General features: G+C 44.1%; 1 protein-coding gene across 1 annotated transcript; it reads right to left on the minus strand.

The window, feature by feature from the left end:
- Positions 1 to 10,498: 10,498 nt before the first annotated feature.
- LOC117345795 lies at positions 10,499 to 78,210 on the minus strand. Its single transcript, XM_033914957.1, has 9 exons — positions 76,775 to 78,210; positions 76,126 to 76,303; positions 69,306 to 69,414; positions 32,824 to 33,025; positions 22,905 to 22,993; positions 22,663 to 22,740; positions 15,481 to 15,648; positions 13,084 to 13,228; positions 10,499 to 12,822 (listed from the first exon to the last, which is right to left on the minus strand). Exons 1-9 carry the CDS (start codon positions 77,769 to 77,771, stop codon positions 12,152 to 12,154), a joined length of 2,637 nt encoding a protein of 878 aa, XP_033770848.1. The 5' UTR covers positions 77,772 to 78,210; the 3' UTR covers positions 10,499 to 12,151.
- Between the last annotated feature and the right edge of the window lie 47,752 nt (positions 78,211 to 125,962).

Below are 125,962 nucleotides of genomic sequence, written 5' to 3' on the forward strand. Positions count from 1 at the left end.
ACATAATACAGACCCACACACACTACTCCAGTGATCACTGACCCCCCCCAACCCCATAAAAATCATAATCACACCTTTAAAATTCAGCCTCCAGACCATCATCACCTGGCAGCCTGGCATAGGAAAGCCTAGTCATCCAGCCCAGAGGTGGCTTAAGCCATCTTGAGGGTGGGTTAGAGACTCATAGAGAGGAGGACCCATGCCCATAAGCCCCTGTAATCACTGCATTGATACTGAAACATGTGCACTCCCCTATACACCCCCAAAACCCTTTTGTACTGGCATATAAGTGGCTCCTGCAGCCATAAGGGCTATTAGGGTGGTAGATAAGTGGGACTAGGGGATTCTGGAGGTGGTTTGGGGGACTCACCATGACCTATAAGGGAGCTGTAGTGAGGAGAAGACATGACACCCTTTTTGTGAAGTTCACAGCAGTGCCCTATAAGGTACCCCACTAGTTAGGTGCCATGTCTGGGTGTTCAGTCCAACAGGGCTTGTTCTAAGCGTTTTTGACTTGGACAAAAAGTTGGATGAAAATGTGGTATATAGATGATTTAGTGGCTTGGACGATCAGATCAGCAGGACGTATAGTTAGACGATTTTCGAAACAAAAAAATTTTGGACGTATTTTTCAAAAATGTGTCCTAGGCTGTTTTTTACTTTGGACAACTTGCGACTTAGATGAAAACGGACTTAGACGTTCCTTTCGATTATGCCCCTCTGTATGTTTAGAGCTGTGATCCCAGGATGTTGATCTGGAATAACATTATGTTAACACACTGTTAAATCTGTCTCCATACTAGAATTACAAAACTTTGTGTAAGAGTGTAAATTCCCTTGAGTGAGTGGTGATTCTCTGCCAGGCCACACCGAGTCACCAGTATGGAACCTCCTGAAACTTGCTTTTTTCCCCAATGCAATTGGCATGAGAAATGGAACCAGGGACAGAAATATCTGTTTCTGAGACTGCTTCAAGTAGGAGGATTTGATTAGTCATTTTTATTTTGGAAATGGATAAAAATACAATGATGTACATCATTGTCTGTGGCATTTCCAGGAATTTTTATGGGTTATCATCTCAGAGTATTTCTTGGCATTTCCCATATGAGCAAGAATTTTCTGATCCTAAAGTAAGAAGTGGGATGGGGGGAACTAATTTCAGGGATAGGAATCCTCTTGTGTATTATGTAGCTTTACAATAATGGCATAAATCCAAGAAGCAGGTCCAAATAATAGAAATAAGTCTGATTTATTAAACCAATCAGACTTCTTTCCATTATTTGGATCTGCATTTTGGATTATTGCGTGACTTGTGGCAGATCTTTTCCTCTTGTTCATGTATATCTTGCTTTACAATAATGGGCCATGGTTGACTCCCTGCATCTGAACTCATAGTGCCAGCTCTGTGGGTGTAGTGGGTGCTAAGCACCTCTAATAATTTATTTGTTATGTATTTATCATCTTTTTGAAGGAATTCACTCATAGCAGTTTACAGCAAGAATAAGTCAAACGTAGGCAATAGTTTCAAGTTTCAAGTTCATTTAGAATTTATTATACCGCCCACTCGAACCTTCTAGGCAGTGCACAAAAATGCCCTAACAATATACCAATTAAAATATAGTTTAATCTAAAACAAACCAAGGGAAAAAATGATTTAAGGACATAAACGAACGGGAACAGAAGGGAAGAAGGGATTGGAACTACAATTGATAGAAAGAAAACATATAAGGGGAAGAACAAGAGGCTGGGGAGCTGAGAGTAGAAATATTTCTTAAAACTAAGTCGTCCTTAAAAGGACAGTTTAGGTTACAAAGGCATCGCGGAAAAGGAATGTCTTTAGCATCATCTTCATTTTGATAAGTGTTGTATTTTCCCACAAGTAGTTGGGATACTGTTCCAGAGAAAAGAAGCATTAACAGAAAAAATTGTGGTCCTCATTATATTGATATGTTTCAATGAGGGAACAGTAAGGAGATTATGTGCAGTAGATCGTAGGGTCCTAGTTCGATTATAGGGGATAAGCAAATTATTAATGAATTTTGGCTGGCTATTTACTTTTGTTTTGAAGGTTAGTAGTAGAATTTTATAAGTGATCCTATGCTCTATAGGTAGCCAATGAGCTTTGTGTAAAAGAGGCGTGTCATGATCATATTTCTTTACATTAAATAAAATTTTTATTACAGTGTTTTGAACCATATAATAGAAAATTATAGCAGTAAAAATATTCAAATAACAATACAAGATATGGCATAGTATGCTACATTTCAATATCCACTATGTACACAATACAACCACTTTAATTGTAACTACAGAAAGGCAGTATATCAAGTCCCATCCCCTTTCCCTTAAAACATTTTAATAGACAGCATAGGGTGTAAGTAAAGATGGAACATATAGAGAGAGACTCGTAAGACAGGGTAACAGGAGCTAGAAAATAAGGGGACTAATTTAAAAAAGGTTGCAAGTGAAGTTAGAAAGGTGCTCAAATATTATTTCAGCTAATCTTCAGTGTGCACTAAATCGGTTAGTGCACCTTAATGGACCCCAATGTTATTCAAGATCTACATCCTGGGATCACAGCTCTAATCATATATACCTCCCGCTCTCCCTAATTAAAAAAAAATTCCCCTCAATCTATTGACATCTGTTCTCACTGTTATATGTTCCCTACTTCCTTCAACTGATCATGTGATTATGTGGATAAACATGTACTATTACAGTATGTGCAGCCGGTGTCTCTTCTTGTGTGTGTGTGAATAGCAAGTAGCTTCATTTTGTTCAGGGAGGGGTAATTTGTGTTGTATTTGGCATTGAAAGCCCCACACAGCTACTTAAAGGACCCGTTTATTATGCTTAGCACGTTTTAACACAGGACTTTTCCCTGCACGCTAAGCCCATTTTTACCAAGGCTTTCTTTTTTTCAGTTCCACGCTAATTTTTCCATTAGTGCGCGGGTCCTTCAAAAATAATGCAAGAGCAGTTACCACCTCCTATTTAGGAGGTGTTAAATGTGTCCATGTTAACTAGTTAGCAGGTGGTAATGGGAGTACACTAGCTGGATAATGCTTCCATGCCCATGCCATGCTACCTCCCAAAAACACGATTACCACATGCGAACATGGATATTACACTGCAGGAAGCCTTTGTTGGTAAGCTAAGCTTATGTTAAGGTTTATTGCACCTTAGTAAAAACTCTACTGTACCAAGGGCAGGGTGGTCCACCTCTGGTGCAGGCAGTATGTGTGTGTTTGAGTGTGTGGGTAGGGTTACCATATGTCCAGCCATGTCCTTTTTAGAGGACTGTTCTGGCGTCCAGAGGGATTTCCAAAACCTGGCAGTTTGTCCAGGTTTAGGAAATCCTGGGCTTGGAGGCCATGTCTGGAAGCCTTTGCATATGCATGGGCATCACCATGATGATGTCATATGCACACATGTGACATCATTGTGTCGATGTCTGCCCGCTTCAGGAAAAAAATTTTGATTCGATTCAGCCTATTGAATTGATTTTTCAATTTTCCTGCCCAATTGGGTGTTTTTTGGTTTTGTTTTTTTTCAAACATCCTGGTAGGTTTATTTTATAACCTCTTTACTCCTTTTATAGCCTCTTCGCCTCTTTTGCCCTCTCCTATCCACACTGTGCTAACCATGCATCTTACATCTCTGTCCTCCCCTTCCATTTCCCTTCCCTACCCCGGAGGTCTGGCATCTTTCCTTTTTTTGTCTCCATCCCCACAGCTGCAGCGATGGACCCCACTATCCAAAGATCCACCATCTCTCCTTTTTTTAACTACCCTTTAATCCTGCATCTCTCCCTCCTTCCCCACCACCCCAGGGTTCACCATCTCTCCCATTCTCTTCCCAACTACCCTCCTATCCAGTATCTCTATCCCCCCTCCACACCATCCCTTGTGTCCAACTTCTCTCCCTTTCTGTTCTTCCCTCCCTAAATCCCATTGTCCACCATCTCTCTCCCTCTTCTCTGTTTTTAGACCCAGTCCGGCATATGCACGTCTCTTTGAACCCCCCCCTTCCCTCCCTCCATGTACTTCTATACCAGGGCCACCCTCCCCTGAAGGCCTGCACCCCACTGAAGGGCCGGGCTGTCCCCCCCCCCGAAGGCCTGCACCTCCCTGAAGGCCTGTCCCTTCCGAAGGCCTGCACCACCCTCTGAAGGCCTGCATGTTACCCCACCTTCCCCCCCTGGCCTCCCGCTCTAGCGGAGCAGCCTGCAGAGAGGATCACTGGTGCTTTAGTGATCCTTGCAGGCTGTAATTGGCCTCCGCAGCTGTCCTTCCCTCTACCGCGGCCCCGCCCCTCCTCTGACATCAGGGGCAGGCTGCCAGTAATTTAGGTAAGAGCAGGAGGCCAGGGGGGAAGACGCTGCAGCACTTCCCGACTGACCCTCCTCCCTTGCCCCCTAAAGCAGTAGCGGCAGCGGCCGCATGAGGCAGCACTGTTGCTCCTGCTTTAGGGGGTGAGGAAGGAGGGTCAGTCGGGAGGCTGATTTTTTTTAAATTGGTGAATCGATTCAAATCGGGCCAAAGTCATAGCAAGTTCAAACTCATTGATTGGAAGCTACAATTCCAGTACACAGGATATGAATTGTGAAACTTTGTTGACCACAGTTCTCTAGATTTCTATCAAAGACTGATGAGATCTCTTCAGAGAGGCTTCCCATTATTGTTCATAATAGGTGACATTTGAAGGCACTGGTACAGTTAACTTGGCTTCTTTACTCAAAGGTGACTCCTTAGCCTGCTCATATCCATCAGTCAGGTTATACCCACCTCTGATTTTTCATGTCTTAGTAGCAGGGATGGAATCCCTGTCATCAGCAGCAGCTGAATCCAGATTAATGGGTTAAGTTCATCCACCAGCAGGTGGCGATAGAGAGCACTTAATTGTGACCAGATATATCAGATATTGTTCTGTAGCCAAAATTCTGATATTGTCATTAATCCATATCACACTCAATCTAAAACAGTATCATAATAATTTTCTTATAACATTGCTCGGAAGAAGCTATCAGATTGGGATGGTGCAGAATATTACACAAGGGGGAGACTCTTCTAAATACAGCCTTTCAGCGAAACATATCGGAGAATCAACAGGTCCCTTCCTGATGTTAATGATAACACAAAGCAACACAAAGATAAGTTTGAACGATAAAGTTTTATTATTTATATAAAGGTTTGAGAATCTGTACATAGCACTTTATGCACATAAAAAATAATGCGGGTCTCATGATGAGGCCAGTGCCGAACAAGTACTTAGCCATTGAAAACACTTGGCTAATACTGGCACTTCTGAAGTTCCTGGAAAAAATGAAAAAATAAGTAAAGAGTGAATTAAAAGTAAATGTTATGCGAAAATTATTATGATACAGTTTTAGAGTGAGTGTGATACAGATATATCAGATGGCATGCTCCTTGGTTTCTCAGTATTCTTTGTCTTCAGCAGGTAGATAGATGGCTTCTCCCAGGCTCCTGGTTGAGGGAAAAAGGGGAAAGGGAATGGGATTTGAATACCACCTTTTTATGGTTACACATTCAAAGTGGTGGGCAATGGAGGATTAAAGCCTAAATTCTATAACCAGTGCCTAAAGTTAGGCATCTATTTTGGAGGCGCCCAACTAGATAGGCGCCTATCTAAATTGAATAACAAGCTCAATTAAGCTTTTTAATTAGCACTGATTGAAACATAGGTGCCTATCAAGAAAGTGTAATTCTGTAACAAGGCGCTTCTAAAAATTTAGGTGGCCTTCAAAAAAATAGGTGCTAAGCATGTTAGGCATAGCTACAGGTTAGGCGCCTTGTTGCAGAATCACTGCTCTTAAGCGTGCTTATGCGCTCAGTTAGGCGCCTAGCTTTTAGTTATGCCTAGAGCTGGCCTATTTCTTGGGCGCCTCCAAAATAGGTTCCACTCAGCGTGATTCATTAAACAGCACCCAATTTTACTTGAATCGCGCTGAACAGTGCCTAATTAGGCACCTAACTTTTGGGCGCTTCTTATAGAATTTGCCCTTAAGCGACTAGGCCACTCCTCACCTCCACTCTTGACTCTGCTTGAACCTGAGGGGGGGGGGGTAGGCTTTTGGGTACTTATTATGGGTAATACCTGGGGGTCCCAGGTCCCTGCCCCCCATATTCCTAACTGGCTGTGGATACTCTCCACTCCCTTTGCACTCCTTCCTCACAAACCCAGCCAAAAAAAAAAAACAAAAGGTGAAATTAAAGGGAGCAGAGGTTTCTACTTCAGAATAGTATACAAAAAAACCCCAACCCCTCTACCAGAGGTCAGCTGGCCCCATTGCATGGGGCTGCTTTGGGAGGCTGAGAGACAACAGGGGAGTGGTTCTGATCCAGTTGCTGCAATGAGTATTGTTTTTTGAGCAGTGATGAGGATTACATGCCATTGGGCTGCTTGCAGGTTGCTACATTCTGCAGTTGCCATGTTCCTACTTACAGAAGAATCGTCCACCGTGATTTTTGTTGGGCTACCTTGCAGCCTTTCCCACACTTCTGCTGAGTCAAGATGGTGGCAGAATCGGTGAAGCACTGCTCCCTCTGTGGTCAGTGGAGAGTAGCATTGGGTCACTGAATTTATGTGTTTTGGAATCCCCAGCCGCAGAGAGGAGGGTGAGGGTCAACAGGGCCTTTTTCTTCACACATATCTGCCATTGGTTAAAGGGGCTGGGGCAGCAGTGGCCATATTCGGAGTTCAGAACCACATGGGGGTTTCAGGGAGGGCCAGGACCCAAGGATCTTTACAGAATGATAGGCTGCATTTGGATCGGGGTTTGTCTGTGATAGTCCTGGGTGACCTGGGGGGGGGGGGGTGGGGGTGCAGGATGCAAGCAGCTTTTTTCCCTACTGCTTAAACAGGCACAATCCTCTCTGGGGGAAAGTGCTTTGAGCTCTGTCTCTCTTGGGGAAGTCTTATCTTCTCCCCACCCCCGGGGATACTGTCTGTCACTGGGTTGCCTCTGGGGGGGCCAATCAAAAAAGCTGCTGAGCGCTGAGCAGGCAGCGCCCAAGTGCGCTCCTGCTGGTTGCCGCTCAGCAGCAGAAGAAATCAGTTGCCACCGACCGGGAGGAGGTAGGATGGGGCAGTGTGCACTCAGAGCCTGGGAGGGAGGGGGCTGGGTGCAGAGTCTGACAGAGGTTGGGAGGGAAGGGAGCTGGGTGCAGATTCTGACAGGGGAGGGAGGGAAGGAAGGAAGGGGGCTGGGTGCAGTGCCTGACAAGGGAGGGAGGGGGGCTGGGTGCAGAGCCTGGCAGGGAGAGGCTGGGTGCAGGGGGTAAGGAGTTGAGAAGGCAGGTAGGACAGATGCTCAGGGGATTGGGAAAGACAGATATTGCACGTACTGGGAGAGGGTTGGGAAGGAAAAATGCACAGGCTGGGGGGGGGGTAGGAAAGGAGGAAAAGAGAGATGCTGCACAGGTAGAGTAGTGGGAAGGGAAAGAAATAAATACTGCTGGTGGGGGAGAGAAAAGGAATGGAGAATTGTTGGACATAGGTGTGTGGCTTGAGAGGGAAAGAGAGATGATGCATATGGGGAAAGGAAGAAAGAGGGAATAGTGGTGGAAAGGAAAGAGGAAGAAATGTTACACTGGAGAGATGAACCAAAAAAAGGGAGAGTGTCAGACCACTGGAATGGGAAAGAGAGAGAAAGAAAAAGAGAGAGAGAGAGAGAGAGAGATGCCAGACCACAGAATGGAAGGGAAAGAGGGGAGAGAGAGATGTCAGACCGCAGAAAGGAGAGGAGAGAGATGTTAGACCTCAGGAAGAGGGAGGGAAGGAGAGATGCCAGACCATGGGAGAGGAGAGATTCCAGGCTATGGGAAAGAAAGGAGAAAGATGCCAGACCATATGAGGGGGGAAGGGGGAAGACAGAGATGTCTGACCATGGGAGAGGGATGAGATGGTGCATAGGGATGGAGGGGAAAGGGAGACAGAGGGAGGAGATGGTACATAGCAATGGGTGCTGCAGAGAAGAGATAAGAAGAAATGCTTCTTATGGATAGGAATAAAGGAGAAGAAAGAGGGCGGAGATGGTACACATGGATAGATAGGAAGGGAAGGCATGGAAAAGTAGATTTTGAGAAGAAAGCAGAAAAATGGAAGATAGTTGAATGTTAAAAGTTAATGCTAAAGACAGAAGTATGGCAGAAAATGAAGGAGAGAAAAACAGCAAATGGATAAGGTGGCCCTGGATATACAATTAAGAGCACAGACAGGACGTGCAGCCAAAGACTGGGAAAGATGGTTTGAAAACCAAAATCACCAGGCAACAAAGGTAGGGGAAATTATTTTATTTTCAATTAAGTGATTGAATTGTGTCAGTTTTGAGAAATTACATCTGCTGTCTATATTTTGCACTGTTCAGGAAGAAATGCATTTGTTTCCATTTCTTTGGGGGTTGTTCTGCATGCAGCATCTTGCATCTTAGGGTTTTGTATGTATATATTAGTACTTTTAGTTTGTGGTCCTGTATTTGCTTAGGGGTTCTGCACTGATGAGTTAAACCAATCATGGGTGGGAGATGCTGCCTGCTGTGGTGAAGGACAGAAAGATGTATAGAGAGTCCAAGCAATATCAGGTGGATTTGAGACTGATTCTGAACGCAAAGGGACTGGAGAAGGATGGTGCTCAATACAGTCAGGGCATTGTTGAAGAAGTGGAAGTGGAAGAAGAGGAAGGGGATTGGTGCAGGAGTGCAGCATTGTCTTGCATGAAGTTTTGTAATAATGAGAAAAAATTGACAACTTTGTACATGGAATTTTGTGCCTGAAGAGAAGTTTCTGGCACCAACTAAGGCATAGAGGATTGTTTAAGAGGAATGTGGTCCTCAGAAACATGGGCTGGAGAAGCTGGCCTCGTAGTTTTTTGTTGTCTAGAAGATTTAAAAAATATATCTGAAGGAAGAGATGAGATAGGAGAGGACTGCAAGGCAAAAGCAGTGCCCATGGGAGGCCTCCCTGTCTTGTCCTTTGGTTGAGTTGTAGGTGCGCTTTCTTTCTGTGAGCCCTGCACTGCTTTCGTGGAAGCCGGCAGAGGAGTTTTACAAGGCTCCACAACTAGCTGTCTTTTTTTCATGCCTGCCACAGGTGCCATTTTGTTTTTCTCAGACAGTGTCGGCATCGATAAAGTTCCGTCCCCTGGCGGTACTGAACCTGGGCCCTGAGGTGGAGGAGCAAGCGGTGCTGGTTGCGGCCTTGGAGATTTCCCTGAGCCAGTGGCGCAAAGTGCCGCTGTGAGGGAGCCGCCCTTCATGTAGAAAAAATAATTGAAAAGACTCTTCATGGTTCTAGCGACCGTTGTGTGAAAATATCCGGTGTTTGCCGCTACAAAGATAAAAGAATATGTAGACGGCTTCTTATTTTTTTTTTAGCCAAGACATGTGAAGGCAAAAAGTTATTGGATGAAGGATTTTGGTTTTCTTTTTTAAGAAACCCCCCTCCCCCCTGTATTGCTATTATTTAATTATTATTATTATTATTTTTTGTTGTCAAGAAGGCAAGTAGAGGGGAGAGCTGCAACCTATCAGGAGCCTGAAAAAAAAACTGACTAAGCAAGGGGAGTAGCTCAGAAGGCAAGGAGTTTGCACATGCTCAGTAAGTTTAACCCCCCCCCCCCTCCCAAACCTTACTATACCTAGGGGAGAGCGCTGGCACTCAGGCTCAGTCAGAGGACTTCACCAGCAAGTGTTCCTACATTTCCCCTGCTTGCCTCAGGAGAAAATGGATACTGTGGATGGGCAGACTGGATGGGACATTTGGCCTTTATCTGCCATCATGTTTCCGTTTCTCTATTTATCTTTTTATCTTGTAACCCACCTAGAATTGTAGGATTGAGCAGGCTATAAATATTTTAAATAAAAATAAATAATATACAAACATTTAAACCTCTCACAAACAGGCCCTGCATGGTTCTGACTGGAGAGGAAATCAGATAAGCACTACTTGTTGACTCCTCCTAACAATGCATAGAGCAGTGGTTCCCAACCCTGTCCTGGAGGAACACCAAGCCAATTGGGTTTTCAGGCTAGCCCTAATGAATATGCATGAAGCAAATTTGCATGCCTATCACTTCCATCATATGCAAATCTCTCTCATGCATATTCATTAGGGCTAGCCTGAAAACCCGATTGGCCTGGTGTTCCTCCAGTACAGGGTTGGGAATCACTGGCATAGAGCATGAGGAGAATACACAGACCTCCATGGGCAGCAGTGACTCTACCCATCCAACCCCTCATCTCTTCTTCTTACCAGCAACTGACTTACCTGCTTGCTTATGACTTAATCCCACCCTGTCCACACACCTCATCATCTCAGACAAATCCTTTCAATTACCCCAGCATGATCCTTCCACAGGTACCATTTCTACTCATTCAGTCAGTCACATCTGTCCACCCCAGTCCAGTACACTGCCCATTTAGCTGAATGAGATCTCTTTTCTGGTACTAATCATATTTCTTCCATGAAAAAAACAGAGGTAAGTACAAAAATATTTTATTAATGGCTTAAAAAACATTTTAAAATAACTTATATATTGAGAATAGAAAATAAAAATATTACAGAACACTCCAAATCCAACCCCTCCACATGAAATTTGTGTGGTTTGTGGCTGTACATTTTTGCAAAATTTTCACATAATCATGGCTGTACTGTATACATACAAATCTATGAATTTATATGGTGTACATACACAATTGTACATATATTTATACAGATTTATATCTGTATGTATATATGTATTTATTTATAGTACACGAATGTGTGTATGTACATGTGTATTACTAAAGTGCCTGTTTCCTTAACTTGTCTTGGTCTTGAAATCTACAGGTTTTCTCTTTGAATTTTCAGTTCCAGAGTCTGATAGACCCATGCCCTAAGTATTCTATAGTTTGGATTATAATTTAGATTTGTACCCAGTCTCATCATTCTCAATGTAGGCCTTGGAAGAGAACACCTGACCCCAACATAGTCCATGAAACCATGGGCCATAACAGGAGTGGGAGTTGCTATGGAAAAGGATGAGGGATAAGAGATTTTAGCGTAACCTGCATCTCAGAGCACTTTCTATAACTTTACACCTACTGCTGGGTATGTAAATACAGCAAACATTACCACATACAAGCAAGCATACATACACATACATGCAAGCACCCTAAGCACTATTCTATAAGGGCACAGATAAGTGGCATAGCATGTAACTGTAAAGGGGAGGAGGTATACAAATGAGACATGAGCAGGGCATGAGCATCACCTACTTATAGGCACAATTTATACAATACTGTATATTGTGTGCATTGTTTGGCACACTTAGCCATGCCGATTTACACCTGCCATAGACCTGGCCTACATTTAGGAGAACCAATGTGGGTTTACGCAAGTATTCTATAACAAAATATGGGCACCAGGATGCCATTATAGAATAAGGACGCTTATATTTTGGCTGCATCGAGCACCTACATCTAAGTGTCCCTTTATGAACTGTGCTCTTCTGCAGAATCTATGGGAAGACACATTGCAAGCCTGAAGTATGGATAAGAGTGCAGAAGTTTGTTCAGTTAAAAAGTGAGGAATTGACAGTGGCAAGGCCCCTTTATTCAGATTTAAAGATTTTAATGCAATCAGTCTTAGGCAGGTGGTGGGGGAGGTACTGTGATCTGGAGTGGGCTTGTTAGGAGGCATTTACAGTATGTTTTGGAGCAGGAGAATATGTGTCTTTTTGGGGGTAGGGGCTGTGCTACATTCAAGCACTGCCAGGAGCATGACACCACAACGTACAGTGAGCTTTATCATGAAGTGTAAACAGAAAATTTCACAGGCTCCTAGACACCTATAAACCACTATTTCAAGATGATAAAAATATAGTAGAAGGCTTAAGGTAGCCATGAACAGAAGCCAAGAAGTTATCCAGGGATTTGTAATGCAAACCCACAGATTCTAGTGACTTAGAGTCCCAGGTATTTTTCTGAAAACCAGAAGCACAAATGCCAGAATGCTAGGGTTCAGAGATCAGCAGAGATGTTGACAACTATGCATGGTGATTGTAACTATGATGGCTTTGTTCTTTAGCTATCCTTGCCCACTGCCTCTTTTGCATACGGCCTTTACATTTAACAAAGAATCGCTTACTGTGATCACCGTTCATCTTTAATTCTGTTAATTGCCGAGGCCTGCGATTGTTCACTGTCTTTGCTACAAGGCTCTCCATGAGTGTTGATCCTCTGGTCTGAGCTCCAGGTAGTGAAGGTGCCAGATGCAGAGATCCTATGGGCTGTGGAGTCTGTGGAGAGTGGAAAGCTTGGCTGTGGTAATGTCAACGAAGCTAATGCGATATGACTGGGAGGACATTCCAGCTGAGATTGGAGGAGAGTGCCCCCCAAGGCAGTAAATGGATACAGACTACTAGGAGAAGGGGCTCTGGGATCCATTGTAACATCTCTGAATGGCAGGAAGACTCTGGAAGTCCTTGAGAGGTTTTGGGGCTGCCCTAGCACAGAACAGGTGATTTGACTGGCACTGGTAGGCGTGACAGACCTGTACAGGTTTCCTTCTGATTTCACTGGAGAAGGGTAAGTCACCGAGGTCTTTACGGCACATGCATTTTCAGCAGGCTCCCATTGCTCCATTTTCCCTGAATTTGTAGTTGGAGATGATCTGTGATCCTGAGAAGACCTGCTGTTACATGAATGATTGGAAGCTGAGTGTGGAGGCAGGGATGAACTGGAGACTGAAGGCAGAGCAAGGAAGGGACCCACTGGGGAGTGCTGGGGGTTGGAGCTTGGAGTCTGGCCAATCAGATCTGTGGCTAATTCCAGAAAGAACACAAAAGTTTAAAATCAGGGACAGACATTAAAGGCAGGTGACAAAATAGATAGATAGAAATGGGGAGGTGGAGAGTGAGAGAGAGACATGGGTAGAAGAAAATAAACACAAGTGAGAGACATCCACAGATGAGGAAAGCCATACAAGATAAGTGGAGAGAGACATAGTCAGGCAAGACAGAGTTATACAAGTAAGAGAATAACCTGTCATACAGGTTGTGCTGGGGAGTGGATGTGAGTCTCACCATTGGGGGTCAGTCTTGTGCCTGGGGAATTGGAGGAGTTGCCCTGAGAAAACAACGTCTCCCCTCCATTCTCCACACTAAACTTTGATGCAGAATTCTGATGAGATAGTGGTTGGGATGTCTTTCCTCGCAGGGCATCAATAACCTGTTATAAAAAAGGGTGGATGTTAGAACATGTAAAGGACAATTATATAACTAGGGACATGAGGTTAGGTGCCCCTTTGTGCATGCATATCCCCCCCAAAATAGCACTTATCAACATAAGTGCTATTATATAAGGATGTGCATAAGTGCTATAGTGGACAAATGTAAGGAAGTTCTTCTTCACCCAGAGAGTGGTGGAAAACTGGAATGCTCTTCCGGAGGTTGTTATAGGGGAAAACACCCTCCAGGGATTCAAGACAAAGTTAGACAAGTTCCTGCTGAACCAGAACGTAAGCAGGTAGGCTGGTCTCAGTTAGGGCACTGGTCTTTGACCTAGGGGCCGTTGCGAGAGTGGACTGCTGGGCACGATGGACCACTGGTCTGACCCAGCAGCGGCAATTTTTATGTAGGCCCCTCCCCTCCTTTATAGTGTAAGGAGAGGTCTACATGTGAGTGAGACATAAGTGTGTCTCCCAGTCACACGCACAACTTATAAAATACTACAGGTTAAAAGGTTTCATGAAAATCTAATCTAATCTGGGATTTATGAGTCGCACTATGCCTAAATAGGTTCAAGGTCATTACAGTACAATTCAAAGAGATACAATTGGTACAGTGTTAGGATGCTACAGGAGATACATTGCAAAACAGTTTGAGAGATGGTACAATAAGAGGAGATAAACTAGTACTGTTTAATGAGTGAGTCTGCGAGGTTGAAATAGGAGATAATTTATAGTCCAAGGTCAAGCAGATGACAGTGTGCGCAGTGTCATAGAGGTTGCAAGGAGTTTGTAGGCTCAAAGGTCAGTTTTCTGTGGTGGATATGGTGTCAAAGAGATAAGTCTTTAGTTTATTTCAGAATATGATAAAAGTTTGAGTTATGCATTTTTATATGCTACATTGCAACATACAGTTTTCTTCTTGTTAGCACAATTCCAAATCAAGTATATATGTTAATGCTGGTGGAACTGATTTGGTATTGCAAAATACTGTAGTATTTTGTTTCAACTATGTTGAATTTGACAGTAAAAGAGCTTTAGGTGCACCAGGTCTACGGTTGCTGTAACAACGGGCATATAATGCTGATGCTAGTATTTTATAACAGAACCTGAGTGCCCAGTGATGGGAGGTGTGAGGAGCAGTTAGCAATCCTATAAGGCAAAAGGAATTCTTAATGATATGAGGTTGTTACATATACACTATCTGGCTGATATTCAGCACTATTGGCTTGCTAGGAATGGCTCCTGGCTGAACAAAGATTACATAGCTGGCTATCTTCCGCTGAATATCCCAATCCCTGGATTAGCCGGTCACTGTCAATATTCAGCAGCTGCCCAACTCAGACTAGTGGCTAAATAGATCCACCTGAAAAGCAGGTCTGTCTTTGGCCACTAGGACTTAGTGGGCCAAGCTAATGAATATTGGCTTGGCCGGCTAAGTCTGTGGTGGTGAACCTTGACCTGGATATTCAATGCTGGTGGCCAGATATGGCCCCAGCATTGACTTTCATGGGATTGTCATGGACTGCGGAAGATATTGGGCCCTATGCCTCCCAAGGCATGTAGTTTAGTGCTGAATTGGTTTAAGAATACGTCTTATGAGATACTTTATAACTTTATATTATCTATTGAGGTGGGAATATAATAGAAGTGTGGTTAAGGCCGAACTTGATATTTAAGAGGATGGCTTGGGTCATAGTTCAGACCATAGGCCATCTGCCTTTTCTACTGGAGTAAGTAGAATGGATGATGGGAGGGGATTGATGAAAATGGGGACCACTGAGGTGATGCTTTCTTTTTGTATCCTTTCTATATGGGATGACTGACTGCTGCATAAGAAGTTATGTTATATTGTTGTCTTTTCATTTGATCCTGAATAAAATTGTTTAAGCATAACAGAATCTGGGTGCCCAGATTTCTTTATGGAATAGGTTCTCACTGTGCGGTATCAAGGCATCTACAAGGAGATGCTCACTTACAGAATTGCCACCCTAGTTTCCAGATACAAATTCTTCCTTCAGCTTTAAAGCCATGTCTAAAGAAGGGACCCACGTAGCTTTTAAAGCTAATATATATTATTTTATGTTGGTTCAAAAGTATCAAAAGACACAAGGACTCCAGTTTTCTACAGATCCACCATGGTTCTAAGAACTCTTGTGCCAGATAAAGGTAGTGCTTCAGGTTGCCTATAATCTGCCACATTCATCCCTTACTCCACCCCTCATGCCCTATATCCCATTTCCCATGGCTCCACCTTCTTGTTCTTTGCCACCATAAGTGAGGTATCATTGTGGTAGTTCTTGATACTGCAGTCGGCTCCGTTCTTCATCAACACTCGAACAATATCCAGCAGTCCACGGCCACTGGCAGAATGCAAAGCCGTGTTTCCAGAGTATGTCTGTGAGTTTACATTTGCACCGTTCTGTACAACAGAGACAAGCAGAAACTTACTGCCTGACAAACAAATATTTAGCGACCAATACTGGGGCGTGACAGAAACTGTGACACGAGGAGGTAATTTTTGCCTGGACTTCCATTTTTTAAATTACCCCAGAGAATTTACATGTTTATAGTCATGCCTGCTCTTTAGTACACATGTATGCATTTATATGTACATGCTGGCATATAATAAACTTTAAAGTGCCTAATTTCTAAGCAATCTTTCTTTCTTCAGATAATACATTTCTAAGTACCTCTATGGTCTTCAGTTCCAGCCAACCACCAGCCAAATTATTTGAAGGCTTGTTTCTCTTTCTGGCTTTTATTCATCATCAGACCTTAGTTTTTTAAAGTGCTTGTGCTCTATACTCTATGTTTTGTGCAAATCAATAAACTTTTTTTTTTTTTTTATACAACTTTAAAACTTATGTACTTAGCTTTAGCTATTTCTTCATTCTTTTTTTTGAACCTTGGGAAGGACCTTAAGGTTCAACAAGTTTCACCCGAAGGCTTTTTCAAGGACGGGTCCCCCTTCTGTTTTGCTCCACAGCATCCCGATGTGTATGTAAAGATCTGTGGAGCAAAACAAAAAGGGGGGATCCGTTCTTGAAAAAGCCTTTGGGCGAAACTTGTTGAACCTTAAGGTCCTTCCCGAGGTTCAAAAAAAAAGGATGAAGAAATAGCTAAAGCTAAGTACACAAGTTTTAAAGTTGTATTTAAAAAAAAAAAAAATATATTGATTTGCACAAAACATAGAGTATGATGGACCATTCAGGTCTTTATCTGCTGTAATTTACTATGTTATGTTATAGAGCACAAGCACTTTAAAAAAACTAAGGTCTGATGATGAATAAAAGCCAGAAAGAGAAACAAGCCTTCAAATAATTTGGCTGGTGGTTGGCTGGAACTGAAGACCATAGAGGTACTTAGAAATGTATTATCTGAAAAAAAGATCACTTAGAAATTAGGCACTTTGAAGTTTATTATATGCTGTTGTGGATTAATGGTGTATATTACATAGACAACGTCATAAACAGCATTGCACTAGCTTAATACATCAGTTTATATGTACATGTGCATGTATGCATTTTTTTAAAGTATACTTATAAATGCAAACCCTCCTCAAACTCATTTTCAGGTCCAGTAAAGTTATGCGCATAACTTAATAAGCATATTTGGTGCATGATTTTACAAAAGCTTATTTTTGTACAGAAATACCCCTTTACATTTTAGATTGCTGTTGAAAATTACCCCCAGGAAACCAGACTCCACCAACTTGCACCATCTGACTTATATTATTGTGCCTCTAATACTTATGGATACAGTTTCTAATCTTACTACAACCACCAGGCTCACAGTATCTATAATACGATTGAGTCACTTAAGGAGTAAATTCTATAAAGCAGATGCTAATTTGCACCAGTTACATACATAATTACCAAAAACCTGCTCAAGTGCTACACTGTAAATATATGCATATTTTATATTACTTATACACTTCCCCCTTCATATTCGCGGTGGTTAGGGGCAGAGCCGGCCTGCGAATATTAAAAAAACCCACAAATAATATTCGGGACGGTTCTGCCCCTAACCCCCGCTTCCCCCAGCTATTTTAAGCCCTGAAAGCCCCCCCCCCCTTAAGCCTTACCTGGTGGTCTAGCGGGTTTTCAGGCAGGAGCGATCTTCCCATGCTCCTGCCCCATGCAGATTGCTCATAGGAAATGGCTGCCTTGAGCTCCCGTAGTCTCTCGAGCCATTTCCTGTGAATGATCTGCATGGGGCAGGAGCATCGGAAGATCGCTCCTGCCCCAAAAATCCGCTAGACCACCAGGTAAGGCTTAAGGGGGGCCTTAAAGGGCTTACAATAGCCCAAAAAAAGAAAAAGGAATTTTAGGTTTAAAATCGCGAATAAGTGAATCTGTAGAAACGGTAACCGCGAATACGGAGGGGGCAGTGTATTTGAAAATTAGGTGTATATATGGGTGGAGTATGGGCAGGACTTTCAGTTTACTATTGGATCAATATTCAGTCTGCGACAGTGAGTGCCTTATGAGCCACTTCTAGATGCAGGCTGACTTAACTTGAATATTCAATGTCTGGGCATGCATGGCTCCTGGCATTGAATATGCAGGTATGAATGTTGACCTAGACCCCACTGACAGATGTTTTGCTGTTCTAACTTGATGTGGTTACTTAGCTGGTTGGTGGACTGAAAATCGCTACTAACTGGCTAAGTTTTCATTCCGCCCTAATTTTACCCCTGGACTGCTCACCAAACTTGTTGGTTTCAGCATAGGACATAATAAGGATATTCGGTGGCACTATTCAGTTAAGTACCATAGAATATCCCTGGATAGCCCTGGTCAAATGATTTAAATAGCCAGAAGCCTCTTTGAATATCAACACATTAACTTATAGAATGCTATAAGTTACACAAGTATCTCTGGCAGTTAGGCATGAGCACTTACTCCAGCTCTATGACTGGGTAAATATCTGTCAAAAACCAAAACAAAAACTGCAGACCATGTGCAAGATGTAGGCACTGTTTATTACAATATTAATGCAGTATGGTGAATATACCACCTTATTACCAACCAGGGGACCCAACACAGTCCATGTTTCGGACAACACCTTCCTCAAGGGTCCATGGTGGATAAGGTATATACAAACCGCATTGACCAAATCAAACAAGTGCCGTTCCGGCTCCAAAGTACAGTGCAGCACTGCGTCGCTATAGCTATTGTTATAGAATCACCCTTTTAGAGACCCATATTCAAAACCTCACTGAGCACAGAGGATAAATGGTTTTGTCTACATGGATATGCAGCCATACTTATTTGGTCATCTGTACAGCTAAATTCTCTCAGAATTTAAATATGTGATTTTAAGTCTGTCATTTTTGCAGCCATAATTACCCAGAAAAATTTAGCTAGTCAGCCCTATTAGTATGCTAATTTATTTTATTTATGTATGTATTCATTGCTTTTTTTAAACAAAGTCACCCAAGGTGGTGCAAAAGCAAGAAAAAAAACAAACAGGCAGTAGACAGTTACAGCAGTAAACATATTCAAATAACATAGGGCTCCTTTTACAAAGCTATGGTAGTGAATTCTGATGCAGCAAATGTGTGAAAATGATCTCAGCTAGGGTAGGAGTTGATAAGCAAGTTCTGCTACAGTATAAAAACACAAACATTCCCATATTGGGGCAGACTGAAGGCCCATTGATCCCATTATCCTGTTTTCAATGGTGACCAATCTTGTTCATAAATACTTGGCAAGATCCCTCAAGAATAAAACAGATTTTATACTGCTTATCCTAGAAATAAGCAGTGGATTTTTCCAAGTCTATCTTAATAGCTTATGGACTTTTCTTTTAGAAAATTATTCAAACCTTTTTTAAACTCTGCTAAGCTAACTGCATTTAACACATTCTCTGGCAATGAATTCCAGAATTTAATTACACATTGAGTGAAAAAATATATTCTCGGATTTGTTTTTAATTTATTATTTAATAGCCTCATTGCTTGTCCCCTAGTCCTTGTATTTTGGGAAGAGTAAGCAAGTGATTCATATCTACCCATTCCACTTCACTTTTTATAGATTTATATCATATCTCCCCTGAGCTTTCTCTTCTTCAAGCTGAAGAGCCCTAGCCACTTTAGCCTTTCCTCATAGGTACGTTGTCTCATCTCCTTTATCATTTTTGCTGCCCTTCTCTGTACCTTTTCTAATTCTGCTGTACCTTTTTTGAGATGTAGTGAATAGTATTGCACACAGTATTTGAGGTGTGGTTGCACCAAGAAGCAATACAAAAGGCATTATAATATTCTCAGTTTTGGTTTTCACTCCTTTCCTGATAATTCCTAAAATTCTATTTGCTATCTTAGCTGCTGCACACTGGGATATAAAAAGAAATTTGATCACTACCATACTTTATTTGCAATTTCACTGGTTGCCAGTTTTCTATAGATTTCAATTTAAAGCTTTGATTCTTATACATAGAGCTTTTATGCTTCACCAACCAAATTATTTGCTTGCTTTGACAATTCCCTATACGCCTGCTAGAACTTTGAGATCATTTCAAGATAATAGATTAGTTCTTCCTTCAGTAAATAGGACAAGATGGGAATCAACTAGAAATATAGCATTTTATTTTATAGCTCCACAATTATGGAGTCATTTGCCACGGGAATTGAGGCTGGAGGTAAATATTAAAGCATTTAAAACTATGCTGAAAACTTTCTATTTTCATGACACATTTGGGGAAAACTGTTTTGTCAGAAATAATTCATATATTAATGGAAATGGGTCTTTCAGTTAGAATCCTGTAGATATTAAATTGAGAAACAAGGATGTTTTTTTTTTTCTTTTTTCATTGTTATAATAAGTTGAGCAATTATTGTTAGGTATGAATGTGTATGTATCTTTGTCTTGAACTTATATAAGTCTGTCCTATTTTTTAATGGAGTTCTTTTCTTTTTACATGCTTTATATTTGTAATCCGCTTGGACCTGTCATAAGAACAAGCAGTATAACAAGTTTTAATAAAACATAAAACGATGACACCTAGATCCCATTCTTGGGCGGTGACTCTTAATGTGAAATCTTTCATCATGTAGCTATACTTTGGGCTTCTCTTTTCCACATACATCACTTTACACTTGCTCACATTTTACACTACTCTGTTTTCTATCTTTTAACCGTTCTTAATTCACAATAGGATACTACCTCCTATCCCATAACTTTCAAATTTTCTCTGGAGTCATTCATTAGATACACAATAACTGACCAGCAACCCTTTATCCACAGGTTTATTCATCTCTACAAAGAAATGTAATAGATTGGTGAGGCACGAGGCAAGATGTCACTTGATTAAATCCATGTTGTCTTTGCCTCATTAATTTATGCCTAAGTATATGCTTAATGCCTACGGCCTGGTCACCCTGAGTAAGCTCACTCTTACTATCGGAAGCTAAGCAGGATCAGGCCTAGCTAGTACCTGGATGGGAGATAACCTGCAAATAAGCTGTAGGCTGAGGGGCCCTATATTGGGCACGGGAGAAGGTAATGGCAAACCTCTCCTGTATTCTGCCGTGAAACATCACAGGATGGATTCCTCACTGTGCCATGAGTTGGTGGTCAACTCAGTGGTAAAATCCATCCATCCACCCATATGCTTAATAATTTTTGGAAATAATGTGCTTCGGTGCTAGCACAGCTTTGTAAAATGTGTGTGTGGTGGTGGGGGGGGGGGGTTGTTCTTTGTAATAGTATCTACACTTTGCCAGCACAGATGTCAGGATCACCAGTTTATAATTTCCTGCATCATCTCTTGTATTATTTTAAAAAAGTCATGCTTGATTTTAAAGATAAATTACATATTACTAACGCTCTGAAAGTTCATTTTTCAGTTCTGTCATGTACTTTGGGATGTACACCATCTGGGCCACGTGATTTGTTACCTTTAATTTATCAAATTGCCCCTTTACATCTTCCAGGTTTACAGAGATTTGTTTCAGTTTCTCTTGACTCATGTGAATTGAATACTGTTTCTGGCACTGGTATCTCCCTCACATTTTCCTCAATGAAGACCAAAGCAAAGAATTCAGTTAGTCTCTCTGCTAAGGCCTTATATTCTCTGAGTGCCCCTTTTACCCTTTGGTCATCTAATGGTTTAACTGATTTCTTGTACTGGCTTCTTGCTTCTAATATACCTAAAAAAGTTTTATTACATGTTTTAGCCTCCAGTGCAATCTTCTTTTCAAAGTCTCTCTTTGCCATCCTTATCATCACTATGCATTTGACTTGAAGCTGGTGACTAGCTAGTAAGTTGCTTCTTCCATTAAAGGCTTGGGAGAATAGCTAAACTGATCACATTTGACAGCTCATCCCAGGGTGCCTCCACTCTTACCCCATTTTTTACCCAACTAAATTTGTGTAATTGTGATTTAAACCACATCAATTTAGGGGTCCTTTTTATTAAGGTGCGCTAATCGATTTAGTGCACACTAAATGCTAAGACATCCCATTATACTCCTATGGGCATCTTAGCATTTAGCGCACACTACATCTGTTAGTGCACCTTAATAAAAGTGAGATAAAGGGGCTAAAACAGAAATTTAGCAAAGTAATCTTCTGAATAGCAACCTCAAGCATCCTCCATTCCAGCCCCAGCATTATTTTAAATAATTACTAATTTCCAATAAACAAAATCTTCTCCTCTACTGGGGCACTAAAACAGGCCCTCATTCCTCCTTCAATGAAACAATCTATTCCTCCTTCTCTCAGCTAGGAGCCACTTTTTTTGTCCTACATCAGGATTGTGCAACCACTGACCTCAAAGGCCCAGTCACATTTTCAAAATTTTCACAATGAATATGCATGGCCTCTGTTTGCATTCAAACTTCATGGCCGCCTGAAGTCTTCTACTGTATTTTTATCACTTTGAAATAGAGATTTATGGGTGTCTAGGAACCTATGAAACTTTCTGCTTACACTCGTGGAACTGTCCTATATGATAGTTCACTACACACAAGAAGAAAAGGACATATGCTCAATGAATATAAAGTGATCAGTTGGAAACCTTCTGACACTTACAAAAAATAATTGGAGGGTTAACGACTTCATTTTTAACAGGCCGCCTAGAGTTAGGTGGCAGTTGCCCATGTACGTTATAGAGTACTAGCACTTATGTGCTTAACTGTCACAGTTAGGTGTGTAAATGCTAGGCATGTATTCAGTGATATTCTATGACTTTAGCATGCAACTGCCTTAGTGCATAAATGCAAGTGGATATTCACAAAGGGAGGCACATGGACATGACTCCCACTTACGCATGTAAGTTACAGAATATTGTTGAATTTAGTCACACACTTTTACACCTGCTACTGTAAATGTGAGAATGCCTATATATAGGCATACTGGTGCTAACTTGTAAACTGGGAACCTAAATGTGAAACCTAGTTATAGAATTACTTCCTAAATGCGAATCTCACCTGAAGCAGCAGCATCACCAAATTCATGGAATTATTTTCCACAGCGTGTATCAGAGGAGAGCGACCACTCTTTATGTCCTTTCAGGGAGAGAAAAAAAAAAGGGTTATTAATAAGGTTTTATTAAATGCAATATACGTATACCAGAACTGGCATACAAATTACTTGAAATGCATGCACACACAAATGCACACTCATCCCTGCCCACACAGACTTACACCTATATACACTTGTGGCTACGTACAACAGCATCAATGTCTGCTCCGTGCTCCAGCAAAAACAAGACAGCATCTGTATTTGAGGTGTTCACAGCAACATGGAGAGGAGTAAATCCTGAAGAAAACACAGAGGAACATAGAGATCAAATCAGATAAATTATCATTAACACATAGTGGAGTGATGGAGGGAGGGTAAGAGAGAGGAGAGACAGGTAGCCAAACAGATCAAAGTGATGGCTTGGTACATACAAAGAGGAATGGCCAGCAGAAAAAAGGAGATGATATGCCCTTGTATAAATCTCTGGTAAGACAATTCTGGAAACTGCACCTTCAAAAAGATATAAACAGGATGGAGTCAGTCCAGAGGGCAGCAATTAAAATGATCAGTGGTCTTTGTCATAAAGTATATAGGAACAGATCTAAAGATCCCAATATGCATATTTTTGGAAAAGAGGCAAGAGAAGCACAGTTACTTACTGTAACAGGTGTTATCCAGGGACAGCAGATAGATATTCTCACATGTGTGTGATGCCATCCACCGAGCCCCAGTACGGATAGTATTAAAAGTGTACTGTCACTTTAAGTTTTAAGAACCTTTGCGACTGCCCACACCGCGCATGTGCGAGTACCTTCCCACCCAACATAGACTCATGGTACCTCAGTTCCATAAGTAAGCTAAGAAGCCAACCAGGGGAGGTGGGTGGGTTGTGAGAATATCTACCTGCTGTCCATGGAAAACACCTGTTATGGTAAGTAACTGTGCTTTAACCCAGGACAAACAGGCAGCATCTTCTCACATGTGGGACTCCCTAGCTTACTACAATGGGATGGAGGGAGTGTTGGCCATTGAGAGAATAAATTTTGGAATACTGCTTGGCTGAAGTGACCATCCCGTCTGGAAAGGATTTCAGACAGTAGTGAGAAGTGAACGTGTGAACTGAGGATCAAGTAGCTGCTTTACAGATTTCATCTATGGGAGTGGAATGCAAGAAAGCAACTAAAGCTGCCATAGCTGGGACCTTATGCTGTTACACGACCCCTGAACTGTAGCCCAGCCTGAGCATAGTAGAAGGCAACAGAGGCTGCCAACCATGTGGAACAAGTTCTCTTGGTTACAGGCCAACCCAAACTCTGAGGATCAAAGAAGAGGAACAGTTGAGATGTTGCATGTGGCTTAGTCCATTGAAAGTAATAAGCCACGGCTTGTTTACAGTGTAAGGAATGAAGAGCTGTTTCTCCAGGGTCCAACACCAACGTCTGAAGCTCACTCACTCGATGTGTATGAGTGATAGGGATTAAGAAATATCACTGTGAAAGTGAGATAGACAAGATGAGTAGAAGACATTGGCTGAAAAGGAGGTTTCATCAGTCTGGTGAGATCAACAGTAAGACCCCCAAACCAGTGAAATGGTTTGAGAGGTGGTTAGATATTGAAAATCCCTTCATAACCCTGGGAACACCAGGATGAGCAGTCAGAGAATTTTTGCTGACTGGCATGTGGAACTGACTGGCACTGATGGTACTAAGGTGAAATGTGAGTGAAGTGGTTTTAAGACCTGAATTGGATAAGTGGAGAAGAAAATCCATCATTGAATATATGGAGAAGGATGAAGAGTATACCATGATGAAAACCATGCCCACTTCTGTGAGTAGCACTGCTATGTAGACGGCTTTCTGGATGTATCCAACATGATTCTGACAGGATCTGAAGATTAGCAATGCTGAGGTTATCCCAGGAGGTACCAAGCTGCCAAGTACAAAGACTGAAAATTGGGGAAAACCAGTAGAAAGGCATCTACCTCTAGATGATGAAGAGAGGATCATCTGGAACCAAAGTGAGGTAGTGTGCAGTTGTGGGGGGGAACAGAAATAAGTTTATCTGAGGAGTTCCCCAGAAGAGAGGACACCTAAAAGCAGGTTGTGAAAATAAAGCATCTACTGATATGGGTGAAGAAATCTGCTGAGCGTGTTGCCAGAGTATTGTGTGCTCCTTGGACATAGAGAGCTTTCTGAAATATGTTTGGAGCAACTGCTCAGTTCCAATCCTTTTGTTTTCTCGAAAAGGAGTCAGAGACCCTATACTTTCTCCTTGGTGTATATAAGGAGGACTTGAAGGGAAAATACTGTAGTGAAAAATCTGCAGAGTATTGAACATTGCTTTGAGTTCCAAGGGGTGTAAGTGGAACTTCTGCACCTAAGTAGAGCCATGACCTTGTATGCGAGGATTGGCAAGGTGAGCTTCACAAGTATATTTGGTGAGTTCATGGTCAGAACTTTCAGATGTGAAGGCATTTGCAACAGCCGCCCTGTGGAAAAGTACGAATAGCATAGCTTCCACTTAAAAATTGACGAGCTGGAGACTAGTGAGATGCCAGGAAACACTGAGGTGTTCTGCAAGGAAGACTTGTGAAGAGAAAAACATGGATTGTAGATGCCATGTTTAAAGTGGGACTTGAACCTGTGTCTCTTGATTTAATGCCCACTGCACTGCTAAGCCACTCTTAAGGCTCAATTGAGATAATAGTAACATCCTTCTACTGGCTTATATGGATGGAAGATAATAGACTTGATTGCAAAAAGGAAGCAAACTAACATGTTATTGCTGAGTTATGATCACCCCGAAGTGAATCATGTCGAGCAGGGCCCCTATGAAGTTTAGAGCTTGAGAGGTTTGAAGTTAGGATTTAGAAAACCGAATTCAAACTTTCAGTGTTGAATAAAATAGCATTGGACTCTGTAAACCTTGGGCTCATAAAGTTGGTGTCAAAACTATCAGGCACTTGGTAAACAGTCTAAGAGAAGATGTCAGGCCAAAGGGCAGAATTTTGAAGTAAATATGTTGAAGGGCTAATCAAAACCACAGAAACAGTCCAGGCACAGAAATAACTGATATTTGGGTATGTTGAGAAATGGGTTTAGCATCAATTTGAGGATGATATGCTGAAATTGCTGAGAGATAAAATCTGACAGAGTTGGATTTAAGCCCTGAGTCTGATAAATGTAAAAGGTATGTTAATAGTGAAAGGACAGAACATTGAAGAGGATACTGGCATTGAGAATGTGCCCAAATTGAGAAGCGTTTCCATTTGGACTGATAAGACTTTCTACGGATTGGGAGTCTGGAATACTGTCTAAAATTGAGGTCTCAGTTTCCACGCTGTGAGGTTGAGGCTATGAAGGTTGGGATTTAGCAGATACTCATTGTGTTATGAAAGCAGAGAAGGATGGTGACCCAACGGAAGTGGAGGAGTATCGAGAAGGTCTTGTGAAATGAGGCTTAAGTGAGCCCTGTATTTGTGGGCTTTGCGAACGACCCTGGAGGAAATGGAGGGAAGGCATAAAGGAGATGCTGGTTCCATTGAATGGAAAACGCATCTCTTGCTATGGCTTGTGGAGCCATAATGAACAAAATCTTTGGCATTGTGCGTTGTCTTGAGTAGCAAACAAGTCTTTTAATGGGGTTCCCCAAAGTTGGAAAACATGGTGAAGCGTGACTGGATTTAAGGCCCACCCATGCAGGTCGAATTTCCTGCTGAGTGAGTGCGCAACGGACGGATTCCTGAAGGATAAAGGGATCATGGGATACTGAGGGAGGAGCTGGGATGTAACACAAGTATAGAAAGCTAACCAGGTAATGAGTATAGAAACCAAACCAGGTCGTGCATGTGCAAGACCGGAGGGTTAGGACTTCGATAGGAAGACAGGACTTAAATGAGAAACCAAGGTGGCAAGGGAGCCCCTTCTGGTGATACAGACAGGTCGTGACCTGTTTGGGCCACCGCGGGAGCGGACTGCTGGGCGGGATGGACCTGTGGTCTGACCCGGCGGAGGCACTGCTTATGTTCTTATGTTCTTATGATATTGTTTTCTTCTTGAAAGCAGATTGCATGCAAGCCTATGTGAAGAGATAGTACAAAGGTCTAGAGACGATAAGCTTCTCTGCAAAGAGGGAGGGATCCAGATCCCCATTGTTTGTTCCTGGTTGCAACCTGCTTGTCTGTTTGTATTAGAATCAGACAATTGTGAATCCAAGAACAGAAAGAGCTTAGTAGATTGCTCGAAGTTCCAAGTGGTTGATGTAAAAATGTTTTTCTGACAATGTCCATTGACCTTGAGTTTGAATCTGGTCCAAATGTGCTCCCCAGCCTTTGGTAGAAGCATTTGTAGTGATAGTGAGCCGAGGAGGTGGAGGTTCAAATTGGCAGCCCTCTTTTAGGGAAGGGGACTGTACCCACCATTGAACTGAAAATTTGATGTGAACTGGAAGAGGAATCTTTTGTGAAAGCGGTTGTGCACGCTAATTCCATTGTAACTTGAGGTGCCATTGGAGAGGACACTTGTGAAGTCTTGCATGGGGCACCAGCGATAGAGATGCAGCCATATGACCCAGGAGGCATAAGATGTTTCTTGCTGTAGTGTGAGATGACTGCCTGAGATGGGAGATTAACCTGATGATGGTCTGATGGTGATCATCTGGCAGGTAGGCCCTCACTGTAATGGTGTTGATGTATGTACCAATGTACATGAGGAAGCGAACTGGGATGAGTTGTAACTTTTTGAAGTTGATGAAAAAACCAAGATCTTGCAAGGTTTGTACCATGAATTACATTGTGTGTAGCAACCGTTCCTCAGAATGCACTACGAGAAACCAGTCGTCTAGGTAAGGAAACACTGCATAACTTTGCCTCCATAGATAGGCTGCTACTACAGCTAGGCACTTTGTGAAGACTCGAGGTGCTAAGGAAAGGCAGGACTTTGTATTGCTAGTGATTGTTGAGCAATTGGAAATGAAAGAATTGCCAGTGAGTGGGATGAATAGGGATGTGGGTGTAGGCATCCTTGAGATCTATGGCAGCTAATCAATCATTTTTTCCTGAGAAGCGAAAGAATGGCTGGAAGAGAAATCATTCTGAACTTTTCTCTTTTGAGGCAGGCATTTAGTGGTCAAAGTTCGAGAATAGGACAGAGGCCCTGAGTTTTCTTTGGGATTAGAAAAAATCTGGAATAAAATCCTAGATTTGTTTAATGGTGTTGTACTTCTTCGATGGCACTGGATTGAAGAAGGAGAGATATCTCCTCTGAAAGTTGTGGAATATGTTGAGGAGGCGTGGTGGATGGGTGGTTGGAGTGTGAGAAAGGAAGTTTAGGGTGTATCCTTGAGATATGATGGTTAGGACTCATTTGTTTGTCGTAATGTGCTGCCATGCTGAGAAAAAATGAGTTAGATGCCCCCCCCCCTACTGGTAATTGGTCAAAAACCAGAATTATGTGTACCTTTAAAATCCCTGATGGTCTAGCAGTGAACCGCAGCAGAAACAATCTTCCTACACTCCTATCCTGTGTAGATCCACTATCTGAATGACTGCCATGAGTTGTCATAGCAACCTTGGAGTTCCCGCAGTCTCACGAGGTTGCCGCGAGAACTCGAGGCAGCCATTCAGAGAGCAGCTCTGCATGGGAGAGAAGCCTAGGAACATCGCTCCTGCTCTGGTTCTTCGCAGGACCACCTGGGGTTTTAAAAGTACGCTTTTTACTAATCAGGGAGGCAAGAGGCAGGTGAGAAAGCCAGCCGAGACAGGGAGTGGGAGGGATTCCTCCTGTCCTGGCACACTGCTGGCCCACCAGGGGTTTTAAAGGTACACTTTTTACTAATCGGGGAGGTGAGAGTTGTAAAAGTCATCTGGGACAGGAGATGAGAGAAATCCCTCCCGTCCCGGCCCACTTCTTACGGCAGGCCCATGGAGGCCTGCAACAAGTCCAGGAGGGGGGATGTGAGCACTGGCCTGAATACAAATTGGGACCCCTATTTTTGGCCCAAAAATTTCTGTATAAATTTGAGTATATACAATAAATGACAATTCCTCAGTAAACTAAATCAAACAGCAAAATCTGGAACTGGATTTTGCTATTGCAAACCTGATCGTGCAAACAATAGATCATTTTATCTTAAATTTTGCTGTGTAATGAATACAGCCTATGAATACAGAACAGTGGAGATGAAGCTGAAGCTGGTAGCAATTCTTGGTTAACACATGCCATGTCTACTGGATTGATAGTTTTTAAGAGGAAGCCTGCTTGTCCTGCTCCAAAACTGAGGGATTTCCACACATTTGACTTTCTTGCATCAGCTCTCAAAGATATTCAAATAGAGTTTGCCATCAAATGAAAAATTGTTAGAACAGACAATAGGGCCCATTTTCAAAACACTAAGACATTCACAAAATGGCATAAATTGATATTTGAACGTTTTCACGTCAAAATGTCCACGAGCCGATATTTGAAACTGACTTTCTGAACATCTTGCTAGGCTTCTTATCCACTGCGCATCCAAAGTTCGAGGGGATGGACGGACAGACGCCAGAGTGTGGTGGTTGGAATTCACTCAGAGGAGGGAAAGGTGAGTAGTGGAGTCCCTTAGGGATTGGTGTTGGGGCCAATCCTGTTCAATATGTTTGTAAGCAACATTGCCGAAGGGTTAGAAGGAAAAGTTTGCCTTTTTGCGGATGATACCAAAATTTGTAACAGAGTAGATACCAAGGAGGGAGTGGAAAACATGAAAAAGGATCTGCAAAAGTTAGAAGAATGGTCTAATATCTGGCAACTAAAATTCAATGCAAAGAAGTGCAGAGTAATGCATTTGGGGATCAGAAATTGGAAGGAATCGTATGTGCTGGGAGGTGAGAGGCTGTTAAGCATGGATGGGGAGAGGGTCCTTGGAGTGACCGTGTCTGAAGATCTAAAGGTGAAGAAACAGTGTGACAAGGTGGTGGCTGTTGCCAGAAGGATTCTAGGCTGTATAGAGAGAGGCGTGACCAGTAGAAGAAAGAAGGTGTTGATGCCCCTGTACAGGTTGATGGTGATGCCCTACTTGGAGTATTGTGTTCAATTTTGAAGACCGTATCTGGCGAAGGACATAAAAAGACTTGAAGTGGTCCAGAGGAAGGCAATGAAAATGGTAGGAGGTTTGTGCCAGAAGACGTATGAGGAGAGACTGGAAGCCCTGAATATGTATATCCTAGAGGAAAGAAGGGATGGGGAGATATGATTCAGTTGTTCAAATACTTCAAAGGTATTAACGTAGAACAAAATCTATTCCTGAGAAAGGAAAATGGTAAAACCAGAGGGCATAATTTGAGGTTGAGGGGCGGTAGATTCAAGAGTAATGTTAGGAAATTCTTCTTTACGGTAAGAGTGGTTGATGTGTGGAATGCGCTCCCGAGGGAAGTGGTGGAGAAGAAAACGGTGACAGAGTTCAAACAAGCATGGTATGAACACAGAAGATCTCTAATCAGAAAATAATGGGAATACACTGAAGGAACTAAGTACTGGGAAGGCTTGCACGGCCTGTGTCCTCGTAAATGGACATTTGATTGAGGATGGGCTGGGGAGGGTTTCGATGGTTAAGATGGGCTGGAATGAGCTTTGATGGTGACTCCAGTAGATAGAACCTAAGCATATTTATTTATTTATTTAGTCATTTATTTAGCGTGTCCTCCCAAAGGAGCCCAGAACGGGTTACAGAAGTACATTCATATTATGGGTAGGACAAATTTTAGTGAGACATAGGGCTCCTTTTACAAAGGCGCGCTAGCGGGGTTAACACGCGTGACTTTTCATCACGTGCTAACCCCCACCCTGGCCAAAAACTACCGCCTGCTCATGAGGAGGCGGTAGCGGCTAGTGTGACAGGCGGTGTAGCGCACGCTATTACGCGTGTTAAACTGCTAGCACGCCTTTGTAAAAGGAGCCCATAGACTTTACAGCATTTACAGCATGGACAAGGGTATAGATTACAGCAATTACAGTATAGATATAACATTTAGACTTACAAATACAGACTTAGTGGGCATAGGGTGGTTTAAATTGCAGCATTTTCAGTGTGGATATACTAGGAAGTGAAATAGGTTGTCTCTGCAGGTATGTGCATCTTTGTTGTCAGATAATGTGGTAGTAATTCAGGTTATATTTGTGGTGGCATGTGAATTTTAGCGAGATTCCGTTTGGTATATTAGGTGGTGTCTTTGGGATTCCATCCGTCCAGGATGTAGACGTGGGTCTTCAAGGAGCTGGGTTTGTAAAGAGGAAGGTTTTCACGGCTTTTCTGAAGTTCCAAAGACTGTCTAGTAATCTTATCGGCTCTGGGTTTCTGGCCCAGAAATATCTAAGAAGAAAGACCATTTAAACTAAATTAATTTATGGAGCATGTATGGTTGGGCAGACTGGATGGACCACTCGGGTCTTTATCTGCTGTCATTTACTATGTTACTATGGGACGTATTGGATGCATGTTATGGGAGGGTTTTGGGTGTGCTTAGCAACTGAATATCTTGCAGTTATAATCAAACATTTCCCAAGACGTACAGGATGGAACTTAGATGTCTGGAGTAGACCTGTTTCAAAAGTGTCTAAGTGCCAGAAAGGTACCCAAACTGACCAGAAGACCACTGGAAGGGTTAAGTAATGATCTCCTACACTTCCCCCAGTAGTCACTGAAGTCCTCCCACTCCACAAAGATCTGAATGAAACAATACATACTTGTCTCTACAAAAGCAGCACCTGGTATGTGAAAGCCTAGTACAGCAGCAAACAGGTGTCTCAAGTAGCCTGATGGGTGGGCTAGTGAACCACAGAGAGAAGGACCCAGGCCCATAAGCCACTCTAACCACTACATTTATGGTGGAAAGCATGAGCCTACCAAAACCCTACTATAGTTCCACATAGGTGCCACCTGGAGTTATAAGGGCTATTGGGGTGGTAGACGGGTGGGGTATAAGAGGTTTGGGGGGAGTTTTGGAGGGCTCACTGTAAATTATAAGGGGGTTATGGTGAGATGTACATCTAATACTCTTTATGTGAAGTTCACAGCAGTGCCCACTAAGGTGCCCCTACTGCTCTGTTGGTTTGTCTATGTGGCCAGTTCATTACAATGTTGGCCCCTCCCAAGTCCAAATGGTCTGATTTTGGATGTTTTGAACTGGGTTGTTTAAATGGTCAAAAATGGCCAAAAAAGCTAGGCATCCTAAGGTTGGATGTCTTGATGGCCAAGGCATCTAAATAGCTGATTTTCAAAAGATAAAAGATGGATGTCCAGTGGTTTCGAAAATGGATGTTTTCAGCATCCGGATTTTGGTTGCACTTCTTAGGACGTCAAAATCGGACTTGAACGCACTGTCAAAAATGGCCCTCCATGATTCCAACCTTATGAAAGCCTTCGCTGTCATTGGCCAGCATAAAGATGATAACGAAGATGAAGATGCAAGTGATGAATTAGACCACAGTAAATTCTAAAGTAGATGATAATGACGATGATGATATGACAATGACAATGATGTCATAAAGTATTTTGTGTTATATGGCAGTCAAGTGTTTCAGATAGAGATTCCCTTGATATATATCTACAGACCCAGTCAAAAGACATCAGTAATATTACAGCCTGGCCTGATTTGAAGGAACTTTTTACTCAGACTGAACAATCCACTTTCTGCCAGTACATCTGCCATATTATGTGTTTTGTTAAGTTGTTTTGGTATTATCTAGTATCCCAGACTTTTAATCTGTTTTTATGTAAATTTTATATTGTACACCACTTAGAAATTTGATTAAGTGGTTTAAATTTTTTTTTAATAAACTTGAAACTACATTTGTTGAACAGCTTTTTAGCTGTGCTGGTTTATGACAGTCATTTTCAAAATTTAGTTTTACTAAAGCAAAGTGGATTGAACTGTAGAGCAATAAAATTATTGGGATAAAAACATTAACAATAGTTGCATTCATTGCAGTTACGATACTTTTACTTTTTACTCAAAAAGTATTATATTAGGCAATAACTTTTTTATGTTTACTTAAGAAAAATTTTAATGTGTTTTTCATTGTACATTTAGTTAAATATTAACAAATACACATATTTTTGCTTAAGTACTTTGAAAAATGCTGCTTTGTACTCACCCTCATAGTTTCGTGTCTCCAGGTCTACATTTCCCTGGGAGGACTCAGTCAGTGCCTGCAGGCATGCAACACTGCCATGCTCACATGCCAAATGTATACATGTCTGTCCATTCCGGTCCAATGTCATTGGGGAGGCTCCATGTGACATTAGAAGTGCCACCAGGGCTGGCTGCTTAGTGATTACTGCCAGGTGTATAGGGGTCTAGGGAAGATTATAACAGAATGAGAAGAAATTAGTGTTGAAGAAAGAGGCACATAGAAAAAAAAAAATAAGACAGTGATAAAGTTAAAAACTGGGCTGCATTGTAATTAAAATTTTAATCATGATGCTATTTATTTTTCCCACTGTAGCTTCTTGTGACTCTAAGCAAGTCACTTAATCCTCCATTGCCCAAAGTCACAAGGACTGCAGTAGGAAAAATAAATAAATAACATATCTTTAATCATGGACTAATCACAATTACACATTTTAATCAAATGCAGCCCTAAAAAAACTAAAGAATAAAAAGTAATGAAAAAGGTAAGAAATACAAATTGATAAATTACAAATTAATGTATCTAAAATAGTATACAGAATAGTTATAAACAGGCTTACAGTTTTCAGAGCCTATCTTAGAAATGCAGCCCTAATTATAAAAAGGGTTTCGATTTTATCATGTTCCGAAAAACTATGCCAAACAGCATGTAGAAAAAGCATGCTCATGGAAATCTTTTCAACCTGTCTCTGACTTGGAGGAGTGTGATGGTGAGAATAGAGTGGCACTCAAACAGTCTATTGATTTAGAAAGATAATATAATGAAAACACAAGAGATAATATATGAAATCATTAGATGTCTTTTTGTCAACTGATTTCAAAGGATTTTACAGTTTTGAGTGCCACTGTCCAAGGGCAACAGTTATTAGTTGGCAGTACACATAGCAATGATTAAGAAAGCTATATGGTTCAGTTAGTAAGTTTCAAAGTAAAATTTACAATAAAGAAAATGAAATTCACATCTGAGTACCATATATTCTCAAATATAAGACAAGTTTTGGGAATAAAATAAAGGCCCAAAAATGGGGGTCTCAGCTTATATTCGGATCAGAGCCCACCCTCCCTGCCCCCTCCTGAACTTGCTGTAGACCTCCACCGGGCTTGCCGTATGACCTGGTAGTGTAGTGGTAGGCTGGGACAAGAGGGATCCCTCCCATCTCCTGTCCCGGCCAACTCTGAGAATTTTTGTACCTCCCTCCATGTACCTTTTTGAATCTCTGGTGGTCCAGTGGTGCACCGGATAGGAGTGAGCTTTCTGCGCTCCTGCCCGGCATTGAGCCGCTCACTGAATGGCTGTCATGCTTTTTCATGGGACTCGTGAGAATGTGTGGCAGCCATTCAGGGAGCAACTCAGGGCTGGGCAGGAGTGCAGAAAGCTTGCTCATGCCCAGTACACTGCTGGGCCAAGAAAACTCAAGACAGACATTCAGGGAGGGGCTCAGAGTGGGGCGTAACTGGGGTCTTGGCAAGGGGTAGGGCTGGGGCGTGGCCATGTGTCCTCTTTTTTTTTGTCTTCACAAATATGGTAACCTTACCCAATATCTCTGCTTTTTAGAGGACATGTCTGGGTGTCTAGACGGCTTTTCAAAACACAGCACTTTGTCCAGGTTCTGAAAAGCTTCCAGCTTGGGACCGCATCAGGTGGGCATCCGTGCATGCGCAGATGAAACGCAGTGATGTCACAAGCATGTGATGTCATCGTGTCACACCTGTGCATGCAGATGCCTTCCTGATGCAGCTTTGAGCACGAGAACAGACTGAGGGGACAGGGCTGGGGGGGCAAGGCATGATTTAAGCAGAACAGGGCAGGGCTAGATGGAATAGTAAAATCTGGTAACCCTAAGCAACACCAAATATTAATTAAAGTTCTGCTCAAAATAAAGTTTTCAAAGCCTTTTTAAAGTTAACTAGCTGATGACCCGGCGTTGCACGGGTATTTAATTATAGCAGTAACACTGTAAATGGATTCAAATAAAGATACTTTATAGCGGGGAATGAAATTATTGTTTTACAGCTTAATAAAAAGTACAATATTCAAATTATAATGTGAAATATTTGACAAAATGAATACAATACAACTAACGCAAAACGTGATTATAAACAACATTTTTAGTTTCACCTCCAGGAGCAAGAACATATAAATTGTTGGGTGAACCCACCCTTGAGCAAGCAACATAGAGTTGTGGGCCGAGAGACCCCCAGAACATATCACCCCAGGTAGTGAGGGATCTGCATACCAAGTTTCGTTCAAATCGGTCAAGCCGGTTTTGAATTACTGTGAGAATGGCAGCTTTTTACATTTTATCCATTGACATGAATGGGTGAAATCTGATTTTCTGTTTGTAGCTCTGCCCACGTGTGCAGGTGGGCCGCGAGACCCCCAGAACATATCACCCCAGGTAGTGAGGGATCAGCATACCAAGTTTCGTTCAAATAGGTCAAGCCGTTTTTGAATTACTGTGAGAATGGCAGCTTTTTACATTTTTTCCATTGACATGAATGGGTGAAATCTGATTTTCTGTTTGTAGCTCCGTCCACGTGTGCAGGTGGGCCGCGTGACCCCCAGAACATATCACCCCAGGTAGTGAGGGATCTGCATACAAAGTTTCGTTCAAATCGGTCAAGCCGTTTTTGAATTACTGTGAGAATGGCAGCTTTTTACATTTTTTCCATTGACACGAATGGGTGAAATCTAATTTTCTGTTTGTAGCTCCGCCCACGTGTGCAGGTGGGCCGCGAGACCCCCAGAACATATCACCCCAGGTAGTGAGGGATCAGCATACCAAGTTTCGGTCAAATCGGTCAAGCCGCTTTTGAATTACTGTGAGAATGGCAGCTTTTTACATTTTTTCCATTGACATGAATGGGTGAAATCTGATTTTCTGTTTGTAGCTCCGCCCACGTGTGCAGGTGGGCCGCGAGACCCTCAGAACATATCATCCCAGGTAGTGAGGGATCTGCATACCAAGTTTCGTTCAAATCGGTCAAGCCGTTTTTGCGTGATCGCGGCACATACACACATACATACCTCCGATTTTATATATATAGATGAAAACTGAAAGGCCTCTGATTCAGAGGAACAATTCATTCCACAATTTGGGGGCTAAAAAGAATACTGAATGCCTGGTAGATTTAGGGTTACCAGAATTTGGGCCACAAAATCCCGGACACAAGACATCGCCCTAGCCCCACCCAGTTCCGCCTCCATCCGTGCCCAGTTGTGCCCCCAGCCCCACCCCCACAATGCCTCCTCTCTTCTTCCCCAACGAGCATCAGTCCATGCTCGGAGGCCCTCCAGATGCAGCCGGAGCTTGTCAGACTTTCCAAAACCTAGACAAACTGCCAGATTTGGAAAGTCTGTCCGGGCACCAGGACAGTCCTCTAAAAGAGGACATGTCTGGATTTTCCTGGACGTCTGGTAACTCTAAGTACGTAGATTCATAGTAAGCCTTTGAAGGAGGGGCAGCATCAGATGATTAGCATCTATTGAGCATAGTGCTCTTGTTGGAGTGTATGCAGCAATCAAGTTGGAAAGATAAGCAAGAGTATCCAGTGAAGGGCTCTGTGAGCCCATTTTGAATTGTGAATGGTAAACAGGGAGTCAATGTAATGTTTTTAGAAGAGGTTTACAATGATCAAACTGCCTGGAGACCCACATATGACACTGCTCTGAGGAAGTTCACGCTGTGGAGTCTCACTGACAGGGTACTGCTGTGAGGAAACTTGCATTGTTTGGAATAAATGCAGTAAATTCAAAGATACTCAGATATGGTGTGTTTGTGATTCTGCCTTTGTAAAATGCATATGCTGTATTGTAAAGCATCCTGCCCATCACTATCTGTGAGGGGATGTGTTTGTGTATATCTGCATCAATATGCATGTGTATGAAAGATACACACACCATCCAGTCTCACCATTCTGTGTATTTCTGTCTGCAGAAACCAGAGGAAACCCAGTAACTGTGCAGTTCTAACTAACCACATCAGCCACTATCTCGCCGCTGACGCAAACAGTCCCTTCTGAGAACCACAGTGCCTCCGTCAGGTGTGCTGTTTACTGGAAGCAGTACACTGCTAACCTGCGCACGGGAACTGTCTGAGAACCATTTCATGTTTATGCATATATCTCTACACTATGCTCCTGCCAAGGAGAGGAACTACCCATCATAATGAAGGGGTGAGAAAGAGGGTCTCAGGGCCAGCCTTAACTCCTTCCCAGCCATTTCCTGCCAATGCTAACGTCAGCCTTCTCACAAATCTCCTCACAGCAGTGCCATCAGTGCTGGCAAGAAATTCTTCACAATAGTACCCTGTCAATGTTCATGTAAACTTTCTTACTGCAATGCTGCCATTCCCAGCATGAACTTCTTCCCAAAATGCTAGTGTGTGGTTCTTGACAATACTGCCCTGCCAGTACTGGTATGAGCTTCCTCATTAGAGCAGTGCCCTGCCAAAGCTAGCACAAGCTTCCTCATAATAGTGCTCTAATACTGACGGTGTAAGCTTCATGACAGCAGTGTCTTGTCACTGCCAAAATGAGGCTAGGAACATTTTTGCAGGATTTTTACATTGGCCTAATAAAATATATCAGAACCTGCAATGATTCCCCCTTTGTAAAAATTCTCAGATAACTAATCAGATCTATTAGGAGAAATTTTGATTCTTAATATCAACTCATATCTGGATGGATTAGTTGAGTGAATCCTACCAGTCTGTCTGAAAGTTCAGTTTAAGGTATAATTGGCAGATACCCCCTAAGGAGGCGTTGAAATGATCTATACTAAGTACAACCATTGTTCTTGCATACCTGGTAGCTGATTTTAAAAGCAGGGCAGGCCTTAGCAATTATGGGGCTTGTGCGGACCACGAACCAATTTGGTGTCTCCCTTCCCTCCAAGACTTAAGATTTCAAATGAAATGTAAGGCCTAGTTGGTGGAATAGTGGGAGGAGTATCAGTGCTGAGAAGCATGATTACCAGGAGGGAGAGGGAGACAGGAGACAAAGCCAGATTCTCAAAGCTCCAGCAACCTTGTAAAAAAATACCAGGTTGGGAGCAATTCTTTTATCGGGCAATGTTCAGCACAATAGCATGCAAATCATATGCATGCTATTTGTGCAGAGTAGCCCCAGTAAAAGAGGGAGGAACTGTGCTTGGCGCCTGCTCAGAAAAACAAATTGGTAAGCACAGCTCTTCTCCTTGTCCCTTGCCGCTGCAAACTCTTCTCCCCTGCCTGTGATAAGTTGAGCTGGTACTGGAGCTACAATCAGCTGTGCCGGCTCAGCTGATCCTGGCTCCGACACAGCTATCGCAGGCAGGGGAGAAGCAGTTTGGCACTTTTTAAAAACCCATAAAAAAAAATAGGCACAACTGTTGTGTGTGTGTGTCCTCACATAGGCATGGGATACACAGTCACAAAACACATGCACAACAGCTACCAGCAGCTCCAGACCTGCTGGAAAATTTTGCCCCATAAAAAGGGAGCATTCCCTTTTGTGTATCACAAGGAGAGCTCATTTAAATACTAATGAGCTCCTTGTAATGCATTTGCATAGGGTTCTTGGTAGCTGATCGGTAAAAGCCACCAGGAACCCTTTTGAGTATCAGAGGCTGAGCTACTGTGCCAGTAAGACTGACTTTAATATATCTTACTGGTACAGAAAGCTTTTGAGCATTGGGACCTGAGATGGAGATGGAAAGGGAAAAGAAGCTTAAACTTTTGGTCAGCTGCTAGTTGAGAAGCTGAATAAGTTAACTCTGGGCCCCCCGAGGAGTACACAGTGTTGTGTGGCCACCACTGCTGAATTTCCTTCTGCAGCAAAACTTCCAAATAATTTCACAGGTGAAATAATTTCATTTGATTTATTTCTCTAGCAAACAGAATACCTTGTTAGATATTAGATAGTGGACTTTAAAATCTATTTTACCTTGTTTCAAGATTTAAAAGCACAAAATATAGATAGGCTAAGCAGTCTACAAGCTGACTCCTGTCTTACCTCATATCTCAAGAGCCTCTGCTTCTTCAGAGACTGGAAACTCATCAAACACTGTTCTGTATAATGAACACTCCACTACTAATTGCTACCAAACACAAAGTGGCTTTTTGTTATACTGAATAACCGGAGAGCTAAGAAATCCTACCTGCTTTAAACAAGAATGTGCCTTGACTTGGTAAACCAAAGATCCATCCCAGTTATCTGTGGAAAAATTGACATTCCCCCATCTGCCTAGAAGGCACAAACTCAAGAGGCAAAACACTTACCTAACTATACCACTTGAATACCTGCCTAGAATCAAGCAACCCATAAAACCACAGCTACAACTAACAGACTAGAGAGTTGCGCGGGGACAGAAATCCCACCCGTCCCCACAAAGTCCCACCCGTCCCCGCAAGGAATCCCTCCATCCCCACCCATCCCCGCGAGGAATCCCTTCCGTCCCCGCCCGTCCCTATAAACTTCAGAAATAGTTATTTCATTTAATTATGCTAATGAATTAAAGGCTCTGGTAGAAACCCATTTACAAATAAGCAAAAAGACTTTATTAATTTTGAAATATTAATTGGGAAGAATACATACTTTGTAAACGGGTTCTACCAGAGCCTCTAATGTTTATAAATTTTTATCAACACAACTAATATACTACTTTATCCTGAAGCAAAAAAAAATAGAATTTTTTTCCTACCTTTGTTGCCTGGTTTCTGCTTTCCTCATGTTCTCATTCAATTTCTTCCATCCATTATCTCTCTTCTCTCTGCGTCTTCCATTTGCTCTGTTACTGTGCCTCTCCATTTCTCCCCCCTTCCAAATTGGTCTGGCACCCATCTTCTTCCCTCTGCTCCCCCCATAGTCTGGCATCTCTGTCTTCTTCCCTGCCAGCGTCTTCTCCCCACTCTCTCTTCCACATTTCCTTTCAGCGTCCTTCTCCCCCCCATCTTCCCCATGTCCTGTCAGTGGTCCTTCTCCCCCCTCTGTCTTCCACATGTGCCTTCAGTGTCCTTCTCCCCCCTGTCTTCCCCATGTCCTTTCAGCGTCCTTCTCCCCCTCTGTTTTCCCCATGTCCTTTCAGCGTCCTTCTCCCCCTCTGTCTTCCACATGTCCTTTCAGCGTCCTTCTCCCCCCTCGTCTTCCCCATGTCTTTTCAGCGTCCTCCCCCCATCTTCCCCATGTGCTTTCAGCGTCCTTCTCCACCCCTTTGTCTTCCCCAGTGCTTTCAGCGTCCTCCCCCCATTACCCATTTCCCTTAAGCGTCTTTTCCTCTCCACTCCATCTTTCCTCCCTTTCTCTCTCCCTGCCCCTTACCTTCGTGGCGCTTCCCCGCCTGACCGACAACAGAACAGGCCCGGTCCGACAAACCTCCCTGCCCTGTAGCCGCGAATCTAAATTACCTTCTTACAGCAGCTGGAGTATTGAAGTTGTTGTAAGAAGGTAATTTAGATTCGCAGCTACAGGGCAGGGAGGTTTGTCGGACCGGGCCTGTTGTCGGTCGGTCGGGGGAAGCGCCACAAAGGTAAGGGGACTTGGCCGGCTGTGCCCTAAGGCTGCACCTGGGGCGGACTGCCCTCCCTGCCCCCCGCCACTGCCTTTCCCTACCTGCCCTGCCGCAGCACACAGCCGATCAGAAGTCTTCCCGATGTCAGCGCTGACGTCGGAGGAAGGGAGGGCTTTGTTGACATCGTGGAAGACTTCCGATCGGCTGTGTGCTGCGGCAGGGCAGGTAGGGAGAAGACGAGCCTCGCGAGTACATCCAACCCCGCAGGAACCCCGCGACCCTAGGGGGTGTCCCCAGGGGATCCCCGTGACCCTAGGGGGTGTCCCCAGGGGATCGCCGTGACCTGAAGGGGGAACCCGCGGGATCTCCGCAGGATTCCCGTCGTCCCCGTTCCCGTGCAGCTCTCTATAACAGACCAGTACTTGGAAACCTGGGCCTAGTAAGTGCCAGATCAACCAATAAAAAAATTCCTTATGATCCATGATGTCATCGGTGAATACCACTTAGACATCTTGGGAATAACAGACCTAGTTGAATGAAAGCGGAAGAACACTATAGGCTGAACAATGCCCCACAGGATTCACTCATATCCTGCACCAAACAACACAGAGAGGTAGCAGTCCTGACCCAAGAGACAATCAAACTGCACCAAGTCTCCATCCCCCACCTGAGTCAGAATGCTTTCTAATCCAGCTGTGAGAAAAAGAGCTGATGTAGCTGCTTGTGGTCTACATCAGTGGTTTCCAACCCTATCCTGGAGCCTTGTATTCAAAGATTTAGTCCCCTGTGAGGAACACCAAGTCTAGCACATAGCCCTTTTTATGAGTTGGAGATTTGATCACCTGAGTGAATCCCAGAGTTGCCATTTTATCAAGAAAAATAGCAGCGGTGGTGTTTGGAGTCTTAATGTGTAGGTTAAAGTCTCCCTGGGGTAGCTTAGGGTAACCTCAGTCACCAGATTCAGTAGTTCTTGTACAGATGATGGAATTGTTGCGAGGTGCTATGTAGACCAGTGGTTCCCAACCCTGTCCTGGAGGACCACCAGCCAGTCAGATTTTCGAGTTAGCCCAGATTTGCATGTCTGTCACCTCCATTATATGCAAATCTGTCTCATGCATATTTATTAGGGCTATCCCGAAAACCCAACTGGCTGGTGGTTCTCCAGGACAGGGTTGGGAACCACTGGGTTCTGGTTTTAAATCTAGTATTTAGTAGCTTCATCATATGCCACCTAATCTTAATATTTTTGGAAAGAGTAAACAAATGATTCACATCTACCCACTCCACTCCACTTAGGGAAAGATTCTCTAATGTTTGCGCTGCTATTGTAACGATGTGATGGGCTGCTATTGTAACGATTTCAAAAAGGCGAGTCATTCTTTAAAAAACGTGCTTGTAAATGAGGTTCGCAGAGAGTCACGGAGGATTGCTAAATATGTATGTGCTGATCGCTGTTGATAGTGATTGGTACATATGCAGAACACACCCACAAATTAAAAAAAAGGACCCCATGCATGGAACAGCTTCCCAGTGGAGATTTGGAGACAAGAACTGTGGCTGAATTCAAGAAAAGTATAGGATAAGGGAAAGGGGGAAAGGATATGGGACTTGTATACCGCTTTTTTGTGGTTATACATTCAAAGCTAAAGATAAGCACAGAGACTTGGATTCTAAAAGTGGCACCATAATCAGCAGGTGCCTGAAAAAACAGCACCAGTCACAGTCACGTGTCACTCAGGTTATGGCAAAACAAAGAAAATTCCAACAAATCTGTAGTAGAGAGCAAACAGCAAAACAAAAAAGGAATGCAGAGATGATGTACAGGATTCAGGAACTTTATTGAAGACAAAAAAGACTGTTGTTTTCCACAGTATGGTTCACATTGGTTAGAAACCGGGACCCTCAGATTAAGGCGCCACTTTCAGAATCATGGCTTTGAAGGTAGAAGCTGGAAATATAGTCCAGGGTTTTAAAGGCCTACATTTCTGGCACCTACTTTTTAACAGTTCAGATAGAAAGATAGTGTGAGAACTCAAAGGATGGGAGAACACTGGTCCCTGTTTAGCTTCACCCTTTCGTCAGCGTCAGCGTCAGTAGAACTGCATCTCACTGCTGACTGAGAAACATCAGTACAATTAAGCTGTTTTGCATTTACCTCATAATCTTTTGTTTGAATGTGATCTGTGTGGAAGACTGGCTTAGTGCAGGCACAATGTGTTTTTTGAAACTGTATACTGTATATAGTTTGTCTTTTTAAGTCCGCTCCAGTTCTGAAAACACAGACTAGATAGGGTAGATCAGTGTTTCCCAGCTTCTTCAAGTCAAGTAATTTTAATGACTCTTCCTCAGACACTTTCCCTAACGAATACGGCATCCCCTCAAGGTTCAATTTTATCTCCCTTACCATTCAATATTTTTTGGCTCCCCTATTGACTCTAGGGCAATCAATTGGGTTCTCCATGTTCGCCTATGTGGACGACATCCAGTTAATTCATCCTATCGACCTGGATAATCCTGATGAAATAAATATCATAAACCAGAAACTAGAAAAAATTAGAATTTAACTGAGTAACAATATGCTAGCATTAAACATTAACAAAATGAAAAGTATGGTCTTCCCTATCAAAGATGGACTCTCGCTACCAAGCCCTATTAAACCTGAATCATCCCGGTACAAATTGTACCAACACTTATATTACTTGGCATTATTTTGGACAGTAAAGAATCATTTCATGATCAAATTAGCACAGTGGTGCAGAAATGTTTTCATAGACTGCGCATGGTTCGCTCTCTTTCTAAACTTCTTGATTCTTCTTCCATAAACATTTTAATTCATTCCCTCTTGATTTCATGCCTTGATTACTGTAATGCTCTATACAAAAGTATAACCCAAAAAGAATTAAGACGTTTAAAGATAATACAGAACACATCAATTAAAATCATAGCACATGCAAGAAAATTTGATCATGTAACCCCCTTGCTGATCAAGTTTCATTGGCTACCAGTTGAACATAGAATTACATATAAAATTTTATTACTAACCTTCAAAACTCGAGCCACTAACCTCCCAGAATTAATTAACAGACTAATCATTCCTTATACCCTGTAAAGATCCTTTCGTTCCATTTCTCAGAACTTGCTTGCTATTCCCTCCCTAAGGCACAGTAACACTAAGTGCTCTAACATTTTCTCAGTTACTGCCCCTTCACTCTGGAATTCAACTCCAAACTACTTAGGAGAAAAGACATCCTTAAATTATTTCAAGTCCAAATTAAAAGCCTTCATGTTTAATGATGCCTTCGGACTATAACCGTACTTTTAAGGATGTATTAATGACCTTTGAAGACTTTTAATGATACTCCTCCCCCCTCTTATTTTTCCTTTTTATTCTTTCCTTTCAAGAATGTAGTTCCTCCTCTATGCCTATTGTCCCAGTCTATCCAAGTCTTTTTATTTAACACTGTACCAACTTGTTTGAGGTTATGTCTTTTTTTTTATATGTCTTGTAAAATAACTTGTACTCTTTGTCATGACCTTTTTATTTGATGTACACTGCCTAGAAGCTTGATTAGGCGATATAACAAATATTTAATAAACTTGGAACTAACCCCTAGATTGAAAAATTTTCAACCGAGTACCCATGTGCCCAAGCAGCAGAGATTTTGAAATGGACATTTTATTGTTAACAATAACTATCTAGGCAACATACATAACAAATATAGGTCACTGCAACGGGTGTACAGACCAAGTCATACTTGGCATGATCCGTTATATTTCAGTCTCATATAAACTGACTGCTTGACAGGTGGTCTGTCATTCTTACAAACTAAGTGAAAATGAACAATAACACTTAGGGCTAGATTCACTAAACATAGCAACTCAATCACTGTTGGGCGATTCTGTGGCCGATTTTCCAACAGCAATTGATTCACTATCAAGTTTGCATGCAAATGATTTGCACGGAGGTGACAGGGGAAGCAGCCTCCTGTCACTACTGTCAGGGTTTCTGCTTTTTTTTTTTTTTAATGAAACAGATGTTCTACGTGACATCTGTCCCATTAACACCCCCCCACAAACCCCAAAAAGATGGCAGGAGGGATGCCCACTCCCTCCTGCTAGAAAGACCTCCCCATCTGCTCCCCCTGAAGAAAAAGGCAGGAGTGATGCCCACTCCCTCCCTCCCCAAAAGTGCTCACTTACTCCCTCCTCCCCACCCTGAAAAAAAACAGCAGGAGGGATGCCCACTCCTTTCTGCCTGGAAATATCTTCCCCCCACCCCTGAAGAAAAAAGAAAGAGAGATTTCCACTCCCTCCTGACACCAGCCGCCCCCTCCCCCGTACCTTGAAGTTGGGAGCAGGAGGTATTGAAAACATCTCCTGCTCCTCCCACGACACTGGGCCTTAGGCCCCTCCCCGGTGCATCATGTGATGCATGGGGAGGGGCCTAAGGCCCTGATTGGCTCAGATGCCTCGGGCTCCTCCCTTGAGCCTAAGGAAGTCCCTGATTGGCCCTGACTTTAGTGAATCTAGCCCTATGAGCCTATTTATAAGAACAGGAGAAAAGGAAGATCTCCAAAATAGTTGCCATTAGTGACTAATACAGTTTCATCTTTTCTCTGGGAAAATGAAACATGAAATCTGATTGGTCACTAGAGGCAAGTTCTCTCACACATCTCACCTGCCCTCAGCCACTCTGCCCTTCTTTCTCTCTCTCTCTCTCACACACACATATATACATATCTGCTCTCAGACATTCTACCCTTCTCTCTCTCTCACTCACACACACATCTCACCTACCCTCAGCCACTCTGCCTTTCTCTCTCTCAGAGAGCTTGTTGATTTTTCTGTCTCATGGGATTGGGAGTTACAAGATCAAAAGGCTCTTTTTGTGCCTCAACATGTATCAGTTATTGAAAAATGTCTAAAGCCCTGTCTGATATTATAACAAACTAAGAACATAATAGCCTTACTGGATCAGACCAATGGTCCATCAATCAATGGTCCTCCCCCTCCCTCTCCAACTAGCAGCGGCACCTCTAGTCTCATGGAAGACCTCCCAGGTCCAGCAATACCTATCCCTCCCCCCTCCTGACTAGCAGGCTTTTTATTGTAACTTGCCTGACAGCTGCCATAGCATAAGCAAATCGATTCCCTCTAGCAGCCTCAGGGCCTTTGCTAGGCCAGCATGCCTCCGATGATGAAACTTCCTTTTTCCTCAGAGGCAGGCCAGCCTAGCCAAGGACTCGAGACTACTAGAGGGAATTGATTCATAAGAACATAAAAATTGCCATAATGGGACAGACCAACGGTCCATCAAGCCCAGTATCCTATTTCCAACAGTGACCAACCCAGATCCCAAGCACCTATCTTTTTAGTCACTGCATTTAATAATAATAACAGCTTATATACAGCAATACTGTGAAGTTCTATGCGGTTTACAGAAGATTAAGCAAAGGTAACAAATTGAATTGACTTTAAGAGAGGAGGAAGAAAGATAATTAATAGGACAGGAAATTCATTGTTGAGGAGAGAGAGATCAAAAGGACAAGTTAATCACTATAGAGGGGAGAGAGAAGAGAGGATCAGTTGTCTAGATGCTTTAGGAACAAGTGTGTTTTTAGACGTTTTCTAAATTCCCCATAAGTAGTGGGTGAAAGCAATTGTTCTAGGTCTTTATCCCATGATGCTGCTTGGTGTGAGAGAAGGTGTTCATGGTGTTTTTTCAGTTTACAACCTCGAAATGGGGGGGAAACAAAATTGGAATGTGAGCTTCTCTTGTGTCTGTTGGCTGAGAAGAAGAAAAGGTCAGTTATGTATTTAGGGGCAAGTCCGTGTAGTGCATTAAAGCAGACGCAGGCAAATTTAAACTTTACGCGTGCTGCCATTGGCAGCCAATGCAGCTGCCGGTAGTAGGGTGTCACATGGTCAAACTTCCTCAGCTCAAAGATCAGTCTGACTGCTGCATTTTGCATCAATTGTAAACGTTGCATATTCTTTTGGGAAATTGCTAAATAAGCGATGTTACAGTAGTCAAGTAGACTTAGTGCAGGGATTGAACTAGGGTTCTGAATGCCGATGTATCGAAATAAGCTTTAATGGATCTGAGTTTCCAGAGAGTAAAGAATCCCTTTCTGATTAAGGAATCTACCTGGTCTTTCATGGTTAGGCATTGATCCAAAGTTACACCTAGTATCTTAATGGTGGGCTGGACAGGGTAACTAAGTTTATTGATACACAGTGGTAATTTGGTGTCAAGCGGATGTGGCGAAGCAACGAAGAAAGTTGTTTTTTCTGAATTAAGTTTGAGCCTAAAGTTTGTCATCCAGTGCTCCATCACGTTTATGGCTTCCGAAGCTTTGGGAATAGTTTCAGAGAAAGAATTAGCGAATGGGATGATAATCATAAAGTCATCTGCATAACTAAATAGTTTTATTCCCAGCTGGGTTAGCTGTGTGCCCAGTGAGGACATATAGATGTTGAAGAGCAATGGAGATAGTGGAGACCCTTGTGGCACACCGGATGGATTGCTCCAGGTGTTTGAAAGCTCATAATTAAAACATACCTGATAAGTGCGGGATATAAGGAAGCCATGGAACCAGTTCAGCACCTCATCCCTGATACCAATAGTGGCTAGGCATTGCAGCAGTTTCTCGTGGTCTACTAGATCAAAGGCAGAACTCATATCGAATTGCATAACCAGGGCATTAAGGCCCTTACTAAACAGTAAGCGCAGATTGTCTAAGATAGCCGCAATTACAGTCTCAGTACTGAATAACGATCTAAAACTGGATTGAGTTTCATGTAGGAGAGAAAACTGATCAAGATAATCCATCAGTTGGATGTGTACCAATCCCTCCATAATTTTTACAATAAACGGAATGGATGCTACCGGTCTGTAGTTGGATATTAGGGCTGAAGATTCTTTTCGATTTTTTAGAATTGGGGTTGTTATTATGTGACCATTATTAGAGAGAAACTTCCCAGTTTTTAGGTGGTGAGCCAAGTATTGCATCAGCGATAGTTTAAATTCTAAAGGTGCCGCTTTCATGATTTCTGGGGGAATGCAATAGGATTTAGAGTATTTATTATATAGTCGGGTGTAATTATTCCACTCTAAATCTTGAAAGGAGCTCCAGATCATGTCAGCCGGTATATCATTTCTGTGGGTGAGAGCTATTTGATGATCACTAGGGTCGTTAGTTGAACAATGGATTCTAAGGTTTTTAATTTTTGAATCGAAGTACAGTGCTAAGTCATTTGCAGAGGGTAACTTAGTGTTGTGTGTGGATGTGGTGTAGCGAGCGGTGTCGAATAAATTTGTGATCAGGTTGAATAGCTCTTTTGTATTGATTCCTTGTGAGCCATTACGAGATGAGTTGATTTTAATTGAGCAGAATGCTTTACGTTTGTCTTTTATCATTTGTTTGTAGATTTTTATATTAGCCCTCCATTTGTTACGGTCTGCTAGTTCTCCTATTTTTTTCCAAGTTCTTTCTAGTCGTCTAGCTAGTTGTTTCATTTTTAGAAGTTCAGTGTCAAACCATTTGTTATATTTATTTGCATTGCTTTTGCTATTACGTATAGGGGCGATTTTGTCTAAAATGGATGTGCTGGTTGTCATCCAGTGATCCCAGAAATCGATTCCTTCTTCTATCTCTGATTGCAGTTCGTATTGTGACCAGTATTCTATTGGGTTAATATAGCCTCTTGTGTGATGTTCTCTTTTTATTATTGGGCGTGTTTTAGATTTATGATAAGACCAGATTAGCTGGAAATAATAAGTAAAATGGTCAGACCAGATATCATGACACCAGGTGCCTTTACGTATAGAGATGGCAGGGTCTGGGATGTCCTTTGTGGACAAGGCTACCACATTTAACTGATGGCCTTTTTCATGTGTTTGTGTGGGTGGAGGGAGGTTGTAATTGAGTAGGGATAGAAAGTTTTTAAACTCTTTCGCATTTGTGTTGTCCTCTTCATCTAGGTGTATGTTTATGTCTCCTGCGATGATATTGTAAGAAGGACCGATTGAATTGTTTAGGACAAATGCACAGAAGTCTTCTTTGGCTTTTGGCCAGCTTTTTGGTGGGACGTAGAATAATATACAGGATAGGGATTCTGCTAGATGACAGTTACCAATTTTACAGGCTAAAATTTCTAGTTGGTCGGTCATTTTGGAATCAAGTAGTTCGAACTCAAATCCTTCTTTAAGAATAATTGCTAAACCTCCTCCTTTTTTTCCCACGCGGTTTAGCGTAAGGATTTTAAAATTGTCTGGTAGGAGATCAATTATCATTGGATCATCTTCTGATAGTAACCATGTTTCAGTTAGTAAAAGGCAGGCTATTTGCTTGTTAATGATCCAATCTTTAATTAGGAAGGCTTTATTCCTGATAGATCTAGTATTAAGGTATGCACAGGAGACAGATGTGGGTGTGATAGGTTTGGTAGCGGTAGTGATTTTGATGGGTTTTACTTGCCTTATTCTTTTTTTAAGGGTTCGTTGGTGTCTTCTTTTATTTGAGATAGTAGTAATGTGATTTGTTATGTTTTCTTGTGGATCAGAGATGTGTAAAATTGTAAAATTTAATCTCCTAGAACTGAATCTCTGAATGCCAATGTTACAATGCCCTACAGGAGGGGAAAAAAGACTTCAAGCGCTCACAGATTTTGCCAATAGATTAAACTAGTGCATTACCTTCCATGTGAGCTATCATTAGCCTAAAAAAAAAAAACTGTGGGTTTTGTTGGGGTTTTTTTTCAATTTTTTTTAAAGTCTCTTATTTTTTTCTATATAGAAGTTGTAATTCTTTAAGAGAAGCACTTAGCTTGAAATGAAGACCCAGATTCAATGGAGCTTCTTCAGGATAGTACTTAACTTAGTTGGTCATTTCTGTTTTCATTTTCAAAAGAGTGCTGTGCGCACCCAGTTTCTGAAAACGCCAGCCTTCTGAATGGCAGGACAATTCACTGTAATGTAGGTCACAGGTACTTTTAGGGAGGAGTCTGCAAATTGTCAGGAGTAAGACAAAATTGAGCTTGGTGCTTTGAGAAAGTATGGAACAAGTCATTGGCATTGTCCCAGGAATTGTTCGGGTTATGTCGGTTGGGCTGCACAGCCTGCTCTGCTGTAACTTGGCAACGGCAGTGCCGCACTGGCAGGCAGCTTTCTTTGCGGATGGGACCGCTTGTCTGTTACTCTCCCTTGGCAATGGCAGCAGGCAGCTTCCTTCGCAAACTTGTCTTCTGATCCCAAGTAGCAAAACAGATTCTATGCTGCTAACACTATGACAGCTGTCAGGCAAGTTGCAATAAAGACATAGCTTACTGGTCAGCAGATTAAAGGGTAGGCCCAGTAGGCACATGCCTCAGGCCCATAAACATCAGGAGGGCACGCCGATGTGGTGCTATGACCATGGCCAGCAATAGGGGAGGGCAAACAGGGCAGCAGCTCCAAGGGCTCCCACAGTCCGGGATCTCTTCCCATTGTCAGGCCATCTTTCTCCCTTCCCCTCACCTTCGCAGTGCTTTTCCAAACTAAAAGTTTTTCTCTGAGGAGCCCTCACATGGCAACCACTAGTTGCACGTGGCTGCCCCAAAGCTTCACCTCAGACACAATCCAGCAGAAACAGTATGTTGTGTCAGAGGAGAAGCTTTGGGGCGGACGCGTGAGGGCCCCTCTGAGAAAACTTTGGTTTGGAAAAGCATTCGTGAAGGTGAGGGAAAGGGAGTGGAGATGGCCCGACAAGGGGAAGAAGTTGAATTGCACTTTAGGTTTATTGTGTGGAGAAAGAGGGGGACAAATGCTGGATGGAAGTGGGAGGTAGGTGATAGAGAGGAGCAGATGCTGAATGGGACAGAGAGAGAGAGAGAGAGAGAGAGAGAAGGGAGCAGACGCTGAATGGAAGTGAGTGAGGAGAGAGGGGCAGATGCTGAATGGAAGGGGGAGGGGACAGAGAGGGGAGCAGACGCTGGAAGGAAGTGGGGAGGAGAGATAGAGGAGGACAGACGCTGGATGTAAATGGAGAAGACAGAGAAAAAAGGGCACATGTTGGATTGGGGGAAGAGGATAGAGTTAATACTGGAAGGGGTGAGGGAAAGAGGTGGTAAGCTATAGGTATACACAATGAAAAGAAGGAAATTGAGGATTAGATAGTAAGAAAGAATTTAATCTAGACAGAGGCAGAAAATAAATTGAGAGGGAAGATGAGGGAAGGAAAGGAAGGGGAAGGGAGAGGAGAAAGATGCCAGAGCATGGGGGGAAGGGGAGAAGGCAGATACCAGATCTGAGGGGAGGAAAGGAGGAGAGAGAGATGCTAAAGTCCGCTGAGGGGGAGAGATGGAAGGGAAGAAGACAGATGCCACACCATTGGGGGGGGGGGGGGGCGCGGAGGGAAGAAAATGGATGCCAGACCAATTGTGTGTGTGTGGGTGGGGAGAGAGATGGAAGGGAGAGGCAGACAGTTTCTGGAAGAGGCATAGAAAGAGAAGAGATGCCATATGGAAGAAGCAGAGAAGGAAGACAGTGGATGGAAGGAAGAGAATTATGAGAAGATGAGGAAAGCAGAAACCAGACCACAAAAGTAGAAAAAAAATTCTTTTTCTTTTTTGCTTTAGGATAAAATAGTATTGTAGCTGTTTTGATAAATGTTTAGAAACAGAAAATGGAAATAAGGTGATCATTTTATTGATCTTATTTTAATACTATTTTTTACTAATTCAGACACCAAAACTTCCTTTCTCAGATCAATTTAGGGATACTGTAATAGCAGTATACTTTACTGACCTGAAGAGGTTTTGACCTCTGAAAGCTAATTGAGAAATGTATTAGTCCAATAAAATGCTGGGCACTAAATTTTGTTCCCACTGTGCCCCATGTCTCCTACCCAAATGCAAAATATAAATTCCTAAGTTAGTGGGCTTCCCAAAGCCCTGCTGGCTAAAGATTTCTTCCTCTAGTTTGATGGCCAGAACTCTTCAAACTCTGCAGCTGGTTGCAGCTCAGAGACACTGCTGCTAGCTACAGAGCTTGGAGATTACTGGCTGCCAGACTGGAGGAGGTGGTCTTCAACTGACAGGGTTTTGGGATCCTCACCAGCCACACAGCAAGGGAAATGGCTAATATTTGGTGGATCTGAGCCTGGGATCCCTGTGTGTTCAGTACAGAAAGAAGTGCATATCTGTTTTTATTTCTCCAGTGTTGTAATACTTGCTGAGTTTAATTTCTTGAGGTTCCCAAAAATACAGTGGTACCTTGGATTACGAGCATAATCCATTCCAGGAGCATGCTTGTAATCCAAAATGCTCATTTATCAAAGCAAAGTTCCCCATAGAAAATAGTGGCAACACCGAAGATTCGTTCCAGAACCCGGGGTCTGTACCTGTTGGGTGCCGGGTGCTGCAGCGCCGTCTCCTCCGTCCGCCTCCTCCGTCCATCATCCGAAGAAGAACCCCACAGTTCCATTTTGGGGGAGATGCTTCTAATGTCTGCCAGCCGCCGGAGAACCCCGCACTGCCGCTTCAAAGGGATGCCTCTTCCATCTGCCGGCCAGCCCTCCACATCGGATGCCCCCCGCATGCTGGAGAGCCGTCCCATCCGCACGCCGCGCATGACAAGCACAACGACGATGATTGACGCTGTGCGCATCACACACAATGTGCAGGCGGGACAGCACCCGGCCGCGCAGGCCCAGACAGAGGTCCTCCAACATGCGGAAGGCACCCGACGTGGAAGACTGGCTGGAAAACAGAAGAGGAATCCCCCGAAGCAGCGTTCCTGGACTGTAAGTGCTCGTTTATCGGGGCAGTGCTCGGTTTGCGAGTCAAAAGTTTGCTGAGTGTTTTGCTCGTCTTGCAAAACACTCGCAAACTGGGTTACTCGCAAACCGAGGTTCCACTGTATTTCTATTTGTGATCCTTTAGTAAAGGTCTGTCTGTTAGTTGTTTAATGTGTGGTAATAATAGGAGGTGGGGGATATTTGGGGGGTTGCAGAGAGGAAAGGGGATCAGGGGCCCCCTCCTTAATTTCTGCCCTGGGTCCAAGCATGTCTAAAACCAGCTCTGGCTATGACATCAAAGGTAGAAAACCACACTGAACCCAAAGGTAGAAAACCACACTGAACCCATCAAAGCAGACCAGATCTGGACCTCCTTCATCAACCTCTCCATCCACGATAACAAAAAACTAATATCAAAACTATCCATGCGCAGCAGCCCCCTGGACAACTGCCCCGCTTACCTCTTCTCAGCCACACCCCACCAAATTATAGCCTGGCTCACCAACCTCCTATAGCTCTCTGAACCAAGGCCAATTACCCAAAGAAATGGGTAAAATCGTCCTCACACTCATATCGAAAACTTCAACAGCAGACCTTTCTGAAGCTTCAAACTACAGGCCCATTGCTGGCATTCCTATTCTAACACTCAGGCTCTATACCTTATATTAAACAATCCACTATAAGTTAATCAGTCCTTTGTATAACTCTTTCCTGATGACGTGTGGAGCGCAACTCGAGTTGAGGGACCGGGTGTAGGCACCTTCAGGTGTGCACTGTTGATTTTGAGGTTTTTTGGTTTATTTTGTTCACTTCTACAGCAGAGGATATTCACCAGAGAAACATTGCATCGTTCCCAGATATGTACACCTTTTTATCTGGGTTTTAAAAGTTATACATGATGCACTTTATGGGACTGTACTGTGGTTATGATGACCCCAGTCAGCAACCTCTGCTCTAGATATCACATTAATTTCATTTGAGCACTGTTATGCGGATCTGAACACAGTCTTTAGCACATACAATTATTTGATTAAGCAAAGGAATGATTAACTTATTCATGATTATACACTACATATAGTGGATTTTTTTAATATAAGGTATAAAGCCTGAGTGTAATTCAGCATTGAACCAATATAAAATCTTAGAAAATTTTTATTACTATACTCCATATAGTTTATGATTCCTAACAAAAATCCTTGAAGTCAATGTAAGTAAACAACTAGCTTCACAAACTGAGCAACATTCATGCCTGCAGCCATCCCAATATGGATTCAGAAAACAACACAGCACCGAACTCCTCATCATCACCCTAATCACCAAAATCAAACAACTACTAAGCACAGGTCGCCAAGCAATATTACTCCAGTTTGATATTTCCGCGGCCTTCGACTCGGTGGACCACCCATTACTCCTAACCAAACTACAGTGGTACCTGGGTTTACGAGTGTACCAGTTTGCGAGTGTTTTGCAAGACGAGCAAAACATTTGCAAACTTGGTGCCTCATAAACCGAGCTTGCCTCGCTGTACGAGCGCCCCCCCCCCCCCACGATCCGGCATCCCCCCAGCGATCCAGCATCCCATCCGCTCGCGTTGCCCCCCTCCACTCCGATCCTACTTCCCCCCCCCCGAGCAGTCAATGACACCCCTTACCCGACCTGGCACCAGTGTCGGTGCCCGAAGATCCTCCCTCTTCTGGCACGGCCTGGGCTGGGCAATGCGTCGGAGATCCTCCTTCTTCTGGTCTGGGCTGGGCTGGACTGGCTTTGAGCATTTGCGCATGCTCAAAGCCTTCTGGTCTCACTCTCTCTGAGATTGAGAGCGAGACCAGAAGGCTTTGAGCATGCGCAAATGCTCAAAGCCAGTCCAGCCCAGCCCAGCCCAGAAGAAGGAGGATCTCCGATGCACCGCCCAGCTGCTCCAGAAGAGGGAGGATCTTCGAGCACCGGCACTGGTGCCACGTCGGGTAAAGGGTGTCATTGACTGCTCGGGGGGGGGGGGGAAGTAGGATCGCGGTGGAGGGGGGGCAACGCGAGCGGGGGGGATCGCTGGGGAGGATGCCGGATCGCGGGGGGATAGTTTGGAACAGCCTCAGATTCCTCAAGGGGGGAGGAGAATGGAGCAGCGCCAGTAGCCTCGTGGGGGGGGGGAGATGGTGGAACCAATCAAAGCAGTTTTCCTTACTTCCTATGGGGAAACTTGCTTTGATATACGAGCAATTTGGTTTACGAGCATGCTTCTGGAACGAATTATGCTCGTAAACCAAGGTTCCACTGTATCTGAAATCGGATTAACGGGAACAGTGCTAAATTGTTTTGCTAACTTTCTGCAGAATCAAGAATACACGATCAAAAGAGTGGGGCATTCTCCAACCCCTGGAAGGCATTCTGCGGAGTTCCTCAAGGTTCCCCGATATCCCCTGTCCTATTTAATTTATTCATGAGCTCACTCAGAAACATTAAGTTAGAAGATGAAACCATACTATCCTATGCAGATGACATTTTTCTCCTCATTCCCACATCAAACAACTAGCCAAACACAAATGAAAAAATCTCAAACGTAGCAAGAATCCAAACCTGGGCAACTACCAACAAACTATAACTAAATGCCGCCAAAACAAAGCAATCTGCTTCCACACAGCTCATCTGGCACCATCTTCAAAGTGGAGAAATCCTCTAAAGTGCTTGGCTGAATATTGAATGACATGCTCACGATGGAACCACAAATCTCCAACCTCCGAAAAAGACCATTTTCACCATGCGTCAACTTAAGCTCATCAAGCCATACTTTCATCAACACCATTTTGCTCTGATTGTCCAGATGATGGTTTTGTCTTAACTGGATTAATGTAACTCCGCTTATTTGAATGGGCAGACTTGTTGGGCCGTGGCCCCTTTTCTGCCTTCATATTCTATGTTTCCCTAGTCCGCAAACTACAGCTCATTCAGAACACAGCTGTTAGACAGATTTTCAATTTAAAGAAATACGATTCGATCTCAGCCTTCCTCCTACAACTGTACTAGCTACCCATCCAATCTCGGCTATACTTCAAAATATCATGCATCTTACATCACATAATCTATGGAAACTCAGTCACCCCCCTCACCCTTCTATGCTCAGTGGCCTGGTCCACCTTCAGAAGAATCATAAACAGAATTCAACTAAATCTGCCATCCCCAAAAAATCTCCACTACAGGCGAGTTTTCCACTCCATGCTGATATTCATGGGCGTAAAACTTAGAGCAACCTACCAGAAGAAATCAGAAAAGAAACCAGTCACACCTTATTTCAGAAGAAGTTGAAAACTTTCCTCTTTGACAAATGAATCCACAAGCTACTCTCGGAAAAAGAAACTAACCTTTACTCTTCTCCGGAAGAAGTTGAAAACTCTTCCTTTGACACTTGACCTATGCGCTTACCTCTACCTCTCTCCCTCAATTTTAGCCCTCCCTCCAGTCCCCCCCTCTGGCCCTCTTCTGACCCCTCTCCCTGTAAGTCGCCTAGAGCCTGTATAGGTATGAGCAACACACAAGTGGAAGATTAGATTAGACATCAAGCGCCAATCCCATTCGGCAATGGTGATTCCTACCTGCTTTCTGCCTGGTCCTACACAGCCGCAGTCAGTTCCTTGCCTCAGTCCCATCTCCACACATGCTTTGCTTGTAGTCTTTGCTGGCACGCCACATGCAGGTGGCTTTTTTGTTCATGTCCTGTCAGTTGGGCTGCACAGCCTGTTCTGATGCAAGTCGGCAACGGCAGTGCCGCTGTGCCAGGCAGCTTCCTTCGCGGATGGGACACGGGCCGGTTGTCTGTCACTCTCTCTCAGCAACAGGGGCAGGCAGCTTCCTTCCCAGACTTGTCTTCTGACTTACACTCTCCTGGTCTCCCAGTGCCAAAGTTCTTTTCCTGCAGTATGCAGCAACTTCGCCATTGTGCTGCCCGAGCAGGCTACCTCACCCACCCTCCACTGAAATTCATCCTCCGGACCCTCTCTCTCCAGTATCCAGGTGCGTTTTCTATCTCCCCTATCTTCTGAGTACTGGCTTTACTCACCTAAGATAGATGACTTCCTTTGGGTGTTTGCATTTCTTTATTTCTTCCCCTCCCCCCTTTCTTTGCTTGCTCAAGCTGGGACTGGGTAAAATGAGGATCCCATGGACCCCGCAGATCTCCACTGCATAGCCCCAAAAATCTGCTTACCTCAGGGGGGGGGGGGTGGATTTGTGAAGTTGAGGCCACTTTAGCTCTGTGGGATCCTTGGGGCCTCCAGGTAGAAGTTATTTGAGGCACTGGAGTGCAGAAAAGCAGAGCACAACAGAAGGGAGAGATAGGGTGAGACAGCAGGCAATATATGCAGTATTCAGCACCAGCAAACCCAACCACAAACAGAAAAGAAGCCATCAAGGCCTGGGCAAGTAGGTGGGAAGGGAAGGAAGGGGGATTAGTTCAGAGATGTTTGGGGGTTGCATAGAAGAAAATGTATAATAGCACTCGCATGGTAATCTTTGTTGTTTGTTTTAAATTTTAAAATAAAAAAAATCAAATGGGGTATATAAGCCTAAGGTTTAGTTTAGTAAATAAAGAATTAAATAAGAAAACAGATAAATACATAGAGGCAGGACAGGTTGCCCAGTTTACTTGTGTGCCTAGGGGTCCTCAAAGAATTAATCGCACCTAGCTGATCGGCAGGGCAGGATTAATTTGTCGAGGGCCCCTAGGCACACAATACACTGGGCCCCCTGCCCTGCCCTGCCCCACCATGTGCCCAGGCGGAAACAGGAAGCTGCGTCAGAGGGAAGCTTTGGGCAAGCAGCACCGCTTGCACAATTACAGTTCCCGTTGCCTTTCTTACCCGCGTTGCTTGCTTGTTTTACTTTCCATCGATGGGGGGGGGGGGGGGAGACTCGTTGCCAATCGGGGGGCCCGCATTGCTGATCGGGGGGGAGGGGCCCTTCGCCATTTAGGAAAAACAATGTTGATGCCCTCCTTCATCGGACCCCAGGCACATGCCTACTGGGCCTATTGGTTAATCCTGCCCTGCTGATTGGGGAGTGGGGGAGGTGCCACTTCTAGTCTGGGGCATAGAGGAGAGCGATTACATTTTGTATGTGATATGTGGTTAAAATCCTCTATGAAAAGGCATTCATTTTCTGCCTTTGGCCTGTAATGTTTTTATTGTCATTGCAATTTGGCTCCCTTGCAAAATATTTTTAAAAAATCCCTGTTTTTCTAGGACCACCAGTTATCATACATATGTCTTTTATCTCCCAAAAGTTTCTTGTTTTTTTCCTCTCCTCTTGGTTGTATCTCTAGGTTTCTTCTTTCCCTCTCCTTTGTTGCTTTCCTATTTCTCATCAACTTTCATTCCCTCTCCTTCAGCTACTTCTTCTCTCACTCCTTGTCTGACTATTCCCCTCCTTCTCTTCCCTTTATTGCCCTTCCAATTCACTGACTCTTTCTCATAGGTATAATTTCAAGAGACAGAGAACAGTGCCCACTTCCTTCAAATGCTACAGATGCTTGTGTTTAAATGGCTTTGACTACTATGATTCCCCCCCCCCCCCCCACTCTAAACAGGGAAACTACACCTATGGCATTTCTCTTCCCGCCAAGCCCATTCTCTCTCCTTGGCTCTGTTCCCCTGGGTTGTCTCCTTCTCTCCCACTTTTCCTTCCGCTTCTCCTGCCAAGTTCAGGGAAACTATATTGGCATGACAATTTGTACAACTGTTGCCAAAATAATAAAGAAGATTAAAAGAAGAAAAGCAAGTCTCTTCAAGGCCGTCTCTCCCTGGCCTGCTTTTGTTTTGGCTGCATTTCAAGCCCTTCCCGCCCGTTGCCATAACAGCGCAGGGCGGGTCCCGCTGCCCGGCCCTAGGGAGGAAGTCTGGCTTTGCCTCTCGAACAGGGAAAGTCCCTGATCTCTCCAGGGTCACGCCGCGCGCGCTCACGTGATTTCTGCTCAAAGCCCCAGTGTTGCGGGTTTCTTGTGCTTCCTCCACAGAAATAACCCGGGAGTCCACAAAGAAAAAGAGACGAGGGAACGTTTTGCCTTTGAGGAAATGCTTTCTCCCTCCACTCCTGCATACTGTATTTTTGTTTTATGTTTTAAATTCTGGAAACGCTGCGGAACGGGCAGATATTATTTGACGCAGAATGTGTGCAATTAAAATGTTAAAAGTATTTTCCTAATTCTGTAGACTGTCATGGTAAAACATTTTGCACATCTTGATGAAAGTCCAGCCCATCTTACCCTGATCCCCCACTCTATTCATTTTGCTTTTCTGTTCTCATTCATAACCTTAACTAGTTCACTGCCCCCAGCTTCTTTCTTTTCTTTTTTTCTACCCCTAGGCCTTCCCTTTTCTTTGTACCCGTTTATTTTCCTTTGGAGAGGGATATGAGCACCAAAGGTTCAGGTTTAAGAGAAGTAAAAACACTCCCACAACAAAAATTTACCAATTGTCTTTTATCACTTCCCCAAACCCTTCGGGTGTCTACTGGCGACAGCTAAGTCCTCTCATCCTATCCCTCTGCACCTCTTCCAGAAAAGAGAGAGGTACGTGGAATAAGATTGGGGGATGACCAGAAGCCAAGTTACCAGTTCAAGGAGGGAGTTTTGAGCCTAATCCTGGATTTCTGACATAATCATCCCATATGGGATCTGCAGCACTGATCTGTATGGGTAGAAATCAGGAACAAATACCATTGCTTTAGGATTTAATTTTAAAATCAAAGCTGGCACCAAACCTCCTGGAACCGAGTAACTTGATAGCTCAGGGTCTTATTTTTCTTTTAGGTGAAGAGGTCCAAGGCACCTCCACCCCACACAAAAGGTAAATTTCACTACTCTTAGCACTGTCAGTTTTTTATAAAGCGCCTCCCTTACTCTTTCCTGGCAAGAAGCCAGCTGGAGATTGTCTCCAATTCATGTTTCTTCCTGCAGGATTCCAGGAAAGGGAACTGTGGTTTTTACGTCAGCTATGCCAGAAACAGAGACCTGGGGTCAGGGAAACCTCCTTCCTAAGCATAAATGATCGGACATGTCTTCCCTCCACCCTCCCCTCCAGCACATGAATTTATTCACTGTGGCTGCTCACTCATTTCCTGCAACACCCGGGTTCCATAAACCAGCATGATGAGGCACCTTCTTAGGTCAGAGAAAGCAAGAGGGAATCTAGATTATGGATATACTGTCTTACTAGGGTGAAGGCTCTGTCAAACAGCCTCCTGGGACAATGCCAATGACCTGTTCCATGCTTTCTCAAAGCATCAAGTTCAATTCTGTCTCACTCCTGACAATTTGCAGACTCCTCCCTAAAAGTACCTGTGACCTACATTACAGTGAATTGTACTGCCATTGGCATTCAGAGATTCCGTTCTAGAAGAGTAAATGCAGTGACTAATACAGGGGTTTCTTCAGTTTTTATACCAGAAATATTGCAAAGGAAGCCAGACCATTAGAGGTTTTAGGAACTTAACAATGACTTTAAAAATACTGTTTGTATATTAGTTATATTTTATGGATCTGAACAGGCTAAGACTGGCAAATATTACATGGGTTAACTATATACCTGTTCTCAGGGCTGGATTTAGAACTTTCACAGCCACAGATGCTCTTTGTGTTGGGGCAGAGAATAAAGTGTCCTCCAGGGTACCCTCCCTGTACAACATCCATGGAATCCATGCAAGGTGTGGGGATATCTCATTTCCTGTGAGTGCAAGGTAGTCTCACTATAGGTCCTATACCGATTCCCTTTCTGTTGCTGATGACATACCACCACCTCAATTCTCAGAGACAGGCTTATTTTGACATTGAGTTAATCATACAGTACCTTCAATATTTGGCACCAAAGACACATATTAAGACACATGCATTGAGCATATGACACTTGATAGGACGGTATTTCAAGCTGTCATGTGAAGAGCTTCTTTTCTCATGAATTAGGTGTCTGCAGAGCAATATGGCCAGCATGAGACTTGTGCTCTGCTAGCAGTGAAGTGAGCAGAGACTGGAATGTGACTGATGATTCCCCAGGACCCATGGGTAAAGAAATGAGAAAAGGTTCTGGAATCGGCAGAGCTGAGGGGACCTGATAGAGGAAATGAGATTCTGAGGGATAGTGGCATTAAAACCTTGAAATATAAGAAAGCCCCAGAACTGGATAACTTCTGTTTGAAATTTTATAAGGTTGATGAGAAGATTTGTTACTTTAATTATTCCCCCCTTTTACAAAACTGTAGCGCGGTTTATAGCACTGGCCATGGCGATAACAGCTCCAACGCTCATAGGAATTCTGTGAGCATTGGAGCTGTTACCACCATGACCAACACTAAAAACGCTACGTATACATACCTTTCTCTGGAACATCAGCACCTGCTATAGGAAAGCCTGGTAGAGCTGCATACAGGTGTCTTAAGTAGCCTGGAGGTTGGGCTAGTGAACCATAGAGAGGAGGACTCTGGCCCATAAGCCACTCTAACCATTACATCATGGTGGAAAATGTGAGCCCACAACCCCCCCCCAAAAAAAAAAGAAAAAAAAGTTTTAAATTTCAAAACCCTATTGTACTGCCATATAAGTGTTTCCTGCAGCCATAAGGGCTATTGGGGTTGTAGACAGGTAGGTATAAGGGAGTTCTGGTGAGATGTTTATGTGGCACCCTTTTTGTGAAGTTCACAGCAGTGCCCTGTAAGGTGCCCCACTGATCTGTTGTCATGTCTGGGTAGCCAGTCCATCACAATAGTGGCCCTTCCCACATCCAAATGGTCTTGTTTTGGGTGTTAAGGACAGACAAATTTTTTGTCGAAAATGTGGTATAAAGATAGACATACTGGTGATCAATGGCCTGGATGTCCAGATAGATGATTTTTTGAAAAAAAAAAAAAATTCTAGATGCATTTTTCAAGAATGGACATTTTTCCACTGCCGACTTTGGGCATCTAGCACCATACATCCGAATCGGATGACCAACTACAAAACATTCAGGAAAGAACTGAAAACTATGGGGCTCATAATCGAAAGAGAAAAACGTCCAAAAACCGGCCTAAGTCGACACTTGGATGAACATTTCCCAAATACGTCCAAGTGCTGATAATAAAAACAGCGCTACTCTGCAGGGCAGCTCCATCGATACCGAGAGCTGCCCCAACGAGAGACTCGTCCCTCAGCTGCAGAGAGAGAACCTCGGGCCGCGTGGGAGTCCAGCTCCGTCACCCGAGGCCTCCTGCGGCTCAACCTTTGTTTGATTTTTACTTTCACTTACACTCTCGGGCAGCTCCATTGAATCCGGAGCTACCCCATCACTGTCCGACCCTCCGGCTGCAGGGACGAAGCTTCGGGACGCGTGGGAGTCCAGCTCCGCCTCCCGAAACCCCCTGCAACCAAGCTCTCTCCAGCGCTACTCTGCAGGGCAGCTCCATCGATACCGAGAGCTGCCCCAACGAGAGACTCGTCCCTCAGCTGCAGAGAGAGAACCTCGGGCCGCGTGGGAGTCCAGCTCCGTCACCCGAGGCCTCCTGCGGCTCAACCTTTGTTTGATTTTTACTTTCACTTACACTCTCGGGCAGCTCCATTGAATCCGGAGCTACCCCATCACTGTCCGACCCTCCGGCTGCAGGGACGAAGCTTCGGGACGCGTGGGAGTCCAGCTCCGCCTCCCGAAACCCCCTGCAACCAAGCTCTCTCCAGCGCTACTCTGCAGGGCAGCTCCATCGATACCGAGAGCTGCCCCAACGAGAGACTCGTCCCTCAGCTGCAGAGAGAGAACCTCGGGCCGCGTGGGAGTCCAGCTCCGTCACCCGAGGCCTCCTGCGGCTCAAACTTCTTGATCTTACTCCTATCAAGTCCTATCAAGTCCACAATCACTACTCAAGCCTGACTCTGTACACTGTTTAAATCCGCCAAGGATTACCTGTTTTCTTCAACTGTCTTTCCGCCCCCCCCCGATCCAGCAGGAGGACATTTTACCATAAAAAAGCCAGCGCACAGCACCAACACGAGCCAGCCAGATCGGGCCGGCGTGGGAGCCCTGCTCCGCCCCCCCCGATCCAGCAGGAGGACATTTTACCATAAAAAAGCCAGCGCACAGCACCAACACGAGCCAGCCAGATCGGACCGGCGTGGGAGCCCTGCTCCGCCCCCCCCCGATCCAGCAGGAGGACATTTTACCATAAAAAAGCCAGCGCACAGCACCAACACGAGCCAGCCAGATCGGGCCGGCGTGGGAGCCCTGCTCCGCCCCCCCCGATCCAGCAGGAGGACATTTTACCATAAAAAAGCCAGCGCACAGCACCAACACGAGCCAGCCAGATCGGGCCGGCGTGGGAGCCCTGCTCCGCCCCCCCCGATCCAGTAGGAGGACATTTTACCATAAAAAAGCCAGCGCACAGCACCAACACGAGCCAGCCAGATCGGGCCGGCGTGGGAGCCCTGCTCCGCCCCCCCCGATCCAGCAGGAGGACATTTTACCTTAAAAAAGCCAGCGCACAGCACCAACACGAGCCAGCCAGATCGGGCCGGCGTGGGAGCCCTGCTCCGCCCCCCCAATCCAGCCGGAGGACATATTACATTCAAAAACGACCCAGCGCACCACTTCACAGAAGCCAGCCAGATCGGGCCGGCGTGGGAGCCCTGCTCCGCCCCCCCGAACCAGACATCAAAAATGAAGCTCTCCCTGCATACACACACACTAGCCACCCTTTTGATAATCCTCCTCATTTCTAGCTGGAAAGCAGCAGCAAACAACTTACCCACCACAACCACATCCTCCAGTACAACCAACTTCCAACTTCCCAACAGAAGAATACTCACATCAAGAAACTCGAACCACCACGCCAGCACTCAACACTCCATCACTGTTACCTGGAGAAGAAGATCAACACTTCCGAAAACAAAATCTCATCCATCTCCCACAACACTCATATACCCGGAAACAACTCACATTCCCCAGACTGACACGACCCCCCTTACATGTGCCTATGTTAACATCAGAGCACTAGGACCCAAAACAGAAAACATAAAAAATTGGATAAAAACAGAAAAACTTGACTGCCTATTCCTCACTGAAACCTGGTTAACCTCAGACACAGACCCTAGAATAAAAGAAGTATGCCCGCCAGGATACAAAATAACAGTAACCTGCAGAGAGAAAAAAAGAGGAGGAGGACTAGCAATAATATTCAAGAACTCCCTAACTCTAAACATACTTGAGAAAACATCCACTCCACAAATGGATTTCCTAGCGTGTCAACTCACAAACCCAACACTAAAAAACTCTCTAAACTGCTTGCTCTGCTACATAACACCAGGAAACTGGACCACAGTGAGACCTGAATTTGAAAACTTCATCTACCAAAACTCACTAACAGCTGAATATAACCTCATCCTAGGAGACCTAAACCTACACCTAGAAGACACAACCTCCACACCAGCAAATAACTGTCTATCCTTCCTCAATGCCTTATCCTTCCAGATCCTAAACCCACAAACCACTCATGAAAAAGGTCATCAACTGGACATTGCTGCATTCATGTCTCACCAACCATCCAATCCAGCAATCCAAACTCCTAACGGAACATGGTCCCCATCCCTATGGTCAGACCACTACATTTATAACTTCAACATCAATTGGACCAAGACCAAACACACACCTCAATCAAAAAAAACCACATATACCTCACGCAAACATATCGACCCAACCATTTTCTGGTCAAAGGTAGACGAAACTATCCAAGACTGCGACCCAAAAAACTTCATCTCCCACTGGAAAAATGTATCCACCAACATCCTTGATGATCTGGCACCCCTACAAACCAAAACCAGAACCAGCAGGAAATCAGACCAATGGTTTGATAATGAATTACTCCAACTCAAAAGACAGTGTAGAAGATTAGAAAGAAAATGGAGAAAAAAGAACCAAGATCAAACAAAAACCGACTGGAAAAAAATCAACAAACAATACAAAAATCTACTAAAAGATAAGAGGAAAAGCTACTACACTAATCTCATAGGCACGGAAACCCAAGATTCCAAAAAAATATTCCAAATCCTGAAAGAATTAACAGACACCAAACCATACACTACCACCACGAACACACCTCCACCATCACCCACCCTCTTAGCAGAACACTTCAAGAACAAAATCACCAACACCAGAGCCACACTCATCCTTAACCCATCCCATCAAAATCCAACCACAATCCACCCTACAGGAAAAGAGGCAATCGCAGCAGACAGAATTTGGACTCAATTCCCTAACACACAATGGTCAGAATTCAACAAATTCTACAAAAAATACAGCCATGCCTCCTGTGACCTCAACCATTGCCCCTCATATCTCCTTACCACCTCCAGTGTAAAATTCCGCACCATAACTCTACAATGGATCCAATTCACGCTCACAGAAGGCACATTCCCTGCTGACCTCAGCGAAATTGTCATCACCCCAATCCAAAAAGACCCAAAAGCACCACAAAACCTCCCATCTAACTTTAGACCTATAGCCTCAATTCCGCTATATGTCAAAATTATAGAAGGCCTTGTAGCCAAACTCCTCACCAATTACATAGAGGACCATAACCTACTCCACCCCATGCAATCAGGCTTCAGAACAAACTTCAGCACAGAGACACTACTAGGCTCCCTTATGGATACCGTCAGACAACAACTTAGTACAGGGAAAAAAATGCTACTCATACAACTGGACCTATCGGCGGCATTCGACCTAGTAGACCACAACATCCTTCTACAGATCTTAGATGCAATAGGCATCTCAGACAAAGTATACTCCTGGTTTGAAGGATTCCTAAAACTCAGAACCTACAGTGTAAAATCAAACAAAGAAAAGTCAGAATCCTGGTCAAACCCCTGCGGCGTACCACAAGGATCTCCACTATCCCCTACCCTCTTCAATCTCTACACTGCTTCTCTAGGAACGCATCTGGATAATCTAGGCATAACCTCCTATAGTTATGCGGATGACATCACCATCCTCGTCCCATACGATCATTCTAAACCTACCATGACAGACAAACTTCACCAAACACTTGAAGCAGTCACAACCTGGATGAAAAATCACAAACTTAAACTCAACCAAGACAAAACCAAATTCATCCTCCTAGAAAATGACAAAATCCAAACCACAACCAACCTAGACATAAACGCAACCAAATATCCCATCCAAACCACCATAAAACTACTAGGCATGACCATAGACAGATGCTGCACAATGCAACCACAAATAAATAAAACAATTCAAAAATCATTCGCAATCATGAGAAACCTGAGACAAGTCCGAAAATTCTTTGAAAGAACACAATTCCAACTTATAGTACAATCCCTAATACTAGGTATATTGGACTACTGTAACATACTCTTCCTTCCATGTCCTGCAACTACGATAAGACAACTCCAAACAATCCAAAATACAGCTTTGAGACTCATCTACTCATTGAAAAAACATGACCACATCACTGAAGCCTTCATCAACTCACACTGGCTCCCAATCCAAGAAAGAATCCACTTCAAATTTTACTGCATATTATTTAAAACCCTACACGGAGACAGCCCATCATACCTGAACAATCGCCTCATCCAAGCACCCAGTACCAGACACAGAAAAACTCACTCACCATTCATACCCCCCCCAATCAAAGAAGTAAAAAGAACAAAACTACACGACGGCCTCCTAGCCACTCAAGCCGCAAGACTGGACAACCAGATCTCCAACCTTCTGATGACCACCCCAGACTATAGGACATTCAGAAAAGAAATAAAAACCACACTTTTCAAGAAATTCCTGAAACAGCAATAACAACACGACCTCTAAATGCTCTTAAGATCTACAACTTACCTCTCTAGCTAATCATTGTAATTCTGTCTTTTTTAAATTAACCTTTTGTAATCCGCCTTGAACCGCAAGGTAATGGCGGAATAGAAATCCCTAATGTAATGTAATGTAATGTAATGTTTTGGACGTATTTCTAAACAACCTAGGCCTACATAGTGCCGCTGAATTACCAAAGCTAAACGGGGCATTTCAGGAGGAGTGTCGAGGGTGGGAATTGGGCGGGATGTGGGATGGCTTAGACTTAGTCATACAGCATGTATAACCGAAAGTTATACAGCACAGGATCGACGGAACTTGGACGTTGTGACTTAGACCATTAAAAACATAGTCTAAGTCACAAAAACCCACCTAAAGTCACCAGATAAGCACTGCAAACATATAATACAGACCCCCACACACTACCCCAGTGATCACCGACCCCCCCAACCCCATAAAAATATTAATCACACCTTTAAAATTCAGCCTCCAGACCAACATCACCTGGCAGCCTGGCATAGGAAAGCCTAGTCGTCCAGCACAGAGGTGGCTTCAGCCATCTTGGGGGTGGGTTAGGGACTCATGGAGAGGAGGACCCATGCCCATAAACCCCTATAATCACTGCATTGATACTTAAACATGTGCACTCCCCTATACACCCCCAAATCCCTTTTTTACTGGCATATAAATGGCTCCTGCAGCCATAAGGACTATTAGGGCAGTAGATAAGTGGGTCTAGGGATTCTGGAAGTGGTTTGGGGGGCTCACCTATAAGGGAGTTGTAGTGAGGAGAAGACATGGCACCCTTTTTGTGACATTCACAACAGTGCCCTTTAAGGTACCCCACTATTTAGGTGGCATGTCTGGGTTTTCAGTCCATCACTTTGCAGACCCCTCCCACGTCCAACAGGGCTTGTTCTAGGCGTTTTTGACTTGGATAAAAAGTTGGATGAAAATGTGGTATAAAGATGGACGATTTAGCGACTTGGACGATCAGATCGGCAGGATGTATAGACGATTTTCGAAAGAAAAAAAAATTTGGACATATTTTTCGAAAATGTGTCCTAGGCTGGTTTTTACTTTGGACGACTTGTGACGTACACGAAAATGGACTTAGACGTCCCTTTCGATTATGCCCCTCCACGCTTTTCAAAAAAATATGTCAAATGATCTAACTAAAACCTTATAAACTCTTCCCCAGATCCCATTGCTCATGCTATCCATCAATTCTTGTAAGCTCATTCTATCTATCAACTTTGTAAGCTCCCTGGAAATACCCAGGCCAGTTCTTTTTTGTAAACTGCCTAGAACTGAAAGGTATTGGTGGGATAGGAAACAGTAATGTTTCTTTTGATTATGCCCCTCCACATATTTGGGTAAATGTGCTATTTGAAAAGTTTTCTCTTTGCTACCCCCAAAAGCTGCCACTCTAGGTAGTCGCCTTGTCAGCCTAATGGATAAGCCAATCCTGTTCACTGCCTCCAAATGGAGTTTTTACTCAGAGTAGCAATAGTATGGAACAGTTTTCCAGCAAAACTAGTTATTGCTGCAACACAAAAGGCCTGATTTAGTAAGCCTTTTCTATCACTCTTTGTCAATGGAAAATAACTTTAGTTTAAAAAAGGCCTATTAAATCAATTTAAAAATAACTCAGATTTTTAAAAGAGTAAAATAATATTACATTCAAAATAATAGTATTGCTATATACCAGATAAATTACTTCAGATAATGAAATTTGGATATAGCACACATCTTTCCAGTATTTCAGTGAGTTACATTCAAATAGAGCAGGTATTTCATATAGCTTATTCAGTCTTCCTATTCACACCATCTACAATCCTTTCCTCTTCCTTATAGATCCTCTGTGCTTGTCCCATGCTTTCTTGAATTCAGATAGTCTTCCTCTTCAACATCTCCACCAGGAGGCCGACCCACACATCCACCACCCTTTCTGTGAAGAGCTATTTCTTTAGATTACTCCTGAGTCTATCCCCTTTCACCTTTTTCCTATGCTTCTAATTGAGAGAGACTCATCTGTTCATTTATGCCATAGAGATAGGGTTACCATATTTTGCCCTGAAAAATCCCGGATGCATGGCCCCACCCTGTTCCGCCCTCAGCCCTGCACTGTTCCAACCAGCTTTGCTCCATTCTGCCTCTAGCCTCGCCCTATTCTGCCTCTAGCCCCGACCCCCAAAAGCTTTATCTTTTTATTCCTGACCTCCAGGTTGTGTCCGAGGGCTCAGAGGCCTTCCAGACACGGCCAGTTTTCCAAAACCCAGACAAACTGCTGGACCACCAAGAATACAGATAGGCCGGGGGAGGCCTACCTCGATGGCTGGGAGGAGGGGGCTTCTGGGAGGAGTCTTGCTATATGCTAGGGGGAGGGAAAGCGGGGGCATTGTTGGAGGAGGGCCCTTTTTTAAAAAAGAAAAGTTATATGGGCTCTACCGCACACCTCATTTGTATGCAATTTTCTTTGAGCATTGATCGCTGTTTTGAAATCGTTAGTTCAACCACGGCTACAAACACACTCAGTATTTAATGGGGACTTTTGAACATCCCCCTCCCCTGAGCCAGTTGCCATGGTGAGCCCCAGGAAGTAATTTGCAACACTGTTTGTTATGGATAGTATATTTTCACCTTCCTTCAGATTATCATTACAGATCTAAAATGTATCAATTGCGGGAAAGTCTTTCAGTTTAATAATTTTGGTCTCTGAATAGAACTGTGAAGTAATGAAAGGAAGGCTGAACAGCAGGAACCTCTGTACAACTGTCACCCTGATCAACAATGTAATTATAGCAGCTTTCTGAGAAATCTTTATTTGCATATCTGATGAAGCACTAATTAATTATAAAGCAAATGCCAAATCCTATTTGATGATGTGGACCCTTATGCTCAAAAGTTCATACCTCAATAAACTGGTTAATCTTATAAATTGCTACCAGCCTCTTTGTTATTTTTTAATGACACTGCATGAACTTGTGCTGCACTCTCATAATCCAAAATTATACAGGGGCAGAACAAGCTGCATTGGAAAAAAGCCAAAATTTTACCATTGATTTCTATAATGGATGGTACTAAATAGAAAACAAACAAAACAAAAAGAAGATAAAAATTTTATTGGACTAATTTAATATGCTTTTTGACTAGCTTTCAAGATGTATTTAGTCCAGTAAAAAAAAATATAATTTTGTCTTCTTTAATTTTGTTTTATTTCGATTACCTTTAAAAGTGGACTAATGCAGTCACCAAACCAATTTGTCTATAATTGAAGAGAATAAACTTTCCAATCACATAGATGTGTCTGGTTATTATGAGACAGTTTGGGCTGAGAGGAAGCCGTGTCACTGACCTGTCTCATGATGTTGTAGGTGTCCAGCTCCTTCTTACCCTGCAGAAAAAGGTAGATGAGACGATGCACCATGTTCACATTTCCTTGGGCCACAGCAATATGCAGAGCTCTGAAACAAGAAGAGGATTAATTTTTATACTCAAAAAGCAGTAAACATCACTCCTATGCAGGAATCAGGCTTAATGTACAGCTTCTGATGTAATGTGTCCCTTGCTCAGTGTATGGTCAGACAATGAACAAACTCAGGAAATAGGGAGCCCCTCTCCTGGCTAAAATTAATTTGACAGCTTGAAATACTGACATGCTTCTGAGATGGTTGATTCAGTCCTGGGTCTGTCCCACTACATGCAAATAAATTTATTTCTAGTTTTCTTAAAGGATTGAGGTTGACAAGCATATGTCCATGAATCCATGGGGCAATATCATGGCTGAACCAGCCTGCCCTTGTGGAACTGGTGAGGTGGCAACTTAAGATCAAACTCTTTCCACACCCCCAGAGCATCACTAAAGTGACCCTAATCACTAGCAGGGAAAGAGAAAGATTTTCAGAGATTGTCTGCTTTGAGCAGCGTGAGAGACTTGAGAGAGAGGAAGCTCCAGCTGCAAAGAAAGGCAGGGTGTTACAATAAAGCGAAACTTTATGTCAAGACGCAAAGATGGGGGGAAGACAGGGACGGGAGGGGCTCAGGGTTCCAGTAATTGTAAACTCTCTGACCTCATATCCTGGCTGAGGGAGCGCCAGGCAGGGCACAGGTGTGGTAAAAGGCAGGGGAAAGAGCCTTGTGTAGTAGGCAGAGAGGGAAGTAGCCTTCCCATCTTTACTCATAGAGGGTGCTCTCTTCGGATTCTCCTTTGCAGTGCTGCACAGAACGGTGTTTGAAAATGAAATTGTTCACTGCCATGAATGGGATCAGGTCTAAGTTTTACAATTATTGATATTAGCTCTAAAAGTTCCTTCTGTAACAGCCACATTCCAAGGAGAATAAATGTGTGCGTGTGTAAATATTTGTATATCAATTTTTTTGCCAAGGCTGGTACAAGGGTACTGGGTAGTGGGGTACCCTATGCAAACCTATAGCCTTGTCCCCCACCCCCAATGTTTTGATAAACTAAACAATCATGATCATCTCCACACCACCTTTCCTAAAATGATCAGTAACAACAAACAGTTGAACAGACTACTTTTACGTATTAAACTCTGTTTTGTCTATTTATACATAATAGGGGTAATTCTCAAAAGGTTCTTCAAGTTAGGTGATGAGATAATGCACACTAAGGGCTCCTTTTGCGAAGCTGCATGACTTTTAATCACGCGCTACTGCTGCGCTAGCCGAAAAACTACCGCCTGCTCAAGAGGAGGCGGTAGCGGCTAGCGCGTCCAGCGGTTTAGCGCGCGCTATTACGCACATTAAACCGCTAACACGGCTTTGTTAAAGGAGCCCTAAGTTCAGATTCTTTAACGGCAGTTCTGCATTCAACTGCTGTTATATAATTACTAGCATAAGTCCGCATTTATGAACCTAACTTTAGGCGTAAGCACTTAGGCCCAGATTCTAAAAGTGGTGTTTAGCCTAAGCTAATTGTTTTAATTGACTGTTAATGGTGTAGTAATTGACCGCACCATTAAAAATAATTAAAACAAAAGAAAAAAGTAGGCCCCATGAGGTGCCTACAAAACACAGTGCTGGAATCGTGTCTACACAGACGCGTAGCGGCGCCAAATATCAAAAGAAGTGTGGTTATGGAGGGAGTTGATGTTCGGTGCCGCTAAGCATGATTCTTTGTCGAAGATAGGTGCCGGAAATGTAGGCCTGAAAACCCTGGCCTATACTTCCGGCACCTACCTTTGACACAGGCTGCGATTCTGAAAACGCTGCTGTAATCTGAGTGACACATGACCTGCACTGTTTTTTCAGGCACCTACCAATTACGGCGCCACTTTCAAAATTTGGGCCATAATGACTGGGGTAAGTGATAATGCTTAACTGTAGGCATTTAGATGTGCAAAAGCTAGCATTCTATAACTGTACACATAACTGCTTGACCCTCTCCTGACCGTCCATTCCCTCACAGGTTCACAACCCCCTTGGCATTGCATGCTCTAGAAATTAAGTGCACAACTTATAGAATACTGATTAAGGGCAGTTATATACCTGGGGGACAACGGGATAGAAATCGAATTAAATAAATAAATATATATGACTGCCAATTAGCACCAATTAACAACAGTTATAGCCAATTTTTGACTGTTAGGACCAATTAATATTTAATTAATCTATTAAATTATGCTCGCAACTGATCTTATCCTATATGCTGTGCATGCAAAACTGTGTGCTAATTGGAAATTTGGGTATACAACTTTATAGAATTAGAAGGAATAAGGGTAATTAAAAAAATAATTATTCAGACTAAATAGCTATGTATCTGGGTATTTGAGCTATTTGAAAATTTTCCATTATCCCTCTTTTGCTTTGACTGCAAAGGTACTTTACTGCTGCTGCCGCTCTGGGCCAGGGGTTGGCAACTTACAGTTCGTGAGCCACATGCAGCTCTTCTTGCATGTGGCTGCGGCTCTCTAGGCCCCGACCCTTTAATCTTCTTTCCAACCCCACAATCACCCTCCCCCCAGGCCTACTGAGGTACCTGGTGGTCCAGCGGGGGCCTTTGTAGCAGGAGCACAGCTTACTCGCTACTGCCTCCTCATGGCTGCCTTCTAAAATGGCTGTCATGACCTCTCTTAGCTACTTGCGGCATTTCCTGTAGTACCATGAGCTGACATGAGGTCATGGCAGCCATTTTAGAAGGCAGCCACATGAAGGCAGGAGCAAGAGGGCCGCACTCTTGCCACAAAGACTCCCACTGGACCACAGTAGGCTCGGGGGGGGGGGGGGAGGAGAGGGGGAGAATAATGCAGTTGGGAGGGAGATTAAAGGTTTGGGGCCTAGAGAGGGACAAAACCTTGGCTATGGGTTGGGGGAGAGGCAGGGGAGTAATAAGACATGTAGAGACCTACAAGGGGATTGGAGTGGAGAGAAGCTACACTTTGCGGCTCTTTGTAAATCTTGGGTCAAACATTTTGGATAAATTGGCTCTTTGCTGTAAAAAGATTCCCAACCCATGCCCTAGGCCAATACTTCTCAACCAGGGCACATGTATCCAATCAGGTTTTTATTGGCTATCCACATTGGATATGCATGAGAGAGATATGCATACCAAGGAAGCGGTGCTTGCAAATCTATATCATGCATATTCATTGTGGATATCCTGAAAATCTGAATGGATGGGTGTGCTCCAAGGACTAGGTTGAGAACGCCTTTTCTAGGCAGCCACCTGTTCTGCCTAATGGATAAGCCAGCCATGGATTTTGCAAGTGTATCAAGAATATTTATGTGACTGTGTTGGATACAGCCAAAAGGAAGCCTGAAATTTAGTTTTGGGTGTTTGTGTGTATCTATATGTGAGTGAAACACTAAGTGTACTAAATGTTGCAGGAAGTATATTGTGTGTATGCATGTGTGTCAAAATGCTGTACAGTCAGAAATTGTGGTGAGTTTGGTCTCCTCTTACTGAAGTCTGTGGCACTATTTTTATTCACAGGTGGCACAAGAAGATTGAAGGTCATATCTCTGAATGCATCCTCAGATTCCATGGCCCCAAAGAAAAGCTAAACAGTGTTGTGGTTTGGGGGAGTTCCCCTGCTCACTTTTCACATATCTGTTTAGATTTACACTTCCCATTAATAGCACCTGAAGGACAAACAAAACCACAAACCATATGCAGAACAAATATTACTGTAAACACACATATACACACTCACAAACCTCTCCCAGGAAGCTTGCACTGATGTCATGTAAGAGAAACTTGTATTGCTGCTGTCTGAGATGTACCTATTCTGTGATGGGACAGTGTGTTGCAATGTGTGTGCAAGTGAAGAAAGATTGTACTACTATAGTGAGATGCCACATGTGTGTAATTGGGTGCAGAGGAAGATCTTGATTTCTGAGGCAATTTACTGAAACTTTATAGACAGAGTAAATGTGTAGGCAGTGGCGTACCTAGCATATGTGACACCTGGGGCCTATCATTTTTTGGCACCCCCCCATCTCTATGAAAAACATGATTTTTAGTAACAAGCCACACATCACACATGAGTACCTAGGAAAAGGCAGCATCTTACATATTGCAGTGAGCAGTACATCAATACACCCATTGTAAAACTAAACAAGCCAGACTAGTACAGATCAATCCTACACCGTCAGTCCTAACAGAAAACCATGTCTTTCGAACACACAGAACACAGAAAACACCTTCGCCTAGTATGGAATATGTCATCACAAACTAACCCCTCCCCCTTTTATAAAACTGTAGTGTGGATTTTAGCCACGGTGGTAACAGCTCTGACGCTCTAGAATTCTGAGCATCAGAGCTGCTACCACCACGGCTGGTGCTAAAAAACGCTTCACAGTTTTGTAAAAGGGGGGATAAAATAAGACAAAGGTTAAATTGAACCAGCAAGAAGCTGGACTCTGCATAAAATGCAACACCACAGAAACAGTGGCACATGTCTCCTAAAGCAATAAATAAATAGAAAATTTTTGTTCTGCCTTTGTCTTCTCTGGTTTCTGCTTTCCTCATCTTCTTTTTACTGTCTTCCTTCCATCCACTGTCTGCCATCTCTCTGCCCCTCCCTATATGGCTTCTTTCCTTCTATGCCCCTTCCAGAAACTGTATACCTCCCCCTTCCATCTCTCCTTTCACCCCCATTGGTCTGTCATCTCTCTCCTCTCCTTCCCTCTCCTACACCTCTCTTCTGCAAACCCTTTCTTCCCTCATTTTCCTTTTCAATTTATTTTCTGCATTCATCTAGATTACATTCTTACTACCCTCTCATCAATTTCCTTTTTTACTGTCTACCTACAGCTCGCCACCTCTTTCCCTCACCCCCTCCAGTATTTCCCTAACTCAATCCTTTTCCCCCATCATCTGCCCTCTTCTCTCTCCCCACTTCTATCATCTGCCCCTTCTCCCTACTTCCATCATCTGCCCTCTTCTCTCTCCCCTTTCTCCCCACTTCTATCATCTGCCCCCTTCTCTCAATCTCTCCATCCACCACAGGCCCATCTCCCTTACTCACCTTTCCGATTTTGGCAACAAGATCTGCAACCCCCCCACTCCCCCGTGATGACATTTAAGATTGGCAACGGGCCTCCTTCTACCCCTGGCATCAACAGAACTTCAGATCGGCAACGCGGTGCTCAGTCAAAAGCGGAAACAGGAAGCTGAGTCTGAGGGAAGCTTTTGACGTGAGCACTAGAGAATGACACGGGGAAAAAAATCTGTCCCTGTCACTGCACCATCCCCTTCACCGCCCCTACCGCCATCTCATTCACCGCCCCGTCACCGTCCCCGCAGCATCCATACAAGCCTCAGTACTACAATATTTAGCTTATTCCTTCCTCATAAATCAAAGTTCTGGCTGCTGTACTGGAGAAAGAGATGTTCAGCTGGTAGGGCTTTGTTTATAAATTTTTATCAACACAACTATTATACTACTTTATCCTGAAGCAAAAAAAAAAAAAAGAAATATAATTTTTTTTCTACCTTTGTTGCCTGGTTTCTGCTTTCCTCATGTTCTCATTCAATTCCTTCCATCCACTGTCTCTCTTCTCTCTGCGTCTTTCATTTGCTCTGTTACTGTGCCTCTCCCTTTCTCCCCCCTTCCAAATTGGTCTGGCATCCATCTTCTTCCCTCCGCTCCCCCCATAGTCTGGCATCTCTTTATTCTTCCCTGCCAGCGTCTTCTCCCCACTCTCTCTTCCCCATTTCCCTTCAGCTTCTTCTCCCCACTCTCTCTTCCCCATTTCCCTTCAGTGTCTTCTCCCCAATCTCTCTTCCCCATTTCCTTTAGTGTCCTTCTTCCCCCGTCTTCCCCTTGTCCTGTCAGTGTCCTTCTCCCCCCTCTGTCTTCCCCATATGCTTTCAGCGTCCTTCTCCACCCCTCTGTCTTCCCCATGTGCTTTCAGCGTCCTTATCCCCCCTCTGTTTTACCCATTTCCCTTAAGCGTCTTTTCCTCTACACTCCATCTTTCTCCCTCCCTGCCCCTTACCTTCGTGGCGCTTGCCCCCCACTCGCCCGACCGACAACAGGCTCAGTCCGACAAACCTCCCTGCCCTTTGGCTGGCGATGTCTAAACGGCCTTCTTCCAGCCACCGGAGCGTTGTCGTTGCATATGGCTGCCGTAAAGGTCTTCTCTGACATCCATGTCAAGTGCTGGTAAATTAGGCCCTGGTCTAATGTATCGGTGCCTACCTAAGGCATCACTAGGCTTGATTCTACAAGTGGCACCTAGTAGCTGATTGAAAACCACAATGTAGGCGTGCTGTTTATAGAATCTGGCCCTAGTGGCTAACGGTTACATGTGTAGCTATAGCTGTGAGTAGTCACCAATGAACAAGTGGTTTAGGAACGGGGTGTGAGGGTTTCATTGATAGTTAAAGGAGTGTGGAAACAAAAAAGATTAAGAACCCCTGGTGTGAGTGAAGCTTGCAACGCTGCCGCCTGTGTTGTACCTGTTCTGTGGTGGGGTTATGTGTTTGTGTGAGGGAAGCTTGCAGGATAGCTTCCTCTACTGTACCTGTTTCATAGTGGGGCAGCTTGCACTTTTCTGATATGAGCAGTGTATATGAGAGAGCTTGAAATGCTGCTCTCTATATTATACTTGTACTAGTTGTAGTGGAACCAAAATTCTTGACAGCTGCTCTGCCCCTCTCCCCTTCTACTCTACTCACTGTGATTCCTCCCTAAAGGATTATTCCTTACGTGTCTCCATCCTCATCCTGCTTGGATGCCATTGAAATATCTGTGGCCAACTGGTTATCCAAGGAGTAAAGGAAGTGGCAGGTGGGCCCATGAACCCCAAGAATGGAGCCTGGCAGTAGAGGGTATGATGTGGTAGGATAGAGAGGCAAATTTGGGGGGAAGCAGGAGCCTGACACACCTGGGAGAAAAAGAGAATGAAATCAGCATATTATAGTAAATTGTCAAAATACAACTCATTACATGAACTTAACTTTTCCTACTGATACACAGTCAGCATGTCCCAGAACTCAATATGAAGACCAAGGTCATTACCAGAGGAGCTTAACCACTGACATACAGGCAACCTCTCACAAGAAATAATCTGACCCTCATGATCAAATCATTAGCAGAAGAGCTTAACCCCTCTTATTATACACAGGAAGCTCTCCCTCGACACAGCCAGAGCTTCAAGTCAGGCCAAGTGTATAATGAAGGAGTTTAACTCTTTCTAGACAGCTCTCTCTAGAGTAGACAGACAGATACATATACCAACCCACCCTCTCCACGCCCAATTCCCAAAGTGCCATACTCTCTTTCCAGAGACTTCTGCACCACCTCCATTCCTGATTCCTAGATCACTTTGTTTCTCAGGGTTAGTTTGGGCACTCACCTGGGTAATAGTGAGGCAGATGGGGGAAGGTGACTGTCACATATGGAGAATAATAAGCAGTGGGGTGAGGGCAACCATCAGAGAGATTCAGTAGTCCTTCTGTACTGCCATGCTGTGGTCCTTTTGCCTTCTCACAGGCTGCTTCCTTGCACCCTTCAGTTTTGGGAACTTTCCCTGTGCTCTGAGGACTCCTTTCACTGTCCTGCACTGTGTGGCGCCTTTTCCTGAGGGGAAGAGATGCTTGGGGCTTCTGCAGGCCTGCTGGTCCCTCTGGTTCTTTGCCATCTGGTTGCCTCTCCGATACAGGGCCTCTAAGGAACTCCCAGGCTGAGTCCCTCTGAGGGTCTTGAACCCCTTGCTTGTGCAAATTTGAATCATATGCTGTCTCTCTGTCTGGTTTCGGCTCTGACTTTGCTTCCAAAAGACATTGGAGGTTCATTGTGACAGGAGACTGGTGACTATTCCAAGGGGCCCCTGTGACAGGAGGCTGGGGGTAGTTCTGAGGGGCCCCTGCAACAGAAGGCTGAGGACAAATCTGAGGTGCCCCGCCTGTGACATGAGGTTGGGGACAGTTCTGAGGGGCCCCTTCTGAAAATGAAGGCTGGAGATAGTTCGGAATGGCCCCTTCAGAGCTTCGTGGCCAGCAGACGACTATTTTGGGGGGCACCCCACTTGGCAGATGCTGAATATTTGGAATCATATGAGCCCCTGGGAGAGGGGGTGGGGTGGGCAATGGCACATGGGCAGGCAGTGAAATAGAAGAGAGGGGTTTCAGCTCATTCTCAGAGCCTTTAATTCCCAGAGGGGTACCCTGGCACACACTGTAATGTTGGGGTCTTGTAGGAGAGTGCTCCATCCTCTCCCCAGCATCCATATCCTTGCTGTTTTTCCTTGTCCTGAGGTCTAAAGGCAGGACGCTGTGGGCTCGTTCCTTATCCATGATCCCTGGCTCCCTCTCTGCCTCCTGCCTCTGCATGGCTCTGCTTCTCGGGCTCATCCAAGGCTCTAGCCGCTACTAGCACTGCTCCAATTCTTGGAAACATCCAGTTAAGAGAGCCCCCCAATCCAGCTCCTGGGATGACAGCAAAGATCTGATGTTGTAAAACATGTCATGAGAGGGTCATTGTTATAGAACTCAGAAACATAGATAGCACCTCTTCCCAGCTTCTCTCAGTGCCAGCGCTGAGGTCAGAGGGAAGACACTGTGGGAGGACAGGGTTAGGGAGTTCCCAGGGTTTTCTCTCTGCACTGCAATCCTAGGTCCCCGGAATGCTCCGTCTTCTGTTCCTCTGTGCAGAGCCCTTTTTCTCCAGCTGTCTGCAAGTTTGTGCCCGTGCAGCTGTCTCTCCTGTGCAGCTGTCTCTCCTGTGCAGCTGTCTCTCCTTCAGTGTGTTGTTCGTCTGCTCTGAGGTCCTCACTCGCTGGCTGGCTGCCTCTCTGGGTGAGTCTCTATTCTGGTAGGGACTTCCCCTGCTTTTCTCCTGAATCTGAGGTACTTTTCTCAGAGCTTGCACCGCCTCTTCCCTGAAGGGGAGCTCCTCCTACACACCTGCCCTGTTGCTACCAGCGCTGGGTCTTGGGGGGTTTGCTCGCAGCTTCCACCCCCGCTACCATCACTCTTGAGTCAGAACAGGGGCTCCCAGGATAGGATGGAAAACCTAAGGCAACTGCTTCTTTGGAATATTTTCTGTCTGGTGCCCTACAGCTCCCCTGTTTCTTGGTTTTCAGTGGTTCAGCCTGAAGGAAGGAAGGGAAAATAAGTTACAAAAAAGATCAAAGTTTGGGATCAGGAAAAGCTGAGGGCAAAGGCCTCTGACTAGGGATTTCTGCTGTCGAACTGTCATATAATTCCAGTATACACAAGCTACAGGAATTCACAGTGTCACTGCTAGAAAGAGCATACTGAATGTGAGCACAGAGAGAGTTTAACTTCTGGATTCTATAAAGTGTGCCGAAATTTAGGCAAGATCCAGAGATGCACTTGCAACCTAATTGACAATCAACACCAATAATTAGATGCTAATAGTGAATTATTGATGTTAATTGGCACCAATTAGGAAGTGCATCTGGCTGCATGCTAATCTAAATGGGTAAAGGGGATGAGATTTGATAGACTGTTTTGATTGTGACAGTTTGCGTATTTTAGATACTTATTTTGTATCTGAGGCATTCAAATGTTAAGTGACTTGCTCAGAGTCATAAGGAGCTGCAGTGTGAACAGAACTCACAACTTGAGTGTGCTGAGGTAGGTGTTCTAACCACTAGGTTACTCCTCCACTCCATAATCTATAAGTCTGGGTGCCCAAATCCCATAGCATGTAACCCAGAAAGGGGCATGGCCAGGGCATACACGTTCTTAAAAGATGCATGCAGTGTTATAGAATTCTGGGGATCTGCATCCAACTTGCATGCCAGGATTTATACCAGGATTCAGCTGGCGTAAGCCGTGTAGTATTGCTGAGCGGCACCCAGGGTGGTGGTGCCCATCCTCTCCCCCCCCCCCCCCCCGTGCTGCACGCGTGCCCTCTTCCCCTTTCCCGTACTTTTTTAACTTCTCTAGCATGGGCAGCATGCCCATGTCGGTGTCGGCTCGCCATTTGACGTCACTTCCTAGGCACGGTTCCCAGAAGTGAAGCTAGAGAAAGTGCCGATGCCAACACGGGCAGCAACCTCACACCGGGGAAGTTAAAAAAGGTGTGGGGAAAGGCAAGGGGCATGTGTGTGACAAGAGGGGCAGAAAGGAGGAGGGGTTCCAGGCCCTTAGGAAGACAGCGCCCGGGGTGGACCACTCCCCTCACCCCCTCGTCCCCACCTTACTACGCCACTGGGGGTAAGTTTAGAGAATGACACAGGGTTGTCCCTGTCCCTGTGGTTAACTGCGGGAAACCATCCCTGTGTTATTCTTTAAGGAGAGAGGGAAAAAATCAGAGTATGAATAGGCACAGCCACTGACCCTCAGTACTTGCAGTGAAGAATGCTTGTGTAGAAGGACTGAGGTTGAGATAGGCACTAAAGAATGACACGGGATGGTTTCCCGCATTTATCCACAGGGACGGGTAATTCCAGCTGGGTAGTATTCTATAATGGTGTTCTTCAACCATTTTACACCTATGGACCAGCGGAAATAAAATAATTATTTTGTGGATCGACGGTTGAAGAACACTGGGCCAGACCCCACCCATCTCCACCCCAGACTCTGCCTCATAATAGTACTAATTGTAACACTATTTTTTCCATTCATTTTTCTTATATACACACAATATAATCTTATTAACAACACATAATGGTTAACCACAAAATTAAACTACACAAAACCCACTGGATGCTTCTCAACATTCATTCCTACCAGAACACAGATAACCGCTATGCAAATATGGGACCAAAAACTAAAAGTACTAATATATACAAACAAACCCTAAGATTCAAGACTCTGTATGCAGTACAATCCCAGAGAAAAAGAAACAAATGCATTTCTTCCTGAACAGTGCAAAATACAGACAGAAGCTATCAATTCTCAAAATGGACACAATTCAATCACTAAATTCAAAAATAAAATCATTCCACCTACCTTTGTTGTCTCCCGCCCTCCATGCTGTGCCTTACCTTCTGACCTGCTCCCGCCTGGCCGTTTTATGCCGCACCTGGTGTTATCTTCAGGCCGGCTCCTTCTTCCTCAATGCCGCAGTGCACAAAGCCGAGGGCAGCAGCTCCTTGCATGTCTTGCACCTCATCTGGAAGCCTTCCCTCTGATGTTTCGATGTCAGAGAGAAGGCTTCCAGTTCAGGTGCAGGACGCACTTAGGATCTGCTGCCCGCGGCTTTGTGCACTGTGGCAGTGAGGAAGAGGGAGCTGGCCCGAAGATAATGCCACATCGATCGCACCGTGGATCGGCGGTTGAAAAACACTGTCTCGGGCCTGATGCACGTGCTGGCTCTGTGGACCGTCAGGAAATTTCTGCAGACCGGCACTGGTCCTGGACTGGTGGTTGAAGAACACTGTTCTATAAAGAGTGCACTGAGTGCTGATTTTTCCTGGTGCTTCTGAAGAATATAGACTTTGTTGGTTGGAAGGACATCTCTCATGCCTTTTGTTTTGTATTGAGTTCATTGTAAGACAAGATTTTCTCTTCTTGTTTGTTTGCATATTTTTCAGTGCTATTTACTGACTCTGGCCCTAAGTGACTTGGTTTACATCAAACAGTGAAGATGTGGAGGCAGTGGAATTAGATCCTGTCTCTCCGGGACATAAGAGGTAGGATCACAACTCTTTGTTGAAAATTCCAAAGGTATACTATGAACCTGATGTACACGAGGGGCCACTGAAAAGTTCTCAGCCCAACCAACAAAGTTGGGGCAGTCTCCATCGAGGGCTATACAGGTAGTCCAGTGATTTTCTATTTTTTTCATTCCATCAGAAAAATACATACAGGACTTCCAAAAACATACACCTACACTCCATCCCAAGGATATTTTTAACCCTAAATCTTCTTCCAAAATGCACATCCCTGGAATATACACACTTAGGCATACACATTAATCGCTTACCCATAAAATACAAACTTCATCAGAGGCATATACAACTCCCCCCCCCAAAACCTTTCCACACAACACACTGTCTCCACCCTTATATCGTACAAAGACATATGTCCCTGGGAAATACACATCAGGTATCCTGAGAATAGCCCTCCTCTCCTTCCATTAACATTTTTTTGTGGGCGATGGCAGCAGGGGATATGCAAATGAGTATAAGGAGATGGAAAAGAACCTTTACAAGGGAAGATGATGGAAAGGAACTGAGGCTTGAAGATGAAGATGAATTTTAAAGGAGATTAAAGACAGAATGCCTGAAAGAGGAGGAGAAATGGAAAAGAATGTGGGAGGGCTCAGACAAAACTAAGAAATAGAGAATGACAGAGGGACAAATTTGTCCCTGTTCTCGCAGGAACTCAATTTCCCCATCCCGTGCCCACAAGTTTTGTCACTGTCCTTGTCCCTGCCCCATTCCTGTAAGGTCTGCCTTAATTGTACAAGCCTCGAACACTTATGATTATAAAGTGCTTGAGGCTAGTGCAGATGAAGACAGAGCTTGCAGGAATGGGGCAGAGACAGGAAAAGAACTTGCTGGGACGGGAAAATGAGTTCCCGTGGGGAAGGGGAAAATTTGTCCCTGTGTCATTCTCTACTAGGAAAGGATGGGTAGGAGAAACCTGGAGAGAGCAGCAGGGAAGATAAGAACGGGAGGAGGTGGAAGGATGGTGATGCCTTACACCTCCTTTCCCCCTGCCCCTTTATAAAATCCTAGATCTGCTTATTAGTGGTATGTGTTCATTCACATTTATAATTCTGTGTATAGCCAGATTGAAAAATGAGATGGTTGTGCATTCTGTCATTTCTTAAACAGGACATAAGACAATTTCTTTAATAAACCAATAGGATTCTCCTTTCTAAGCATGGCCACCCCAGGGTGAGAGAGACCACAGAGACAGTTTGGCAGTGATAGAGGTTAGCTCTGGGTTAGTGCTCTGGAAGTGTTTAGATCTGATACAAAGATAATGCCTCGTCACTGCTACAGAATGAGGAAGCAAGCCCTGCTCCTGGCACAAGTAAGCCATGGCACCTTCTTTGACAGGAACCCCATACAATGGCATCTTTAAGGAGAGACTGGGCAGAGCTGAAGTTATTGTAACTGACTGGGATGTGATAGAGGTTGCTGTGCCAGTCTTCTCAAATACCTAGGGGAAGTAAAGTTCAGCAAGCAAGTTATTGATAACTTTTATTATACTAACTTAATACTTTTATGATTAGCTCTCCAGAGTTACATTTCTGAGGCCTTCACCAGTTTGGCAGGCAGGTGGATTATAACTCACGAAAGCTAGTCACAAATGTATGGTTAGGTCAACTAAAATGTATACCCCCTTCCTATCAAGTTACTAAATTCCAGAAGGGGAATTTCAAACCAGTCCTTATGCCTTATGCCTAGATCTATGGTAAGGCCCCGCCTGGAATACTGTGTGCAATTCTGGAGGCCGCATTATCGCAAGGATGTGCTGAGACTGGAGTCGGTCCAGAGAATGGCCACCCAGATGGTCTCGGGACTCAAGGATCTCCCGTACGAAGAACGGCTAGATAAATTACAGCTATACTCACTCGAGGAGCGCAGAGAGAGGGGAGACATGATCGAGATGTTCAAGTATCTCACGGGCCATATCGAGGCGGAGGAAGATATCTTCTTTTTCAAGGGTCCCACGGCAACAAGAGGGCACCCATGGAAAATCAGGGGCGGGAAACTGCGCGGTGACACCAGGAAATTCTTTTTCACTGAGAGGGTGGTTGATCGCTGGAATAATCTTCCACTTCAGGTGATTGAGGCCAGCAGCGTGCCTGATTTTAAGGCCAAATGGGATCAACATGTGGGATCTATTCACAGAGGAAAGATAGGGGAGGGTCATTAGGGTGAGGAGACTGGATGGGCCGTGGCCCTTATCTGCTGTCTATTTCTATGTTTCTATGTCCTGGATTTCTGACAACCTCATTCTGATACATTAGGGCAGTGTTCTTCAACCACCGGTCCATGGACCAGTGCCGGTCCACAGAAATTTCCTGCCGGTCCACAGGGCCAGCACGTGCATCAGGCCCAAAACAGTGTTCTTCAACCGCCAGTCCACGGTGTGATTGATGCAGCGTTATCTTCGAGCCAGCTCCCTCTTCCTAACTGATTCAGTGCACAAAGCCACGGGCAGTGACTCCTACGGGCATACTGCGCCTGAACTGGAAGCCTCTCTCTGACATTGCAACATCACAGGGAAGGATTCCAGATGAGGCACGGAACGTGCAAGGTGCAATTAGTATTATGGGGGCGGGGTCTGCCGGTCCACAGAAATTTCCTGCCGGTCCACAGGGCCAGCACGTGCATCAGGCCCAAAACAGTGTTCTTCAACCACTGGTCCACGGACCGATGCCGGTCCACAGAATAATTCTTTTATGTCTGCCGGTCCATAGGTGTAAAAAGGTTGAAAAACACTGCATTAGAGGATCCTTCAGCACTGATTTTAAAAGGTAGAATCAGGGACTGCACACATTGTACTGCTTTAGGATGTAAGATTGAAGCCAGACATGCCAAAATGTCTCCCTCCTAGAACTGGATAATTTGGCAGCAACCCTGGCAGCCTGAAAAAGCGAGAGGAAGCTGCCATTAAGAAAACCCATACTTGTTCCTTGACTTTTATTTATAGGTGACTGATAAAAAAACCTCTCTGATCATTATGTGATTTAGGGCACTGGGGGATGGTAGGTGAGAAGAAATACTAAGGGCTAGATTCACAAAGCAAACTGATTGTGTACCGATCAGTTTGCGACCCCTTTGCGACCTGATTGCCCTCCGGCCTTATTCACTTACCTCTCTGCCGACCATCCTCCGATCCGTGCATGCAAATGAGGGGAATGGCATGCAAAGTAGGCAGGGACGCGATTCACTAAACAAAACCCTGCAACACCGACTGGGCTGGCCAATCATAAACAAGCGACTGCCCTGCCTTGTGCCGCCATGCTCTCTGCCCTGTCAGCCCCGATCTCCTGCTGCCCCGGATCTCCTGCCTGCCCCAACCGCCACCTGCCCCGACTCTCCCACTGTTCCCTGCAGTGGTTTTAACCCGCGGGCTTAAGCGGGTTAAAACCACAGGCTCCAAAGGATGTTAAAAAAAGAAAAAAAAAAAATCTCTGCCAGGCCCGGAGGTCCAGCTTATGTGCAGACCATCTACAGATGGTCTGTGCATGCGCTGGGATCGCTATTGAGTGATCCAGGGAGGCAGTTGGGGTTGTGATTCCGATTGCCCTCATTTGCATGAGGGCAATTTGTGAATCAGCCCCCTGGACACGGATCGGATCGGATCCCTCACGGATTGGATCGGATCCGTGTCCTTAGTGAATCTAGCCCTAAGAGGCATATGGAGAAAGGGACAGACAGAATCAGAGGGAGCACAAATTGTTGATTGAGATTTATTATTTGTCTTTTCCAATTCCAAGTTATATTGCCCTATAATCTAGGTTGTATGTCAAGTAATGACATGGGGGTCCTCAAATTCAGTCCGCGAGGTCCACAACCCAGCCTGGTGTTCAGGATTTCCACAATGAATCCTGAAAACTAGGATGGATTGTGGCCCCCAAAGACTAGATTTGGGACCCCTGTCATTGCTTAGATCAGTGTTTTTCAACCTTTTTACACCTAAGGACCGGCAGAAATAAAATAATTATTTTGTGGACCGGCAAACTACTATGACTAAAATTTTTTAAAAAAACATCGCCACCCCGTCCCCGCTTGCTCGGTCTGCAAACCATCTGATCCCATCAGCATAAGCCTCAAATAGTTATGATTTTATATTGAACATATTTTATTAAAGTATAAAAAGAAACAATATTTTGTACAATTGTCATTTTATAAATACAAATAATACAGGGCAAGGATCAACAAAACTCCCGTCTCTCCTCCCCTTCACATATATCCCCTCTACTATCAAGAAAACTGAATAAGCTAAATTATTATAGAATGCAACACAAATATCATGCTAACAGAATACCGCAGTCACACATGGCAGGAATGGTGTTAGGGGGAGTGCAACTAGGGCAACTGCCCCCTGGTCAGAGAGAGCCCTAAGCCAGCTGGAAGCTAAAGAAGCACTGCCTGGGCTTTGCACTCCCCAGTTATGTCTAACATCAGCTCTAGCAGGATGAATATTTCAAATCTGATATATTCTAATCACAAGATAGAAATAAAATTATTTTTTTCTACCTTTTGTCGTCTCTGGTTTCTGCTTTCATCATCTTTTCACTCTCTTCCATCCAGCGTCTGCCCTCTGTCTCTTCAATCCAGCATCTCCCCCTTCCATATGGTATCTGCCTTCTTTCTATGCCCCTCTCCCCTATTCATTCAGCCTGTGCCCCCTCTCTCCTTTTTACATGATTCATTCTGCTCTCTTCATTTTTATCTCTCTTACACCAGATCTAGCATCTTTGTCCCTCTCTCCTTATTTCTCATCTGACCCCCTTCCCAGCGTCAATCTCTCTCTACTTTCTCATTCCTCTGTCTCTCTCCTTTCCCTCATCTGATCTCTCCATTCCATCCTGACTACTTCCCCTCTTCTAATCTCCCTGTCAGCTGTTTCCTTCCTATTTTCCTCCTCCCTTATCCAACAGTAACTCTCTTCCCTTCCCTTTCCCTTCTCCCCTGTCCAGCAGTACCCCTTCTCCCTTCCTTCCTTCCCTCTCCAGCAAATGTTTCCTCTTTTTAAGCTAGCTTCAGCTCTGTGTGCTTTTAACTTTGGCACAAAGCTGCCCCTAAGCAGTAGTTTAGCCGCGGTTTCATGAGGCAGTCTTGGGCCCTTTGGTAGGCAGGCCCACATCGCATCATCGAAGCTGTCTCATGAAACCATGGCTAAGCTACTGCTTAGGGGCAGCTGTGTGCCAAAGTTAAAAGCACACAGAGCTGCCGCTGCTGGTCTGGGGGTGAGGAGACAAACACGGCAGGAGTCCCGGCATAGCGACAGCAACAGGAAGTTGCAAGTCAGTTGACACTGGCACTTTTGTTGCGGCGGGGACCAGAATCCTTCACGGACCGGCAAGATTTTTTTGCGGACCGGCACCAGTTCATGGACCGGCGGTTGAAGAACACTGGCTTAGATTAAAGGCAACAACATGGAAATACAATTGCATAAATATTCATTGTGGAAATCCTGAAAACCAGGCTCCATCACTGGATTTGAAGACCCCTACAGCAGAGACTGAAGTGACATACCCAGAGTCACAAAGAGTGTCAGTGGGAGAGGTGGAATTTGAACTGTGGCTTCCCTTGTTTCTAACTTGCTTTTCTAACCCCTGAACCAGTAGTTCCCAAAACTGGATGCGAAGAATTGCAAAGGGACTTGAACAAATTGGGGGAATGGGCGGCGAGATGGCAGATGAAGTTCAACGTTGAGAAATGTAAAGTATTGCATGTTGGAAACAGAAACCCGAGGTACAACTATACGATGGGAGGGATATTATTGAATGAGAGTAACCAAGAAAGGGACTTGGGGGTAATGGTGGACATGACAATGAAGCCGACGGCACAGTGCGCAACAGCCGCTAAGAAAGCAAATAGAATGCTAGGCATAATCAAGAAGGGTATTACAACAAGGACAAAAGAAGTTATCCTGCCATTGTATCGGGCGATGGTGCGCCCGCATCTGGAATACTGCGTCCAATATTGGTCTCCGTACCTTAGGAAGGATATGGCGTTATTCGAGAGGGTTCAGAGGAGAGCGACACGCTTGATAAAAGGGATGGAAAACCTCTCATACGCTGAGAGATTGGAGAAACTGGGTCTCTTTTCCCTGGAGAAGAGGAGACTTAGAGGGGATATGATAGAGACTTATAAGATCATGAAGGGCATAGAGAGAGTAGAGAAGGACAGATTCTTCAAACTTTCGAAAAATAAAAGAACAAGAGGACACTTGGAAAAGTTGAAAGGGGACGGATTTAAAACGAATGCTAGGAAGTTCTTCTTTACCCAACGAGTGGTGGACACCTGGAATGCGCTTCCAGAGGGCGTATTAGGGCAGAGTACAGTACAGGGGTTTAAGAAAGGATTGGACAATTTCCTGCTGGAAAAGGGGACAGAGGGGTATAAATAGAGGATTACTGCACAGGTCCTGGACCTGTTGGGCCGCCGCGTGAGCGGACTGCTGGGCATGATGGACCTCAGGTCTGACCCAGCAGAGGCATTGCTTATGTTCTTATGTTCTGTCCTGGGGGTCCCATCTAGCAATCGGGTTTTCAGGATGTTCACAATGAATATTCAGAAGAGATTTGCATACACTGCCTCCTCTGTATGCAAATCTCTCATGAATATTTATTGTGGATATCCTGGCTGGTTGAGGAGCCCCCCCCCCCCCCGGACAGTTTTAGGAACCACTGCACTGAGCTATTTTCCACTCCATACTCCATTGATTCTCAAACCACTCCTGGGGGACCCCAGCCAGAGGTATAGTGGAACTGGGAGCATTTCTGAAAATGCTACCCTGGAGGATCTGGATTTCATCTTTCTACCTAAGAGCCTAAATTTAGTTTCCAGAACCTCCCTCCCACATTTTCCTGTGTCATTGGTACCTATGTGTACTAAAACAGCTGACTCCTCCCCAGCACTATCTAAAATCCTATCTATGTGATGCGTGAGGTCTGCCACCTTCGCACCAGGCAGGCAAGTGACCAGGCGATCCTCATGCCCACCAACCACTCAGCTATCTACATGCCTAATGATCAAATCACCAATTCCAACAGCTGTCCTAACCCTTCCCTCCTGGGCAGAAGCCCCAGGAGACAATCCTCGGTACGAGTGGATATTGCATCCCCTGGTGGGCAGGTCCTAGCTACAGGATTATTTCCTACTTCACCAGGGTGATGCTGTCCTTCTAGGAGACCTCACTCCAGGGCAGCACAGGGACTACCAGACTGAAGGTGGGACTTCTATACAACATCACCTCAAAGCCGCAACTCAGGTGCCACTTACAAAATCAGATTCAAACCCAAATATGTACACCTATAAATAATGAAGTACATATGAATATGCAAAATGCGAGAAAAAAGACCTCAGAGACCTTTTTCAGGCAACAATGCTGCTTATACCAAACGAATGTGACAGGTCATGTCTCATTCATTGGTCTTTGAAAAAAAAACTTCCAAATGCTAAAGCTTAATTTTATCATCTTTAATTTTTAACTTTTTTTTTTTTGTTTTCAAATATCCGTTTAAATAAATTCACACAACGATAGCACTAAATTTAATTAACAGCACTTATCTATAGTGGTTGGACTGCACAATGCTGAAAAATCAGCACCGAGATAATAAAGCTTTAATTTCATTCACCTTTAATATCACCTTTAAGCTTTAATATTTTGGTGCTAGTGTTTCAGTGTGGCAAAATCCATAATTAAGTTAGAGAATCTGGGCCACTATGTGCAAACAGTGCACATTATTAACAACGTTTATTTCAATAGGGGAAAAAATGACACAAACTTCTGTCTGTCCATCCCTACGGTCCTCAAGAGGTATCTACATTTTAGAAATCAAAGGCAACATGCACTTATTTTTTTAATTTCTTAGACAATGCTTGTGTTTTCATCATACAAGTAAATCAAATTGAATGAAGAGAGGGGAGGGGAATAAAAAGAAAGAAAGAGGGAAAGGGATGGAAGTAATGCTGCTGAGGGCAGAGAAAGAGCAAGAATCCCAGGTGAAAGGCAGGGAGTGGCACAGGAGGAAGGGACTGTTAAGGGAACATACTGGCATACAGCCAATATGGGAGGGGGAAGGGCAGGAGAGGCAGGGTTAGGAAGCAGAGCAGTCAAAGCGCCTACAGTAGAAGTGAATGACCTTTATACACATCCATTGTTTTGCTATGCCCCATTTCTTTACCTGCTGAAAAGTTTCCTGGAGACACCTAAAAAACATATCTGTTCCTGAAGAACTTAGGTAGTTTATTTGTACAATCTTTTCCACAATAACTGATCTCTAGAGCTGTTAGTCACTAGTTTTTAACTTTGTTAGTTCTACTCAATTTGTAGCATTTTTAATCATTGTAAACCGCATAGAACTTCACGGTCCTGTGGTATATAAACTGTTGTTATTATTATTATTACCCTGATATCAAATCTTTTTCATCATGGGCAAATACAGTATTAATTTTACAAGAAGAGTATTACAGTGAAACAGAGCAAATCCAGATCAGAGATTAGATGATGGGGAAAAAAGTTCACAGGGTTGAATGGCATACCCATGTCCCCTCCTCAGAAGCAGAAAACTGGTGAGGAAGTCTGTGGGATTGCTGCATCATCAAGCACCAAAAAGGAATAGTCAGGGAGGATAAGGCCATAGCATAGAGACTAATAATAATAATAATAACTTTATTCTTCTATACCGCCACAATCTTGCGACTTCTAACATAAGAACATAAGAACATAAGCAGTGCCTCCGCTGGGTCAGACCAGAGGTCCATCGTGCCCAGCAGTCCGCACACGGTTTGGCCCAACAGGTCCAGGACCTGTGCAGTAATCCTCTATCTATATCCCTCTATCCCCTTTTCCAGCAGAAAATTGTCCAATCCTTTCTTGAACCCCAGTACTGTACTCTGCCCTATTATGTCCTCTGGAAGCGCATTCCAGTGTCCACCACACGTTGGGTAAAGAAGAACTTCCTAGCATTCGTTTGAATCTGTCCCCTTTCAACTTTTCCGAGTGCCCTCTTGTTCTTTTATTATTCGAAAGTTTGAAGAATCTGTCCCTCTCTACTCTCTCTATGCCTTTCATGATCTTGTAAGTCTCTATCATATCCCCTCTAAGTCTCCTCTTCTCCAGGGAAAAGAGTCCCAGTTTTTCTAATCTCTCAGCGTATGAAAGGTTTTCTATCCCTTTTATCAGACGTGTCGCTCTTCTCTGAACCCTCTCGAGTAACGCCATATCTTTCTTAAGGTACGGCGACCAATATTGGACGCAGTACTCCAGATGCGGACGCACCATCGCCCGATACAACGGCAATTTTGTCTACGATGTCCTTGGTTCTTGCTCCTGGGAGGCAGATCACCAGTCGATCCTCTCTCCCTCCTGCTACGTGGCTGTCCACATGCCTCAGGATCGAGTCTCCCCACTAGGATCGCTGACTTTCCCTTCTTTAATTTTCGCTTCGGTCTCAGGTCAATGTCCTTGGAGTACTTCGCTGCTTCATCTTCTATGTCTTCGATGTGCTTCGCTGTTTCTTCTTCTAGGCATCGACCAGCCATTTTCTCCCCCTCTTGTGATGCTCCTCTGTGGGCGTCTTCTTTGAGGTCATCTGCTTCTTCTTCTCCCTTCCATGTTGGTGTTGGTGTAACTTCGTCTTCCATCTGAAGTTCGTTCTCTTCCACTCTCCTCCTATAGGCTTCCTCAATGAATTTCTCGAGTTCCCTGACTTCCTCCTCAATGTGTCTCTCGTTCATGAAATCTTCAGCTGTCGTGACTGGGTCCTCAGTAGTGTAGAGTCCTTCTAGCTCCTGTATCTTGTCCTCTAGTCGCTTTACTTCCTTTTTCAAGCTTTTCAGCTCCTGACACCGACCGCATACATATGACTGTCTCCCCGAGGCGGTTTATATTCAAGAGAGCTGGACATTTCAGCGAGTTACAATATGCAGATAGTCAGAGGAAATAAAGAGTACATAAACTTTAAGAAAGCGGAAATGTAAGCTGTACAGTTTGCTAAGCGAATATATAAAATATACAGTTTTGCTAGGAAATTTCCGAGATGACCTGTTAGGAAAAGGTCGCGATTTACAAAAAAAAATACAGCGACAATTACAATATACAGCGAAATTTCAATATACAGCAAAATTCCGAGAGACAATTTCAATATACATTGAAAATATCAATATACAGCGAAATTCCGAGAGGGCCTGTTAGGAAAAGGTCGTGAAATTACAGAAAAATACAGTGAAAATTTCAGTATACAGCATAATTACAATATACAGTGAAAATTACAATATACAGCGAAAATTTACAATATACAGTTCGATAAGGATTTTCAAGTGGGGACATATTAGAAGACAGGTCTCGAAATTACAAAATGCGATTTGGTTAGGATTTAGAGGGGGCAAATTTGAAACAAGAAAGAAAAAGAGAAAAAAACTCTTCATCCAACTGCTCGGAGAAGATTCTGTTTAGGTGATATATCTGTCGAATAAGGCAGTATTTATGAGTTTTCTAAAAGCGTTGTAGGTCAGTCTAGCTTTGTTCATCTAGTTGTCTAGCCAATGTTGTTGTTTGTTTGCTTGGTACGTGAAAGTTCTATCCAGAAAGGTTTTGTATTTGCAATTAGTAATGCTTGGGTATGCAAAAAGATAGCAGTTTCTGGTTTGTCTTATAGGACTGTAGAATATGAAGTGAGATAGCAGATATATAGGTGCTAGTCCCCAAACTAGTTTGAAACATATGCAGGAGAACTTGAAGATTATTCGTGCCTCGATTGACAGCCAGTGCAGTAGTTTGTAGTAGGGGGTGATGTGGTCACTCTTTTTTAATCCAAATATCAAGCGGATCGCTGTGTTCTGAATAATTCTAAGTTTCCTCACTGTTTTCTTGGGTATATCCAAATAAACGATATTGCAATAGTCCAGAGTAGAAAGTACTAGTGATTGCACTAGTTATCTGAATGATAATGGGTCAAAGTATTTTTTGATGGTCTTTAATTTCCATAATATCAGGAAGCATTTTTTCACCACTATATTTGTATGTTCAACCATTGTCAGGTGTGTGTCCAGTGTGACTCCCAATATTTTTATTGTATTTGTAATCGGGTAATTGTGGTCTTTTATATGTAACGTTGTGTTGGTAATTTTGTCCGTTATGCTTGCAAGGAAGATTTTTGTTTTTTCTGTGTTAAGTTTCAGTTTGAAGTTGATTGTCCAATGTTCTATTTCGGTCATAATGTGAGAAATGTATTTTGCTGCTATCTTGATGGAAGAAGATATAAGAGAGCCAGTGGTGTAGTAAGGGGGATGCGAACCACCCCAGGCACCAGGTTGGTGGGGCTGCCTGCACCTCTCCGGCCCATCCTACCACACCACGCCACCCTTGTGCCATCCCTCCCCCTACCCCATACCTCCGTATTATCTTTGCTAGCACGAGTAGCTTCTGCCTGTTGCTCATGCCAGCCTGGTTCCCCTTTGAATCCTATCCAGGTCACGGGGCCAGGATGTGGCGTCAGAGGGAAATCCAACGCTAGCGTGAGAAGCATGCTTGCAGAAGCCACTCGTACTGGCGAAGATTAAGAGGTACGGGGGAGGAGTGCAAGTATGGAATGGGGGGGAAGGAGCGGGGGATACGCAATAGGAGTGGGGACATGGAAAGGAGGGCACAGGAGGCGTGCACCCTGCTTTGGGTGCCTCTTACCCTTACTGTGCTACTGAAGAGATCTACCTGAGATAAGAAAACTGTAAGGCAGCTGGTCTACTAGATCCAACATGGAAAGAAAACAAGAAGTAGACCTTATGAAGAATAGCAGCTTTAATTAGTATACTCCCAGAAAGTGGTGCTAACATGGCCCCGTTTTACCAGACTTAGCTGTGTCAGGAGTCAAACAACAAACAAAAAACTATGATAAAATCAAAACTAATAGGATAATACAATAACATAGTAACTAAAAACAAGGTTGATAAAAACAGGAAGTTATTATTTCAGATTAAAAGAGGATTAAAAAAATGGCTTAATCAGGTGGTGACAAACAACAGCTTCCACCAATGCTGAAAGAACTGTTAAAATGGCTCTGAGTAAGGAGGTATACTGATAAAATCAAAACCACATATAAGAAAAAAAACAAAAGTAATGTTAAAACAAAGCTACTGCTGCAATGGTATGAAGATAAATTGTACAAGCACAGTAGTGAAAAAAGTTAGGAAGCTAAAATCTGATGCAATTCATTAAGGCCCCCTTTTACTAAGCAACGTAAGTCAGTGCGATGCAGTAATCGCACTGAAGCCCATAGAGATTTAAAGGGCTTTGATGCAGTTATCGCACTAATTGCCTTAGTAAAAGGGTGTCAAAAATAGCAGAAAAGTGACATCAGAAACTATATTTCAAAGTAATACAGTAATAGCTGTCAGTAATTCACAAAAAACTAACCCTCACTTTTACTAAGCCACGGTAGAGGTTTCTACCATTGTCCGGAGTGCTAAATGCTCCAACCCTGCTTATAGAATTCGGAGTAGCATTGGAGCTTAGTAAAAGAGGGCCTAAATAAAACCACAAAGAATAAAACTGAGCAAATAAAACTACTGACATGATCCTGGGTCTGTTACAATTGTCAATCAAACAAGCCTGTGAACACAACCAAGCTTATATGTGGGATACATGTAATTCATGGCTATTAACTGAAAGAACAAATAAGATAGCCCAAATCACTTAGGGCCTGTTTTACAAAGCTGCACGGCAACAGTCCCAAAGCCCTTTAAATCTCTTTGGGTTTGGGGCTGTTGCCGTGCAGCAGCCGCTAGCGTGGCTTTGTAAAACAGGCCCTTAAAATAAAAAAATGGCCTCTAAAACTGTATAACTCAGAGGTATAATAAGAAAAATAACTACAAGACTTAAAACTAGGTTTAAAACCATTTACAAGTCTCATGTTGCAGTTCCCATGAAGAAGTATGAATTTAAAAGATTCATGGTGGAATCACATTGCAAACCCATTAAAATTTGTCCTGAGATGTTTAAAAGTCCATAACTAGTAAAAATGCTAAGAAAACCCAACTCCAACTGGCAAAAATAAGCTTAAAAACACCTTAAATGTGGTGGAATGCATAAATCTCATTAATATGCATTCCAAAGGCGTCAATGCATTCCGTTGATATTACTGATACAGTCCAACTTCAGAAGAAATCTCAAAGTACAAAAACATCTTTAAGAAAAGCTGAAGACCCACTTAAAAACATCTAAAATGAACTTAAAGCATCTCAGAACATCTAAACTCAATAAGATATGGAGTTTGCAGTGTCATAAAAGATAAAACTGAAAAAATATAAACCTCAATGTAAAAAAGGGGGGTAAAGTCTGATAAATCACCTGGACTGAATGGTATACATCCGAGGGTGCTGAAAGAATTCAAACATGAAATTGCTGATCAGCTGTTAATGATCTGTAACCTGTTGCTAAAATGATCCATAATACCCGAAGATTGGAGGGTGGCCAATGTTACACCAATTTTTAAAAAGGGTTCCTGGGGTGATCCGGGAAATTACAGATCGGTAAGCCTGACTTCAGCGCCAGGAAAAATAGTGGAGACTAATATAAAAAAAAAATTATGGAACATGTAGACAAACATGGATAGAGTCAGCATGGTTCAGCCAAGGGAAGTGTTGCCTCACCAATTTGCTTCATTTCTTTTAAGGTGTGAATCAATATGTGATTAAAGGTGAGTTGATATAGTGTATCTAGATTTTCAGAGAGTTTTTGGCAAAGTTCCTCATGAGAGACTCCTGAGAAATTTAAAAAGTCATGGGATAGGAAGCAATGGTCTGTTATGGATTAGGAATTGGTTATTGGACAAAAACAGAGGGTAGGGTTAAATGGCTATTTTTCTCAATGGAATATGGTATATAGTGAAGTACCATAGGGATCTGTACTGGGACCAGTGCTATTTAACATATTTATAAATGATCTGTAAAATGGATCAAATGAAGTAATTAAAGGTTTCTTTTATTAAGCAGTAGTAGTGAGTTTTACCACAGGTCAGCAAGGAAAATGCTCCAACACTATAGTAATTTAATGAGCATTGGATCATTTTCCATGCCGGCCTCATTATAGGGCTGCCCCTGACCGCAGCATCGCTACCGCAGCTTTGAAAAAGGGACCCATAGGTGCTAAAAGTTACATCAGTTCTATGGCTAGTATAAATATTAATATGTACTTTACATATGTACACATGTAAATTAAGGAATTATAATCTATGCACATACAGTAAGTATGGGTTCTGCCCCTTCTCCACCCCAACTGGATGCCCACTGTAAAAGTGCATGCCATGCAATTTACATTCATGCAATTTACCATTCATGCCAATTTACTTTCATGCCAGTAACTGCGCAAGTGGCCACTTACTGGTGTAAATGACTTAGTAACATACTAACATGCAGATAAAGACCTACACGGTCCATCCAGTTTGCCCCCAAGCTGAAGTCTCTGGCACTCTGTGCAGGTTCCACTTCTTCATGATTAAACAGGGTAGTTGGCAACTTGCCACCTTGCCAACCTCATATAGGCAGTTATATTATGCAATCTTGGAACATAATACCGCAGTACTGTTGCTTTCAGCCCTAAAAATGTCTTCCCCTCTCTCACTGAGGACTAGCATAATTTATTTGCTAATTTCAACTTTATGATTCTACTCCCCCCCCAGGCAATATGCAGCACCTGCAGTTATAACGTGCTTTGAGCGTGGTGTGGGGAGGAATTCTGCATTATTGAACCAAAGTTAAGCACTGAGATGAGATGATCTGTGCTAAGCTAGTACAGTATTCTCTAAAGGTTATTCTGTGCAGAATAGTTTTTATAGAATACTAATTTAGTGCACATTTTTGCATCTAACTTTGGGTGCAAACATGTATGCCTGCCAAAGGCTGGTGTAAAAGCTCATACCCATATGTGGTGACTTTATTTTTTGTGCATACCCATATAATGGCAGTTAGGCACAGAAATAACGGTATTCTATAACACTGTGCCTAAATCCTGGGATGCCCCTCCCTTGGCCATGCCCCTCCCTTGGCCATGCCCCTCCTCTGGCCATGTCCCATTCTGGAGTTGTGTGTGAGATAAGTTAGGTGCATAGATTACAGAATAGGAGCATAGGGAAGTTTCATGTGTAACTACTGACTGTCAATTAATGCATGTTAATGCCAATAATTGATTATCACCTAATTAGCCAATTAGATTATGCGTGGATCTGTGATTGCTGTCCAGAATTGTGCATCCAACTTTGGGAAACTTATACAGAATCTAGTGGGTGATGTACAGCTACTTAATCTCTATCTCTCCTTGCCAGTTTTGGAGCATGGACTGTAGAAACCTGCCTGGTATCGGTCTACTTCCGAACTATAGAAGTTTCCATTGAAGCCCAGTCCAGCCTTGATCTTGATCTGTTTTTTGCCATTTATAGGTCCCAGACTATGAATGTCTGCCTGGCATTGGTCTTACTTTCCAACCTCTGAAGCTGCTGTCAAAGCTCACTCCAGCTATGATGTAATTTAAGTTTTGTATGAATTTGATTTGATCCTTCTTCTTTATATGGATCCTATATGTTTGTCTCACGCATTCTTGAATTCTTTGTCTTCACAACCTCCTCTGGGAGGGCATTCCAGGCATTTACCAGGTGCCTGGATGGATTTTCCAAAACCCAGGTCAGGAAGTACTCAGGTCCAGGCTTTTTCTAAAATACCTTCAGGAGTGTACATATACCTTTTTCTAAAATACCTTCAGGAGTGTGCAGTAAAAGCAGCCATTTTGGAAACATATTTGTGGACAAAATGAACAGTAGCACCTAGCAACTTCATTTTGGAAGTGGTGCCATTTCCACATATATCTGCCTATACATGTAACAATTAAATCCTGAGGTAACATTTTAAATTTGGTTTCATTGTGGAAGTGGAAATAAATGACAGGAGATTAAGGAGAATTACCAGTAATCCCTCATAGAAAGCCCTGACTAAAGCAGCCATTTTATTTCAAAACCTGTGTATGCCTCTAAGGTAGTGTAAAACCCAAGGGGGAATTTCTTTTTCATAGACTGTCCTTAACAAGGAGGAAAAAGGCTCAAATCCCTGTCTTCAGGCAGAATAAATCTTGCTGATAGATGAGATAGCAAGATTTATTCTGCTTGACGACAGGGATCTGAGGCTTTTTCCTCTTTGTTAAGGACAATCTATGGTACAGAACTTCATATTCTTTAGGTTTACAAGAGTTTAGAAAATAGAGTTGGTATATTATTTTGTGCATAGAATAGAACCTACTCTCCTGCATTTTTTGATGGAATTTATTTTTCCCCATTCACATATATTCTCTTTGTGAAAATGGGGAACACGTGTAGGTTTTTGTCCTACCTGAGACCTGCCAAACCACCCATACCACACCCCCATGAAAATATCTGTATGATGTGGATCTCTTGAAAAAAAAAAAAAAAAAAAAAAAGCAGCTTTCTGAAAATGACATTTGTATGTGCAAATTCTGTAAGATGCTTCTAAAAAAGGGCCTTAGCAATTTTGGTATTCTATTCGGCTGCTTCCATTTTACTTAGGGCTCCTTTTACAAAGCCGTGTTAGCGGCTTTATCGTATGCACATTTTTAGCGCGTGATAACCCTCACGATACCCTGCTCAAGAGGAGGCGGTAGCGGCTAGCGTGGCCAGCAAATTAGCGCTAATACGGCTTCGTAAAAGGAGCCCTTAATCATCTGAGAGAGATGATTTTAACATTTTAACCGTAGAGTTATAGTTCATCAAGCTGGCTGGGATGTGGATCCATTAGACCAGTGGTATCCAACGTGTGGACCCTGAAGTCCTCCATTGCAGCCCTCAAGCAGTTGACTGAAATGCTCTTCAAATCTTGTAAATGCATTTCAGTCTTGCTCACTTGATGTTGTAACTGTCAACAATCAAGTGTTACTCAAATGTCTCTTTTATGAAATTTGCTGCTGTTGACAATCCAAAATAAAGTGAGTTTTTAAAATATATTCTTGAAGTGTTGTGGAATCAATATTAGTATTAATTTTCAATGTTTAATACCTAGTCTGAGCAAGCAGGTCAAGGCGGTTTACAAAATTGTAGTATGTGTGAGCTTGAAATCTTTTGGTGGCCCTCAGAGCTTTCTCATATTCATACATCGAACCTTTACATGAAAAAGGTTGGAGACCACTGCATTAGATGTTTGATTGCTTGACTGACTACTTTGTAGGGCCTACCCTTGGGATCCAGCTACCCTTATTTTGCACTAGCAGGACTTCTGTTTTTTTCAGCATTTATTTTAGGGACCCACATTGCAGCCTAAGAACAAACAAAAAAGGCAAAAACCAGAACATAATGGAGACTCCAAAAAGCACTTTCAGTGAAAAGCTAGAAAGAATAATTGGGCTTTCAGGCCAGCTTGAAAGGCAGTACAATACTTTTGTGAAGAGCAGTGCTCTAGGGATAGGAAGCCCTATAATTGAAGTCCAATCAATGCGTGCTTTCTAAATGAATCCTAAAGAGTGGTGGAATAGCCAGAAGTTGGTCTGAAATGATCCCAGGTTTCCAGATGGACAACAAGGAATCTATACCTAAAACCCCAATTCTATATTGGAACTCAGAATTGTGTGCGCAAATATGGTGTGCAAATATGGGTTTGTGCGCAAATATGGGTTTGTTATTCAATTTAATTGAATAACAAACAAATTAACACCAATAATTGGGTGCTAATAATTAATTATTGTTGCTAATTAGCATCAATTAAAATTTCTGTGTGCATTTTTAGACACTTGAATTTATGCGTAAAATTTACACATGGCTTCAAAAAGGGGTTGCGGCCATGGGCGGGGGGGTCATGGGCAGATCAGGGGCATTCCCTCAATTTATGCATGCTGATATAGAATAAGAGAGATCTGTACCTAATTGAGGCATGTGGATTTACACCAGTGTTTAGTTGGTGTAAATCTTCATGGCTAAAGTCAGGCGCAAAACCTGATGCTAGGCACTATTCTATAAACATCACCTAACTTTGAGCACCATTCATAGAACAGCGCTTAGTGCGGTTTTTTTCTGTGCCAATTTTTTGGTGCCATTAACAAAATTTGGTCCCAAATACATGTTTAGGCCACCACCTAAGGTAAGCTTTAAGTGACAGATATAAAACTTTAAACTGCATCACATAATTAATGACTGGATAAATTTCTTTGAAAATTGTCTTCTATTACCTTTTCATTGTCTATGTCCTCTCGGAGAAATCAAAGTAAAGGAAGTAATCATTTCATACTGCTTTTTTATTTATTTGCAGAGCAATATGACTCTTAAATCTTTTTTAAAACTTGTATCCCAGACACACTGTATGAAAAAATATTCACTCTTTGGCTTTCTGTATCACTCTGGAATGTTCCACCTGTGGCTTCTCTGATATCTCTGTGGCTTTTGATACCATCAATCACTCTCGGCCTCTTTTACAAAGCTGCGCGGCAACAGCCCTGAAGCCCTTTAAATCTCTATGGGCTTCGGGGCCGTTAGTGCAGAGCAGCTGCTAGTGCGGCTTTGTAAAAGAGGCCCTCAAGTATTGGGCATTAACTCATTGACTCATTGTAGGTGGGTGAAAGCATAAGAATTGCCAAGTGATCCAGTTTAAGGAGGAAATTTTAGGCCAGTCCTGAATTTCTGCTGGCTCCATCTTGGTGCATTCTGGTACCTGCAGTGCCACTTTAAAATTCTGGAAACAGGGACTTCAAATACCACAATTCACTGCAATGTAAGATTTAATAACCAGGATTGGTCTAAAATCTTCTTTCCTTGAATTGGGTCATGTGATACCTTTGTCTCAAAGCCAGCATAGTGTATCGCTCCGGAAACCAGAATCAAGTGGCAGCTCTGTTTCTGAGTAGCTTTTATTACAACAGTGCTTTAATGGTAAAGAAGGAACTTGGCTTCCTTGTGTTGTTTAAATTTGCTGCTTAGCTCTTTGATTATTGCTGTGCCAACTCTTACTGCTACCAAGTTTATACTTGTATGTAATTGGATATATTACGTAAAATTGAAAAAAAAAGAAGGAACAAAACCAACTTCTGACTCAGCAGTGTGTTTTGACTTGGAAACTAGTTCTCATTCTCATACTAACCCGTAGCTGCTATTGTTTAAGGAATTGTGTACAACATTGTGATTCTTTGATAACACACACACAGAGTTAAAGAGTATTATCAGGCAAGAGGAGAGGATAGCTGTTCTGCAAGGGAGCTCAATTCCTAGCATCCAGAGTCCCACTCACCACATTCTTTACAGCCCAAATTCCATAATTTAGTGGCCTGTTCTCAGATATGTGGTAGCAACATCGCCACTCATAACCAAACTATCATAAGCGGCCGCTGAAAAGGCGAATAGAATGCTAGGTACTATCAAGAAAGGTATTACAACCAGAACAAAAGAAGTTATCCTGCCATTGTATTGGGCGATGGTGCGCCCCCCATCTGGAGTACTGCGTCCAATATTGGCTGCCGTACCTAAAGAAGGATATGTCGATACTCGAGAGGGTTCAGAAAAGAGCAACAAGATTGATAAAGGTATGGAAAACCTTTCATATGCTGAAAGATTAGAGAAACTGGGGCTCTTTTCCCTAGAGAAGTGGGACATGATAGAGACTTACAAGATCATGAAGGGCATAGAGAAAGTAGAGAGGGACAGATTCTTCAAACTTTCAATAAATACAAGAACGAGAGGGCATTCGGAAAAATTAAGAGGGGACAGATTCAGAACCAATCCTAGGAAGTTCTTCTTCACCCAAAGGGTGGTGGACACTTGGAATGCGCTTCCAGAGGGTGTGATAGGACAGAGTACGGTTTTGGGGTTCAAGAAGGGGAGGAAAAGGGGATAGAGGATCACTATACAGGTCCTGGACCTGATGGGCCGCCGCGTGAGCGGACTGCTGGGCACGATGGACCTATGGTCTGATCCAGCAGAGGCATTGCTTATGTTCTTAAGCTTGCATTTCAGTGCACTTTATTGTGCTTTTTCTTTGTGGTTTTGGCAGTTTTTCCCTTCTCCCTTGGGATTCCAGCTTATTTAGAATCTGGGCTGTGATTGGACACCATGAACCTCCATTCACAACTACCAAACTGAGCAAAAAATCAAGAAAATGCTGGTGTAAACAAAAAGGTCTTTTATGCCATTTTAAAAGCAGCCATATCAGTTAAAAAAATCTAAGGGGCCCTTTTACTTAAGCTGTGTTAGGCGCTAACTTGTTCCTAATGCAGAACACACTAAGCATCCTGTCTTAAAAAGGTTTGGGGGAGGTTCGGGGGTGTGGGGACATCCGGTGGCAGGAGGGAGTGGGCATTCCTCCTGTCATGTTTTGGTATTCAGGAGGAGGGGCAGTGGCTTCGGGGGTGCCTGGTGCGGGGGGAGGGAGCAATTTTCTCTCATGCTGTGTTTATCGGGGTCATCATCAGGGCGGGCCTGTTGGTTTTTCCGATCGCTAAAACACCATTTTTTGGGAATAGGCAGGCGATGTTAGTGCATCAATCACTTGACTACTTTCCATGGGGTTTTAGCTAAATTTGCATGGCCAGATTGGAAAATGGGCAATAAGAGGAGAAAAACACATGGTGGGCCGTTTTGTGCATTGGGTCTGGAAAAGCGATCATCGCTAAATCTGTGAAAACAAGCTTAGCAACGATCGCCAACTTTAGTGCATCTAGCACTTAGTTGTGCTATTTATATGCACTAAGCACATGGTATTTATTTTTTAAGTTTTTGGGAGAGGGCATGGCATGGGTTGGGAATAGGTGGAGGCTGGTTGCGGAAGGAATAACCAGTTAGTACATGCACATTAACATGCATGCGTGTTAACTGGTTATTGCAAAGTTAATATGGGAGCTCTAACCATCTCCTAAATCAGAGTTTCCAATTCGGTCTTGGAGTACCCCCTTATCAGTCAGGTTTCCAGGATATCCACAATGGAGGTAATGTATGCAAATCAATCTTGTGCATATTCATTGCGGATATCCTGAAAACTTGACTTATAAGGGGCCAACTTGGGAAACACTGTCCTAAATAGGAGGCAGTAAAGGTTCCTGTGGTAATTCTTTTCAATGGCTGCATTATAATGGTAACATTCATGCATGGCCATTAATGAAATAAAAGTAAAATAGGCCATTTTATGGCCATGGTAAAAATGAACGTAGCATACGGGAAAGATCCATGTAAAGGGGCGCTAAAGCCATTACTTACTACAGCTTAGTAAAAGGAACCATATGTTGTTTAGACAATTTATTCCAGTCCGATGGAGCAGCTAATGAAAATGTGCAGCCTCTGGTTTCAGAAAAAATAATTTTTTTGTTTAGCTGTAATGGTAAGAAGCTGAACTTCCTCCGAGTGACATTATCGAGCTGTCCTATATATTTTTAAAATAGAAGATAAATATAGAGGGGAATTGTGAGGAAGTACTATGAACAGTGATCTTCTCCAGTCGGTTGGCCATGTTTTTTTCCTTCCAAATCTGTTGATAAAGTCGAGTGAGGGCCACGATAGCACCTTCTGAGCCTTTGATTAATTCATTTGGAACACCATTGATACCAGGTGACTTGTTTTTTGATAAAGCCTTAGTTACTGCTATGACTCCTTATTTTAAGATATCTGGTTCTTCTTCGGCATCAGTTTCCAGTTCAATTTCCCCAATGTTATTCTCTTTGACTTTTTTATGTAAATTGTCTGTATATTTTTTCTATCTCCTTTTAATCTTTCTGAATCATTCAGTATCATTCCATTGGCATCTTTAAGCATCCCCAGTCGAGGTTGGAATTTCTGGCGCAATCTCTTAATCTCCTGATACGCTGGTCTGTTTTTTCCATTTAGATGTTCCAATTCAATTTTTTGACAAATAACCTTTAGATATCATTCTTTGTCTTGTTGAACTTGACGTTGAAACACTTGGTTCATTGGTGATACTTTTCCTTTATCACCAGAAAGTTTTGCTTGTCTTCTTTGTTTTGCTACTTTTCTGGTTTCTTTTGAGATCTAAGAAGATTTTTTAGCTTTCTTTCTCTTCTGGAGTATTTTTTTTAACTTCATCACTAATTACAGGTTTGATGTCATTCCATATCTTTTCGGGCTCTCTATCTCCTGTAGCAGCCAAATCTGTTGTCTAGTTTTATCCAATAGTCTCATGTAATATTTTCAATGTCATATTTTGGGAGGTCTCTAATGATCTTATTTCAAAGCTTTACTTTGATCTTGCATATCAAAAGTTTGTGGTCACTTCAACAATCAGCTCTTGATGTAGTCTTTGCAGTCAAAACTGCAGATTTCCATTTCTGTCCTACGCAGATGTAGTCAATTTGATTTTGATAAGTGCCTTTGGAAAGGTCCATGTGTACTGCAACTCTGATTCCAAATCCTGCTGACAGCTATAGCAGAACAGTAACAGGCATGGACCATGTAAAGAAGACAAAAGGACATAATCTGAAGTAACAACATGGAAATTTATTTTCAAAAATAACTAGTATTTTACATGTACTGTTAGCAGGTCTCCTGGCAGATCATTGTGCATGAAGCTGGGAATGGGACAACCTCTTCTTACCTCCATTTTCCAGATCATAAGGGGTGGGGGAGGGAAGAATTATGTAAAGGTTCTAGTCCCTGGGTGACCAGCCAGTTTTTCAGTATCTTTTAGTCTTCCTTTCTGGCACTCTAAAGAAATGATTTCTGTTCACACCAGTAAATGGGTGGTCAGTGATTTTAAATGCACTGATGGCAGCAGGCTGATTAGACTCAGATGTTCAATGTTGGGTCTAATCTTGGCACTGACATTGAATATCTGGGATATGTGTGGCCTCTGGCAGTTACCATAAGTGCTGGTTGTTGTCTATGCCTAAATTTGTGCATGTGCATTTGGATCACATTTTCATTGGTACAAATGGTTACACCTAAAGTTAGGCAGGGTTTTGAGTGTTAGTGCTATTCTATAAACCATGCCTAACTTTAAGTGTCGTTTATAGAATAGTGCTTTTTTGGCATTGATTTTTTTAGGCACTATATATAGAATTTAACCATAATTCATTACTTTGAGATGCATATTGGATGCATCCCTAGAACATGAGGACACCTTCTGGTCAATACTCAAAATGATTTAACTGGCTAGAAATGGCTGGTGACTGGTTAAATCACTTGTTGAGGCACATACTGGCATCTAGATAATTGGTGCTAGAATCATACTTACGTAGGTGCTTTAGGCTACCGAACACCAAAGTAGGTGTGGCCAGTGCTGGAAGTGGTATTAGGCGGCCTAAAGCCCTTATGTAGGTGCAATTTATGTGAAGGTATGCTCCAGAAATCGACTCAGAAAACCCAGGCCTACATTTCCAATGCATATTTTTCACTTCAGCGCAATTTTGAAACCGGCATCAATGTGTGTTTGACATATAATCAATGGCTGCTTTTAAGGTGGTTGCCGATATCAGCGCTAGTTTGAGAATCCGAGCCTTAGTGCCTAAGTGAAAACCAGCCATTATGGGAGTGCTCCATGGGTGGAGTCAGTACTTGGCTTGTTAACTGCCAATATTCAGCACTTAACCAGCTAGTGTAACTGCATAAATGGGACCACATAAAACATAGGCCTATCTTGATGTGGCAACCCATGGCCGATTAAGTTCTGAATATCGACTTTACTGGCTATGCATTCTGCATACGTATGCATTCTGCATTCTGGGTATTCAAATCTAAAGCTCGGACATGGCCCCAACATTGAATATCCAGAACTAACGCCAGCACTGGTCAGCAAAATTCTCACAGCCATTGGCTAAATATTATCCCCTTGTGACCATGGTGGGGAGTCACATCTAGGTAAAGTGGTGAGCTTGTAGTAACTTTTGTCCAATGAGATGTTTCATATACTGTTAAGAAAATCCTCCAAACATCACTTCACAGCAAATAAGGATTTACAGGCTCATCCACTTTCTGCCTAGTCTTCCTTCTTTATGCATACACTTTGCATGATTTCCTATTGTTCCCCTCACCAATGAGGATCTCCTGGGCCTGTCTCGGGCTTTTACTTCTCTTTTCTCACTCCTGTGTACTGAGAATCCTGTGTGCTAATCCCAAGTTTTACTACTGACTGTCCCCCTCTGTGAGGATCTTCTGAGCCTGTTCAACAGTTTTGCTATCACTTCCTTATTAATAGTATTCTGAGAGCGTTCCAGGCTTTACCTCCGCTGTCCCAATATTGAGGATCTTCTGTGCCTGTCCAAGGTTTTCCTGAATTTCATTACCATTTTTGCCCCACCACCTCTATTTGGAGACTGTTCCATGCATCCACTACCCTCTCTTTGAAGAAATACTTCCTTGGGCTACCCCCCTCATCTCCAGCATCATAATATGCCCTTTGTTCTGGAAAGTTGGCCATTTACTCTATGGACAAATTATTAAGAGATGGATTTGATACATCAGTGAGACAAAGCGAATGACTATTGTAGTCACAAACCTTTTTTCTGCCTAAAAGTCAGGTGACTCTAATATGCTGTAGAAGTGAGTAACATGAGACAGGGACTTTTTGATCAGAGTTCTGGTTGGGAAGGGTAGTTTGGGGATAGGGTGAGGCATCATGATTTAATCATACCTTCACAAACCTGACCTAGAGAATGAACTAGAGGAGCTCTGATGTTTAAAGTTATTTGAGAACAGGGAATAAAAGGGGAGGGTTCATGACCAGGAGAGTTTGGGGATTCCCAACACAATATAAGAACAGACAGACATGTTTTACAGTACATTGAAAGGATGGCACTCAATGCGTAAAGTCCCTGGCCCAGCCCATAAAGTGTCATTGACAGAACAAGAAAGTCATAAAGGCAGTAACAGTGACAAAGCTAGAGTACTATTACCTGCATGACTTCAAGGGACTTCTCATCACTAGACACCAGGTCATACCAGCTACCTAATTTTGCAAGAGGTCACAACAACAAATCACATAATCTGCTTGTCCTTAGAGATGGTGCCAGCATCTAAGCACCTATTTATATCACCAGACTGACCTCTGAAGAGGCCCCCCCAACTTTTCTTATTACCTGTTTGACCTCATAGGAGATATTTCCATCAAGTCTCATTGACTTCAATGGGGTGTATCTGTACCCCCGAAATATAGAAAAATAGAAACATGATGGCAGATAAAGGCCAAGTTGCCCATCCAGTCTGTCCATCCACAGCATCCGCTTGCCTGGACAGACTCATCAAGCCCCGTGACCACTTCCCCATGATTCTCATCCACGTCGGAACCAACGACACCACCAGGAGCACCCCGGAGAGCATACCTGAAGACTTCAGAGCCCTGGGTGAGAAGCTGAGGAGGTTGGATGCGCAGGTGGTCTTCTCATCAATCCTCCCGTAAGGGGCAAGGGCAGTGCCAGGGAGGATCACATCCAGAGGGCAAACGACTGGCTGCAGGGATGGTGCAAGGAGATGAACTTTGGGTTCTTGCACTAAGGAGAGGCATTGCAAGGACTACAGGGACCAGACGGGTTACACCTGACCAGAAGAGGGAAGAACGTCCTTGGACACTGTCTAGGGCTTTAAACTAGGTAAGTTGGGGGAGGGTACGGGCACAAACAACCTACCTGGCGAGCTAAGATGCCAATACTTTTTGGAGACTAAGGTAAGTAAACACCGCAATTCTGGGTCTGGGTCAAAGGCGAGTATACACACTTTCGAGTCTGGGGTTGGCTCACATTATCATTCTGGGTCACATTGTAATTCTGGGTCTAAGGGGAGTACACATTGTAATTCTGGGTCTAGGGGAAGTACACATTGTAATTCTGGGTCTAGAGGGAGTACACATTATAATTCTGGGTCTAGAGGGAGTACACATTGTAATTCTAGGTCCAACGAGAGAATACACATTGCAAATTGTACTAAAGGAGTTCAAGTAGCCCAAGCGGTAATACCCCCACAGGGTACACACATTTCCAAGTTTGGGATAGGAACACACTGTAGTTCTTGGTCTGGGGAGTCCGGGATAGGCGCACGTTGTAGCTCTGGGTCTAGGGAAAGTACAAAACATGCGAATAATGCTAAAGGTGTCCAATTAGCTCAAGCAGGAACATCCCCACTGAGACGTAACAAACATACAACATGGAGGGCTATGTACGTAAACGCCCACAGTCTGGGAAACAAGATCCTGGAATTAGAAACAGAAATGAGAAATGCCGACCTGGATGTGGTGGTGATATCTGAGACCTGGCTCACGGACTCCCACGGGTGGGACATGGTCATACCGGGTTACAACTTGCTTTGCCGGGACAGGGAGGGCAAAATGGGAGGAGGTGTAGCATTATATACTAAAGATGCCAATAAGGTCACCAGAATCACAGATGTCCACTACACTGGGGAATCCCTTTGGATAAATTTGGCCAGAGGAAAGGACAAATACCTGTATCATGGTGTAGTTTACAAACCCCCAAGACAACAGGATGACCTAGATATGGAATTAATCGGAGATATAGAGAATATCACCTTGCGTGGGACACAGTATTGTTAGGTGACTTCAACATGCCTGATGTGGATTGGGACACGCTCTCCTCTGCTTCCGGCAGCAGCAGGAGGCTATTAAACTCTATGAAGGGAGCAGGACTCAGGCAACTGGTGTTGGAACCAACAAGGGACCAGGCAATACTGGACCTGATACTTACCAATGGAGAAAGTGTCACAGAAGTCTCGGTGGGCGACACATTGGCCTCCAGTGACCACAACATGGCATGGTTCAATCTCAGGAAAGGTTTCACTAAATCTACCACACTGACCAAGGTCCTCAAATTCAAGGACACAAACTTCCAAGAAATGGGAGACATCGTTCACCAGGCGCTACAAAGCCAAGCAGAAACCGATAACGTGGAAGAAAGATGGTCGACTTTGAAAGCCACCATACAGGAAGCAACAAACTGCTATGTTAAATCAGTAAGTAAACGGTAGAGGAACAATAAGCCACAGTGGTTCTCTGCGGAGATTTCAGACCTCATCAAGGAGAAGAAAAAAGCATTCATCTCTTACAAACAATCAGGGAAACAGGACTCTAGGGAAGTCTATCTCGCCAAGTCAAAAGCCGTCAAAATAGCAGTTAGGGAGGCCAAATTCCGCATGGAGGAGTCTCTAGCGAAGAACATCCAGAAAGGAGATAAATCCTTCTTCAGGTATATCAGTGACAGAAATAAGAACTCAGGCGGGATAGTACGTCTTAGGAAACCAGATGGAGACTATGTAGAAACGGACTCAGAAAAAGCCCAACTGTTAAATGAATACTTCTGCTCAGTCTTCACACGCGAGTCGCCAGGACTCGGCCCTCAGCTATAGGCAAGGGTTGACGCAGTTGACCCGTTTAGTAATTTCAAGTTTACACCCAGCGGTGTCTACTGCGAACTGTCAAAGCTTAAGATTAACAAGGCAATGGGGCCTGACAACCTACACCCCAGGGTGCTCAGAGAGTTATGTGATGTCTTGGCGGAACCGCTATCCGCGCTCTTCAATCTCTCCCTTAGTACGGGTAACGTCCCGTTGGACTGGAAGATGGCTAACGTCATTCCACTCCACAAGAAAGGCTCCAAGATGGAGATAGCAAACTACAGACCGGTGAGTCTCACATCAATTGTGTGCAAACTAATGGAAACTCTAATCAAATGCCAATTGGATACGATCCTGAACGAGGAGAATCTACGGGATCCCAGTCAACATGGATTTACTAAGGGGATATCCTGCCAATCCAACCTGATCAGCTTCTTTGACTGGGTGACGAGGAAGCTGGATGTTGGGGAGTCCCTGGACATCGTATACCTGGACATTGATACCTAGCGTACCACATCACAGGTTGCTGAGCAAGATGAGTTCTATAGGATTGGGCGACACATTGACGAAATGGGTTGGGAAATGGCTTGGAGGTAGGCTTCAGAGGGTAGTGGTGAACGGCACCCCCTCCGAAATGACGGTGGTGATCAGTGGAGTGCCTCAGGGCTCGGTCCTGGGCCCGAACCTATTCAACATCTTTATAAGAGACTTGGCAGAAGGGCTGCAACGCAAAATAACATTATTCGCCGATGACGCCAAACTAAGCAATGTAAACATAGAAACATAGAAACATAGAAATAGACGGCAGATAAGGGCCATGGCCCATCCAGTCTGCCCACCGCAATGACCCTTCCCCACCTAACTCAGTGAATAGATCCCACGTGTCTATCCCATTTGGCCTTAAAATCAGGCACACTGCTGGCCTCAGTGACCTGAAGTGGAAGATTATTCCAGCGGTCAACCACTCTAAAGAATTTCCTGGTGTCACTGTGCGGTTTCCCTCCCCTGATTTTCCACGGGTGCCCCCTGGTTGCCGTGGGACCCTTGAGAAGGAAGATATCTTCTTCCATTTCGATGCGACCCGTGAGATACTTGAACATCTCGATCATGTCTCCCCTCTCTCTGCGTTCCTCGAGTGAGTAGAGCTGTAACTTATTCAGCCTTTCCTCGTAAGGGAGATCCTTGAGACCCGCGATCATCCGGGTTGCCATTCTCTGCACCAACTCTAGTCTCAGCACATCTTTTCGGTAATGCGGCCTCCAAAATTGCACACAGTACTCCAGGTGTGGTCTCACCATGGATCTATACAATGGCATAATGACTTCAGGCTTACGGCTGACGAAACTCCTGCGTATGCAACCTATGATTTGCCTTGCTTTGGAGGAAGCTTGCTCCACTTGATTGGCAGCCTTCATGTCCTCACTGACGATCACCCCTAGGTCACGCTCTGCTTCAGTTCTTGTTAGGATCTCGCCATTTAGGGTGTAAGTCTTGCATGGATTTTGGCTGCCTAGGTGCATGACTTTGCATTTTTTGGCAATATAGTGGGCAAAAACACAACAGACATAAATTCAGTGCCCGACAACATGATACACGACCTACTCCTACTGGAGCACTGGTCTAGGTCCTGGCAACTCAGCTTCAATGCCAAAAAATGCAAAGTCATAACCTGGGCAGCCAAAATCCATGCAAGACTTACACCCTTAATGGTGAGATCCTAACAAGAACTGAAGCAGAACGAGACTTAGGGGGGGATCATCAGTGAGAACATGAAGACTGCCAATCAAGTGGAGCAAGCTTCATCCAAGGCAAGGCAAATCATAGGTTGCATATGCAGGAGTTTCGTCAGCCGTAAGCCTGAAGTCATTATGCCATTGTATAGATCCATGTTGAGGCCCCACCTGGAATACTGTGTGCAATTCTGGAGGCCGCATTACCGTAAGGATGTGCTGAGACTGGAGTCGGTCCAGAGAATGGCCACCAGGATGGTCTCGGGACTCAAGAATCTCCTGTACGAGGAACGGCTGGATAAGTTGCAGCTGTACTCACTCAAGGAACGCAGAGAGAGGGGTGACATGATTGAGACATTCAAGTATCTCACGGGTCGCATCGAGGTGGAAGAAGGTATATCAGTGACAGAAGTAAAAACTCAGGCGGGATTGTACGTCTTAGGAAACCAGATGGAGACTATGTGGAAAAGGATTCAGAAAAAGCCCAACTATTAAATGAATACTTCAGCTCAGTCTTCACCCGAGAAGCGCCGGGACTTGGCCCTCAGCTACAGACAAGGGTTGACTCAGTTGACCCATTTAGTAACTTCGAGTTTATGCCCAGCATTGTCTACAGTGAGCTATCAAGGCTCAAGGTTAACAAGGCAATGGGGCCTGACAACCTACACCCCAGGGTGCTAAGGGAGCTGTGTGATGTCCTGGCGGAGCCACTGTCCAAGCTCTTCAACCTCTCCCTTAGGAAAGGCAGCGTCCTGTCGGACTGGAGGATGGCTAACATCATTCCACTCCACAAGAAAGGCTCCAAGATGGAGACAGCAAACTACAGACCGGTGAGTCTAACATCGATAGTGAGCAAACTAATGGAAACTCTAATAAAACACCAATTGGATAAGATCCTGGATGAGGAGAATCTACGGGATCCCCGTCAACATGGATTTACAAAAGGGAGATCGTGCCAATCCAACCTGATCAGCTTCTTTGACTGGGTGATGGGGAAGCTAGATATTGGGGAATCCCTGGACATCGTGTACCTGGACTTTAGCAAAGCATTCGATAGCGTACCACACCGCAGGTTGCTGAGCAAGATGAGTTCTATAGGATTAGGTGACACACTGACGAAATGGGTTGGGAACTGGCTTGGAGGTAGGCTTCAAAGGGTGGTGGTGAACGGCACACCCTCTGAAATGACGGAGGTGATCAGTGGAGTACCGCAGGGCTCGGTCTTGGGCCCAATCCTATTCATCATCTTTATAAGGGATTTGGCAGAAGGGCTTCGGGGTAAAATAACATTATTCGCCGATGACGCCAAACTAAGTAATGTAGTGGGCAAATGCACAATAGGTGATGTTTCAATGCCCGACAACATGATGCACGACCTACTCCTACTGGAGTGCTGGTCTAGGTCCTGGCAACTCAACTTCAATGCCAAAAAATGCAAAGTTATGCACCTGGGCAACCAAAATCCATGCAAGACTTACACCCTAAATGGAGAGATCCTAACAAGAACTGAAGCAGAACGTGACCTAGGGGTGATCGTCAGTGAGGACATGAAGGCTGCCAATCAAGTGGAGCAAGCTTCATCCAAAGCAAGACAAGTCATAGGTTGCATACGCAGGGGTTTCGTCAGCCGAAAGCCGGAAGTCATTATGCCGCTGTATAGATCCATGGTGAGGCCCCATCTGGAATACTGTGTGCAATTCTGGAGGCCGCATTATCGCAAGGATGTGCTGAGACTAGAGTCGGTTCAGAGAATGGCCACCCGGATGGTCTCGGGACTCAAGGATCTCCCATACGAGGAATGGCTAAACAAATTGTAGCTATACTCACTCGAGGAGCGCAGAGAGAGGGGGGACATGATCGAGATGTTCAAGTATCTCTCGGGCCGCATAGAGACGGAGGAAGATATCTTCCTTTTCAAGGGTCCCACGACAACAAGAGGGCATCCGTGGAAAATTAGGGGAGGGAAACTACGAGCTGACACCAGGAAATTCTTTTTCACAGAAAGGGTGGTTGATCGCTGGAATAGTCTTCCAATGCATGTGATCGAGGCCAGCAGCGTGCCTGATTTTAAGGCCAAATGGGATCGTCACATGGGATCTATTCACAGGGCGAAGGTAGGGGAGGGATCTATTCATAGGGGGAAGGTAGGGGAGGGACATTAAGGTGGGCAGACTAGATGGGCCTTGGCCCTTATCTGCCGTCTATTTCTATGTTTCTATATTTCTAAGATATCTTCTATTTCAAGGGTCCCGCGGCAACAAGGGGGCATCAGTGGAAAATCAGGGGCGGGAAACTGCATGGGGACACCAGGAAATTCTTTTTCACTGAAAGGGTGGTTGATAGCTGGAATAGTCTTCCACTTCAGGTTATAGAGGCCAGCAGCGTGCCTGATTTTAAGGCCAAATGGGATAGACACATGGGATCTATTCACAGAAAAAGGTAGGGGAGGGTCATTGGGGTGGGCAGACTAGATGGGCCGTGGCCCTTATCTGCCGTATGTTTCTATGTTTCTATCTCCTTCTCTCCCTAAGAGATCCCACTTGCCTGCCCATGCTTTCTTGAATTTGGACACAATCTTTTTCTTCACCACCTCTACTGGGAGACTTCCACCACCTCTACTAGGAGACTATTCCACGTATCTACCTCCCTTTCTGTAAAAAAGTACAGTGGTACCTCAGAATCCAAACTTAATCCGTTCCAGAACCCTGTTCGAGTTCCAAAACGTTCGAGTTTGAAGACAATTTTTCCCATTAAAAACAATAGAAACGGCGTTAATCCGTTCCTGAACTCAGTTCGAGTTCCAAGACAATTTTTTCCATTGAAAACAATAGAAACTGCATTTTCAAATAAATATAACAGTAAACACACTAATTTTGTTTTGTAATGTTTTATTCATAACACTCTCAGATATTAACCAATGATAATACAGTACAGTAATTTTCAGTACAGTAATGTAAAGAAACCAGTCTGTGAAAATGAAAAGCAAGCAAGCTGGACTTATTTTTCAAAGACTTCTGTGTTGTCGGTCTTGTCCTCTGCTTCTTATTGTTTTAGACACTACAGCGCTGAAACTAGAGAACTGAATGCGGGACAACTACTGTTCTCACAATTCAAGAGCCCTGAAGAAATGATTATCTTATCGTGAAACGTTGGCCATCGTCTAGTTTCACCGCTATAGAATTTAAAACAATAAGAAGCAGTGGACAAGACCAGCAACACCGAAGCCTCTGTGAAATAAGTCCAGCTTGGTTTTTATTCATAACACTCTCAGATATTAACCAATGGTCATTCAGTACAGTAGAGTAACCAATGATTACCAATCATGATTTGGAACCTGGAACATGAGGTTGAATATTGTTAGGAAGGCAAGTCACTTTCCAGATTAGCCTCTGGTGGTTCAGGTGGAGATAGAATGTGAAAGCATGTGTTACCAGGCAGGTGTCTTCATTCTGCTCCTTTTTAGGCTCTTTGCCAAGGTACCACTTGTAGAGTGCTTGGGATCACCTTCTGTGTTGGTATCAAGTGGTTCAGATGGTTCTGGTGTCTGTATTCTGGTGGTGTCTTTTGCGAACCAATGTTCCAAAGTGGTTTGATGATGATGACCTTTTTGAACTTTTCTAAAATGTTCAATGATATTATCATTGAATAAGTTAACACACCTATTAACAAGGGCTTTATCGGGGTGCCACTTCTCTATGACTGCCTGTGTTTTTGACCACATGCTGAACAGATCCTTGATTTCAGCTGTGGGTATGGTACCTGCATCTCCCTCTTCCTCCCCTGAAGAAATTTCTTGGGCTACTTTTTTCTGCTGCTGCTGGTTGAGGTGCTGAAGCTCTTCCGTTGTCAGCTCTGTCTTGTGATCATCCACTAACTCATTGACATCCTCTTCGCTGAATTCCAAACCCATAGACTTGACCAGAGATACAATGTTAGGAACAACAGGTGGTTCTTCAAAGCCTTCAATGTTCCTTTCAGCAACACATTCTGGCCAGAGGTTTTTCCAGGCAGAGACCAATGTTCTCAATGACACTTCCCTCCATGTTTTCTCAATGATTCATAGGCAATGGAGGATATTGTAGTGATCATTCCAGAACTCTCGCAGAGTCAGTTCCATTTCATTTGTAACTTCAAAACATCTCTAGAACATAGCCGTGGTGTACAATTTTTTGAAGTTTGAGATCACCTGCAGCAAGATTGGCTCAGTGGGAGAAACAGCAAGACTAGGTCCCCTTGGCAGAGGCAGCAAGATTGGCTCAGTGGCAGAAACAACAAGACTAGGTCCCCCTGGCAGAGGCAGCAAGATCGGGTCCTCTTGGCAGAGGCAGCAAGATTGGGTCCCCCTGGCAGAGGCAGCAAGATCGGGTCCCCATGGCTGAGGCAGCAATATTGAGTCATCTTGGCAGGGGCAGAAAGATTGGGTCCCCCTGGCAGAGGCAGCAAGATCGGGTCCCCCTGGCTGAGGCTGCAAGATTGGGTCCTCATGGCAGAGGCAGCAAGATCGGGTCCCCCTGGCTGAGGCTGCAAGATCGAGTCCCCCATGGCTGAAATAGCAAGATCGGGTCCCCCTGGCTGAGGCTGCAAGATCGAGTCCCCCATGGCTGAAATAGCAAGATCAAGTCCCCCTGGCTGAGGCTGCAAGATTGGGCCCACCTGTCTGACACAGCAAGATCGGGTCCCCCTGGAAAAAGCAGCAAGATCGAGCTCACCTGTCTGAGGCTGCAAGATCGAATCCCCTGTGGCTGAAATAGCAAGATCGGGTCAACCTGGCTGAGGCTGCAAAGTCAGGCCCACCTGTCTGACACAGCAAGATCGGGTCCCCCTGGAACAAGCAGCAAGATCGGGCCCATGTGGCTGACACAGTAAGATCGGGTCTCCCAGGAAGAAGTAGCAAGATTGGTCCCATGTGGCAGAGGCAGCAAGATCCGAGCATACAGGAACTGCAACCATTGAGCAGCCCAAAGCTTTCCTCCCAGGTGGAAACAGGAAGCTGAGTTAGAGGGGAAGTTTTGGGCTGAGCAATGCGGGTTCGGATTCCAAAGCGGCATTCGGATTCCAAGACTAAATTTACTAACAAAAAGTTCGGATTCCAAAATGTTGAAGTTCTGGGACGTTCGGATTCCGAGGTACCACTGTATTTCCTTAGATTACTCCTGAGCCTATCACCTTTTAACTTCATTCTATGCCCTCTCATTCCAGAGCTTCCTTTCAAATGAAAGAGACTTGCCTCATGTGCATTTATGCCATGTACGTATTTAAATGTCTCTATAATATCTCCCTTCTCCCTCCTTTCCTCCAAAGTATAATATTGAGATCTTTAAGTCAGTCCCTATACACCTTATGATGAAGACCACTTCCCATTTTAGTAGCCTTCCTCTGGACCAACTCCTTCCTGTTTATATCTTTTTGAAGGTGCGGTCTCCAGAATTGTTTCTAATGAGGTCTCACTAGAGTCTTATACAGGGGCATCAATACCTCCTTTTTCTACTGGCCATACCTCTCCTTAAGCACCCTACCATCCTTCTAGCTTTTGCCGTTGCCTTTTCAACCTGTTTGGTGTTCACTGCTGTCACGATTTGCACAAAATATACTCCCCAAGAGAATTGATCATTGCAGAACCATTGACTACACAATAATTGGTTCACAGGAAGTGTGAAAAAGGGAAAACCAAGAAACCTATTTCCTATAGCACAGAAGCAGAGATGATTCCCATTACATGACTGGGTGCGATGTGCTTTGCTTTAAGAAAAAGTACAATGGTGATAAGATGCACCCTAACTGAAGCTTTGAGGTGGAAAGGTGAATCAAGTAACAATGGAGGTCTAGAACAGGACAGGTGTAAGGATATTCATATAACAGAGGCAGAATCCTTTACAGTTAAATCCATTGGCATGCCTTATAGAGGGTCTTCCAGATATTAAGAATATAGTGTTGACCTCAGAGCTGAAATACCATTCTATTTCCTCTGGAGGAACCATGTGGAGAGAGCAAGGTGGGGGATATTGGGATGAAATGTTCCTTCTCATTGAGAGATGAGGTCTGGTAGGAGAAGCAGCCAAATTTAGAGCTGTACACAGCAGGTAAGGAAACCAAGCCTAGTGAGGTCAATTTGGGAGCTAAGAGACTCATGTTTGCTTTGTCCTGATGAAGGTTTTGGATGGTGCATGCGATTAGTAGTATAGGAGAAAATGCATAGCCTGATCCCTTGCCCTAGTGGACAGCAAAGGCAACTTGGGCCACCCTATTGCAGGTTAGTCCATTTGAGCAAAACTGGAGGCATTTAGTATTGTTGGCTGTTTAGTTTAGTTTAATTTATTCCCTGAGTAAAAAAAGGGGTTGGATGAACTATTTTCACCTGCACCTGGAAAAATTAAAAGGGAACAGATTCAGAACCAATGCTAGGAAGTTCTTCTTCACCCAACGGGTGGTGGCCACCTGGAACGCGCTTCCAGAGTGTGTGATAGGGCAGAGTATGGTATTGGAGTTCAAGAAGGAATTGGACAATTTTCTGAAGGAAAAGGGGATAGAAGGGTATAGATAGAGGGCTACTATACAGGTCCTCGACCTGATGGGCTGCCGCGTGAGCAGACTGCTGGGCATGATGGACCTCTGGTCTGAACCAGCAGAGGCACAGCTTATGTTCTTATGACTTGATATGTTTCATTGCTGCATGTATTCCAGAAGTTGCAGAAGTGTTCCAGAATTGTCTAAACACAGAGTTGGAAGAAATATTCTGGCTGCTATGCCCCAATGAATTCCAATAATTGCGAGAGGGGTAAGGTTGGATGGTGTGGTTCAAGACAAGCTCCAGTTGTTCCACAAATGGCATTTTAGTTAGAAGTGATTATGAAGCCTCTTTAGGGGAAATGCTGGTGATGAACCAGTTACTGATGAGGAAAAACATGTATTCCATTTTTCCTGAGTTGAAGACCCTTGATGCTAATGGGAGACAAAAGGTAGAACCCTTGTATTGGTAATATTTCTCCAGGAGGGAGAAGTAGAGAAATTTGTGGTGAGATGGCCATGGCATAAAATATTTGCCTGAAGAGTATTGTTTTTCAAACTGAGATGTTTGTTTCCCTGATGCAGATGGTTGTTGAAAGATGATATAATGTTGGACCTCTATCTGCTATGAACAGAGTGTTATTTACTGCAATCCCCAAATAATCTCCAAGAAGATTGCCTCTTCCCTTAACTGAGGGAAAATCTATTGCAGTACAAAGAAAAGAAAACCACAGACAGAGATCCCCTTATACAATCTAGAGCTTGAAAACAGAGAAACATTATAAAAGATTTCCAGCCACTACTCCAAGAGGATGAATTACTAGTGCTGCCCGATTCAGGTAAAATGTTTTTTTTATTTTATTTGATTCACTTTTCCTACCCAATCAGGGATTTTTTTCAAATGTACTGGCAGGTTTATTTTGTAGTCTTTCCACCCACCCCACCCCTCTTTGCCCTATCCAATCCCATGCCAGTGCTGTGGTATAAACAAAATAAAAAATACTTTTCCTCTCTCTGTTAGGTCCTAGTTCACACTCACTGTCTAACACCAGCTCTGGCAGGATACATTTCAAAACTGACATATTGTAATCACAAACTAGAAAATAAAATATTTTTTTCTACCTTCCACTGTCATAGCCAACATGTTAAGGTCTGTATCTGGTTTTTCTCTTTTTAAGCACTGAGAAATGAAGTATTGTGTGCAAAAATGATACGTTTTTCATGTTCTTTCTTTGCTTTCAAGAAAGAGCTGATTGCAGCACTGTTTGTTGAGAAAAAAGAGGGTTCTTTTTAAGCAGGAAAGCCAAAGGTGGTGTAATGACTAAATCATATTACTGTTTGAGCAGAAAAATACTATGTTTTTCATGCAATATGTTTATATTGATGTGCTCTATTGATATGGTGGCTTATTAAATCTATTAGGAGGGAGAAAGAAGAAAAAAAATCATATTCAAACTCACTATAGGAAATATTGTGAAAGCTGAAAGCACACCTAATCTGGCCTGTCTTTTACTTGTGCAGGTGCACTTTGATGATGTCACAATGAGGTCATCATTGTGCAGCTCCATACCTCCATTTGCAATGAACTAGAAGCCACATTCAGGTCTGTTCTGTGTTTTATTCTGTTTTTAAGCTTGGCCAATTGAAGTACCATATTTTCTTGCATATAATGCGCGTGTTATACGTGGTTTTTACGTACCGCGCATACCCTTGCGTGTTATACGCATGAGCGCGTTGTACAAAATTTTTTTTACATAGTTCCCCCCCCACGTCCAATTCACCCCCCCCCCCGCAGGACCGCTCGCACCCCCACCCCAAATGACCGCTCGCACGCACCTGCACCCCCACCCCGAAGGAACGCTCGGACGCACTCCCACCCGCACCCGCACCCGCACCCTGAAGGACCGCTCGCACCCCCACAGCCTCCCAACCCCCCCCATCATGTAGAAGCTCCTACCGGTGTCCTGCTGCTTCCTCTTGGCGGTCCCGACACCCGACACGATCGGGGCAAGAGGGAGCTCAAGCCCTCTTGCCCCCCCGACTCCCCGACACGATCGGGGCAAAAGGGATCCCAAGCCCTCTTGCCCCGCTGACTCCCCAACTCCCCGACAATATCGGGCCACGAGGGAGCCCAAACCCTCCTGGCCACGGCGACCCCCTACCCCCACCCCGCACTACATTACGGGCAGAAGGGATCCCAGGCCCTCCTGCCCTCAACGCAAACCACCCTCCCCCCAACGACCGCCCCCCCCAAGAACCTCCAACCGCCCCCCCAGCTGACCCGCGACCCTCCTGGCCGACCCCCACGACACCCCCACCCCCTTCCCCGTACCTTTGTGTAGTTGGCCGGACAGACGGGAGTCAAACTCGCCTGTCCGGCAGGCAGCCAACGACGGAATGAGGCTGGATTGGCCCATCCATCCCAAAGCTCCGCCTACTGGTGGGACCTAAGGCGCCTGGGCCAATCAGAATAGGCCTAGGAGCCTTAGGTCCAACCTGGGGGCGGGGCCTGAGGCACATGGGCCCAACCCGACCATGTGCCCACGGCCCCGCCCCCAGGAGGGACCTAAGGCTCCCGGGCCTATTCTGATTGGCCCAGGCGCCTTAGATCCCACCAGTAGGTGGAGCTTTGGGACGGATGGGCCAATCCGGCCTCATTCCGTTGTTGGCTGCCTGCCGGACAGGCGGGTTTGGCTCCCGTCTGTCCGGCCAACTACACAAAGGTACGGGGAAGGGGGGTGGGGGTGTCGTGGGGGTCAGCCAGGGGGGTCGCTGGTCGGCTGGGGGGGCGGTTGGAGGTTCTTGGGGGGGCGGTTGTTGGGGGGAGGGGGGTTTGCATTGAGGGCAGGAGGGCCTGGGATCCCTCCTGCCCGTAATGTAGTGCGGGGTGGGGGTAGGGGGTCGCCGTGGCCAGGAGGGTTTGGGCTCCCTCCTGGCCCGAACAACTAGTGGGGGGGGGGGTGGTTGCCAGGGCCAGGAGGACTTGGGCTCCCTCCTGGCCCGATATAGTCGGGGAGTTGGGGAGTCGGCGGGGCAAGAGGGCTTGGGCTTCCTTTTGCCCCGATCGTGTCGGGGAGTCGGGGGGGCAAGAGGGCTTGAGCTCCCTCTTGCCCCGATCGTGTCGGGGGTGCCGCGGTTGGCTGGGGCAAGAGGGCTTGAGCTCCCTCTTGCCCCGATCGTGTCGGGGGTGCCGCGGTTGGCTGGGGCAAGAAGGCTTGAGCTCCCTCTTGCCCCAATCGTGTCGGGGAGTCGGGACTGCCAAGAGGAAGCAGCAGGACACCATGTAGGAGCTTCTACATGATGGGGGGGTCGGGAGGCTGTGGGGGTGCGAGAGGTCCTTCAGGGTGGGGGTGCGGGTGCGGGTGGGAGTGCGTGCGAGCGGTCCTTCGGGGTGGGGGTGCGGTTGCGTGCGAGCGGTCCTGCGGGGTGGGGGTGCGAGCGGTCCTGCGGGGCGGGGGGGTGAATCGGACGTCGGGGGGACATCAGGCTTTCAGGATGGGGACAGGACTTCAAGGGGGAGAGGAGAGTCGGGGCGGGCGAAAGGAGAATTGGGGTGGCCAGAGGAGAGTCGGGGCGGGCAAAAGGAGAGTCGGGGTGGCCAGAGGAGAGTCAGGGCGGACGAAAGGAGAGTCGGGCTGCATGCGCGGTATACGGGTGTGCGCGGTATATAAAAATTTCTGTACATAAATTTGTGTTTTTCGCGCACTATACCCGTGTGCGCGTTTTACACGGGTGCGCGTTATCTACGTGAAAATACGGTAATGGGCTTTCTGTTTGCTTTGAAGAATGAGCTGATTGTAGCAATGTTTCATGACAAAGAGAGTGTTATTTAGAGCAGTGTTTTTCAACCTTTTTTGGGCAAAGGCACACTTGTTTCATGAAAAAAATCATGAGGCACACCACCATTAGAAAATGTTAAAAAATTTAACTCTGTGCCTAAATTGACTATATATAAAGTAATTCTCTTGAATAGGAATCAAATAAACACAAAGAAAGTATTTTATAATGCTGCCACCGCCACTGGGGAATAGGCTGCCACTGCCGCCATCGGGAACAGGCCAGCACCGAGTTCTCCCTGCTTCTCTTCCCCGCGGGGCCGACCAACTCTCGCCACCCGTCGTCAATTCTAACGTTGGAGAGGACGTTCTAGGCCAGCCAGGCAGCGATTGGCTGGCCCAGAACGTCCTCTCCGACATCAGAATTGACGCGAGTGGCGAGAGTTGGCCGGCCCCACAGGGAAAAGTAGGGAGAACTTGGCGCCGGCCTGTTCCCGATGGCGGCGGTGGCACTCAAGTGGCTAAAGAGCCGCAGTTTGCCGGCCTAGGGACAACACTGGAGGGTGGCCAGCTGTGCACCCCCTTGGGACGTAAACCCGGGGTGGGATAGACCGCCCCCCCACCCTGTATGCCACTATCTGTACCTCACTCTCTCCCTATGACCAAAAATTCTCCTTTCTTCTATTCCCCGTGTACACAACCATCTCTTTCCTTCCCTTCCTCTCTCCAAAGTCCATGCCTTCTGTGTCCAAACACTCATTCCCTCCCCCACCTCAGCATCTCTTTCCCTCCCTTCCTCTCTCCCAAGTCCATTTCTTCTGTGTCCAAAAACGCATTCCCTCCCCCACCTCAGCATCTCTTTCCCTCCCTTCCTCTCTCCCAAGTCCATGCCTTCTGTGTCCAAAAACCCATTCCCTCCCCCACCTCAGCATCTCTTTCCCTCCCTTCCTCTCTTCCAAGTTCATGCCTTGTGTCCAAAACGCACTCCCTCCCCCCTTTTGTGTTCCGTGTTTGCCTCCCAGCCCATCTTTGCAACTTTCTCAGCAAAACGAAGCTCAAGCCGCGAGGCTTGTCTTCTGCTTCCTGCCTGCCCTGCCGCGCACAAATAGCCGAACGGAAGTATTCTCCGACGTCAGCGCTGACGTCGGAGGGCAGGCTTTGCTTAAGCCCTCCCTCCGACGTCAGCGCTGACATCGGGGAACGCTTGCGATCGGCTATATGTTAGCTGCAGGGCAGGCAGGAACAGAAGACGAGCCTCGCGGCTCGAGATGTATTGAACTCCGCGGGTCCCCCGTCCAGCTCTCTCCTGTCCACGTGGGGCGGACCGCCCCTCTCCCTAGACTGGTGGTACTGCCCTGATGGCGGCCCTGACCGTACGGCACACCAGGCAACATCTCGCGGCACACTAGTGTGCCGCGGAACAGCGGTTGAAAAACACTGATTTAGAGCAAGAAATCGCTTCTAAAAACCTCTCTCAAATAACGTCTGTGGGATGCCCAGAGAAAGCTGATTGGATGACCTAAATAGCATGTATTGTGCAAAAGCCTTTCTGGAGCTTAAACCACGTCTATTTGAAGCCTATATGGAGCTCAAAGTCCTATGCTTTACATTTCTTATAGGAGCTAATGATACCCTTGCTATTCAAGTTTCTGTGTAGCACAGGATTGAAGCTTCCCCCCTTCCATGCTGATGTTCTCAGATTAACTCCTACTGAAACTAATATATTATAAATATCCTTTTAAACATGGTATACTGTGTTTTTATTATCCTTTTAATGATGGTATACTTTGGGTTAATTATGTTAAAGTTTACAGTTCTGAAATAATGATAACAAATCGGTAAAAATCACCTTTTTATATATAACATCATAGGGACGTCTTTCTGGCGTCTATATGGGCTGATTGCCACTTGCCCTACAAGGACGTCTATAGCACGCCTAAAGTTAGGTACACTTTACAGAATCTAGGCCTAAATGTTGGAGCCTCTTCCTAGGTCTTTCCTCAGATATTAAATGTAAGTATGAGATTTTGAAGCCTGGGTTGCCCTCTGCTGGGAAATACGAGTATAACTGCTCTCTCAAAGAACTGTAGAATGGAGTCAAACTTGGAGCAGTTTTAGTTGGTAAAGACTCTAAGGTAGGGTTACAAGTTTTAAGTTTATTAAAATTTGTTAGCCCATTGGGGGGGGGGGGGCAGCGGCGACAGAGAGCACTGCATGGTATGCTACCAACAAATCAGGAAAATGGCACAATATTGACCTGGCACGGCCAGCGCTATCCTCAAAGAAATGCGTACCATGCGTACGCTGTTGGTGGACATGAAAACTGACATTGAAGGCATAAAGTCAGAGTTAACCACATTCAGGGCTGAACTTACAGACTTGAATCAGCGGATGGAGAGTGCAGAAACAAAAATATTTGTGAACACCGAAAATATCAGCACACTGCAGAGGCACTTCAAAAGAGTCAAGCACTTGTAACTAGATTTAGAAGACGCTAACAACCGAGCACGTCGGAGAAATTTTAGGATCCTCGGCCTACCAGAGGTGTGTGAAAGCTGCGACTTTCCTAAATTTCTGGAAACCATGCTGCCGAAATTGCTGGGCCTTGAATTTACTCACCCCCTTGAAATTGAGAGCGCGCATAGGGTACCCGCACAGATTACAAATAAAGACAAATATCCGCAGGCTGTAGTTGTAAAACTTTTGCACTACACCCAAGTACTTGATATTATGCAGAAAGCCTGACTTAATACTCCGATCAAGTTTGAAGGTTACACACTGATGTTCGTGCCGGATTTAAGCAAACAAACTGCCAAGAACCACAAACAACTCTTGGAGTATCGTCCAAAGCTGAAGTCTTTGGGTGCAAAGTTCGGGATACTATATCTCACAAAAATGAGGGTTATTTACAATAACTGCACCAAGGATTTCACTAGATCCATGGAACTTGCTGATTATCTGGAAAAATTATCACCCACCAAGATTGACAGCACTTGATAAGTATTGCTATCTATGATTGTCTCTCACCTAATCCCTCTGGTGAATTGTCCTGCCCTTATGACCTAGTACATTCATTTGTGCAGTGTTATCCCTTTCAGAAGGCGTTTGACAAGGTTCCGCATGAATGTCTACTTTGAAAAATTGTGAGCTATGGAATCGAGGGTGATATACTCATGTGGATTAAAAATTGGTTGGTGGATAGGAAACATAGAGTGGGGGTGAATAGACAATACTAAGACTGGAAAAGCATCACGAGTGGAGTGCCGCAGGGTTTGGTGCTCAGATCTGTGCTCTTCAACATATTTATAAACGACCTAGAAATTAGCACGACGAGTGAGGATTAAATTTGCGGACGATACAAAGTTATTCAGATTAGTGAGGACACAGAAGAATTGCGAAGACCTACAAAGAGACATAAATACGCTCGAGGAATAGGCTGTGAAATGGCAAATGAAGTTCAACGTGGATAAGTGCAAGGTGATGCATGTCGGTAACAAAAATCATATGCATAAATATAGGATGTCTGGTGCTATACTCAGAGAGAGCCCCCAGGAAAGAGACTTGGGAGTACTTGTAGACAAGTCACTGAAATCGTCCACGCAATGCACGGCGGTGGTGAAAAGAGTAAACAGAATTCTAGGAATGATTAAGAAGGGGATCACAAACAGATCTGAAAAGGTTATCATGCCATTAGAGAGGGCCATGGTATGCCCCCACCTGGAATACTGCGTCCAACACTGGTCGCCATACATGAAAAAGGACATAGTACTACTAGAAAGAATCCAGAGAAGAGCGACAAAAATGGTTAAGAGACTGTTGGAGTTTCCGTACAACGAGAGGCTAGAGAAACTGGTCCTCTTCTCTCTTGAAAAAAGAAGACTGAGAGGGGACATGATCGAAACATTCAAGATATTGAAGGGAATTGACTTAGTAGAGAAAGAGAGATTGTTCATACTCTCCAAGGTGAAGAGAACAAGAGGGCACTCGCTAAAGTTAGAAGAGAAAAGATTCCGTACAAACGTAAGGAAGTTCTTTTTCAATCAGAGAGTGGTAGAAACCTGGAACGCTCTTCCAGAGGCTTTTATAGGGGAAAGCACCCTTCAGGGATTCAAGACAAGGTTGGATAAGTTCCTACTGGAACAGAACATAGGCAAGTAAGGCTAGACTCAAATAGGGCACTGATCTTTGACCTAAGGGCTGCCGCTTGAGCAGACTGCTGATCACGATGGACCACTGGTCTGACCCAGCAGCAACAAATCTTATATTCTTATGTACTTTGCTATATTATGCTGTGATGCTATGGTAATGCACCACCTGTGGTCTAACTGACCCGTGATTCACATACTGTATTCTTTAATGAGTTCTTGTTCAGATGTTTTGCTCATTATAGGATGACAGCCCAGATAACTATTTTATTGACATGCTTTCTATGTCTTATATGCCTTATACACTTTGGTGTCAATCATTATGTTTGAAATCCGATCTTACTTAATATGACATGCCATTAGCCTGTGTAACCCTAAATGTCAAAGGTCTCAATAATATTGTTAAAAGAAAGAAAATACTGAATTATATCACTGAGTTTCGTGCAGATATCATCTTACTGCAGGAGTCTAAAAATGCATCTTACTGCAGGAAACACATTTGGATACACATGATTCTAATAAGATTTCTTTACCTTGGGCTTTTCCAGCTATTTCTTTGCCCTCTAGACAGAAAGAATGGAGTATTAATGCTTATTAGGAAAAGACCTGATATCACTGTATTATCACAGCTTAATGATATACTGGGGTGCTGGATACTAGTGGTACTAGAAATTGTTGGTTATAAAGTTATGGTCATGAATATATATTGACCATATATTGATGATGCCAAATTCTGTACTGAAATTGCTGACCAACTGCATAACTATAAAGATATTCCCTGCATTTTGGGGGGAGATTTCAACCTTGTGCAAAATCCCCTTGAAGATAGAAAATCCTCTTGCAGTTATAAAAAATTCAAGATGTGGTTTTAAGTACAAGACATCATTTCCCAGTTCCAGTTGATAGATCCTTGGAGAATAACACATTGTAGTGACAGGGCGTATACTTTCTATTCAGCGCCACATAACTCCTACTCCCGGATCGATTACTTCTTAATCACCCAACCACTTGTGCAGCATGTCAGCTTAACTGATATCAAAGAAATATGCGTGCCTGATCATGCTCCTGTTCTGCTGACTCTCAATAATATAAGCAATCCATTGCCGCGCAATCAGTTGCGCTTTAACAACTGCTTGCTACAAGATGATGAATTCAAATCTCATGTTGATAAAGCTATTTGAGATTACTTTGAGCTAAACAAACCTGAGGACACTAACTGGCGAGTCCTATGGGACGCATTTAAAGCCTACATAAGAGGTATCATTATCTCTTATGCTGCTTACAGGAAACAACAGAATTCTGCAGAGTTGTGGTCCCTGGAACAGGAAATTAAAGCTATGGAGCTGCTACATAGTAGTAACACGTCCAATATGCAAATCTTACAACAATTACAAGCCTTAAAGTATAAGTACAACATAATGCTTAGTAAATCGGTGGCTCACCAGATATTTACCCAATC

This window comes from Geotrypetes seraphini, chromosome 11 (assembly GCF_902459505.1).
Source record: "Geotrypetes seraphini chromosome 11, aGeoSer1.1, whole genome shotgun sequence".
NCBI lineage: Eukaryota > Metazoa > Chordata > Amphibia > Gymnophiona > Dermophiidae > Geotrypetes > Geotrypetes seraphini.

Coding starts and splice junctions, on each gene's coding strand:
- LOC117345795 (XM_033914957.1), bottom strand. CDS start 77,771: ATGAGCCCGAGAAGCAGAGCCATGCAGAGGCAGGAGGCAGAGAGGGAG. Junction 15,649..22,662: donor TGGTGATGCTGCTGCTTCAG/GTGAGATTCGCA, acceptor TCTGTTGTACAG/AACGGTGCAAATGTAAACTC. Junction 13,229..15,480: donor TGGTGGCAAAGAACAAGAAG/GTGGAGCCATGG, acceptor TTTTTATAACAG/GTTATTGATGCCCTGCGAGG.